The 144,179-nt window shown below is 46.9% G+C and overlaps 1 protein-coding gene and 1 long non-coding RNA gene across 2 annotated transcripts; one reads left to right on the forward strand and one right to left on the reverse strand.

Annotated features, from left to right (window-relative positions):
* Positions 1-333: 333 nt before the first annotated feature.
* LOC126518603 (uncharacterized) lies at positions 334-107,015 on the reverse strand. Its single transcript, XM_050168382.2, has 7 exons — positions 106,933-107,015; positions 106,144-106,305; positions 94,130-94,268; positions 72,450-72,661; positions 72,144-72,263; positions 48,072-48,241; positions 334-2,694 (listed from the first exon to the last, which is right to left on the reverse strand). The coding sequence occupies exons 2-7, from the start codon at positions 106,249-106,251 to the stop codon at positions 2,397-2,399; spliced, it is 1,047 nt and encodes a 348-aa protein (XP_050024339.2). The 5' UTR covers positions 106,252-106,305; positions 106,933-107,015; the 3' UTR covers positions 334-2,396.
* On the forward strand, positions 6,149-18,745 carry LOC126518610 (uncharacterized). Its single transcript, XR_007596429.3, has 4 exons — positions 6,149-6,317; positions 7,832-7,867; positions 10,513-10,717; positions 13,428-18,745. It is a non-coding gene; the product is annotated as an uncharacterized lncRNA (long non-coding RNA).
* Positions 107,016-144,179: the final 37,164 nt, after the last annotated feature.

Below are 144,179 nucleotides of genomic sequence, written 5' to 3' on the forward strand. Positions count from 1 at the left end.
GATTGTAGTGCTACTCCTCGACGGATGGTGTCACTGCGGTTCATTGATATTCCACGGCAGTCTTTGCGAAGCGTAGCGCCTTCTTTAATCGCAAAGCGGCACTGTGATCGTCTGGTACGTAGAAGTCTCCGGGGAAACAGGGTGCGCCTCGATCAAGAATATCTTCAAATATTACACGAGGATGTGTGAATTGTGAAGTCCGGGAGAGCGACGTGGCTACATCTGAGGCGTCCGGGAAGACTGCTGGATTGAGAAGTCAAGAGTCAAAGAGTTTATTCAGACAACGTGTGGTACAGTTGCCTAAGTGACGAATTCCCACACCGAATGCCAACATATGCTGATTTATTCTTTCAGTAAATAACCAGTGTTCACAGCACTGCAGTAGAGTCGTAGCTGAGAAGCAGCAGCTGCGGCGGCCCGGGGATCCGTGAACCGCATGGCAAATCTGGTCGTGGTCCGCATGACGAGCAGTGGCTTTTCTGTGAAACGTAACCTGCCAGCATAGTCATTGCTGCTATCGTGGCCGGTGATATGCAAAGGCGTGCAGTGCGTGCCTCACCACTCGAAGCCTTGACGCGGCGAAGCCTTCGGAATGCCTTCGGTTGTGGCGATAGTGTTAGGGCGACAGAACAGGGGTTCTCTAAAATTGAATAATATATGGCCCACGACACCCATCTATCTACGAATATATGATGGCTCAGTGAAACAGTTAGAGAACGCTACAAATATTGCACGGCTATCTTCGTGGCTTATTACTATCAGGGTCCTTCAATACTTTTAATCTGATCATGAAACTTCCCTGAAAGATTCATATAGAGACAGAAGTTGGCACCAGAGATGTTGTCGTAAGTGGAAGATGAACAATCTGCTGCGCCAGATGGGTTGGCTGCGCGATCATGCAAATGTTTAACGAGGAAAGGCGCCTCTCCCACATTTATTTCAGCATGTTTGTAGAGTGAACATGCAATGGGAACTTTTGACAAAATTCATGTATATGTGCGATGCGTTTGTGTTTAAATTATACACGGCACCGTTATATGATTGACGTCGACCCCCACCCCCTAGTAGCCTTCCTTGCACAAACTGTTTCTTTCGGCTGTCTGTATTTGTACTTTGTCTTGTTAGTTAGTTGGAAAAGTCAGTTATATTTGGTTAGCTAGTTCAATGTATTAGTTATTAGTTGATTAGTTACTCAGTTAATTATGTTTGCTTAGATATTAGAGTTAGGTAGATTAATCAGTTGGTTAGCATTGTTGGTTTGTTTTGTTAATTACTTTTGGTAGTTACATGATTTATTTTGTTTCCTTGGTTGGTGTATTACTCAGTTATTATGTCGTTAGTTTATTGGTTTAGTCGATTTTCTTATTGAAGTGGTTACATTACTTCTTGAGTTTGTTTAGTTAATGTAGTTCCTAGATGATAAGTTAGGTTAGGAAGATATTAGTTGCAATTTTTAGTAATTGCATATTTGTTTGATCGCCTAATCAGTTGCCTATCTTCGCGAGTTAACTAGTTGGTTATTAGCTTAGTTATTAGTTCAGCGATAATTAGTTATATTTCTTGATTTTAATGTAATTAAAAAATAATTTGTAATATATTAGGCAATTTATTAATTTTTTCAGTAACTCATTTTCTGATTACTAATGAGTTAATTAGTTTAATAATGAGTTATTAGTTTAGTATTCAGCTGGTTAGCTTTGTTAGTTCGGAACACAGTTTTTGCACGCACAATCATCTAAAAATGAAACATTAACTTGCTCAAACTGTTTCAAATGATGGAGTCCGCCCAAGTGCAGAATTTCAATTATGAATTAAGCCCCTGTTGCGTCCGCAGTTGAGCTTGGAAATTAAACAAGGCGTTGTAGTTCTAAATTCTTCGCGTTTAAGTTTCTGAACACTGTACAAAGACAGGATGGCAATTTGGAAGTTCTGTCGAGAATATTCAAACGCCGATGCAGGCTGTCCACCCCTGCGCAATAGCGAACGTACGCACTGAACGCCTGTGGCGTCCGTTCGGCGTCTGCTCCAGTGCAACTTCTACTTGCGCCAGCGTCGCGGTGCGTCCAACGCGGGCGTTATATGGAGCTCTGCCATAGCGTTACGCGGGTTTCGTTACTAGTTCGAAAGCACTGAAGGACCTTGTTTCTATGATCGATGTAACTGAATGTCGCGAATATGGACTGTCCAAATAAACATCACATTCAAATTATTCTTTAGGCGTATCGGTTCTGCCGGAGATATACTTCAGGAAAACGATTACGTCGTCTGGTAACGTTAAGACAACTCAGTCAGACAAACAAATAAAAAAAAACACTCTGCTGAAAACACTTTTTCTTTGCACTCTCTATATCGTTCTGATGGTGCATCAATCAAACCGCGTTCTGTTCCGCGGCCTTTTACGACCTACAACAGAGAAGTTCCCGAAGACCCGGCTTGAGCCTGTTGCGGCGCCGCCTAAGGCCACTGCGTGGTCCCGAGGCTGCAACGCGCCCTCGGCATGCCATGATTCCCTCGCCTAACGTTGCGACGGCTGCCATTCCCATTCCCATTATCCAGACGGCGAACAGCCCGGAGACGTCTTCGGAGCGGATGGCCTCGGCCGCGCTGTGCGCGCGCTCTAACTGTCGCCATGTCTGTAGCAGAACCCCTTCCAGGTGACGATCCAGCAGGCCGGACTCGCAGATCCAGCGGGTGCTGCAAAGATCGCCGACAGAGGCCGTCACGGAGAGATTAGCGCGCTTACTCCGGAACGAATGATCAGAAACTACTGAATGAAGTCATGCAATAGTAGGCCTAAAAGGCTCAATGAAACAAGGGAGAAACATAAATATGCGGATTCTACACATTATGGGAATCGACGTAACCGAAGCTTTCTACGTTGTTTGCTTTGACGATAATTAGCGGTAATGTTGACGGAAAATGTGCAGTATCTTCAGCGTTGAGTCTAATACAAGAGTGGTTAGTTGCACCCTTAAGAAACTTACACCCTTTGGACCTTATATCTTGTCCCACAATGATAATCGTCATCTGTCTTGCCCGCGTTTCCTTTCTTGAACGCTGCGTCCCCGGCACTTCCCAGTCACGATCGGATTGCGCGTTATCAGTGTGACACAGCATTCCCGACAGGGAAGTAGCGAGCGCCGAGCTTTCAAGAAAGGAAACGCAAGCAAGGCAGATAACGATTATCGTTGTAATATAAATATACACCCCAAAGGGGGGTGAAAGCGTTTTAAGACCGTGATGTTAAACGTTAGCTTGCGTGGAGCACTAATATTTGTTCGCGTAGTACACAGAACACACAGGAAGACGTCTTTGCTTCAAGTGTTGTTGTGCGCCATTGTTCATAATCTCTGAAAGGGTTGAGCATTATCATTGACTCACATGGCACATGGCATCGTGGCAGGAGTGTTAAACGTTAATTGAATTGTGGTGCTGTAGGTGCCAAAATCGCAATCGGGTTATGACCCTTATGAAAATGACTGTTGAAAAGTTGTTGGCATATTGTTGACGAATTGTTGACTCAATAGCCTTTCAACAATACCTCAACAATTATTGAAACCACAGGCAATAATTCAACAGTAAAATTGTTGGGCAGTTCACAACAAAAAAGTCGTTGACTAAATTCTGTTGGTATATTGTTGAATAGTATTGAGTATTATTGAGCCATTGTTGAGCAGTTTTCAACAATAAAGTCATTGACTTAATTCTCTTGATATATTGTTGAATAGTATTGAGTATTATTGAGCCATTGTTGAGTAGTTTCCAACAATGAAGTCGTTGACTAAATTCTGTTGATATATTGTTGAATAGTATTGAGTATTATTGAGCCAATATTGAGTAGTTTTCAACAATAAAGTCATTGACTAAATTCTCTTGACATATTGTTGAATAGTATTGACTATTGAACCATTGTTGAGTAGTTTCCAACAATAAAGTCGTTGACTAAATGTTGTTAACTTATTGTTGAATAAAATTGAGTCACAAGCAATATTGAGTTTCGAAGTACATGTGAAAAACACACGCACATATGTATGTGTGCGTCTTTTGCACATATATGTTGGTTTACTGATCACTTGATCACCATTGCATATATACAGGGTGTTTCACGTTACTTGAACCATAGACGTATATACACGTGTTTTAGCTAACTTTACTCAGAGTTTAAAAATATGCCGATGCACCATAAGACGATGCGACCAAATGCATGTTGCTCACTCTTGTACGTGTCACGCTATTCTTGTATTTTTCCTAAGTAGTTAATTAGTCAAGAAAATTAGCCATTCTGAAGGAACAAAGTTAGGCGAAAAATTCTAATTAGAAAGCTCTAGAGCACTTTGCAAAACGTCCTATTAGGCAATTTCTCACTTTCTATCTACTAAGTGTTAGTGTTTTTCAGCTTACTGCGGATGCCCGTGAAATAGAAAAAAATATCACCTGACATATCCGCTTGCGCGCCGTGCTTGCAGCGCTCCCAAACGAACATACCATCGAGCAGGGTGTGTTGCCGCTTAAAAGGCGACAGGGCAGTGACGAAGGCGTTGGCTGTGGTATTGACGCCAGCGACGTGCTTCCCTCGCTGCGGTTCATGATGGCGATAAGCAGACGGGTGTTCACACCGGTTAAATGGTATGTTTTCGTTTGTGCGCAGAAGGCTTAGGAGCAGTGCAATCACGACTCGCAGGCGGGCATATGTCACGTGGTGCTTTTTCTATTTCGCGAGCATCCGCAGTAAGGTGAAAAACAATAATACTTAACAGATAGAAAGACAGAAACTGTTTATTCGGACGTGTTGCCAACAGCTCTGCAACTTTCTAATTGGAATTTCTTTCCTAACTTCCTTGCTTCAGAAGTTGGTTAATTATGCTTGACTAAATAGCTAATTAAGCAAAAATACACAAATAGCGCGACACGCTACATACCAAAGGGAGCAACATGCATTTAGTCGCGTCGTCATAGAGTTTACACTCGGCCTAAAGTTAGCAGAAACACCCTGCATATATATATATATATATATATATATATATATATATATATATGCAGTTTCAGAAGACAAACGTCCCTACAAGCAGTGACAAACAACCGATGACTGGACGCATCCTGCATTTCCATTGGCGTCCATTATAAGGGGCCAGTGCCCTGGCTGTGTGTTAATTAGGAAACGGCATTGCATGCCTCCATGTTAAATATGGTCAAGGTGGCGGAGAACGTTAACAAAATCCAAGTCTGGGGTTTGACGTGCCAAAACCACGCTTTGATTATGAGCCGCACCGTAGTAAGAAACGCCATATTTATTTTTGCCATCTGGGGTCCTTTAACCTGCACCGAACGCACAGTACACGGTCGTTTTTGCATTTCACCCCAATCGAAATGCAGCCGCCGCGGCCGGCATTAGATCCCAAGCACTCGGGTTAGTAGAGCAACAGCTCAGCCACTATGCCACCACGGTGGGTGCGGCGGAGAAAGGAGTGAACATCGTTTTTACAGAGTGCGTTTCGCTTACCCGTTAGCGCGCTATACAGAACGAAACGAAAAGCTTGGCCGATATGTACGACATGGTGCTCATATTTCACATGGAGGCCAAATTCTTTTCTGTGACCTAGACGGGGTGCTGGCGAATGTGTTCGGAATCTGCTCGGCCACCAAGCACAATCTGCGCTGCTATACGTTCTCGGTGACAAATCGCACAGCGCAGGAGCACACGCACAAATGTTTAAAGAATGGGACGACAGACCGCCCGCAGTTTGCCATGACGTCGAAATAAGAAGCACAAACAGCGACGTTTCTGTACTTTTCTGGTCAATAGTTCAGTTCGCATGGTTGCGGCACGCATTACTTTTTTTTTTTAAATCCAAACGACGAAAACTGTGCGCGCACAAATTAGCGCGGCGTTTGTGACGTTTGAATTTGGCGCCTTTTCCCGCGCATGCCATTAGCTCCGGCCGGTGCACTACGTTACTGCGCTAAAGAAAGTAGTTCATCAAAGAAGCGAAGCAAAAAACTTTTATACACTTGCAAATCGCAACAATTGTTCAGTAATAACATGAAATTACATAATTTGTTATCCAATGGTACAATTTATGATAATATAAGCGTGTATTTGTATGAGTGTACATGTATGATTGCGCGTTTGCGCTGTTCATACTTGGCGCATTCCGGCGAGTTCGTGCAAGCCGTTAGCTTGAGAGTTTCCTGCATTTTCTGTGTTCTTTGTGTGCTTCGCTGTGACATCTTTGGAATATTCCTGCGTGTTGCTCGCTTTTTATGGACTTGTTGCCTCGAAGATCGCCATGATCGCCTCCGACTCAGCGACATCAAGGGTGAGTGAGTGTTTCGAATTCCCCTTGTTCGTCCATTGCGACGCGGTGAACGGAAGCGGGGAAATGATTTCAGCGCTTGTGCGTGTCTTCCGCGCGCCTCTTTTGTAGTTTTCATTCCTAGTACTATCCTTCCGTTGCGAGAATGGGTTGTACAGCACTAGATTTGTGGCAGATAACGTGGAGTTTTGTCCTGGCTTAACTTTACACTCCGCTTGTGGTGACTTAAGGCAGCTATGTGGTGCCACCTAAAACAGGGCATGTTGTACGCCATGATTTCTGATACGGTGTTCGAGCACCGATTGAGTTAGCCTTATTAATGAGCGCAAAACAATGCGACGTGAAACCATCCGATCTGTACTGTAATCGAAGATATTTCGTTTGCGCCACGCTAGTACAAGGCGTGTGAGCGAGCTTTCAGCAAAAGGGGGGGGGGGGTGCGGTGGGATTGGCGAAAGTGTATTCTGTTGCGCTGTTCCCATCAGGATCGAGTGACTCCGCGGTGCTTCAAGGCCACTATCTGACACGCCGTGCGGCCGATGTTCGCGCGATCGGAAAACACAGAGGAGGCTGTCGCGCAATAATAATAAAGAATTTCAAGGGTGTACATGCGATACGTGAGATACAATAGGGGTGATGCCACAGAGTGCTGCGAAATCATCGAGTTATACGCCTTGCCAACCGCGTGCGTTTTGTTTTCCCCCAGGTCGCGCGCATTCAACTTTATTTTTTCATCTTCTCCGTTCGTCGCCATCGAGTGCTTCGCCCAAACGGCTTCGCGTAGGCGCTCTTTGCATTCACGGAAAGGCAGATTTCATGGCACTCCAGGTCCTACAACATTCAAAATAATGTAATTTCGGGAAATTGCAGCTTTTCGTACTTCAGTAACTGATTTAACAATAGTTTTAAAATCAGTAAAGGAACGAGATGCCTGGCATATCTGCGTTGTCGTCCCACTGTGCTTCGAGGCGGCATGTATACGTTATCGGCAACATAAACATCAATAATTAGCATTGTTTCTTGTGACCATTGATGTAGCTAGTTATGTCGAAAAGCAATTTTTGCTTTGAATCAGAGCACTATAGAGTGAACAGATTGAAAGGGGAGCGCATCGTTGTCAACTAAATCACGGCGCTTTGCCACAAGCTTGGAATAATGTCGAAAGAGCAGTTCTGTGAAATTCTTTCTTTGAGAGTAAGCAAAACTTCAGTAGCATCAGGTAGACGGGGAGTAAAGGAATGTAACACTGGTTTTATATAAAGGAGCTGCGTTTAATATGTGGCCATAACAGTTAAGTAGATGCGTGGAAATAATGTTTAAAGTAACTAGAGGAATGTGAAATAAATTTTTTGGCAAGCTCACACTGCCATTGGCAAGAGCGGCCACACTTAAGTGTATTCAATGACTAGTCATGTGTATCCGTCCATTTATGTCAGCCTAATGGTCCATGTAGCTCTTTTGATTGTCGCTTTTGCTGCATCGTGGCTTCACGTTTTAATAGTGACATCTTTTTTCAGATTCAAAATGAGCTGGGAGAGGCCCCAGCTGGAACGGTAAAAGTGAATTCCTTGGCCATCCATTCTGTAGCGTCACGATGATCAAATACAGTGATACCGTGAAAATGTATTGCAGGAAGCAGAAAAAACAAGAACATTGCTGATGCAACTGCAACGCATTTGCTCCAGTGATCAATTGGTGCAGAGTGCCTTCATTAGGAGACATGGTGCCTTTAAGCACTCAGCTTAAAGACTTTGCAACTGCACCGGGACTGGGAGTGAATTTCATTGTCACTTGTGAACATATTAAACGCGGAATGTGCCTTTTTCAGTGTATATGCCTGATATGAGAGGGGCGTTCAGAAACTTAGTGTGGACATTAGTGGTCTGCATGAGTGCACATCTTTCTAGTTTTACCAGAACGAAGGTATTATGACCTATGTCATACAGCAGTGCACAGCTAGAGGTATCAAACCAGAACAGCAGCACCCTTTGAGAAAGTTGGCTGAAGAACGAGCAGCGATCGGGGCTTTCTGCATTTCAAGGGCCAAATTCCAAAAAGATTGATGCCGAGCTGGACGGTGTGAAGTGCCGGTCACCACATGCTGTAACCAGCATGGCATTTTTAATCTCCTTGGCATTATGTCTCGTTAAGATAGAGAAATTGCATCACTGCTCATAAAGAAATTGGAAATTGGGAGGTTGAGGGGAAGTGGAAGGGCTCCCCTCTGGAGCAGCCAGTGCATGCCCTTTGCTATACTGATAATCCTACCTTAATGAGAACCAGTGATGCATGTTAACCTATTACGCAGCCAAGTGCATTCCTTGTTTTGTATTAAGGGGACACTAATGACACCTTAAATGAATTTAAAATAAAGCGTCGTGTTAAATAACTACTTCTGTAACTTTCTTGGTAGTTGTTTGATTATTAGAGAAAATAAAGCTCAAAGTTCAATTTTCTGAGTATCGCCCCAAAATCTTTGTGCTGACACCTCATTGTCACATCATGGATTCCAAGTATTTTTTCAAACTTGGGCTGTGTTGGTTCTGTAAAAGTTCCTGACGCTTTTTATTTTGGGTTTTTGGAATACGATGAAGAACATCTTTATTTGTAAAAAAAATTGCTACACCTCAACAGACATCATCAAAATCCATGACGTCACAGCAAGCGGGTGTGGTAACTTCAAGGCAGCACTGCCACCAATCTTTCCTCTTGCTGCTTTTACAGTTTACTCAGCCTCTTGTCACGGTATGAGTGAATCTCTTGAATAGTAGGAAGGTCATGTACAGATACATCTAAAATAATTTTTCTCTTTAGTGCTTTCATGTCGTAGTTGCTTAGGGGTGTTGGCACAGCTCCGCTAAGCACGAGGTCACAGGATCAAACAGCCGCATTTTGATGGAGGTCAAATACAAGACTGCCCAGGTACCTTGCAGCCTGATTTGGTAAAAATTAGTCCAGAGTTCCCCACTAAGGCGTGCCTAAACATCAGATTGTCGTTTTGGCACTTAAAACGCCAGAATTTAATTAATTTAATTTTGCTTTAGTGCTCCTTTAAGCTGTAGAATTCATGATGTTTGCAAAAACTCATGCTCAAAGTATTCTCCATAAAGATTAAATAAACAGTAGATATAAGTGTCTATTTATATTTTGAATTGTGGTGATACGTGATGACTATTAGAACGGTGGTACAACGAGACAGACAGAATTGTAATACAATGTATGACGGCACGATGATGCACATCGAGGAAATGACAGTTTCCCTAGAGGTCCCTGACATGAACATCAACTGACTGTCCACAAACTTCTGAGTTCACTCCGTGATCTTGTGCAGCCTGTGCTTTGCGAGTCGACTAATTTAATTGAGGTGGTGGTTGGCACATACTGTCCTTGCAGCTTATGTACATTTCATACAGTGGAGTGGAATCTCACATATTACTTCTGCAGCACAGCAAGCTAACGTGACATGTAGTGGTAATCTTAGTAATGATCGACAATCATGTCCGTCTTTGAGCTCCTAATGCTGCTTGCCAACACAAGCAGCAGCAGTTGCCCAAGATAGCGGGAAGGAGATTCATTGAAAAGTGGCATATGCCCAGGGTCGCATACCCAGTCACCCAAGTTGTTCCTACGGTTGATTTTGAACTCTTCCCTTAACATAGCAGCCCAATCTCCCCATTAGACCATGGACTACCTATTGACACATGGATGGGAAAATAGAGACAAACACCTGAAAATATGAAGTATCCTAAGAATGGTAATCACAATAAATATTACTAGATGTGCATTAGCACAAGCTCTTGGACCAGTTGGTGCGTGATGAACTTGAAAAAGGGGGGTACCAGCAAAACAAAGGACGCGCACACACGTAAAAGGCGTTAGACAGGAACGGACGCTGGTCCGTCCCAACGTCCGTCCGTGTCTAATGCCGTTTCCTTGTGTGCGTGTCATTTGTGTTTCGCTGGTACTCCCCTTTTTCAAGTACTAGATGTTTGGATACTTTGGTTTATTATTCTTGTTTGTGCTGGATTGTTTTTCTGAAACATGTGGCATCCAGACAGCATAAGAAGCTTGTAAGAAGTCAAGTTTAGCAATCTAGATTTGCAACAGGTACTTTTGTAATTTATTTGCAGTAGGGCTGTTGTGTGAATGTGCTTGAAAGGCTTAAAACTATTTTGCTAACATTTACTTAAACATGCAGGTTCACATAGGTTGAAGGAGTGCACATTGAGAAGGTTATCCTGGCACAGTTTACCATGGCCTGCCATGGTGGACCAGGAAAGTTTGCAAGGGCCTTGCTTCACCATGTGTTCACAGAGGAGGAGCTCATGGGCCATTTGGGCTTTGGAAATAACACCAAGGGGCAAAAAAGGCTCTTGACCCCACCAGGGTCAGTGCTGTTATAGGCAAGTACCATACATCCTTTCTGGTTGCATTTTTACATTCACATTTTTTTCTAAAATTATAAACTTGCCATTGGCATAACAAACGACTTTCAAGTAGCCCGTGTGTGCAGTTGTATGCGACAATAGCCTACTATTTGGAATGACTGTTCGTACGATCTTAAGTGCGTAATGCCGCCATACTCAAATGCTTCTGAAATTTAAAAGCTGCCTTCACTGCTGAAAGTTTTTAGTGGCTCCACCACATAAAATGAGCTGCATTTGCGCATTAGCAGTGTTACTTGGCTGTCATTGCAAGGAATAGTTGTCTGTGAAGCACGCTCCAAATCTATTGGCATGGAGGACATGTTTAGTTAGCCTGAAAATGTTATTCTAATACGCGAATTGCGGAGAAGGTATGCTCAAGTGTGGTTACTGCTCAGCTCGAGCAGGAGCATGTTCACCAAATTGCAGAAGTCAAAACAGCTCTCCAGGTTCTGAGATGTGAAACAGTAGTTTCACCAATTTTAACAGACCACATCGAATTAAGGTTGCTCCTATATTGAAGGAGGTCCATGTGATGCCAGACAGCAGCCTTTTAGCAGAGGGAACCTGAGTGGTGTGGCAATTTTCTTTTGGTTGTTTCAATCAAAGAAACAACAGGGACAGAGTTGCAAGCATTGCTGTCAATAGTACTATGTTTTGTGGGCGCTTACTCATTCTAAGCACTTAACCTATGACTCGTATTTATTCACGCACACTTTATCACTTTGTATTCTAAGATATGAAAAAAATATTTATGTGTATTCTAAGATATGAAAAAAATATTTATGTGGCTTTTCCCCATATACTTCAATAAATTGAGAATAGGCTCTTGGGGCCTAATGTATAAAGCTTCTTACAGACCATCGGACATGTCCACTACTCCCATTCTGAAATTGTTAGAATTGATTCCTGCTTCCTTACTTCACCTACCTGTTAACAGGGTTATTATGAACCATTGCCAAGTAGATTATGGGCTTAAATTAATCAAAAATATAAATGGGCTTTTCTGTCGCTCTTGTTTAGCCCGTTGAGGATCACATTTTGGGGGAAATATGCCTCTCTAATTTAGGAGTTATATATTTATTGCGGTGTGCAAATGCTCAAAACTTTCGAATTGAATAGTGTCTTATTCAATTTAGTCTTTGAATGGTCACTATTTGTAAATGCGAGTATTCTAATATTTCGAAACACCAATGAAACATGAAATTTGAGCCAAAGTACGGTAAATTTTCACCTCCACTAACATAGTGTAGACATAAAACGTAACAACTTGTAATAGCAGACCAGGCTACGTTACTTCAGTAGCTGTACTTGAGAGGCTGTACAGCAATCATTTATGCTTACTGAAGAGTCCTGTGCATGTGAAGAAACTTTCTGCTGCTCCATTTGTGCTTTTAATAAACAGCTTTTCATAACATAACAATGACAGAAACTTGCTAACTTTAATAATACTAGGATGTGAGCCTCATCTTACATTAATTGTGATATCAGCTGTTCATTATTCAGAAACTATCCATTATTTGATTTGCTTCTAGCATTATTCGGTTCAGCCTCAAAAATCACTTTTCGCGCACCCTTAATATTTTTATTGCAGATTTAAGTTCTTCAGAGTGACATTCCGAAAAAATAAACTGGTAAATAATATTTTTAAATAACAATAAAGTGGCAATACCATTTCAGTATTTGCAGTTTTACATGTTTTATTTTTTTATGCAGGATAAAGCAGCATAATTTTTTTGTGTAATGAAACAAAAAACTTGTGGCAACACTCCCAAATTACTGCAATGACAGACACCAAGGAGCTAGGTGAAAAATCAGTTTTGGAGAAACCCAAGGAGCGACAGCACTATAAGAATATTTACTAGAAGTCTCAGAAGGTTGCAGCACCTCCAGTGGGATGCTAGGCAACACTTTGTTCTGAAAAGGCAAATTTTTTTCAGAACGTTCCATCACAGCCACAGATGTACGGCAGTGAACCCTAAAAGGGTTAAAGAAGTCATGTCCTATCGCATATGGCTCTTAAAAGACGGCATTTCTTCGTCTCTGTCACATTCTGCATGTGTCATGCTAAGCAGCTTGGTGCACTACACGGAATCCTCATTAGAACAGTAATTCAGTCGTCGAGGCAGAAAACATACTTCACTGTAAGCAGTGTCTTCTTTAATGTAGAAAGTCTTAAGTCATTGTAAGGCGAGAAGTACATTCCGATTGCATGTGAACTCAGGAAACCTAACATCAAATGAAGCTACACTCAGTTGTAGTGACATGACACTATTGTATTTGGAGCATGGAAAAGCACAGTGAAGTGCAGCAAATTTTAATTATGAGAGTTACAAGAAATAATTTTAGTTGTCAGTTCAGGTTTATTTATGAACGACATGAATTTGTTTCACCATTTCGTTTCTCAGCAAGCAAAGCTCACATCTTTGACATTGAGGATATTCATAAAGTTATTTTGCTACAGTGTTTTGTTCCTCTTTGCCCTTTCCTGCATTTGACACTTAGTGGAGTCCTGTGCCGCACTGAATAAATTTAAATGGTCATGCTGTGAAGCTGTACCCATGGACAGTTGGAATAAAGCAAGACAAATACATAAATCGATTTCATTATAACGAGGGCATATTTCATGCCATTCTTTTGCATGTGGAAGTTGCTTTTTAAAACTTGTTCTGGCTTCTTGTTTTTGCAGGCTTCACGTGTTGCAAATTGCCTGGTACCAACATGCCCTATGTAAAGAACTGTGGCCTCGCTTCTCGCATGGGACCAATAACCTCTCAAGAGCCCAAGTTGGACAGCTCAAACCAAAACACAAGTGTTGTGCTTTTGTAACTCTCGACATTTTTATGTTCTGTGTTAGTCTCCTGAAGGGCCCAATTTGGATTTCTCAAATGAGCTTACAAATGTTGTGCCTTTCTATGCCTTCACATTTTTATGTTAATTTTATTTATGTTACTTATGCTAGTCTCCTGAGAAGTCCACATTGGATTGCTCAATCCAGAATACAAGTGCTGTGCTTTGTTATAGTTCACTACATTTTTATGTTAGTTTTTGATATGGTTCTAGTAAGGAAAGTGTTTCCTGATTAATATATTTTTTAAGTATCTTAAGCCATTTCATGCCAAACCACCCAATTTTGTCAAGAACTGTTCCATTATGGCAAACCATTTCAAGTTTGCTTGATTTTGAGTAGGTACAATGAGAAAATTTGCTTTCGTACATACACTTGAGTCATTCCAGGGCAACCAACCAACGTTTTTTTGACCATCACAGATATAGTTTAAGCTCCAAACTCTTGCTCCCCATTTATTTTCCTTCGCAAAAATTTTTTTGAACTTTGGCAAAAATTTATTGTTCTTGCCCAGCTAAGCTAGAAGGCACTGATGCACGTTTCTTCTGAAAGGGAAATTGTATGATCAAATATTCAGATGGTGTTCATGTCAAGAGACTGAAGTGGTGTGAGTGCCAAAATTTGCAAAGCTTGAATTTTCTTCTAACGTAGGGAAATACAGAAGGCACAAAATAAATATAAAATCAGACTGGTTGACTTGGGATAGCTGCAAAATATTTCAAGCCTTGGAGGTTCAGTTGATCAGCTAAAAAACTGTAAAGTTCAAATTTTTTGCAAAAAGCTTCGTGTTGAAGGTAAAAAAATTAGCTTTGGTGGTTGGCACAAAAGTATATGTCGCCCATCGTTACACAGCCCTACATGTCTGCTATACATGTGACAAGTAACAAAAAGGTATTATTGTTTAAGTGCGATAAATTATTTTTTATAATGTTGATTTGTGGATCACACATACAGCATAAATATAGCATAAATATATGAAGCCGTGTCATCTAGTAAGGAAATATTGTTAATATAATTAGCCACAAGAACTATTCAACAAACTGACTGCCTTTTTTATCATTGCGAAGGCAGGTGACGTCTAGCGCTGCAGCTGCAGTCTCAATTCGTATTTTTTTAACATGAACGCAAGAAGTGGTTGCCAATGGTGTCTGACCACATCAGACTAAACATGGCACATATGACTTTTGTAGATGAGCATGTTCCGGCTCTAAAACAGTGGTAGCAAACAACACCACAAGAATTTGTTCGTACTCATGTAGGTTTTCAGTCCTAATTATGAAGGTGTTTTCTACTTGCATCGTCATTGGGCTTCAGGGAGCAGGGCACAAAGTGTCCTGCTCCCTCTATGTTGCATTGCACTGCGACATGCCCTTTAAAATGCTTTGTATAAACAATATCAGCGCTCTTTCTGGATTTACTGTCTACATAATAGCTGATGTTTCTTTTTGTAAACTGCACGAACCATATCTTTTAGCACTGCAGGATTCCCTCACGTATTTAATACGTACGAGGTCTGTTAGAAAAGTATTTGACCTTTTTTTGCGAACACCTGATGAATATGTAACAAGTGCGTTTTCATCAGCTGCCCTTGAACCTTTGTGCGCATGCACGAGTTTTTTCCTGCCTGCCAATAGCGTGACTTGCTGGGACGCAGCATTTGAATGAGGTAGTACACAGTGCTCTCGTCGGTTTTTTATTGCAAGGAAAATGGCGGAGTGACTGGAGCAGTGCTACTGCATCAAATTTTGCCAGAAACTGGGCGACAGCCAAGTGGAAACCATTCCGAAGATTCAGACTGCTTTTGGTGACTATGCTATGAGCAGCACACAGATTAAGGAGTGGTACAACCAGTTTAAAGACGGCCATGCATCGGTGGAGAGCGAGCCACGCTCCAGTCGGCCATCAACATGCCGAAATGACCAGGTCATCGCCGAAGTGAACCCCGTGGTGATGCGGGACTGTCGTGTGACTATCCAAGAAATTGTGGAAGAGGTGGGCATCAGCACATTTTATCTACATTCCATTATCACTGAAGATTTGGCCATGAAGAGAGTTGCACCGAAATTCGTTCCCAAACTGCTCATGGTGGAGCTAAAGCAACTTCGTGTTGAAGTCTCACAGACATGCTGGATTCCACAAACAGTGACCCCAACTTCATGAACACCATAATCACTGGTGACAAGTCTTGGGGGTATGTTTACGACCCGGAAACCAAATCCCAGTCATTACAGTGGAAGCAGTCCACGTCACCAACCAAAGACCGCTAAGTGCGCATCAACGTTAAAGTGTTGCTGACTGCTTTCTTTGACTCCCGCAGTGTGGTACACCACGGGTACGCACCACAGGGTCAAACAATCACTAAAGACTACTACAGGGATGTCCTGCATGGCCTATGTGATGCTGTGTGGCGCAAGATACCGAAGTTGTCAACAGGAAATTGGCGCATCCATGACGACAATGCTTTTCTCGCACTTGATTCAGACTTTTTTGGCGAATAACCAGACTCCTGTAGTTCGACAGGCTCCTTACTCTCCTGATGTGGCCGCCTGCGACTTCTGGCTGTTTCCCAAAATCAAGAGGCCATTGAAAGAAGCGCGATTTCAGACAAGAGAAGACATTATGGCTGCAACGACAGCTGAGCTAAACTCCGTTCGGAAAGAGGCCTTCTCGGAATGCTTCTAACAATGGCAGCACTGCTGGGAGAAGTGACTGGAGTCCCAAGGAGACTACTTTGAGGGTGATTAGGTTTCCAACGCTCCAGTTATGCCAGTTTTTTTTTTTTCTTCAGCCAAAGGTCAGATACTTTTCTAACAGACCTCGTATTGATAGTTTATGGGCAATGGCTGTATGGTTTACCTGGCCCACACCAAACACAAGCCTCGTTGCGTTAGAGCATGTGGCCCTTGGCAATAAAATGCAACCCTAACACCGCTTCTCTGTCATCTGTGTGGAGACAAAGCCAGCTTTGTCGTGCGCATTCCCAGCCGGCAAGCTGTGCGCACATCCGAGAAAAGTCGGTGCTGACAAAATTTCAAAAAAGAATTTCTCGCATTTAAAAATAATGCCTTCTTTAACTTCACACATGCATAGCAGACATGTAGAGCTATCCAATAATGTATCACATATTTTTTGGCCAACTATGAAAGCTGTTTTTTCCTTCAACATGAAGCTTCTTGCAAAAGATTAGAATTTGTTTTTTTTTTTTTTACAGGCGATCAGCTGAACCTTCAAAGCTGCACATATTTTTTTGCTATACTATGTCACTTGGGCTACCATTCTGTATTTAAGTTCTGTCCTGTGAATTTTTCGTTACGAAAAGAAATCTAACGGATTGCAATTTGACTCATTTTTGCCGGTGCCAAAAGCAATCGAAGTATTCAAATATTTGAAAAATTGGCTATTTTGGCAGTTGCATCACTTCACCGTACTTCCACGCACACCATTTGAAGGCCTCGATCAATACAATGTGCATTTGAAAAAGAATGTTGATTGATGTCCTCTAGCTCAGCTGAGCAGGAAAACTAAACTGTCACCAAAATGTTACAAAATATCTAGCAAAAATAAATAAAAGTGGGTAACGAGTTTTAATCTCTAGTAAACATATGGCAATGTTTCAGCTATATGTGTGGTGTCAAAAAAACACTGGTCGATTCGGCATGGAATCGCACACCTGCAATTGCATCTGTGCCATTGTCGCAGTTCAGTAAAAACTGCATTTTACATAACTTTGTGAAAATGGTTTATTGCTATCTAAAATACGTGAGTAAAAATTAATAAGTATAAGTCGGCTTAAATTTAAAATGCAACCAAAAATCTCCGGTAATGGCAATGATGTGCCTTTCATGTTTGCATATAACCATATCTTTTTCTGAATTATTTCGTTAGTTTTTTGTGACAGTGAATAAAGTTGAAATGGAACTCACAAAAGGAGTAACTTTGTTTTATTCCAGCACATCACTAATAGTTTTTTTTTCATATAAAAATCTGAAGTAAATATGAATAAGTCGCTTGATATGGAATGACCTGCACAGGAACGTTATCGTGGCAGAAAACGCAACTGTATCATGCAACAGCAATGCAGCATAATAAACTGCTCCCATAAGCATCACTTATTGTGATTGCCATATTTCAGAAGTATGTAAGGTTTACTGAAATTGGCACACACCATTCAACCAACAAATAAGGAATGTACAGTGGTCCTTTTTCAGTTTTACAGATTTTTTTAAAGTTGTCTGTGCCAGGTAGCATAATTTTTGTTCTTGAGCGGGATTATTCAGAGGTGGACATTACTAGCACAAGAAATGGAAACATTAAACTGATTCTCATAAATTTATAAATTCACTTAAACATCACGGCACATATTTCAGTTTGCAAATTGTAGCCAGTGAGGTTGAAAGACATATTCACTTGAAATTAATTTCCAGGATGACACCAGTTGCGAGATTTTTTCATAAATGTGAGAGAAATACATGGGCATTCCGGTTACTTTTGTGCTTCAATGCATAACAGTGCGTTTTGTTAACAAAAAAGTGCTACAGCAGTGCATTTCTACAGCCAGTTTGATGGCATGTGTCTCGTTACTGGTGTCATTCTGGAAGTTCGTTCTTAGTGCATACACCTTGTAAAATTACCGTCTACAATTCGTAAAAACTTTATTAGGAACTGAGTTTTTCTTAATCAGCTATGGTGTCTTGATTTCTCATGCAAGTAATGTTTGGCACTCTGTATCTAGAATTATGTTAGCTGCAACAGTCCGTGTTTAATAAATTCCATGAAACTTAAAGATAACCGCCCTGCATATCAGGTCTCATTTGAGTGCTGTGGGCTCAAGCAAATCGTGCCATGGTAATAGTACCACTGGCTCCCTAATAGAGAAAGCAAGTACCTTTTTTGAGTGTACTTATTGACAGTCATGTCAGTCTGCTTCTACATTTATATATTTAGGTATTTATTTTTTTAAATTTATTTCTTTTGGGAAATGTGTTTTACTTCAGGGCCACACATACTACACCTTCAGTATTCAATTTTGTTATGGTGTCAAGCTGCAGGAAGTTTGTACTGTGCAATAGTTTTTAAGAAGTTTCTGATGTTCTCAAACTACAAATGGTTGTACATTTACACAGATGTTTGGTTGCAAATAAACAGTTCACCTAGAAAAATGGTTTTTGTCTGCATCAGTTCAGCACTCTTGGTTTTGTGGAGGACCATTCACTGACAACTGAAAAAAGTGGCATAACAGTACTGCTAGCAGTTTTGCAATATGTTTTATTACAGGCAATCTAGGAGCATGTTTTGAGCCCAGGGTGACAGAGGCCTGCGATACAAAACTGCTGTATTTAAATTTTATCCCTATCCTCTCACAGCAAACATACCAACGTGACATCAAAGGTAATTATATGCAACATAGCTCAGCAGTATTTTAAGGTAAGTGCAGGTTTAAACTGCTAAATACCCAGTGGGGCATAAAGGGATTTCAACATAATTTGTGCTGATGTTCAACAGATCTGCAACAATTCTTCCATGGGCTTTCAATATTGACGAACTACACATTTCAACAAAACGTCAATGGGCTTTCAATTTTGAGACTGAACACATCTTCAACAATGCTTCAATGGGCTTTCAACATTGACAAACAACACATTTCAACAATACCTCAATGGGCTTTTAATTTTGAGCTTCAACAATGCTTCAATGGGCTTTCAACATTGACAAACAAAACATTTCAACAATACGTCAATTGGGTTTCAACATTGACAAACAACACATCTTCAACAATGCTTCAATGGGCTTTCAGCATTGAAGTACACCATAGTTTCAACGATATGCCAATGATCTTTCAAATTGAGAGGCCACAATGATGTTTCCAGTGAATGTCGCGGGCCAATTATCAACACTTGTCAACAATTTCCTCAATGATGTTTCAACAATTCCTCGATGATCTTTCAAGGTCATTTGTTGACGTTGAACAATGATATGTCAATAACCTTTCAACAATTTTTTTTGTAAGGGGAGGCACGCTATAGTGGTGGACTGCTGATTAACTTTGACACTCTTTTGTTGTTTAACGTGCGCCAAAATCCAAGTGCACTAACGTTTATGCATTTCACTCCCGTTGAAGTGCGGCTGCCACGGTCGGGAGTGAACCCGCGACCTCGAGCAATGTAAGAGCTGTCAAGCTACCACAGAAGGCACAGAAGTCTTGATTTGACTTGCGAGAGTTTCCGCAGGGCCGCCTAGACCCCACGGTGTTTTAATATGGCGTTGCATCTGCACATCCTGCTCATTTGTCCGATTGACAAATTTTCGCGGTGTTTCTTTTAAGAAATAGCAGAAGCATACCGTATCGTACCTTCAGTTTGCCCGTAACCGCTGTTTCCTTGCCTTCTTCACGTCATCTTTACGTCTCCCGCCTTATCACCCTGTACGGGACGGCTATAGTAGCAAGGCTGTTGTAGAAAAACACGAAGTTAAATAAACGTGGCTAGGCAGTGTAGACAAAGAAAAGAAAGACGTTGGAATACGTAGGTGCTACGCCATGGCTCCCGTTTGAGTTTTTCTAGCCCGTTGCCGTGTAAGCACGTACATATGTTGCCGAAAACGCAAAAGCGCAACTGTGCTTGTTCTACGCACACCTGACAGTACTCTACTCTCGTTTCGTGTTGCGGGCGGCGAGGAATCAACTGATCGTGGATATGAAAACCGGCGCGGGCACCAGGACATAGCCAGCTTCGACGCTATCAAGGATAGACTTAAAGACAAGTGATCTGTACGATGGGCTCGGAACAGTAAAATCATTCAGGAAGCCCGATCCTGGTTTGATTCTTCCAAAGCCAACATCGCGAAACTCTCAGCTGTTCGAGGTCCTTTGTCCGCGGGCAACTATGAGCTTTCGCAGATTAACATGCAGTTTCATGAATATATTCCCACCGAACAGTTCGAACAAGAGTATACAGCCGCAGCGGAATATAGCGATGAAGCCATTAGCAGGCTTGTTGAGCTTTGTTGCCAGTTCGCCCAGGTAGAAAGCTCGACCACCAGATATGAGACTCCAGTCAGATTTGTGGGACCCTGATTGCCACAGCTACATATCTCAAAGTTCAAGGGGACCTGAATGATTAGACAGGCTTCTGGGAGCAATTTGAACAGACCTATCACCTAAACAATGGCTTGACGACTTCCGCTAAATTTTATCACCTCGAAAGTTTTCTGGCTCACGATGCAGGAGCAGCAATCGCTGGTTTGCCGACGTCCAGATCGTGCTACGCAGACGCCATTGCGCTGTTGAAGTAAAGTTTCGACGATCGAACAAGGATCATTTAGTACCATTTGAGGAAACTGCTAGGCCTTCCGGACGTAAAATCGCCCAATGACATGACTGGTCTTTCTAATTCCATTTTTCATTTATTACATAAGGGGTGGTTAAAATGTACACAGAAGGCAGGTGTTGCGGAAAAATACAAGTTTGAGCAGTTTCCAGAAATTCTGAATGACATGTGATGGCAGCGACATTGAAGCGTAGGTCGTTCCAGTCTGTGGCAGCTCGAGGAAAAAATGACGCTTGAAAAATAACAGTTCATGTTCGAGGACGAGAAACTTGGAGTTGATGGCTGGTGCGCTCTGACGTGCGTGAAAATGGTGGTGGGACGTAATGTGGGTGGCTTAGCGAGCTGTAAAAAAAATTGTGGTAAAGAGAGCGTGGCGATACGACGACGAAAAGCGAGAGATGTCAAGCTAGATTCTGCCTTTAAGAGTGAAACGCTGATCTTATGTGAATATGAAGAATATATGAACATAGTCGCACGATTCTGAACTGACGCAAGTGCATTGATGATTTATTTTTTATGAGGGTTCCAGATGGCGGCGGCATATTGCCGTTGTGGTCTGACAAAGGATTTGTATGCGAGTAGTTTGACGTGGTGCGGAGCATGACGAAGGTGACGTTTCGCTGACGTAATTACGTTAGCCGAATGCGCATTCCAGGAAAGGTCGTGGGACAGGGTTAGGCCTAAGTACGTATAGACTAGAACTGATTCCACTAGAATGTTTGCGATTATGCAAGTGCAGAGATAAGGATTACGACGGCGGGAAATCGAAATAAATTTGCACTTGTTAGGGTTCAAGTCGGTTTGCCAACAGTTGCACCAGTTTTCCACGTTATTGAGGTCATTGTGGAGAGATGCTTGGTCAGAGATGTTAGTCACAGTACGATAAATCACACAGTCGTCAGCGAACATGCAAATAGGACAAGATACATGCAGCGGATGACCGTTAATGTATATTAGGAAAAGAAGCGGTCCGAAGACTGAGCTTTCAGGGACGCCTGAAGTGATAGCGAGGGGTTTGAAGGAGAAGTTATTGGCAAGGAAGGAGTGAGAACGATAAGTAAGGAACTCTTTTATCCATTGTACTACGTGAGGATCTAAGTTCAATCTGGATAATTTTATTAGTAAGCGGTTATGAGGCACGGTGTCAAAAGCTTTAGAGTAGCCTTAAAAGATAGTACCGGTTTGAACGTTGTTATCAATATTAACGTGCAGACCATCGAGGAAGATAGCTAGTTGTGTTTTACATGAAAGCCCCTTACGAAAACCGTGTTAAGGAGCATGAAAGAAGTTTACCGAGTCTAAAAAGTTCATGAAATGCGAGTATATGACATGTTGCATGATTTTGTGAAGGACACTAGTTAATTAAATTGAACGGTACTTTAAAGGGAATCTTTCTTATTTTCTTTGAATGCTTGAACGATTTTTCCGACTTTTCAATCATCCGGTAAGGCACCTGTAGACAATGATTACGAGAACAGAGTGAAACATGCCGCGCATATATGCTGAGTTTTCATTAGGATCTTTGAGTTAATTTCGTCTACACCAAAAGAAGTACATAATTTTTTTTTTTCAATAATTGACAGTATACTCTCCATAGAAAACACAATCCGTGGCATATACAATGCTATGTTAGTAGGCGGCGGAAAGTCTGGAGTGGTAGTTTTTTTTTTTTTTTGTAAACAAGGAAGAAAAATGTTGTATTGAAAATATCACCGCACTCGGCGTCCATGGCGGTGTCGCCTGCTGCATTGGTCACGCTGATAGTAGGCGCTTTTTGAGGATTTATAATGCACGAGAACTGCCGAGGACTTAAAGTATGTAGTTTGGGCAGGTCGAGGTTATAAAAATATTTTTAGCAGTGAGAATGGCACTTAGATAGGCGTTCTCTGCCATGTAGTAGTTTGACCATGCCTCGATGCTTCCAAAGCGCGTGGCTAGTCGTAAGCGACGTTCTTTTTTCTTTTTTTGAGGCGTCTTTAGTGACCATGGCGTATTTTGATTCGTATGTATAGTTATTTTTGGTATATGTTTGTTTACGAGTTCATTAATTTTGTTTATAGATAGTGTATTTCTTTGAATTGAGTGCATATGGAATGACGTCTCAAAGGTTGAAAAGTAGCGTAACTCATTATTAATAGCTTCGTAATTTCCTTTGTCATATAGCATATTTAAAAAAAAAATTGTTGTCTCATAGGTTGAAAGGTGAAGGTGGCCTGGAATACTTTACGATCGCCACCTCACGGAGGTAAGTTATCGATGATAGACTGTCAGAATGGCTGGTTACTATAAGTTCGAGTACATTAGAGGTGTCTTGTAACCCGCGTCGGCTCTAGTACAAGTTGAGTTAGACTGAAACTAAAACTAAGGCAAACATTAACAAATTCTTTAGCAGCATCATTACCTACGATTAAAGCACTATTGTTAGTCCAGTTGATTTGCGGAAAATTAAAGTCGCCAAAAAGCTGGATCTCTGCGTTACGGTGTTTTTCACTAAGGTGTGTTTTACGGTGCTTCACTAAAAATCGGCAGCGTTATGTGGCGGTCGGTAGCAAACGCTCATGAGAACAGCCTGCGGTGAAGCACGCCAGATTAGCCGTGTTATTTCCAAGTCAGTCTCAATGGTTGTAAGCGAGCACGATAAATCATAATGCGTGGCAGCACACCGCCACCTCGTGAGATTTCGCGGTCTTTCCGGTAAAGGCGGAAGTTCGGCAGATCAGCAAAAACCTCGGTATCAGTAATATCGTCCGTCAGCCAGGTTTCAGTTATCAGCAAATTACTGTTTGACGACAACGTGAGGTTAGACAGAATATCGCATTTAGGGAGGAAGCTGCGTGCGTTGCAAAAATTAGGGAGAAACCAAGGTTAGCTCATGCCGATACCGTACGGCATGGGAGTTTCCCGCGTCGAGTTCGCTGCTATTGCAATCTTGCACATGCTGAGTGCGTTCTTCAAAAACCTAGCGATTATTACCCAATAACAAAGTTTTGAAGTGAAGAGAGTAGGGTGCCGATTTGCTTTTCGCGAATGCAACTAGGCGTCTGCGGGCAAATTGAACAGGACGTGTAAAATTTTCGCCGATGCTGAAGTTCGTTCCTTTAAATTTGCGAGCGTTGGAAAGGACAAGATCTTTTGCTCTGTAAAATTTGAATTTCGCGTTTATGGGGCGGGTACCATTAGCTGCAAGATTGCTCAAGAGGTGCGCGCTCTCGATTTCTTTCGGGTCATGCGTCATGCTTATATGTTTGCGACAGTAGTCAGTGATTACATGCGCCGAGTGCGTAAACGACTCTGAACTGGAAAACTCAGAAATACCACAAAAATCAGATTGTTGTGCTGCGAATGGTTCACGGCATTACCAAGACTCGCTTCCAGCCTTCTTATTGTGTGTGCTGCTTGGGCAGCATCACTTTTCACGCTTTCTATATCAGAATGTAAGGGGGCTAGGCGTTGGTATTGGGTCTCCAGGTTAGTCATACGTAAACCCAGACCGCATATTGCTTTGTCAGTTGTTAGTAACCCTAACTTGAGGCCTTGAATCTCGGTGATCAGTTGCGATTGACCTGCGGATAGGCTCTTAAGTTCTTTAAGTACGGCTTGCTATCAGGTCAAGGGCTAGTTTCGACGTAACCCGCGAGCAACAATAAAGAGCGAATAACATCTCAACACTCAACAACAATGGAAAGGCAGCAATGCGGGCCCGAACGCTTTGTAAAAAGACTGTATGATTTACTAACCTACATAACGAACATTAGCGGATTAGCAAGCTGTGTTGACGCAGAGCAGCCGGGCCCACATAACGCCTCCGTCCACGCCTGCTATGTTACAGCAGACAGGTGCATTGATGTCGGTGGCCATAGGCATTCCGGTCGCAAGTCAAGGGATGCTCCCAGGTACAGTGACACTACCAGACACAGGAACCGTGCCAACGGTCTGGAAGCGATGGTAGAAGCCAGTTCCATCGTAGTCGACGTGCCAGGTAAGATGCAGTTGGGGTTGTTAGGATTGGGGGCTCAATCCCATCGCTCGTAATCAGTTGTCAAGATTTGAGTCTGGCATGAACTAGAAGGTAGCTGGCCCATGCCGTCGTCCAATTTATCCACGCTGAGGACGTTGATGAAGGGAAGGACTGCTTCTCATCGAGAACGAGGTATATGGGTTTATTTACAGTATTTACATGCAGTTCATCAGTCTAGCATGACTGCGAGAGAAAGTACGTCACTCTAACATGGCTGCGAGATAAATTGTAGTGAGCATCCGCACAACAGCGGTTTATAAACACTCGGTCCTCCCCGGATACCCAGGTGACGGAACCGGCCGCCTCCTTGCGCGACGGCTTACTTACACGCTCACACACACATACACACACACGCACAGAGGTTCACGTAGCCCGCCGATATCCGACTGTCTTCGCAGAACTCGGGGCTTACTTCAAGAACGGTGCGTGGGAAGGGGTCTTCGTCGACGTTCCCGCGGCACTTCCCCGCTCGCGGCCGACCAGGGCGGCGGTGGCGAGTGCAGACACAAAGCCTGCTTCGTCGAACTCATTCAGTCACAACGGCGACGAGGCTAGAGCGTAACGCCAAGGAAAGTTTCCGCCCCTGTCGCAAGTGGCTGGTAAAACTGGCACTTCAGCTGGCCGATCTTAACGGCGCCTCCATGGCCCGGAAAATCTCGACTGTCCAGCGCTGAGAACCGCTGGGCAGGAAGACAACGGCTGCTGGCCTGGTGATGCCTTGGCTCGCAGCGACCACTTGCGTAATGAAGTCACCGCCCAAAACGTCCAACAAGGATAGGCAACTGCAAAACGAACCCCACAACACGGCTCCGCGCCAAGATGACGCACTTTAGACCCTGTTGGGGTCTCGGTGCTGACGCCCGTTATTGCGAATGGGTCGCAAGCCCCAAGGGTAGCGTTGGCCTGGCGGCCTGGGGCACTGGAAGCATCCGAAGGTCCCGGCAAAGCAAGAGTAGACTGGTAACAGAACAACTTGTTTATTCTAACATAGCAAAAGAGCGGCCGGTCAGGTCGACCGAAGTGGAGAGACGGGAGAGCACGTAACTCAACAGTACAAATCGGAGCCTCCCTCCCGGCGTCCGGGGGCAGCTGCTCTTAACTCTCGGCGTCGTGGGCAAGAAGGAAGGTCACGGGATGAGCCCACGCGACGGCGGAGCACGGAGCCCACGCGACGGCGGAGCACGGAGCCCACGCGACGGCGGAGCACGGCCGAGCTGAGAGACATGTTGAGACGAGTGTAGTGACGCATCGCCAACCCGCCGACGGACAGACCTCCTGGCTCCTCACTTGGGGAGCTCCGCTCCCCGGCTGCCGCGCTTTGACAAGCGTGGGCACACACACACACACGCACACACGAAGACACGTGGCACTGAAACACGCCTGGACACGCTTGGCGGGGAGGCGTTGCGGCGGCGTCGAACGGGCCAAAATGTCCGCCGCTTTGAACGAAGCCCCGGCGTCCGTTGCATCCGCGCCGGCATTACCGCGCGTTGTAGGCGAAACGTAACAGACCGCCCCGCCGGGGGAAGGAGATCCCGATGGTCAGGGGACTGCATCCGCTGTCCGGAGGGATGTCGCTCGATGATGCTCATAACCGAAGTCGGGCGTCCTTTGGCGTTTCTTGAGCGCAGCGCACAGAGAAGGCCTCGTTCTCACGTTCAGGTTCACAAAGGACACTGCAAAGTGACTTCGGGAGAGTTGACATTTTTGTTCTCGTTTCCGGCAAGCGTTAGAACCACGCCTGAAAGTCAACCGCTCAGTCAGCAAGCACGGCACAACCCTCACTAAGCCCTGCCAGGCTCTTTCCCTTTTTATACTGCTGCCTAGTTCCTTACAGTAGTTTAGCAGCACTCAGAACGCGTCCACAAATCGGAAAATTGCACTAGAAAGCACATCATCACTTTGAAACACTACACAAAAGCAATAGGTTAAAAATCCTGCCTCAGGAAGAAAAACATCAGTAACAAGCAATTTTGAGGCTGATTCCCACGTTAGGGGCTTCGACTTAAGCCATCGGCGTTACCGTTGAGACTCCCTTTTTTGTAACGCACCTCAAAGGAATATTGTTGCAAAGCGAGGCTCCAGCGCAGGAGGCGGCCATTTTTGGGAGAGATGGTCTGCAGCCATTGGAGAGGGCAGTGATCCGTTTCAATGATAAACCTCGAGCCGGCTAGGTAACATGACAATTTCTGAACGGCCCACACGATACACGCACACTCTTTCTCGGTGGCGCTATACGCCTGCTCACGACTCGTCAGCTTACGACTAGCATACAGGACGGGGTGTTCTACTTCTCCATTTTCCCGTTGGCACAGTACAACGCCCATGCCTCGCTCACTAGCATCACACTGAACAACGAACCCTTTTGTGTAGTCGGGCGATCGTAGCACAGGCTGGCTTGTTAGGGCGCTCTTTAGGGCGCTAAAAGCTCTTTCCTTTGTCTCATCCCAGACGACTGTTTGCGGCTCTGTCTTTCTTAGAGCATCCGTTAGGGGAGCCGCGATATCAGAGTACCTGGGGATGTACCTCTGATAGTAGCCGGCGACACCTAAGAACGACCGAATATCGGTCTTCGTGCGCGGTTGCGGGAAGTCTCGCACAGCGGCCACCTTTATTTCAGAGGGGCGGCGACGACCCCGACCAATCACGTGTCCGAGGTAGACAACCTCGGCCTGTGCTAACTGGCACTTGGGAGCCTTGGATCGTACTGGCTCTGGGGAGGTAAGTTCTATGTCATGAGTAAGGACAGAAGTCCTACCAGGCCTCTCAGAGAACAGACCTTGAAACTCTTGTAAGAGCTGGTGTAGTTCGGTTTTCTGCTCAGGCGACAGCGATGCTTTACTTATTAAGTCACTAATGACTTGATCGGTGTCTTTCCTGTTCGTCACTGAGCCTAGTCCCGGAAGCTCGACCGGAAGCTCTTCTAACTTTCCCGCATCGGGAATTTCCTCTCCAGTATCTGGTGCCTTTAACGCTACAGGCTCAATTTTATTCAGTTCGGGCGTGCTCTGAATACCAGCTTGCTGCGCCTCTGACCCTTCCTCATCGTTCAACAACGTTGGCCCCGCAACTACTGCCTTTGCAGCGAGCTCCCGAACCTTCGATCTGGTTAAGGCCTGAACGCTAGCCTCACCAAACAAAAGCCCCTTCTCGCGCAGGAGGTGATCGGACCTGTTCGAAAATAGGTATGGGTACTGGGGGGGCAGCATAGATGACACTGCGGCCTCCGTCTCAAGTGCTCCGAAAGGTCCTTCAATAAGCACTTTTGCTACCGGCAGACACACGCTATGAGCTTCCACTGCTTGCTTGATCCATGCGCACTCGCCCGTGAACATATCGGGTTCTACGTAAGAGGGGTGAACTACATCCATCGTAGCTGCGGTATCGCGAAGCACTCGGCACTTTTTCCCGTTCACGAGGAGGTCTCGCATGTAAGGCTCGAGAAGCTTGATGTTCTCGTCAGTGCTGCATAATGACAAAAACACGACTTTTGGTTTTGTTTCTGGACACTGCGCCGAAAAGTGACCCGGCTTCTGACACGTATAACACACGCGCACTTGCCTCATCTCGAACCGCTTTCTGCGTTCGGCTTCGGCTGCCGCCGTCTCCTCACGTTCGGTCGGACACTGCGCCGAAAAGTGACCCGGCTTCTGGCACCTATAACACACGCGCGCTCGCCTCGTCTCGAACCGCTTTCTCATGGGTGTGAACTTCGGCCTCTCAAACTTGGAGCCAAATTCACCCTTTTGACCGTCCTTAGCTCCGCGAGCCCGACGCGTCACAAACTCCTCGGCTAGCTCAGCGGCTCTAGCCACCGTACTAACGTCTGGCCTATCCAAGACCCAGTACCGCACGTTCTCAGGTAACCGACTATAAAACTGTTCTAGCCCGAAACACTGCAGAACTTTCTCGTGGTCACCAAACGCTTTCTCTTCTTTGAGCCACTCCTGCATGTTTGACATAAGCCTGTAGGCAAACTCTGTATATGACTCACTTTTGCCTTTCTCATTTTCCCGAAACTTCCGACGGAACGCCTCCGCTGACAGCCTGTACTTTTTTAGCAGACTCGATTTCACTTTGTCGAAATCCTCTGCCTCCTCTCTCTCCAAGCGAGCGACTACGTCGGCCGCCTCGCCGGGTAACAAAGTGAGCAAGCGCTGTGGCCACGTTTCCCGAGAGAACCCCTGCTTCTCGCACGTTCGCTCAAAGTTAACCAGGAACAAACCAATGTCCTCTCCAAGCTTAAACGGCCGCATCAGGTCAGTCATTTTGAACAATACTCGTTCTCCTGCACCGTGTGCCTGACTTCCATTACGAGCGCGTTCCATCTCTAACTCGAGACGCTTCATTTCCAAAGCGTGTTCACGCTCTTCTTTTTCTTTCTGTTCTATAAGTTCGCGCTCATGTCTTTTTGCCCGCTCCTCAATGGTCTCAAGGCAATCCGACAGCTCGTCATCCTCAGCTTCTAACTCAAGAATAGCCCTTAGCAGTTCTGGTTTTCTGAGTTTGTCTGAGACATCCAGACCCAACTCTCTTGCAAGCTCCAGCAATATCGGTTTGCGCAACGACTTCAAATCCATGGCTGCTCTGAATGCTGCTTTCTCTACTGCCTACTATTGTCTTGCCGCAAACTAACCCGGCAGCAACGACAACCACAATTACCAGCTCTGTTTCTAACACTAACAAAAGCCTGGCAAAACTCAGAAGAAGAAAGTCCCGCACTCACCAAACCTCGCAGCCAAGACTTCAGCGCAGTCGTTCCGCTGCAGGCAACCAGTCATCACACCGGGCTCGTTGCACTGTTCCCGGATGGTCGTTGTGCTGCTCAGCATACATTCAACCGCATCTCTTCGCTGCTGGCCTCCGTTGTCGCGATCTTACCGCTGGCAACCAGTTGTTGGGGTCTCGGTGCTGACGCCCGTTATTGCGAATGGGTCGCAAGCCCCAAGGGTAGCGTTGGCCTGGCGGCCTGGGGCACTGGAAGCATCCGAAGGTCCCGGCAAAGCAAGAGTAGACTGGTAACAGAACAACTTGTTTATTCTAACATAGCAAAAGAGCGGCCGGTCAGGTCGACCGAAGTGGAGAGACGGGAGAGCACGTAACTCAACAGTACAAATCGGAGCCTCCCTCCCGGCGTCCGGGGGCAGCTGCTCTTAACTCTCGGCGTCGTGGGCAAGAAGGAAGGTCACGGGATGAGCCCACGCGACGGCGGAGCACGGAGCCCACGCGACGGCGGAGCACGGAGCCCACGCGACGGCGGAGCACGGCCGAGCTGAGAGACATGTTGAGACGAGTGTAGTGACGCATCGCCAACCCGCCGACGGACAGACCTCCTGGCTCCTCACTTGGGGAGCTCCGCTCCCCGGCTGCCGCGCTTTGACAAGCGTGGGCACACACACACACACGCACACACGAAGACACGTGGCACTGAAACACGCCTGGACACGCTTGGCGGGGAGGCGTTGCGGCGGCGTCGAACGGGCCAAAATGTCCGCCGCTTTGAACGAAGCCCCGGCGTCCGTTGCATCCGCGCCGGCATTACCGCGCGTTGTAGGCGAAACGTAACAACCCACTAGGCTTCAAAGAAAACGTAAGTGCAGAAGCAAATAATGCTGCATTTTGCTATGCCATTTTTTAAAGCAATTTCGTGCTGCCAAATTCAGCAATCATGGAGGGAATCCTGCTAAATGAGAGGGGATATTCTTGGCCTAACAAAATTAACAGTATTACCCGAAAATTTAGGCGGGACCCTTAAACGCAGAATTCAAATTAGCCTGCTCAAACCATCCGTATTGCTATGCAACTTTCCCTTCTTATATCTAACGGAGAAGTTGTACTCTTGGAGAGTGACACTCCATCGGAGCAAGGGGCCATTTTTGTGTGACATTTGATTGAGCCACGTCAGAGGACAGTGGTCGGTCTCGAAGATGAACTTCGCTCCGTACAAGTAACACGACAACTTCTGGGCGGCCCAAACTAAACAAGCGCATTCCTTCTCTGAGGCGCTGTAGGCTTCCTCTCTCACATTTAGTTTACGGCTGGCATAGAGGATAGGATGCTCCTCGTTATCGTCGCCGACCTGACTAAGTACCACGCCCATACCTCATTCGCTTGCGTCGCATTGAACTATGAATTCCTTTGTGTAGTCTGGCGCACGAAGCACAGGACGAGAAACCAATAGCGTTTTCAAATTTTGGAAAGCGTTCTCTTTGTCCTTATCCTAGTGTACGCTACTGGGTGCTCCCTTTCGGAGGGCGTCCGTTAATGGAATTGCCATTTGCGAGTAATTCGGAATGTACCGTTGATAGTACCCCACAAGTCCCAAAAATGAACGAAGGTCTCTTTTCGTGCGCGTCTGAGAAAATTCTCCAATCGTAGCTATTTTCAGCTCGGCCGGCCGTCTAGTGCCCTGGCCGACAAAATTGCCCAGTTAGTAACCTGCGAGCACCCAAATCTACACTTTTCCACTTTCATCGTTAAGCCGGCTTCCCTCAACCGTGAGAACACCTGTTTGAGGTGTGATACGTGTTGTTCCCAGCTGTCCGAAAAAATTGCTACATCATCAAGATATGGCAAGGCGAACTCCTGTAAGTCTTTTAGGACAATATCCATTAACTTAGAGAAGCTCAACGGCGCGTTCTCATGCCCGAAGCTGAGTGCGAGCGGGTGAAAAGTTCCTACAGGTGAGATGAATGCGGCATAGCGGCTGGCACTTTCTGAAAGGGGAACTTGCCACTAGCCCTGCACGAGGTCCATAGTTGAAATGTATTTAGCAGCGCTAACTCTTTCAATTCGTTCCTCAATGTTGGGTATCGGGTACAGCTGATCCCTAGTGATGGCATTTACCTTCCTGTAGTCAACGCACGAACGAGGGGCCTTGTTAGGGGTTTCTACCAGCATTAGCGGTGACGTGTAGTCACTCTCAGCGGTCTCAATAACTCCCAACTCTAGCATGCGCTGTATCTCTGCCTCCATAATTTCTTTCTGTCTTGGAGACACCCTGTAAGGCTTTGATCTTACGGGTTCGGTCAATGTCAGCTCCATTTCATGCGTTATTAGTTCGGTTCTACCCAGCCGATCGCTGAATCTGTCGAGATATTCCCCTAGCACCCCTCTTAGCTCATTTAGCTGCTCGGGTCTAAGAGCGTGCGAGCTTACCGAATGTTTTACTACTTCTTCCAGGCCGATTTCAGACTTGGAGGTCGCCCTATGCTCCTTAAACTTGGTACTAGTGCCCTCCTGCTCTTTGATGATATAGTTAACGACTCCGCTCCGCTCTACATACGGCTTCATCAGATTGAAGTGATATATCCTAACCTCCTTCCTGTGACCGGGCATTTTCAGAGCATAGTTAGTATCTGAAAGTTTGTGCAACACTTTAACGGGCCCATCCCAGTGAACTTCAAGCTTGCTCTTTCTTGAAGGTTTGAGGATCATTACCTGGTCTCCGGCGTTAAACGCACGCAGCGTCGCATTCTTGTCGTAATAGAATTTGGCGTTCCTTTGAGCTACTCCCATGTTCTTTTCGACTAGCTCTTGCGTTGCGCTTAGCCGTTCCAGCAGATTTAGCACGTATTCAACCACTGTTGGACTCTCTCCTCTTTCCTCCCACATCTCTCTCTTATAACATTCTTAGTGGAGAACGGAGTGTCCTCCCATACACTAGGGGTGCGATCTTGTACGCGTTCCAAAATAGAACGGAGGTGGTCCGTTCCACCGAGCCGCACACGATTGGTCAATTTGAATCGTGACGAACTCCGTTACGTCAATTGTGACAAGATATCTGCTGTCAATCATCCCGTGTCGTCTGCAATCGGACGAACGCAACGAAACGGACCGCCTATTTCGTTACATAAAGAACGGTCCGCCTCCGTTCGATTTTGGAACGCGTACAAGATCGCACCCTAGTTCTGCTGGCGAGAACCCTGTCGTTTCATGTGGAACCGTTCGCAAAGCAAACAAAGTTGCCGGCAGACAGTTCTCCCACTCCTCTTTGTGCTCGTAACAGAGCGCACGCAAAACTCGCTTAAGCACTGAATGCCACCTCTCTACACTGTTTGACTGAGGGTGATAGACGGAACTGTGTATTAACTTTACCCCGCAGTTTTGCAAGAATGTGGAAGTGAGTGCGCTGGTGAATACTGACCCTTGATCCGCCTGAATTTCGGCTGGAAACCCAACTCGTGCAAACACTGTCAAAAGCGCGTCTACTACTTCGGTGGAGCTGAGCTCATTCAGAGGGATTGCTACTGGAAACTTTGTAGCCGGACACAGCATGGTAAACAAGTACCTGCAACCCGATTTTGTTTTTGGCAGAGGCCCTACCGTGTCTATCACAAGTCGTCTGAAAGGTTCTGTTATTAAGGGTACCTTTAGTGGAGCTTTGCATGTCTCTCCTGGTTTACCCGAGCACTGGCAGGCGTCGCATGACCTTACAAAGTTTTCTACGTCTTTGAAACAGCCAGGCCAGTAGTATTCCATAAGCAATCTTTCCTTTGATTTGTTTATGCCTAGGTGGCCTGACCACCCATTTCCATGACAGAGACTCAAAAGGTCCTCCCTGTACTTAGTAGGTACGAGTAACTGATCTAAAATCCTACCCTTTCGATCTCTGTAGTGCCGATACAACAATCCTCCTCTCTCATGTATCGTCACGTTGCCCCTAGCAATGCCTTCTTTGGCTGTGTGATGTTTTTTAGCTGAGCTCTCATCATTCTTTTGCTCGGCTGGCAATGACTCTCTATCCACACGTAAGAGCTGATCAAAGTTCTTTGAGATCGGTGATAATAACGACCTTGACTCGCTTGCGATTACGTCTGCTTGCTCTACCTGCAGGCTTGAACTTTGACACTCTAGTGCTACGCTCTCATGAGCTGGTCAGCTGGCAGGCTCTCCTCAACTGTTCTTTTGTCCCTCGGGCCTAGCTCGGATTCAAATATTGAAGTTATCCCCTTTTCTGCTTCCGCTGGAGCAGCTTGCGCATCTTTAGTCGAAAGCGACGCTATTTTACGAGCTTGGCCTCGGGTCAATGCCTGTACTATGCCCTCTCTCAATTTAAGCCCTTTGTCACGAAGTAACTGATTCGAACGATTCGAAAAGATGTAAGGGTACTGAAGTGACAAAAATTTGGAAACTGCAGCCTCAGTCTCCAGCTCTCGAATGGTCCACTGATTTTGACTTTGGCCATGGGCAGACACACGCTGTGTTCTTCTGCAACCTGTTTGATCCATGCTACTTCTCCGGTGAAGTCATCTACCGTCACGTAAGACGGATGAACAATGTCCATCGGGGCGGCACTGTCTCTTAGCACCCGGCATGGTTTGCCATTAACTTGCAGGTCGTGAAGATATGGACTTAAAAGTTCCATATTCTCGTATTTTTCCTCTACGTAGGAGAAAACTACGCTAGGCTTCCCGCAGTTTACAGCTATATGTCCCAGTTTGTGCCATTTGTAACAGCGAATTGGTCTAAAAGATTCGAATTTTCTTTTCTGTTCCTTTTTTTCGGTTTCCCCGTTAAGATTCTCTTTGCTCTTTTCTACGGGCTTTTGCTCCACGTCTACAGGCTCCGATCGTCTCGTCTGCGAACCCTTTTTGAACGGAAATGGTTTCTGCGGCCCATTTTGACCGTCCAAGTTTCCGTCCTCGGCGTTCAACTTTCTACGGGTTGCGTACTCTTCGGCTAATTCAGCCGCCCTTTCCACAGTGTTTACATTCCCTCTGTTTTGCACCCACAGTTTCACAGCTTGGGGGATGGTTTTGTAAAACTGCTCTAGACACATGCATTCAATGATCATGTCTCTGCTGTCGTACGCTTCCGCGCTTTTCAGCCACTCAACTAGGTTGGCCTTTAAGCTGTATGCAAACTCCGGATATCCCTCGCTATCTTTCTTGCCTATGCTCCTAAACCTCTGCCAAAAAGCTCAGGCTGAAAGGCGGTATTTCTTCAGGAGACTAGCCTTAACTTTCGCATAATCATATGCGTCCTCTGCACTGAGTCTGGCGATTACTTCCGCCGCCTGACACGGCAACATAGACAGCAAGCGCTGTGGCCATGTACTCGGACCGAAGTTAATCTTCTCGCAAGTCCTTTCAAAATTGCTTAAGAACAAGCCTATGTCTGTCCCGACCTCAAATGGCTTTAATAGCCTGTCCATGCGGTATGATTCTACCTCACTTGATCGTCCGAGAGCCCCTTCACTTCCTTGAGACAATTCCAAGCGTTTGCTTTCAAGTTGCATTTTTCTTAACTCGCGATCTTTATCGCGTTCCTCTCTCTCTTGTTCTTTTCTCTCTCGTTCTTCTCTCCTTTTCAGAAGTTCAAACCCCATTTCAATTTCTTCCTCACTGGCCTGTTCCGAAATCAGCTCCAATAATTCCGATTTTAGCATTTCCTTGCCTACATCTAGGCCCAGTTCCTCACCAACAATCAACAATTCGTCTCTCAGCAGTGTCCTTAACTCCATGATTGCTGCTTTACTGCCTTGGTCCTGCTCGCTAAATCTAGCTAGGAAAACACAACCTAGCTGACACTCAACAATGTAGCTTCCCTACTGTTTTAAGCAGAACAAACACAAAATGAAGCCTAGAGAGTCAAAGCAAGAACCAAGCACTCACCGCAGACACAGCACCACGTCGCAAAGTCCATCTCACCGCTGTCAGCTAGTTGTTAGGATTGGGGGCTCAATCCCATCGCTCGTTATCAGTTGTCAAGATTGGAGTCGGGCATAAATTAGAAGGTAGCTGGCCCATGCCGTCGTTCAACTTATCCACGCTGAGGACGTTGATGAAGGGAAGGACTGCTTCTCATCGAGAACGAGGAATATTGGTTCATTTACAGTAATTACATGCTGGGGTGCTATAACGTAAAACTATACCAAACTTTTCTATTCCAATTCTGCTATCAGCCCTCGACGATTGGTCAAAAACTTTTTTCGACCACCCCCACTTCACCTGTCTGTCACGCGACGTCACGAACACCACGATACCTCCCGATCTGATATGATGTGTACACACTGATTATGCATGATTTGACAGAAAAAATAAAAACAGTTATTTCTGATTCGACCCCTTTTCGCCATTAGCCCTCGCCTATTGGTAAAAAGTTTTCGGGCTGCACCCACTTCACCTGCCTGTCACGCGACGTCACAAAACCGCAAGAACTCACCGCGTCAAAGTGACGTGACCGCGATAAAGATGCATTAATATGCCGAACAAAACAGAATTTTCTTCGGAATAGCCGCAGGCTGCCCCGTTCCGAAAGGAATAGAAGATAGCTGCCGCCGATCACTCAGACGCTGGCTACTCGCAACCTGCCGGAGAGCATGGGTGTATTTGCGTACAATAATACTTCGTGCGTGGCCGTGTAACGTTTTCGAGCACTTTCGGCACGTTTACCCCCTCATTCTGCCAACGCTTCTTTGCTGAGGGTTCGTTTTAGCGTCATTCTTGAGCTTCCATTGCATGCCGCCGCGATTTTCGACCAGCCACCGCAAGCTAAGTAAGGGAAAGCCGACCAATCGTAGACGCCGGCACCACCCTCTTCATCCGGTTACCGACTTTCAGTGCAGTGGCTCGGCGCCATCGAATCCCTCTCCACTTGAGCGTTCTCCTCGCCTCTTGTCAGCCAATTAGATACGACAAGCCGCTCAGTGTAGGCAATGTTATTCGTTTTTCAAACAAACAAAAGTTACCTCCCATGAACGAGGAGAGCGTTTGATTGGTCTGTTCAGACAACCCGGCGGGTGACCGCCCGGTGCTTGCGTTGGTGGCTACGCAAATTTGACGTCAGCAGATTGGAATAGAAACATATTGGAATAGTTTTACGTTATAGGGCCCCAGTTCATCAGTTTAGAATGACTGCGAGAGAAAGTACGTCAGTCTAACCTGGCTGCGCGAGAAAGTGTTCCGAGCATCCGCGCAACAGCGGTTTATGAACACTCGATCCTCCCCCGATACCCAGGTGACGGAACCGGCCGCCTCTTTGCGCGAGGGCTTACTTACACACACATGCACACACACGCACACAGGTTCACGTAGCCCGCCGAGATCCGACTGTCTTCGCAGAACTCGGGGCTTACTTCAAGAACGGTGCGTGGGAAGGGGTCTTCGCCGACGTTCCCGCGGTAAATCCCCGGTCGCGGCCGGCTAGGGTGGTGGTGGCGAGTGCAGACACAAAGCCTTCTTCGTCGAACTGATTCAGCCACAACGGCGACGAGGCTAGAGCGTAACGCCAAGGAAAGTTGCCGCCTCTGTCGCAAGTGGCTGGTAAAACTTGCACTTCAGATGGCCGTTCTTAACAGGGGACATCTGGAGAAATCGTAGCCAAGGCAGGGAACAGAAGGTGGACGATCGTGTGAAGTGACACCTGCATGACGAACATTAGCCAAGTAGCGTGCTGTGTTGACGCACAAGCCGGGCCCACAATAAGCCTCCGCCCGCGCCTGCTCTTTTATAGCTGACAGAGGAATTGATGTCGGTGGCGATGGGCATTCCGGTCGCAAGTCAAGGGATGTTGCCAGGCACAGTGACGCTGCCAGACACAGGAACGTTGGCAACGGTCTGGAAGCGATGTTCGCATCAATCGTGTGGTAGAAACCAGTTCGATCGTACTCGAAGTGCCAGGCAGGATGCAGTTGGGGGACATCTGGAGAAATCGCAGCCAGGGCAGGGAACAGAAGGTGGACGATCATCTGAAGTGGCACATGCATGACGAAAATTAGTCGATTAGCGTGCTGTGTTGACGCACAGCAGCCGGGCCCAGAAAACGCCTCCGTCCACGCCTGCTGTGTTGTAGCAGACGGCTGAACTGATGTCGCTGGCGATAGGCATTCCGGTCGCAAGTCAAGGGATGCTGCCATGTACAGTGACGCTGCCAGACACACGAACGGTGGCAACAGTCTGGAAGCGATGTTCGCATCAATCGAGTGGTAGAAACCAGTTCCGTCGTAGTCGACGTGCTAGGCAGGATGCGGTTGGGGAACATCTGGAGAAATCGTAGCCAGAGCAGTGAACAGAAGGTGGATGATGATGTGAAGTGACACCTGCATGACGAACATTAGCCGATTAGCGTGCTGTGTTGACGCACAGCAGCCGGGCCCACAAAACGCCTACGTTCACGCCTGCTATGTTATAGCAGACGGGTGAATTGATGTCGGTGGCGATAGGCATTCCGGTCGTAATTCGAGTGATGCTCCCGGGTACAGTGACGCTGCCAGACACAGGAACGGTCGAACGATCTGGAAGCGATGCTGGCGTAAATCGAGGGGTAGAAGCCAGTTCCATGGTAGTCGACGTGCCAGGCAGGATGCGGTTGGGGAACATCTGGAGAAATCGTAGCCAGGGCAGGGAACAGAAGGTGGACGATGATGTGAAGTGACACCTACATGACGAACATTAGCCGATTAGCGTGCTGTGTTGACGCACAGGAGTTGGGCCGAGGTTATATGACGGGGCATATGTGAAGGTTATATGACGTGACGCAGCTAAACATCTGCTGTCTGCGTGCACTTAACGTGCCATCTCCGACCTAGTCAGCGATGCTCATCGACATCCTTCAACAGCCTCCGCCGCACCAGCTCATCCTTAGTTTTATACGAGAAAAAGAAAGCTGTGCTTTGAGCTCACAGTCATTTGACAGTCCCTCTGCACTAGCCTCTGACTCAGTTTCACCGGCAGTTACGTCAGACGCCGAAATGAACGATCTGTTCAAGTTTATGTCAGTGGAGCTGTAAAGCAGAGTACAATGCGCGTCACTATCTCAGCGGCCCGCCGTAGATGAGCGTAAGCACAGGCGACTTAGCAGTGTCCGTAAGGCTTCCATATTGCATGCTACTTCGGCAACAAGTCTAGAATATTTCTTCTGTCACTCTCATCAGCATGGGACATGCTGCTGCTACGCAGATATACATGTGAAAAAAAAAAAAAGAGCAGCTAACAAAGTACGACTGATGCTTCCGGTGCAAATCAAGGGGTCATCGAGCGAAATATTGCCAAGTCAAGTTCATCTGATGTTCATGCCACCAAAGATATGCGTCAAGTATGTGTGATCCTAATTACAAGGCCACGACGACTAAAACAACAACCAAACCATCAGAATGCATCATGGTGTGTTTTTTTTTCTACCACTCTTTCTCCTGCGAAAATGCACCGTCCGCTAAACAACGCACTGCGGACAGCTGGGTGTATCTGAAGGGGTTCTTCACACAGGGCAACGATAAAAGCAGACACGTCCGTGGCATTTTGGATGAAGGTAGCCAAAGGCCTTTCATACAAGAAGACGCGGCCCTGAAGCTCAAACTGAAGACGGTTAGAGAGACACCACCTAAGCCCTAAGCTAAACAGATTAGGAAGCACTTCCCCATCAGAAGCCGAAAAGCGCAAAGTGGTACAAGTGCGCCTTCGAAATCGGTATAGCAAAGTCATTTTCACCACAGAAGCTGTCATCGTCCCTGCCATCTGCCATGGTGTAGCTTTGTCGGCGGTGGACAACGCACGTGTGCAAGCTTTGAGATCGCAAGGCAAGTCACTTGTGAACGATAACGTGATGTATTGACGATGCCTCAGACTGTATTGTTAACCTGCTAATAAGTTTTGACTATCTATGGCAAGTCGTCAAAAGTGAGGCCATGGCTGCCAGGAAATTTCAAGCCTTGTCGCGATTGACACTGTTTTTGGCTGGACAATGTCGAAAGGTTCTTTTGGACTGTGGCACTCATCTAACGATCAGTGTTTTACGAGTGGATACTACAGAACAAGAATACGAAGAAACAATTTTGCAGCCTTTCTGAAAGATAAGTCTATGATCATCACTGACTCGAGCCAATGTCCCTCTGATCATAACCTCGTGCTGTTCAAGCAGACGGTCAGAGAATCTAGCGGCAGACACTCCGTGAAGCTGCGGTGAAAAGACCGCCGGAAACATCTTTTGAGGGACAACCTTGACACAGCTGTCAACCGTCTTCAAAAGCTCCTCAAAAGGCTTGCTCACCATGATAGGCTACTGGAGAAGTATGGCAGCACGATAAGGGAATACTTACAGTTGGGACACGCTGAAGTTGTACCCAACGTGAGATCTGATGATAACAGAGCATATTACGTACCACATCGCGAATTATGGGAGAATACCATGACTACAAAGGGAGCTTGGGAGTTGTGTTCGACTTATCATCGCGTGTAAAGAGATATCTGTCTCTCAAGGAATGGTTGAAAAACGGGACAAACCAAATAGCTGATCTACGTCAAGTATTAGTCAGTTTTTGGTGGCGTACAGTAGTTACAAATGCTGACATCAAGAAAAAGAAGAACGACTAGAGGATTGGAGAGCAGTTCAGCAGCAGTTCTGGATATGCGCTGGAACACCAAAGACAACTACTTAGAATGTTCTGCACAGTCAACCATACAATTTTTAGCTTCTGTCTAGATGGCCATGAAGCGCACCTTCATAAAATCATTCAAGTTATTCTAACCCCTTGGCATTCTCTCGCCTGTTAGTGCAACTTCCAATTTTCTATTGCAAAGATTATGCTATTTGTAAATCTGATAAGGTGCTGAAAAACGGAAGGAACTGGAAGTGACTGTGCGGGAGTGGTGAGCTGAAGTCGCACAGTGTAGGAGGACGCAGGTTTCTCTATGCGCCAGGACTCAACTCAGAGAAGACACAGCTGACGAGTGGAGGACTCTAAGCTTACATGTGAAGACTACGTGCAACTACCGCATTTTGATCTATGCTTATTTACAAGTGGGAGAACCACTCTCAGTATGCCCAGGCCACTTTCTCGTTCGGAATTCGATCCTCATCAATCCTGACCTCACTTCTCGAAGCACATCGAACTGGCAGCAGGACCCTCGAAGAGATTGTATCCGAAACCTTCGGTACCATCAAAAGCTAACTGATCACACGTGGAAACGATGGGAACGATGGAAAATGCACGAATATCAGATTACAGCGAGAAGGCAGAAATTCTCGACGTTTTTGTCCACTGACTCAAGTACCGCAAGCATATCGCTGCCGCAATAGATTGTTACGGGATTTCTGCATCAAAACTCGAGGTGTAAAAGTCTTCAGCAACTCCTTCAAGTTCTGCATCACCTGAAGAATGCATCACCTGCAGAATGTACAACAATATGAAGCTAAATAAACGCGGCCAGCCTGTGCAGGCAAAGAAAGAAGACGGAATACGTAAACGCTATGCCATGGTTCCCGTCTCAGTATTTCTAACCCATTGCCGTCTAAGCATCTATAGCTGTTATTCACTCATTTCGCGACTGCGTTGCCTTCTGCCCATTCTCTGCCTACTCTCCCTTCTCCGCTCTCTCCTCTTCTCTACCGCTCTATCTACGTCCCTTGTGGACTTGCACTTTAGTAGAAAGGCAAGTGCTGCAGTTTTGGCAATGTTTGTGAGGGGAGTCACTGATAATTACTGCTGTGAAAAGGCTATGTGACGAAGTCCAGGGAACTCGAGATAGCATGCTGCATATGTGACGCGATGCCAAAGTCCAAACTCGTTGCTCGCTTCGACTTTACTCTCTGTCACACTCCTGCCATGTATATACATGCTCGGAACCACCCCTTGACGCGGTGTGCAAGGAAAAAAATTAAAATTAAATTATGGGATTTTACGTGCCAAAACCTCTTTCTGATTGTGAGGCACGCCGTAGTGGACGACTCCGGAAATTTCGACCACCTGGGGTTCTTTAACGTGCACCTAAATCTAAGCACACGGGTGTTTTCGCGATTCGCCCCTATCGAAATGCGGCCGCCGTGGCCAGGATCGTGCACGGCGGGATCGGCCACGGCGGGATCGTGCACGTACCACGGCGGGTACGCGCAAGGAAGCAGGAGCAGCAGCAGCAGCGGAAACGCAAAAGTCGAAGGAAGAGGAAAAGAAAGTTTCGCTTTAAAGAAAATGAAGGCGGAACAGAGCTAGGAGTTTGAAAACAACGTGAAGCATTAACGCCGCAGAAACACATAATAGGCAGTCTTGAAGGGAACAAAGTGCGCATCCAAGGCCGGTCTACTGTTTAGCAGCAAAAAATGCTGCTTGAAATTGGTGAACCATAAGTAGAAATTTCTGTGCAGAATCATCATCGAAGAAGCCCGGAATATATTTGTAGGAAACGTAAATAATGTCAGCCTAGATGCCATTCGTCAACCGGAAAACTTGAGTAATCAAAATTATGAGAACAAAATGTACATCGAACAGAGCATCGTCCCAAGAAGCGGTGGCATATGCCTGAAGAAGATTTCAATGCGCTTTATTCAACGAATTATTTTTATTCTTTACACCAGAGCTATACCGTTAATTACGGTTATGTTAGGTAAAACATCGATTGCGATAGCAAATTACTAGACAGCTATACGAAGTAGGGATAGTAGCTTTATCTGCCATATCAACTCATAAACATTCGCCTACTAAGTGATTAACAAGCATTGTGTCACGCGTGCACAGGCAAACAAAAACACATCTGACTCGATAAGCGCGGACTCTAGTGAAAACGCTGGCGTGTGGAAGAGCGGTAGCAGCAGCGAGCGAATTCACCTTCATGCGGCCTCTCGCTTCAACGCAAATTAAGCGATGGGAACGCAGGGCACACGAAGCAGTGAGCCTCAGGCGCCCCTAGACTCTGTACTCATCGCACATTGCTTTCAAGATAGAGGCCGCGCAGCCAAGGGCGGCCGTGCCATACGCAGCAGCCGCCGGAATAGACCCCCCCCCCCCTTCCCGGTACCTTGCGCGCGACGGAAGACGGCGCGCTTCCTCCACGCTTTAATGCCTTTTGCGCGATAGGTTGAACCGTCATCGTCAGCTCACCCTCGCATGCTTTTCTCATACATACACCATACGGCGTGCGGCGACGATGTTATCGTACTTGGATTTCATACGGAAAACCACGGCGACGGCCGAAGCGCGCCTGGAGTGTTCATATAATTGCTATCGCAATAACAGTTCACTCTATTACTGCAAGAATGCAAGATAAATTTAAGATATCTGAAATCAAGGTTACTCAACGAACCAAGTAAACTACCGGAATGCGCCGAACTACAATACGTTTCAGCGCAATATGGAAAATAAATGAGATCTGTTTACGGTGAAAGCGCTATTGAAGTATCAATTGCACAGCGATCACTAAAGTGAATAAGCTTTGTTAGCTCCGCAAACTTTGTTGCCTCCTGCTAAAAAGCTTTGTGATAACAGTACGATACTTTAAATTCAGGCTGGCTCCCGTAGTCACGGTAGTTCATACCTAGAAGGCACTATTGTACTATTTTGTGCAGGAATAATGGTCCTTTCAGTCAAGTACATTGCCCTTTGTTCCACGTGCTTTCTACCATATGACAGGGAGACCACGAAGAAGGTGCTTTCATCATTTGACACAAATGTTCTTCTGATCTTTTTGGCACACTCTTGTGTCGAGCGCAGCTCTCTTTGCGTGCCGTAGAAAACGCAGATCCGAGACACGGAGCTTGTGGTCCTTTGCCGAAAGCTAGCGGTTCACGTAGAAGCACTTGCTAACGTGAAATAAAGCATACGCTTATAGCAACATATCCAAAGCCCGTGACTAAGAATATCAAGGAAGTCACCAGAATGAATTGATCAACAGCTATGTGCGTACGGCTTCAATAACACTTTTGAAAAAAGTAATTGAATTTCCAGTGTTCACATTAGGTTAAATGGTTTTTCGATGTGGTTCAAGTTGTACTCTTGCATTATTTTAGTGAGGTTGTTTCCTGGAGTTCTTGTGTGCCTCACTCAATTATTTGTATAGCCTTCTGTTTTTGGTTACTACTTTCTATCTCGCAATAGTGTACAATGTGTACACCCACGTGACGGTATTATATATTAATCAGGAGGGCTCCACTACGGCGTGCATCATAATCAAATCCGGCTTCTAGCACGTAAAAGCCCTTATTTCAATTCAACGGTATTATATCACTTATATTTATATACTGAAATCCAATAAGAAGCTCACGCTTGTCTCTGTCTTTCAGCTTCATATGTATTACTTTCTGCACAGTAGCGTAATGATGCATCATCTGGTACAAGTTCGCCTTAACATTTCCTTTACTCTCTAAGTGAATATCAGGATGTTTGGTTACTAACAGATTTGCACTAGAATATAGATGAGAAAACCCCAAGCTGTATTCTCGAGTGATCACTTTAGGCTATATATTGTCTCTTACGTGACAACCACAGGAACGAGAGGCGCTATGGGCACTGACTTTAAAAACAGCGTCCGCAGAAACTGATCTACCATAATGTTATCGCTCAAGAATACGGCCCCTTCTTTACAGTTATTTAAAATTCGCCGTGATCATTCAGACATTTCTACACTTCGGTTATAAGCGACAAGCACTGCCAACTGCATTGGTCCATGTTGCTATGCCAGGATCGGCCATGACCATGACGGGCATGACGACGAACTGTATCGCAAAGACGCAGGGTGTCATTGTTTGGAATCGGGCATGAAACAGATGGTAGCTGGTCCATGCCGTCGTCTAGCTTATCCACGCTGAGGACGTTGTTGAACGAAAGGACTGCTTCTCATCGAGAACGAGCAGTATAGGTTTATTTACAGTATCTACATAAGGACGTTGCAGTTCATCAGTCTAGCATGACTGTGAGAGAAAGCACACTCAGCAGCCGCACAACAGCTGCTTATAAACACTCTGTCCTCCCTAGATCCCTAGGTGAGGGCAAAACGGCAGTTCACCGCCAATTCGTAGCGTCCAACGTCATTGTAGTCGACCCGACTTTCAGGGGGAGGGTTACACACACTCCAACACAGGTTTTACTGACCACGCCGAGGTGAGTGGGACCACGCCGAGGTGAGTGGGACCACGCCGAGGTGACCACGCCGACGGGTTTGGCCCGGCTAGGCGCCTCTTCATCCCAGTGTTGAACCCGCAGACAATGGCCACCGCGTCCATCCATGACTTCTAAGCCGGGTGAGACTGCCGCGCAAAATATCTTCCAGGGGCTCCCCTGCTTCAAATAGCGGACACGGCGAATCCACGAACAATGCTTGGTCCGCCGACCGCGTTTAGTCATAGCGGCGCCGAGGGGGAATTGCCGCGGCACATCGTCGTCCCTACGAAACGAAACGGTGAAGGCTTCCATGGTCGCTTCGGGGAAGCTCGCCACGCTCGCAGCTGCAGCTGGCTGAGAAAACTTTGCATGTCGGCACCTCTGCAGGCCGTTCCTAACATGGGATGACGATGGAAAGGCGAAGGCGGTATAGCGACGATGGCATGACAGCAAATGGATGCGGATTTTCAAATGATAATGGTGTTTTAACGGCGACAGCGTGGCGACTACAGCACGAGGGCAATGGTATGGCATTACTGCATAGTGGCAACAACAGTGGCATAGTCATGATCGAATGATGACAGCTTGATTACAATAGAAAGACGACGACGACATGAAGACATTGAAATGGCGTTTTTAAGTGATGACGATGGCAAGACGACCGCGTGACGCCGACGGTATGACGACGACGGCATGACAACAGGTCGGATGAGAAATGTAGAATGATGGCGATGGAATAACCACGACGAAGTCACGACAACGGCATAACAACAAATGCACAACGAAGGCTTCATGATGACGGCACAAGGAGGACGATGAAATAAGAGTAAAAAAAAATGGGGTGACGTTAAAGTCATCGCGATGACTACGGGGAGGATGGCGTGATGAAGGCATACTGACAATAGGAAGACGAAGCTGGAGTGACGACGATGACTATGAGGGCGTCACGACGATAGTGTGGCGTCTAATGCATGACGGCGACTGTATGATAACGAAGAGTTTATGAAAATCGCGTGAAGAAGCTGGAGTGATGACGATGAACGGCCGCGACGGTACCAAGACCATGAGGACACACCTTGTGGCCCAAATTATTTGACAAGTTGAGGCAGTGGTTGGACTTGAGAGGTGTGACGACTATGGCATAATGAGAGCTAGATGAAAAAGATGGAATAACCATGAGGCAACGAGCATGATGGTGTCACGACCATGAGCACATACCTAGTGACTTAAGCTAATAGACAACTTTGGCCACTGGGTGGGCGTAAGAGGAGTGCTGACGGCGTTATGACCAGAATCGCAGGATGAATTCGGTCTGTCGACAATTCAACGACGACGACGGCACCACGAACATGAACAAGTTCCTAGTGGCCTAAGCTAGTAGGAAAATTTGGCCACAGGGTTGGCCTACGAGGCTAGATATATAGCTAGACCCGAAGTGCCTGAAGTAGGCAAGGAATGCCAATCACATTAAAACAGGAAGCATGCCAGAGATCACATTGCAGGCCGATACATTAGTTGATTACGGTTAGTACTACAGCCAACGCTGTTTTAACAGTAGTTGTCAATGTAAGCAATGTATGGCCTTTCCGATTTTCCTGGTCGCCCTGTTCCTCTCTAATGACATTGGCAATAAGGCTGAAAGGCTGGCTGGGCTATTTGGCTTCATTGTGGGACGTTTGGCGTACACTAAATGAAGACGACAAGAAAAGAACACAAGTAATAGCGCTGACTGGCAACGAAACTTTATTCCTATAAACAGCACACGTGTACCCTCGAGGACCATCTCATGATCATCGCGCATGGGCAACAGAGCATCCGTTCCACATGATAACAGCATTCAGAAATGCAGCATAAGCGACACACTATCTTGGATTATTGAGTAACTTCATTTCACTCTCATTCGAAGCGGTAGGCGAATGCCTAACACATGCTCCTTGCACTCTAGACATATGCCAAGCTGCTACAATTTCTCTCGTTGTCTGATTAGAACTAACATGCAAAATGGAGATTTGGTCAAGCGATGGCCTACACGGGCTCCATGAACATTGCGCACAGTGCATTGCAAAATGCGTGCAGGGCCTTCCTCTCAAGCTGGCCATGTGTTTTCTTAACCTAACATTTATGCGTCCGCCAGTCTCACCGACATAGTACTGCCCACACTTAAAAATTATTTTATAAACGGCATTTCTTTTACAATCTAGAAACTTATGCACATGACACATCGATCACTTGATGATGGGAGATGATGAGGGTGCCGTTTGAAATACTAATAAATTTCGAGAGCAGCTATAGCCATCGAAGCTCACACTGTGCTCCTGAGCTCGAACTACAGGTTCGATGGCAGCCACGGTGGGCGCATTCCGATAGCGGCGGAATGGATAAACGCTCGTGGGTTCCTCGCATTAGATGCAGATGAAAGAATACCAGATGGTCAAAATATATCCGAAGGCTCCCACTTCGGTGAAAAACGTCCAGAACGTGTTTTCAAACGTAATACACGAGATTTTAATTTTACGTAGTATTACAGTAATGTTACAGTGATGCTATACAGCTAACCAGATTTGAGAATTATTTGGAACACTAAAATGATGTTATGTTTACTCATCGTCATTTCAGATCATTTGAAGGGCTAAAAATGTTGTGTAAAAACCACTGAAGCTTTAATAATAGAATCAGAGGCACCTAAATCATTATCGCTATTATTATTTATTCTATATCCTCATTGGTACCCATTCCAGCGATATTCACCGCGATTCGCCACACTGGCAGCGCTATCGAAGTACATTAGCGCAAGCTCTTGGGCCAGTTGGTGCATGATGAAGTTGAAAAAGGGGGTACCAGCGAAACACACAGGACGCGCGCACAAGGACAAGGCGTTAGACACGGACGCACGCTGGACTTTCAAATGTACGTTATAGGAATTCAAGTTGCTGTACATAACCTCCGACGCATGCACATCGTCAACTACTCCCAAGACATGTACGTAGATAATACCTCGACAGTGCATTACCGCCCGAAAACAGCCGACGAATGCGCAACTTCTACTCCTCCCAAGACCCGTGTATCGGTGTCAGTTTTCTTTATTTATTATAGCATCTTTTACCTACCCCATAAGTAAGCACGCCTTTTCCTTGTGTGCGCGTTCTTTGCTCCATTGTACCCCCTTTTTCGAGCTATCGAAGTGCTATTTGACAAGCAATCGAAGATGCCATTATATTGCTTCGAGGTCGCGGACTGTGTGAATAGAACGAGTACATTATTCACATATGCAGCAAGATAACGCCACTTCAATGAATTTTTCAAAGCGTGACCGCATGTCCAGCCATGTAACTCACGTTTGGTGCAGACTTTTCTTGAGAAAGCCGCTGGCGTTGTAGCTCACGAATATCGCACATGGAACTGTTAGTACATTGACCTTTCCGAAATAGAACTGGCCCCTTGGAGGCTCGTGGGAGTAGTGACGCCTAATGCCGTAGTGGTAGAGCGATTGTTCCATGAAGACCACCTGCAGTGACGGAACAAAAGTAGGGCAGTTTATATGCGCATATGTACCAATGGTGGTGTTTCATTGAGTGGTTCTAGCGCATTCTTGACCCTTTTAAACGAACTAGGTCGCACTAAGCTCGCTGATTGACGTCTGCGTGTTAGTAGAGCCTAGATCTGCTGAAACCCCACGGAACTGGCTTGACATCTGCGACGTTGCCCTCCTGAGCCCGAGCACAGATGTTCGACTCGTGGTCGCAGTGGAAAACTCTTACGGTGGTGGAAAGGAAAAAATAGTACTGTGCTGGGCAGTGAACGCATGTGAAAAAATCACAGGCGCCCAAAAATAATTTACAAGCTGCCACTGCGAAGTGTCTATTAGTCCATATTGCCGCATTATAGCCCCAAACTTAAACAATAATTCAATCAGTCAAGTTGGTTCGGTACTACAAGTGACGCAAAGTGTTGCTGTTAACCTGTCTCTCAAAAGTAGGTGTAAGGGCAAGTGGGTCGTTTACGCAGCAATGACAAGCATACTATATCCTTATGGAGACAATTCATCACGCGCTCGAAGGTTCCGTCGCCGTGATGCAGTTCAGAAGGCATAACGTTCATTAACTAGAAGCTGTCTGTATGACAAAGGCAAAACTTTCGCAGTGAATGACATTGATTCATATCTTCCAATACCCCGTCGATGGGTATTGGAAGATCTACAGGATGATTTTAGGACGATGGAAGAAAAACACCTGCCTCCAAGGAAGCAGCCGAAACAGTCTTTGATGCGGGACAAACAGCATATGTGCTTGCGCGTGTGACTGTTCAAGTGCTGGTAGTCCGCAAAAAAGTGATTATTGGTGCTATAAGAGACGCCAACGACCATGAATAAGTTTGGTTAACTCGTTTGGTCGACTTCTGTTTGATAACGCTACTGCTGTCATCTCATTCGCTAAATAAACATTGGTTTGTGAAACGTCACCTTGGCTTCTCTCCATAGATAGAAAAGCGACAGCCTGTAAATCACTAGTAACCCTTAAACTCGAATATGGATGCTCCATCTGGGACCGGCATCAAGCTTTGCTCGGAAACGCCTTTTTGGCAAATGAAGATGGCGCCGCTGAGAACAATAAATTTTCATGTTCAGGCGACATCCCCTTATCATACTTGAACAAACACCTGCACATAACTTCTATGATGACCTTTTAGAATCGCTCTGATTTTTTGTTTCCACACTTTCTTCTATCAATCGCATAATCGCACTCCGTACACTGCCCCTTCATCACGTCGATCTCAACGCAATGTTGATCTACTTCAGGTAGCGCAACTATGCTCGCAGAAAAATATTTTCAGTATTGTTTTCCTGCCGAGCATCCAAAGACAGCAATGTCTTTCGTCATCAGGGAGCTGCGTCTACTTGCTTACCGTAATTGGTAAAAGAAACAAGACGCTCGTCGTCAAACTGAAACCTGTGGCGACATTTATTATATATGTGTTGATTCTACCTCTTCTGTAATACCCCTAACAAGCGTGAAGAAATGAAGTGACGTGACCGGGATCCTCAGCGAAGGCGATGCCACTGGAACAGTGCTTGAAATGGTTCACGTAACCTGAGGCCATCCAATGTTGTGAAAGAGATAGTTGACGTATTGAACAATCACTGAAGTAAAGGTGTGACAGAAGTCCAGAAACCGACGAAGGTGAGTAGTTTGTGTGCGACAAACAGTGAAGGATTATACCGGTATTGAACACGTCACGGAACTGTTTACACGTTCTGTTTACACGTTACCAATATCCTTATGACTTTAAAACTACACGTAGGCTGTTCCGCTAAGAGTGAAGATTACGCTGGCAATTATGAGTCAGGTCCTAATGACTAGCAGGGTTCATCCACTCATACAGCCCAGCCCAGTGGCCCATACCTAGTTACCCAAATTGGTGTCAAAGACGTTCACTGGAGAGCGGCACACACCTGCTGGTATATATCCACTGACCTAAGTCAGCATCAAAGAGGTTCATAGAAGACCCCCACTAACCGAAGTGCACAAACCTAGTGCACCAAGTCGGCGTGAAAGGGTTTAACTGAACACCTGTACCCAGTCGCGCACCTGCAATGAAACATGTCGGCGCGAAGGTGGTTCTTCAAGAGTCGTACATATGCACACATTGTCACATATCGAGTGACCAAACTTGGTCAGATGGTTTCAAACCCTGTTTCCTCAGCACAGCAGCCGGATGCGCTACCCATTAGACATGGACCACCTAGTTACCCAAGTAGGTGGGAAAGCGATTCGATACAAACATAGATACATGCCCAACCCCGAAATGTGCGGGACGTAACCTAAGATTTGTAATGTGCTAAAAGATGTTTAAGTTTCTCCGATGAAGGGGGGAATCGCGCCCACGTCATTAGGGTTTCTCGAAGATAGCAACCCCATGCTTTAGCAGGCTTCGCCTCAAATGCTCTTGCTACGCGCCGCTTATCAACGAATGCACTTTACTGCAACGTTTTAGCGAGCTGCACTGTGAATGCACTGGGTATGAGCCGCTCTTCAATGAACGTCTCATGAACTTTGATCACACAGCACATGCAACTAGGAGTGCAGCAAGCAAGGGAACCATTCTCTTAGCTCGCAGGCACCGGCACTTCGTGCTTCTCTTCTCGGAGGCCCCGCGCGGTCTTTTGGGCCGCGCCAGAAGATGCGAGGGAAGTGCGAAAGAGGTGGCCTGCTGCCCCATTATGTAGTTCATGTAACGGCGCGCCATGTATTTTGGAGGCCATGCGCCGGCTTAGCGGCGTCCCCATTAGATGGCGTCGTGTTCTTAGGGAAGCGCGAAAGAGGAATCCTGTTGCAGCACACGCCTAATACATAACCCGTACCGATGGCCGCAATATTGTGCCGCTGTGTTGATTCAACGCTAAGCACATCACCGTCGAAAGTCATCGTGAGATGAATTCTGGCGATTTAGTTTAGTTTTATTTGTTTATTGATTAAAATTTCCTTACAGTCCTCGAATTAGGCATTGTGTAAGGGGGGCGCACAGTAAAGACAGATAGGGTACATACCAAAACGTAATGTGCGTATATGATAGACACTGCTGTCACGTGGCAGTGAAGGTGAAGAAGGCAGCAAAACTGTGAATGACGAAAGTAGCGTTTTATTGGGCGAACCTTTGCCCTCAAAAGCAAGTTACACTCAAACAACAATGATAGCGGCGAACACAGTCGGTGATCGTCGAAAATCTGATCAGGAGGTAAAGCGCATCGGCTTTTATACATCAGTCATCGAATATTCCAGAGTATTCGCTGGTGACGCGGGTCTTCCAGAAAGTTCTACACCATTTGCTTCACGCATACATGAAATCAGATTACACAAAGTTCGGTGACAACAGACAGTGGATAGAACCATCGATAACATTCGAGAAACTTCCGATACATGCAGGTGCATCCTGCGCTGTGCGATAATATTTGTTAGGCCGTGATAAGCGGTCACCCGAAAAAGATAAAGTACACGTGTCAATGCCCTCCTCTTATAAAGCATCGTCGCGATGCTGCGAACATGACAGAACGAAAAATTTACAGGACATTTATTAACCAAAAGTGACAAAACAACCAAGAAGCATAGTGCAAAGTAAGACAGTAAAAAAAAAAACAAAACGGGCAAGCTCGTACTCGGTCGCGCGAGGTTTGAAACAGCGAAGCTGGTCGATTAGGGGCTATTCCGGCTACTGCTAGGTTATAACTTGGCTGCTGCTAGATTGAAACTTGGCTTCAAGTGGTTTTCACCTATTTCTGGGAGGTTTGCAGCGAGATTTCGCATTCATGCGAGGGTCTTGGCGTAATTGTCGATGTTTCGCAGCAATCCTGGCTCAAACTCGACTGCAGTATTCTGGGTGTTCGCGTAGTCGCAACCTGTTGACTTCAGCCTCTCTGGCCAAGTTGCTCAGATCGGCCCGTCGTTGCCGTTGTGTCTCCCTTATTGCAGCAACTCTAGCTTCGCGATGCGCACACGTCGGCAGTACGAACATTCCTGGGCCGCCCCATGGCGTTAACTGACCGAGCACCGCCAAGCATACGCTTTCATATCCTTTCCAAGGTCAAGCGCATGCTAATATCCTAACCATTATAACGGCGCATGCGCAGATCTCGGCGCGGCGGTGAAACCGGCTGCGCGCAGTGTCTCCATCGGTGGAGTTTTCTGATACGCGGTCCATTTTACGCCAAGCAAGAACAGCTTCGATGTTAGAAAAGTCCAAACTTCAGCTATGCAAAATCCGGAAGTTCGTTAGCGCTGGTAGAACGGCTTAATCCGCACCACATACAATATTTCACGTTGTGAGCGGCGCAGCTGTGATAGCGAAATTCCGTCTGGCACGACCTCATAGTCGATTGCGCCAATGCGCCGGATGAACTTGCAGGGTCCGAAATAGCGACGTAATAGTTTCTCACTGAGGCCTCGTCGGCGCATCAGAGTAAAAAACTAAACACGGTCGCCGGGCTGCTACTCGATGTAGTGGCGTCGAAGGTTGGAGTGTCGGCTGTCGGTCCTCTGATGGTTCTTGATCTGCAGGCGGGCGAGCTCTCGGACTTCTTGGTGCCCTGGAGATAGGTGGCGAGGTCGACATTTTCTTCTCGGTGACGTGCGGCAGCATGGCGTCGAGAGCTGTGGTCGGGTTCTTTCCGTAAACTAGCTTGAACGGCTTGATCTGTGCTATTTCTTGCACTGCCATGTTGTAAGCGAAGACTACGTACGAGAGGAGGGTATCCCACATCTTGTGTTCGATGTCGACGTACATTGCTAGCATGTCAGCGAGAGTCTTGTTGAGCGGCTCCGTAAGACCATTCGTCTGCGGGCGGTAGGCAGTTGTCCTCCTGTTGCTTGTCTGGCTGTATTGCAGAATGGCTTGAGTGACCTCTGCTGTAAACGCCGTTCCTCTGTTGGTGATGAGGAGTTCTGGGGCGCCATGTCGTAGCAAAACATTCTCGATGAACAATTTCGCCATTTCTGCTGCAGTACCTTTCGGAACAGCTTTCGTTTCAGCGAAGCGGGTGAAGTAGTCCATCGCCACGTTGATCCACTTGCTTCCAGTTGTTGACATCGGAAAAGGGTCCCCACAAATTTATTCCGATCCGCTGAAACCGTGAGCAAGGTGGGTCGATCAGGTGTAGTAATCCCGCTGGCCTAGTTGGTGGTGGCTTGCTTCGTTGGCAGTCACGACAAGTCTTGACGTAGGGCAACGTCGGCGGTAAGGCACGGACAGTAATGCTTCACTTGCATTCTCGCAAGTGTATGAGAAAACCCGAGGTGCCCGGCTGCCTTATCGTCGAGCAGGGCATGCAGGACTTCTGACCGGAGAGCTGTAGGCACAACTAGTAGGCAGTTAGCAGAGGCTGGGGAAACGTTCTTCACAAGGACGTCCTTTAGCAAGACCAAAGATAATCCGCGCCTAAATTTCCGCGGGACAAAGTCGGTTTTCCTTTCCAAGTACTCCGCAAGCGTTCTTAGCTCGGTGTCCGCTCGGTGTCCGCTCGGTGCTGCTGCGCAAAGTCATTTGTCCTAATTGTTGCTAAAAAGGCGTCGTCGTCGTCGTCTGGGTCATTATTGGGCGGCAGGTCGATGAGAGTGGCGAGACAGCAGTCGCCATCACATCGTCTTGGTCCAGACTTGTAAATTACACTGATGGCATATTCTTGCAGTTGGAGGCTCCACTGTGCCAGGTATCCTGAAGGTTCGTTTAACGTCGCTAACCAGAAGAAGGCGCTATGGTAGCTTACGACTTTCAGCGGTCTGCCATATAGGTAAGGGAGGAATTTAGCTGTAGCCCATATATATGATGGCAAGGCGTTCCTTTTTGATTGTAGAATAATTGCCTTCCGCTTTTGACAGCGACCGACTAGCGTAAGCTAACACGCGTTCAAGTCCATCTTTCCTCTGCACTAGGACGGCGTTGAGGCCTAGGCTACTGGCGTCAGTGTCGATTTCGGTATCGGCGTCCTCGTTGAATTGCGCAAGTGCCGGCAACGACTGCATGCGTCGTTTGAGTTCGTGAAATGCGTCGGTATTCCGCGTTTCCCCACTTGAACTCGACATCACATTTAGTTGGATGTGTCAGCTGCGCAGCGATGCTTGAAAAGTCCTTGACAAAGCGCCTGTAGTAGGCGCACGTGCCAAGGAATCTATGCACTGCCTTCTTGTCAATGGGCTGCAGGAACATTGCAATGGCTGCTGTTTTCTGTGGGTCGAGGCGTACTTCAGATTTGCTGATGACGTGTCGCATGAACAGCAGCTCTTCGTACGCAGAGTGAAATTTTTCCGGTTTCAAAGTGAGTCCGGAAGACTTGTCATAAGTAGTTTCAAGGCGTCTCAAGTGCTCGCCGAAACTTGCAGAAAAAACGACGACGTCATACAAGTAGACGAGGCAGGTCTCACACTTCAACCCTGACGGTAGACGTCTCCGTCACGTGCTAGAACGTTGCAGGCGCCAAGCACAGTCCGAATGGCATGACCTTGAATTTAAAGCGGCCGTCTGGCGTGATGAATGCAGTCTTCGCGCGATCCCGCTCATTGACTTTTATTTGCCAGCACCCTGTCTTGAGATCCATCGACTGGAACTATTTAGCGTTGCAGAGACGATCCAACGCGTCGTCTATGTGTGGAAGGGGATATACGTCTTTCTTCTTAATATTGTTCAATCGACGATAATCGATGCAGAAACGTAGGGTTCGGTCCTTTTTCTTTACCAATACTACAGATGTCCACGGGCTTTTCCAGGGCTGGATGATGTCGCGCAGCATTTCGTCGACTTGTTGCTTTACACTTCGCGTTCTCGTGCCAAACCTCGGTATGGGCCTTGGCAGAGTGGCCGAGAACACTCTTCGGTTATTATGCGATGCTTCGCGACTGGCGTTAGTCGAATACTCGATGACGTTGAAAAGCAGTCTCTGTGTCGTCGGAGAAGACCTTTGGGCTGTTCCTGGTTACTGATGGGGAGAAGTGGATTTATGTCGAAGTCTGATTCGGGAAAATTGGTTGCCGAGGTAGATGCCGCATAATCCGAGAGGACAAACGCATTGCTGGTTTCCAGAATTTCCTCGATGTATGCCATCGTCGTGCCATTGTCGATTTGCTTAAAATCCTTGCTGACGTTTGTCAGCATCACTTTCGCTTTCCCTCAGTGCAGTCGAGCGATCCCTCTCGCGACGCAAATTTCACGGTTGAGCAGTAGATGTTAGTTGCCCTCGATGACGCCTTCTACATCTGCGGGTGCTTCGTTCCCGGTGGAGCGAGGCGGGATGCTCACTTGAACTTCGAGCACATTCAAGGCGTGGTGACTACGAGAGCTCACCGGCCGTATTGCTTGATCTTCCGACGGCGTTATAGACTTCGACTTCAGGTCAATGATCGCGCCGTGTTGGTTCAGGAAGTCGATGTGAAGAATGACGCCTTGTGAACACTGTTGGAGGATAACGAAAGTGGTAAGGTAGGCCCGGTCATTAACGGTAATTCTGGCCATGCAGATTCCAGTCAATTTTATTAGGAGTCCTCCAGCTGTACGAATTTGAAGGCCTTCCCTGCAGTCTTAACTTTCTTCAACTGGGGCGGCAAGGGGTCTACTCATGACGGAGTTGTCGGCTCCTGTGTGCACTAAAGTGGTGACTGCGTGGCCATCGAGGTCACGTCGAGGTCGGTGGTTCTTTGTCTTGCGTTGTAGTTAGGTCTTGACATCGGATCACGGCTGCGTCGTGTTGACGTGTGGCTGGAACGTCGCGACATCAGGTCTTCTTTTATCGGTATATTGTTTGCTTCTAGGCTTCGTCGGGATGGTGGCGTCTCGTTGATATATCGTGAAGTTAGACTTTACGGCGTCTTCGTCGGCGGCGGAGGCTCTTCGTCAGTTCCACGAACAGCAATCGCACCTCCATCGGTTGTTGTTTTTAGTTTTCCGGATAAGGGTTGACTGACCGGCTGCGGGCTGAGCCAGTGTATAGCCGGCGCTGCGGCGACAGGCCGCGGCCTGGTGACGGTGAACGGGACGGTCGTCGAGCGCTCCACTAAGTAGCGGCGAGGTAGTCGGTGATATCGCGAGGTCGTTCGCAAAGCTGTGGTCGCGGCGCGTTATCGGCGAACCCTCGCGGTCCTATCTCCCGGTTTGGCCATCGTGCGCAAACGTGAGCCCCTTCACCACAGTGGTAGCAGAGCGGGCGGTGGTCAGGAGCGCGCCAAATGTCCGTTTTACTTGGGTAGTATGACGGGTTGGCGAGCTGGCGGTGGCGGACGGCGGAACTGCGTCGTTACAGCGTGTGGGCGCGGGCGCGGAGGGTTAATTTGATGGCGGGCGACGGCGACGTAGGTCGTCGCTTCAAGCCGGGCCTGTTGGGTCATTCACAGCGAAACTGTGAATGACGAAACTAGCGTTTTATTGGGCGAACCTGCGCCCTCAAAAGCAAGTTCCATTCAAAGAACAATGATAGCGGCTAACACAGTCGGCGATCGTCAAAAACCTGAACAGCGGGTGAAGCGCGTCGGCTTTTATACATCAGTCATCGAATGCACCGGAGTAATCGTTGGTGTCCGTCTGTCTCCCAAAAAGTTCTACACCATTCGCGTCGCGCATACATGAAATCAGATTACACAAGGTCCGGTGACAACAGATAGCGGATAGACATTTGAGAAACTTCCGATAAATGCAGGCACGTCCTTCGCTTTGCGATAACATTTCTTAGGCGGGGAAAACGGTCATCCGAAAAAGATAAAGAAGTAGGCAAGTCACTGTGATAATGAAAACGATACATATTGCACAAAACTTAATGTATAGCGCACAAAATGTACGAAACGCTGGTGTACATATTAGACAAAAACGGAACAAAGACACAGTCTCTTCAGCAAACGAAATAATACGCAGCCGTGCTTGTTCCAACAGTTGTCAGAGCAATATTGCTGTCCGGACTTCCCAGGTGGATTCCAGGGTATGGCAGAGAGTACTATTGCGCGAATTACGATGTCTTTGAAGCAAACAAAAGAATTTACTGAAAAAAATTTTATTATTCGCATTAGTCCACATATTGCAAATGTGAAGTCAAAACAAAGTAGAGATAAGTCATTTCCCATGCCGTAATCCTAAGGCAAGACCACTTACGATATATTAGACAGTTTTAGTATAGCGTAAAGCAGCAAACGCAAAGAGTTAGCGTTAGCGTAAGCGTTGCGTGCACAACACTGCGCATGCGCTGTACGTAAACGCTGCTGGAGCTCTTACGTACGTACGCTATTTTCAGGATTTAGCGGTGAACGCTAACGCACGCAAAGGGAGCCTTACGTACGGCAACATGGCTGTGCCAGTCGAAGTGAGAGCTGCCCGCTTCGGGTCTATCGAGTCGTCGGCCTGCACTGTTCGGCTCATTCATTCCCAACTAATGCTCGTGTTCGCTTTAGATTTGTCTGATGATGCTTCAACAGCGGCGTAAAGGTGACAAATGGACGCTGTTTACGATATACGTTCTCGTTTAGCGGCGCAGTAGGCTTAACAAGTAGGTTTGCTCCTGTTTGCTCATGTTTGCTGTATCCGCCTCGAGATGGCGCCCAAGTGTATTTCGCTCGTTCGCTTGGTGTAAAGCCGCATGTCAAGCCGATGCATGTCGCGGCAAAACAAAGTAGTGTGGTCGGTGCAGCGGTCACAATGCGTGTGCGCTTTACTAACGACGACGACATGAACCTCCTGAACGAGGTTTTCGCCTTGAACCCATTCGAACAGACGTCAAGATGGGCGTCTGTTGCAAAAAAGTGGAAAGAAGTGGGAAATCCGCTATCTGGAAGCTAAATTGCCGGCGAAACGTCCCCTCCGGAATACACCTCGATATTGAGCAGGCCGCCTCTTAAGAACACGTACAACCTGCGCGGTCGCTGTCGTTCCCGAAGCATGAGGGCGTCTATATCATCCCAACTTAGAAAGTACAGGTAATATGGGTCCCACAGAACACTCGATCGCAGCATGCTAAGAATAATCGGTGTGTTTCGCGACTCTCGACAAAACAACACTGAAGTCAAACACCTACATGCGTAATTAACGGAGCGACTGGGGCTTTGGACAAGCTTGACTTAGGGGCATATTTGCGGAGTCGGCATTGGATTAGCTCGACATATCTTGTGGATTTGGCTTGCCAGTATTTCGTGTTTTTACATCTAGATGGCGCCGTATATGTTTGCGTTAACGTTAGCGCTTTTCTCCGTTCCGCTATTCTAAAACAGTACCTTGTGCCGCGCAGTGCAGCATTTCTTTGCGTTAGCGTTGCGTCGCACGCGAACGCTAACGCAAGCGTTTTACGCTATACTAAAGCTGTTTATTAGGCCTGATAACGTGAAAATATTCAGTTATGATTTCAATTCAATCGCCTGACATCGAAGTTACGTAACTTCCAACGCAAATATCGGGCGATGGGTCGCATTGTTTCTTGAACAGACCAGTGAAGCCCTCTCGTCTTCTCTATAGGAGAAGAAAGGGGGCTAACTGAGGGGCCCGATTTTTATCAGTCATATCACAAGAAGCCAACAAACACTGACACCAAGGACAACATAGGCGAAATTACTGGTGCTTAATTAATGAAATAAAGAAACGATAAATTAATGGAAAATAAAGTGGATGAAAAAACAACTTGCCGCAGGTGGCAACCGAACCCACAACCTTCGCATTTCGCGTGCGATACTCTACCAATGGAGCTACCGCGGCACCGTTTCCCCATCCACTTTCTTGGGTATTTATGTATCATAGTAGAACCCTGGGAGCGTTAGCCAGCGCCACCACTCACAGACCTTGGCGGCGGACGTGGAACGTCCTGTCTGCCGCAGGCCTCACGCGAACGTGATCTTTTTTGGTGGAGGCAACTGGTTAATAAACCCACACATGCTACCTGAAGGCATCAATGTTCCGGGATTCGAGACCCTCGTTATGTAATAAACGAGAAGAAAGGGGGTTAAGCGAGGGGGCCGATATTTATTAGTCATATCATAAGAAGCCAGCAAACACTGACACCAGGACAACATAGGGGAAATTACTAGTGGTTAATAAATGCAATAAAGAAACGATAAACAGATGGAAATTAAAGTGGATTATTAGGCACCAGTAATTTCCCCCATGTTGTCCTTGGTATCAGTGTTTGTTGGCTTCTGATTTTATCATTCTCTATAGGTCACATTCATTTCTTTTTAAAGCAAATAGCAATGCATAGCTTAACAGGATTTTCTTATATTATTGGCTGACAAGAGGCGAGGAGTGCGAAGAAGTCGAGAGAGTTTCGGCGCACCTGACGCCGCGCACCCGCACTTTACCTCTGAAAGAAAGCCGAGCGTGCTAGAGTCTGCTCTCAGCTTAGTGACCTTGCTCTGCTAATGTAAACGCTAAGCCAAATCGAAAATAAGCGCTAGTTGTTTGAAGCTGGAAGCTTACCTTTGACTAGCAGTGATATCGGAATCACCCATTGATCGAGATGATCAGGTTTTATTCTGAAACTAGTGACACAAAGAGCGACTTGTACGGAGAAAAAAGTTGTTTTAAACACGCGAAACAGCTCCCTTTCAGATACAGAAGCGAAACTTATTGTCTGGTGCACCTATGAAAATTATGTGAGAGTGGGACAGCGTACATAAAACTTTTACTTCTGAGGTTGTCAACGACTACAGTGCACTGAAAGTAGGTACCCGGATGAGGACGGCGGTGCCGGTATGTTTGAGAAGTCCACTTCCCCTTCCTGAGAATGCAATGGCTGATCGAAAATGACGCCGACGTGCACCGGAATGTTAACAATTCTGCCTAAACGGGATCGTCATGGAAAAGTTGGCAGAGCGATGTCGTATATTTGCGGAAAGCCATCGTCATTGTTATACTGCGACGCAAATTTCTTTGTTATACGGGAGAAATCAATTCTCCCGAGTAGCTCCGACTAGGCAGTGCCAGAGCGATTAGCGAGAGGCCATATTTTATTCCTTTCGTGAAGGGGTAGTCTCCGGCTTATACAAAAACTTTGGTTGTGTTTGGCAATCTTTGCTGTGCGCACGTCATATTATATCATGAGTTATTGTCGTTTTATGACGTCGCATGACAGACAGGCAAATTTGACAGACAGGCCGAAATATTTCATCAATAGAAAAGGGCTAATGGTGAAAAGGATGTAGAATAAAAAAAAAAACAGTTTTTCTTTTCGTCAGCCTAATTATGCATAATCAGGGTTTACACGTTATACGAGATGCGAAGTTTTCGCTGTTTACATGACGTGGTGGAACGACAGGCGAATTGGTAGTGGCCCGAAAAATGTTTGGTTCATTGTGGAGGGCTGTAGGCAGAGATGGATTATAAACATATTGTAATATCTTTACGTTATAGCTCTTGTTACGCTTTCGTGACGTTGAGGAATGAGACACTACCCGAAGGCGTAACCTAAGAATTTAATTCTTCATTGGGCGAACTTGTGCACAGAAGAACAAGTAGCAGTCGGAGCACAATAGCGGTTAGCACGAGGCTCGAAATCTCATCAATTGGTCAAGTGCATTAATTATTATGCATGACTCACAATCCATTCCACCACAATCACTGATTCCTGCCAACGCTCCAATCGTACACCACTGTTTGCATGGTGTATGCAATCTTATTAAACAAGAACATCTCGCTACAGTGTATAATCGGCGACGACCTTCCCCTTTCTTTCAGTAGTTGCAGGAACGCCTTGCGGCATGCGATGTCTCTGTAAGAGTGGCTTGCCCGTGAAACAACGGTCACCGGAAGAAACAATGAAGACGTGTCAATAGCCCCTTCTTAAAAATCATCGTAACAATGCTGCAGCCAGAAGATGAAACCGAATAAGGCACGTAAAAGAAAAGCAACTAATGAACTGAGTAACAATTCACGTATTGAAGTTTATTATCGCGCGTAGACTTCTTAAGACACACTAGGTGTATGACTTGCGGCAGCGCACGGCGCCGCTACCATTGAAGGACGTCGTAAGCCAGACGGCATAGTTCAGCTCACCAAGACGTCGGAGTACTTTTCACGGCCAGAATTACCGCTGCCGTAGGTTTACACTAAGTCGAGTCGACTTGTATTGGTATCCAAAATCAAGCACGGCCGCCCGGCTGGAATTACACATATCTTCATCGAAGATCATAGTGTCGCCTGTCAGCACTTTACAGTTTCTGATATGCACGAAAGCGTGTTTTCAGGCTTCCTCAGCCCGCTCGAGGCGACGTCGAGTGGCGTTCGTCGCTGGTGTTTCGCAGCATGAGGTTAAGCGTTGTCGCCAAGTTCATTTCGTAAAGCAGCTTGAACTGCGTCACCTGCGTTATTTCTTGCACAGCCGTGTTGTGAGCAATGATCACGCACGGGAGGACGGCATCTCACTTGGGTTCGACGACGATATTGCTAATAGGTCGGCGAATATTTTATTAAGGTGGTCTGTAAACCAATTCGCCTTTGGGTGATAGGCGGTTGTCCTACGGCGACTTCATTGACTGTTTGCAGGATCGCTCGAGAAGCTTCGCAGTCAAAGCTGTTCCTCTGTCGGTGATGAAGACTTCTGGGACACTGCATCTTAAGAAGATGCTCTGGACAAATTTCCTCACTTCAACCACGCTGCATTTTTGCAGGGCTTTCGTTTTGGCGTAGCGCGTAAGGTACTTGTTAACCACGACGATCCACTTATTCCCGGATGTGAACGTCGGAAAGGGTTATAAGTCCATCCTGATCTGCGGGAATTGTAGGCAAGGATGTTCTATTGGGTTGTAGCGATTTCGCTGGCGTGGTTGGCCTGGTATTACGGCTAGTAATACTTGTCTTGTATCCTCGTGAACGTACGGGAGAATTGAAAGTACACAGTGGTTGTGTCGCCATGTAGGGCGTACAGAACCTCTAAGCGTAGTGCTGAGGGCACAACGAAAAGGTAGTTTACGCGGACTGGTGGTAACTTCAAGAAAAATTGATTAAATTCTGGGATTTTATGAGCGCAAACCACAATGTTATGATGCGCGTCATAGTGGCAGACTCCGGATTAATTTTTAAAATCTGGGCTTCTGTAACATGCACCGAAATCTAAGTACACGGGATTATTGCAATTCGCTACCATTGAAATGCTGTCGCCGCGGGCGGGAACCGAACCCATGACCTCGTGCTTAGAAGCCGAGCGCCATAACCGCTAAGCAATCGCGCCAGCTAAGTTCTTTTTTACGAGGACATCGTTTTGTAATAAAAACAAAGACAATCCGAGTTCAAATACCTTAGGCACGTCTTGCGTTCCAAGTAATCGACAAGGCTGCTTAGTTCGGGTCTCTTCGTTGCTGTTTGGCAAAGTCGTCTGCGCCTTTTGTTCGCAAAAAGGTGTCGCCGTCTTGGTCATCTTTCGGGTATGGGTAAATAGGTATGCGGGACAGGCAGTCAGAGTACTTTCGACCGGACTTGTAAATCAACGTGATGTCAATTGCTTGAGAAGCGTACGAGCAGAATACCACGCTAAAGGACAGGGGGAAGAGGAGGACACAGACCAATGCCCTTGTGTTTGAGACTGCACTGTGCGAGGCACCCTGAAGTGTCCTAGAAAACTCCCAGATGGCACAAGCTCTGGTGGTGCCATCTATGCAGGGTCTGCCTTACAGATAAGGCAGACATTTTGTCATAGCCCAAATAAAGCCAAGGCACTGTTTTTTTGTTTTTTTTTTGTAGAGTAACTGGCTTCACCTTTCGACACCAATCAGCTAGCGTATGCTATGTCCCTTTCAAGTCCATCTTTCTTTTGGACTAGCACGGCGCCGGGGCCTGCGCTTCTTTCATCGATGTGCATTTCACTGCCTTCTTGACGTGCTGTGGGAACTTTGCGATGACTGCTGTCTTCTCCCGGTCGGGATGGACTCTGTTCTTGATGACGACATGGCCAATGAATGTGAGACCTTAGTACGCGAAGCTCTACTCTAGCACTATTCAAGGCCGTCATGTGATCGTATAAATTTACGGAAAAGACGTCGACTTCGTACAAGTAGACGAGACTAACAGTGCTGGAACAAAGAATGTCGCTGAAGCCAGCGTTTCAACAATGCGACTTGCCCGTGTCAGGGCATCAACTATGGCTTCAACTCGGGAACTCGGTGGGCTCGGAGACTTGAAATTCTTGAAAATTTGTGAGGGGTTACGGCCAATCACATTTTGGACGCCGACCAAGGAAGTCAAAAGCGAAGCCGCAGTAGAAACACAATTGCTTCAGCCGTTTCCACAGTCACCGCAGGTGACATTTGGAAATGTCGCTGTGAGAGGACAAAGCGCGCAAAAGTTGTGCACCCTGAACACGGCGAAAAACAAGCAGCTGATGACGTTAATTTAAAACAAATACTGGGGTCTTATGTACGTAAAACATGACCTAATTATGAGGCACATTGTACCCGGAACTCCAAATAAATTTTCACCTAACCCGAGGAAAAGTAAAAGAGAGCACACAGGCCAACAGAGGAGACGAAGGCATACCGCTACTAACAGCTGATTGTTTATTGCACAAGGTTAAACACATATGTCAAATTGCAAAAAGAAAACAGGGGTACAAAACGGCAGGTCCAGTTGCACTGGGCGTGCCTCCTAACAAAGGGTCCAGGCCTGACGCGGAGGTATTCAAGATAATTTCTTTGCGGCAGCAGCCAGTGTCGTTTGTCTGGAGACAGGATTGCAAGGAAACGGTCACCACAGTAGTCCCCTTGGTATCAACCACTAAGCGGTGCACATTTGCCCTATGCCTGCTCGGCACAGTCCCTCAGGACACGTGTCCGCGGAAAAAGCAAGTGGAATGGTCAAGCATTCTAACAACTTTGCAGAAGTTTGACTTGACCTTGGGGCCTCCGAGCAAAGTTTCTCCACAGCCAGCCAAAAAGGCGCCACCATATCCTCCCAGCTCTACAAGAACATATTTTGCTTCCATCGGAATTACCGCTACCATGAAAGCGAAAACAGGCTCAGAGAAGCGCACTGCTCGAGACGACGCAGGCATTACAACTGTAGAATCAACTGCGCTGCTCAAGCAAATATTAGGCACGTTTACATGAATGCGACAAGTCGCCAATTGCAACGCATTTCTAGAGCATCGCATACATGCATACGGTCGTAATGCGTTAGAAAAGCGAATCGTATCAATAGCAGTATATAGGGAAGCGTGAGCCGACTCACGCGGTGCATGTAAATGCCAGCGTATCGCATCGAGGGAGAGAGGAAAAGTGAGGAATCCGGTCCCGGCTTGTTTTGAACCAAGTAGGATGCGCCACGCGTAAGCGCTGACGCATAATATTGCCGCGATGCGCTCGGAAATGCGATGTGCGGCGGTCGCATTCACGCAAACGCGGCTTTTGTCGATATCGCCTGTAACCAATAGTCGCCTGAGAGCTGAAACCGAGCACTTTCTCCGCCACCAGATGTCACGCTCTTGTGACGGTGAAGAATAAGACACAGCCAAATGCGTGACTTGAGAAGGTAATTCCTTATTGGACGTACTTGTGCCACAAAAAAGAAAGAAGGCTCAGAATCCAGCGATATGAGTGAGCACGGTAGTCTGTCGTCGAAATATTATCGAAGAGTGAAGTGCGTCAACTGTTTACGCGAGACTCATTGCACATTCAGTCATAATCGCTGGTAGCCGCGTAAGTTCCACTATGCACACGAGCACTCGCACCCGCGTTGCGCACGTAATCTCATTAGACAAGATTATCTCGCTATATAGTACTCCCATGCATGCAGGCTTGTCCTGCGCGGAGTGATAGCTTTGTAACACTGGTCCGCCGGTGAACAAACAGTCACATGAAACGAGAAACTCTGCACCTGCGTATATTCGCCCTTTAAAGGTGCTACAACATACGTTGGTGTTCCATCTAACAGTTACCAAGAAGCATTGCTGTAGCAGTTGGGCCCAACAATAAATAGAAGCCGAATATGCTCCAGCAGAACTTCGGATGCATATTTTAAAAGTGGTGTTAGCATCTATACTAAGCAAGTTTCACTTCACTAGTGTCTTCCCTTGTGTCTTTTACCATAACGCGCGTGCAGTCGAACTTGAATTGCACTTTGTCTGGTTATAGTATTCGTCGTGTGCTTGGTGTTCGTGAGCTTCGGGTTTACGTAGACTCAAGGTTAGATTCTCGCCTAATAAAGCAATCTAGAGGGATAGTTGGTGGACGTTCATATGGCGCCACGTACGTCCACATTTTGTTCCTTGATGTTCGTCCGTTAGTTCTTCCGTCAGTGTAACACTGAGCGCAATGCAATCATGAACTGGATTTTCGTCTTCATGTCTCTTGTATTATTAGTAATGCCATGATGCGTTCAGGGTGAATATTTTGAATTACGAAAAACTTTCGGCAGCCTGAGTGTTTTCAACCATTGCTCAGCGCGTTAGTCCGACCGCGATTAGATCCCGTCAAAGTAACCTAATCTATGCCGTCCAGCGTCCATCCGTTTGCACTTGCTACGACAGTTATATTCGTCGACGCCGATATTAAGACTACTTACGCCTGTTAGTTCAGTTTAGTATCATTTCTTTGCGTGACAGGAGGCTCGCGCTTGACATCAAGTTCTTACGAGAAGGGGCGCGTGGGCTAAGTGACCGTCATATCTTACTACCATCGTTGCAGTTCCGAGTTCTGTCAGAGAAAACCAGTAGGCATTCTGGCGTGTTTCACCTGAATTTTTCTTAACTTGCCCCATGAGAGGCCGCAGTAGATGTACACTGCCTGTTCACAAGATGTGGACATTTTCAGCTGAGTGCCTGTGTAAAGTTGGCGCACACGATGCTTGACGCAAATGAGCTTAGCAAGTACGTCTTTTTCTTAAGCTTTTGATACAATATCATACCTAGTATATCTGCGATATTGGTAGAATGCGATATTCGTAGAATTGCTGTTCTATGTTAATATTTTATTACGTTCATGGTCTAGTGCGTACTGCACTCTTAGTCAATTCCTGCATAACGTCGTCCGTATAGGCGGTATGATCTCGATTCAGTCCAGACCACCACATATCAGCGTACTTTCAAGCGAGAGAATGCGGGAGAAAGCGCAGCTCACCCGCTGCTCTTGGTTGCATGCGGTCACTGAGCAAACGCATCGTTTATATGCAACCCTGAAAATTTGGCGCCCAAAAAGAGCGCCGAAGCGTGGAGAGAGCCTTACAAAGCAAACTCTGTTAGGAGCGGCGAGGGAGATGCTGTGACGGAGAAATAAAAGCAAATGAAATGGAGAGAATGACTGGACTGAGAAAGAAGTCTTCGCCTTTGTCCGTACATTTCATGGTGGAGGAGGAGGTAAGACTGCGCCGGGCAGGAAGCCGTTTGTGCGCAGGCGCGAGTAAGAGCGGGCGCAAGAGAGAAAATCTGGGGGCTTTTGCTCCTTGAATATATGACTCTGCCTAGGCACTACGGAGGACCTTTCTTAGCGCGTGTTGTAGGCCTGTGTCCCTAGCCGTGCCGTCATTGCGGAATGGGGTCGAGTTTGTTTACGCTCGGACGCTGGCTGTGGACGCGGTAAAATAGGTGAAGTAGCGGGCACTGACGCCCGATTTGGCGACCGCTGTGTCGGACAGACTGTCTCGCCCCTGCGGCGCTCGTGCTAAGTCAGTCGTGGTTGATCATAGCTTGCGACCGTATAGAGCCCGGGCCGCATAAATCGAAAATCGAGAAGGCAGGGTGCATTAGCAACCGCGGTTGAACGCAAGTGGCTGAAAGGGCGCCGGTATAGAGTTTCATATTACTACTTTATGGGCGCGGGCGACGATTACTGAGTCAGCACCAGCGCCGCAGGCGCGAGAAAGTCTGTCCGACGTACCTTCAGAGGCAAAGTTCTGACTGGTGTGGCAGAAGTCACGGTAGTGCTGAACTTGGCGTAAAAAGTTGGCGGCGGGACGTAATTATATTTATTCAATCGTGTTTTTTACTAATTGTAACAACGTGCCATTATTTAAAATTAAATTATGGGCTCTTATGTGCCAAAACTACTTTCTCCTTATGAGGCACGCCATATTGGAGTACTCCGGAAATTTCGACCTCCTGGGCTTCTTGAACGTGCACCTAAATCTATGGGTGTTTTCGCATTTCGCCTCCATCGAAATGCGGCCGCCGTGGCCGGGATTCGATCCCGCGACCTCGTGCTCAGCAGCCCAACACCGTAGCCACTGAGCAACCACGGCGGGTAACGTGCCAATATTTCGCAGTATTGGCGGCGCCTCCAGGACACCAAAGCGGCAACGGGGACACCAAAGCTAGAACCTGCACTGGTCCGTGGTTTGGGGCTCGCCCAGGCCTGCGCGTGCCGGACAGCCAATTTTTTCAGCGAACACCCCCTGGCACGCTTCGGCCTCCGCGGCCCCAACCCACGGGCCACCCTGCTTCCAGCTTTGATCCCCCCGCTACCCCTTGGGTGCTCCGGAGATCCTGAGCCGCGTGCTTTATTATAACCTCAAGTGCTCTTCTGAGGCCTCCGTTTGCCGGTTACATGTGCCCTGCTGGAGCAGTCCCTGCAAAAAATCCTATCTATCGTTTCAAATCAAATTTTTGTCCGCCAGAAAGATGGAACAACAGTACATCATGTAAGATGCACGGAGGACCTAGCCAAGAATAAATAGACTTAAGTTTCTTTTTTTCCCCTTATTATGACTTCAATTAAAGATTACATTACAGCATCCGAGTTTAAAGATGTTTGTAGTCTGGAATATGCCAATTCACGTAAGCTGTTTCACCTCAATGCCCAGTCAGCGAAGAACAAATCCGCTCCGTTCGAAATGTTGTTCTCCAACCTTGATTTCGCTTTTGACACCATCACGCTTACGAAGACTTGATACACAGAAGAAGCTAATGCATTATGCTTACCCTCTTACAGCAACTATTTACTGAACCGAACTACCTCTCGTGGAGGAGGCGTGGCAATGATGGTGAAGAAACATCTTGTCTGCGACCGACTGCCGAATTTCTCTTGCGTGCATGAAGACTATGAAATCCTGTGTTTGGCGGTCGACAAAACACTAGTAGGCGTAGTATACTGGCCTCCGAGCGGGAATGTGAAAACTTTTTGGTATTTCTAGATTCGTTGCTGACTTTTTCAAATGAAAATAAGCTATCTGCCATCACCGGCGGAGATTTTAGCGTTGATATGCTTGGAGATCTGCCAGTAAAACGGGACTTTGAACAGATAATTAAAGTATATGGATGTATGGATGTCATTAATAAGCCTACTAGAATTACTCCCACATCTTCGCTGCTTGATATGTTTATAACCAACTTGCATGCGTCTAATATGAAGGCTGGAATAATGCACACACATATAAGTGATAACTTCGGTATATATATGTGATTAGATATACATATGCGTAAGCGACACCCACACAGCAATACTTTCAAGACTTTTCATTAACAAATATGGATATATTCAAATTAAAAATTTCTTGTCTAGACTGGCGAATTGTGCTGAACGAGACAGATGCTAAAAGAAAGTACATTTATTATGTTTTTGAGTCTGTTTCTCGATATATATAATGAATGTTTTCCCCAAAAAGTGTTTTCGAATTCGAAGCAGATACGTAAGGCACGGATTACAAAAAAAAAAAAAAAACTACTTCAAGATTGACATTAGAGATAAACTGTATACAATATTGATGGCCCCAAGTGACCCAGGTATATTAAAACATTTAAAGTGTTCCGCAATAAATTAACGAAGGGGATTAGAGGTACAAGAAATGATTACATTTGCAATTTTTTTTCAGAGTTCTGCAGGAAAAACAAACGAAATATGGGAAAAACAAAATGCAGTTCTAAATCACCACACAAACTTTAGCTTTGTTACAAAGATTGAGCGTAACACTGAAGATATCACAGGCTCTCGTTTAGCGGAAGAATTGAACAAATACTTTGTTGAACTTAAAGTAGAACGTCCCGCTAAAGGGCACTCTGTTACTTCAGACCTTAAAACCAGGAATCCCCTTTTCTTTAATCCTTTAATAGAGCCTGATGTTATTTCGGCGTTCCGAGGACTAAATAACAGTAAAAGCAGCGACGCATACGGTATAAAAGTTGCACCTGTCAAACATGTAATTAAGCTAATTTCACCGTGCCTAACGCACATATTTATTGTGCGTTTTTTTTTTACAGGGAGTGTTTCCGAAGTGATTGCAGGTTGCTAGGGTGACAGTGCTCTATAAAAAGACGAAAAGAATGACATTGGAAATTACAGACCCGTGTCCATACCCCCGATTTTCTCTAAAGGGCTGGAAAAAGCAATTTACGCCAAAATAATGAATTTCTGCGATAAGTACAGTATACTCTCCCGGTCAAAATTTGGCTTTCGTAAACACAGGCGGACGGAACAGGCTTTACTGGAGCAGAAAGAATTTATTGTAAACTCCTTTCAAAAAGAAAGAAGTAGTCTTGAGTGTTTTTGTAGACTTCACAAAGGCGTTTGATTTTCTTAAACATTCGATCTTACTCAAAAAATTAGATGCATATGGAATCCGTGGTAATGCACTAAGACTATTAGCATCTTATTTAGAAAATCAACAGCAATATGTCTTCCTCAATGGTTTCTGCTGAGACAAAAAAAAAAACAATAACATCAGGAGTACCTCATGGAAGTATCCTTAGACCCCTGTTATTTATTATCTATTTGAATGCCATTATATGGATTAATCCGAACATTAAACACATCATTTATGCTGATGACACGACTATGCTTCTTTCAGTTGCATGCCCGAATGACCTAATTTCTGAAGCAAATAGCTCACTATCGCGTTTGCATGAGTGGTCAAGTGCTAATGCATTAAAAATAAACATGGCCAAGACAAAAGCCATACTTTTCCGTCCAAGAATTAAGAGCGTTTTTATAAATACAGATCTTTTGTTAGGTAATTCAAAAATAAAAATACTTAGCGCATTCAAAACTCTTGGCGTTGTGTTCAAGAACTTAACGTGGGAAGACCACGTGGAACATGTTGTTTCTGAGATTTCAAGTGTAGTAGGAGTTACGTACATTAATAAAGAGATGCTGCCTGTGCAGGTCTAGGTTATTCTTTACAATACATTATTTCACTCTCATATTAGTTATGCACATTTAGTTTTAGGAACCACGACTGTTACAAATTTACGTAACTTTTTACAATGCAGAAAAGAATGTTGCGACATGTTCTCGGTGTTCCTCGAGATCACCCATCTCTTCCTTTGTTTAAGAAGTTGGAAATTATGAAAGTTACAAAGATGTATCCCTACCGCCTGTGTTTAGCATATAAAAAGGATGTTAAAGAAAACATCAACTTTCTCTCAGCTTTAGCTTCTTTGTCAAAGAAAACTCCTTTATATGATACACGTAGTAGGGAAATTTGGAACGTAGAGACGTGTAGAACTACCTATGGACAGCAAATGATGAAAAGAAGCCTGCCATAATTATTGCATTTTTGTCACAGACACGCTATGCAGCTAGAAAATGCATTAACACAGTAAGTAAAATTGTTTTTTTCTACCTTAGGTGTATTTCTCTTAACATTGTTCTCGTTTGTGTAATTTGGTATGCATATCATAGATTTCCGTTTGTCTTTGACGTGTTTCCTGAACTGTTTTTTTTTTTTTGTGTGTGTGTGAAATTTAATGATGAATGTTCGTGACATACCCTTATGCAAATGTTAGTGAGCCGTTGTTGTCTGTATGGGTGTTGACATATGTCTTCCAGCAGTGTTCTGTAAATATAAAGCCATTACTACAGTAGCAAGTTCACACGTTTGGGAATGTGAATATTTATATGCCACAAAGACGCTTGTAGTGATACGTATTATTTTTGTACTATCAAAAAGTGCTTTTTTGTCGGTAGCTGAACTGTCTGCCTTTATGGAATGAATTTTTTTCTTTGAGGGTGCGGCAACTAGTCAAGCTGTCTGTTTCAGCTTTTTTTCCCCTACCTCCCCCATCACGTTGATGGAAAAAATAAAGGTTATTATTATTATTATTATTATTATTATTATTATTATTCACATCTACCTGAACAAGCCAAGCTAATCTATTTGGTCTAAAAAATAAAGACATTTGCGAATAAAAAAACCTGCCGGTAGATATACTGCTCACAGATTGAGGTAGCCAAGATGGCCACACAGAAAAAATAATCGTTATTTTTTATATTCTCTTGATAGAAGCAGCTTCTAACGATAATAATTTAACAGCGGAACAGAAACCAGGACGTAAATGTAGAAACAGTGCAACAATTTTGATCCAGTGCTAATCTCTCAAACTACATCCACACCGTAAGGTGTTCATGGTGGTGTCACACAATGTAAAACTATCTTTAAGGCAGGTAATGTTTTTTATATCTGTAGTGATTCTTATGAGGTCATTGTAATTCGAGTCGATGCCTTTTCACGTTTCTACTATTATAGCCTGGCTGCGTTCGAAACATCTCTATATGTGTTTCTGATCTCGATTCGTTGCTTTTCTGTCTTTCACATTCTTCCTTATGATGCTCCTCAAAAGGAGGTCATTGTATGCCTTAGATGTTTTTCTTTCAAAACTGACATTTCACGCGTCTACTGAACTACCACGACTGCAAAGCGGCCAATATGACTAAACACAAAGCGGCATTTTCTCCCGTTTTCCTTGTGGCACTGTAGCTTACGACGTATTTCTCGCGCAAGAGTTTCAACTTCCGGTGAAATAACCTTCTGGTAAAGTGTTCAACGGATACCTGTGTGCTCCGATGGCAAAACCAAGAGTATTCCAGTAGGTCGTGATTCGGGTCAATTAGTTCGTGTTTAATGAAAAAAAAATTAAAACAGCTGATGCTCATGAGTTGCCGTGAAGGTGTTGGCTTGCTTTTCGTTGTTAGATATTTGCACTACCGCTTCTGAACATCCTTGAGCCAATCTACAGTTGTGGATCCAAGCCTGTGTGCAGTGATTTGTCCTACCTGTCGACCATCCAGCACGGCCTCATAAGTTTCCCGCCGGAAGACTTTACTGAAGGGAAGCTGGCTGTGATGTTGCTGGACTCGGCGCCAAAGCTCTTGGTCATCGGGGTTGGTAGACGTCTGCCGAAAGAAAAAAAAAGTAAACAACTCGTACAAGACAAAGAACGTGGTGCTTTATCCTCTCTTTTTACAAGCTCGGAAATGAGTTATATAAAACCGCGAAAGAAGTGGAAAGCCCTATCCACAGGCAATGCAGCACACCTCTCACTATCTCGAAGTAGACACGCGATAATCTGTCGTACGTACTTTGAAAAAGACATCGAAAGCCATGCCGTCGATGATGGTGGGCACAATGCGCCGGTGCTTGATGATATCGGCGACACTTTCGAGACGGGGAACCTCAGTCTTAATGGCCATGCTGGCCTGCATGTGACTCGTGAATGAAGTGGTCGCGAAGACAACAGCTACCCACCACACACCGATGAGCATGCGAGTGTTCTCCGGGCACCGTGAAGGACCTGCGTGTGCAAATCGCGTCATGAACTCGGGAATATTGCACGACGTAAAATGCGCAGGATTAGGTCGCTACAACACAGGCTTATAAATGTTCACACAACTTTGCCTTTCCTGCAGAATTCCTATGTCGACCAATAGCTAAACTCGCATCACGCAAAGACGCAAGTGGATGTGTTCGCTCGATTTGTCACTCCATCACGTGCGTGTCAGGGTACGTAAATATAAAACGATCGCAAACAAATGTCCACCACTTGCGGTTGGGCTTTAAACGGAAATAAAATCGCTCCGCTGCGGACACTGCGCAATTGCAGGATCATAATCTCAATACGAGCATGAAATTAACGCGTTCGTAAACAATAGTTGTAATCGATATTGTCTAGACAAAATCCTGCGCCCTACTAGTGTGTTAGAGCTACCGTTTGCACAGCGTCCACGGTGTTGCGCAGCTTTTTTCTTCCAGAAACTAGAGGACACCAAAGAAGAAATCGGTAAGGCGGTTTTCAAGAATGACAATTGACATCACGGCTTTGTGACCGCTGATGATAAATTATAAGGTTTAATATACCACAGCAACTTGAGGGTGGTGGGAGATGTCGTAGTGAGGGGCACTGAATTAACCTCGACGGCATAGGGATGTTGCCATGCAACGCGGTCAAAGTACACGAGAGTTGTTGCACTGCACTGCTATGAGAATTCGCTGGTCGCGGCTGTGAAGTGATCTCACTACCTCGTGCTCACCAGCAGGACACCATAAGCTTTACATGGAGTGCAAAGGAACGAATGTACCTTAGCCGGACGTCCGCAGTTTAGCCTTGCAGTTGTAGCTCTGACAAAAGCTATAAATGCTTCAATGCAATGTGAATTGAGTGTTTCGTAATTACTAAAAACCGGCGGCAGTCAACAACAGGCATCGCAATTTTTTTACTTGCGGACGTCGCTTGCAAGCATGTGACTGCTGAAACACCTGTCAAGCGCCAGACTCAGATGTACTGGTTGTGAGAAGGCCTACTGTCCTTTGCAGAACATCGGCTGCCAACTGTCTAAAAACTACGCTGTGTCCTTCGAGGGTTGGTTTGACAAAGTAGCAGCAATTCATCCACCATCTATTGGCTAGCAGCCGGGTACATAGTCATGCGGCACGCAGTGGGAGGCCTCAATTAGTTTTAAATATTAGATGCGATGTCTTTAGGTGGAGACTGGCTGGAAGTATCAGATTGCATGAAATGTTCGTCGTATGAGGAGGTGAGCTAGCCAAAAGAACTTGAGAAAGCCTACAGTCCATTCTAAGGCCTGTACTTGTGTATTCTGTATTATATCGATGAGTGAACAGCGTCACATTATCTCACTTGTACACCCGTTAATTTTCCATTATTTGATCAAGCTTGATGAGTGCTCAGGAAGTAGTCAGTCACTAACCTCCCTCCCCCTGTTCTATTGAAAAAGAGGGGCTCGTGGACTCGAAGGCGCGTTGGAGTGGGACGATGACGTCTTGAAATGTTTGCAACGTTGAGGTGGCTTGCGTTAGCAGCCTCAGAACCCAGACGGCGTTCGTGAACCCAGCATCATAGTGTTCCTGTATGTGCTCCCGCAGGGAGCAGAGTTGCGCATAGGTGCCGTTTATGATCCAGCTCTGCAGTGGAGCCACTCCTCGCGCGCGCAGGAAGCAAATTCCGCGCGATGTTCCATTTGCTTTTTCGTCTGCTGTTCGCGAGCTACATGCGGCAACTGTACGCAAGCGCTGAGCAAGATGACACTTTTTAATGCAGGCTAAGCTCGAACAATTGGCGTAGCCGAAGTGGTGCCAACCTCCCGAAATTTTCAGCTTGTGTGTACATATATACATGCACATATACAAACGCACGCACGAATGTACATATAAAGAATAGGACCCCCCTCGATCACTCGAAATAAAATTCTGACTAGGCCCGTGGCTAGAACATCTCGCGTGTAAACGCGCATTACCTTGCAACAAAAAGCGGTGCAATGTTTTTCAGCATACATATGAAGTTTTCTCGCGGAGGCGGTAGGCCATAAATGTTTTAAAGGGTGTTTAAAGAGAACTTCACAGACGTGTGATAGAGAATTATGTGAGCACATTTTGTATGCCCAAACGAGACGAATAATGAATGTCACCAACAGAACTATCATGTCTACAATTATGTCAGTGACCGTTGACCTTTGACCGTCATTCATCACTAAACGTCGTTCACAGCAGCTGCACGTTTTCGATATATGCGGTGGAGACACGTAAATTTGAACGCATTTCAAATGTTGACATGCGGACATCTTATGCAAAGCTTATTTTTACGATTCATACCGCAAACTCAACAGCTGCTTCGTAGCAGCAAATCTGCAAGTGGAAAAAAGATTCGAGATGCACGAGCGTCTAGATCAAATTTATTTCGTACGAGGGAATGGATGAGCAATGGCTGGTGGCAGAAGGGGATGAGTGCTGTTTTTTGGAGCCTTGGGGGCAGAATTCAAAACCACTGGAAAGGCAACAAGTTATTAAGAGTAACAACAGGTCATTTTCATTGGACTAATCACACAAGATGACAAACTGGCAAAGTAATTCTTCACACATTGCAGACTGTAATATGACAGCACATTTTCTTTATCTCTTCATACTACTCAGGTTAATTTGCTATAACAAAGCGCTTATTAAACGTAGAAAAATAATTTCACATTCCTCACTTCGACTAAGGCTGATCGAACAAGCAACATATTGCGCGCGGTAAATGCTGAAGCTATCGCAGCTCTCTCATAAGTGGGAGCGCACTGTGTTTTCGCTTACTACAAAACAATGGACAGCAGCACATCAATCTTCTTTACATGAAAAATCAGAACACTGACAAAAAAAAAAACGGAGCAGAATAAAGTAGGGTGCAGCGGACAAATTGCACCTGCTAGTATTTACTCGCTTTTGAACACACTTTTCTGGAGCCGCATAGTCAGAACAATCGTACAAGCAAGAAAGCGAATTGACCGAGTTGGTAAGTTAACATTCTTGGCTTGTATGTGCAGCACGACACAGACGTGTCGTCCTTTCTTTGTACCCCGTCTGTGTCGCGCTGAACATATACACAACAAATTGCACAAGTGAACAACCTCTTATGCCAGGCGTACGCATTTCAGCATCTACAGGAGTGTTACTCGAGATAAATGCCACTTTAGCATAAACAAGGCGAATGGACCTCGCATATACTGGTCCCTTTCGGAGCCGGCCGGTCTCGTCTGTCCGCACGGCACCGCGTAAAAAGCTTTGCCACCTTCCGTGCGATTTGCGCAGCTTGGTGCGCTGCAACCCGTCATACTGGAATACAAGTGTCAAAATGATGTGCTTCGTAGCACTTCACCAAAGTCATTAACTTAATATCCTCGAATACCGTACCTGCAACCCGGAGCCGATCATTGCTACGCACGCTCGGCGCAATTTCGATGACAGTGACAGAAACGAGTCGGCGCCGTTTCCGTAAAGTTGGCTTCGGTGCGCGCAGTTTATCATTTGACGTCATTTCTGCACCACGTGATCGCGCTCGGCGAATAGCGGTGCGAGCGGCGCCGGAAAAGTTATGCGTAACTCTGCTCCCTGCGGGAGCATATACAGGAACACTACAGCATCAGTGTGGCAAGCAAGCAAAGCATAATAAAAACAGGGCGTCGATGGCTCGTGGCAGCGCAATTGAGTTGCCGTGGTTAGGCGGTGCGAGAGCACGTTAGCACCCAAGAGAATAATTCATGGTCTAGCCACGTGGTACAAGGCTATTTTTCAACGGTAATATTCTAAGGAAATAAGCCGTATGGGCTTCCTTTCGTCGAATTTTCATATAGTGTAAAGCTTTTTGTTTTTAGGATAGTTCTCCTAATTACTTAGTTAGCAATTATTTAATGAACAGCTCAAATGTTATATACAGGACAAACGTGTAAGGAAAGACGAACAGCGAAGCTATGGTGTGTTCCGCCTCAATCGACACATCTATGCATATATAGGTATTATTATTGTTGTTGTTGGTATTGTTGTTGGTCTTCTTATTATTATTATTTCTATTATTAGTGCCGCAGCATGGCGCCCAGTAAGAACGCACGCTTGCTCTGCTCATGCCCTTATTTTTTTTTTTTCGGAAAACAGCTGTTCTATCGCTGTCAAAATTGTGAAAAATGTCTCCATGCGAAGTGTGTGACCTGGCCAGAAGAAGAATTGGAGCTTTTGAAGTACGGATCCAGCTGTTTTTGCTGCAATTTTTGTGACCTAACACAGCAGCGTGTTAATCCTAGCGACAACGACCCTACGGCGTGCTCCATGCAGCTTTCCATTTTCCAAACGATATCCCCCTCTTGTGCCCCACTAGGGGACCTTGACGGCGTCGTGGCCGGTCTGCGTGGCCGCCTCGGCGCGCTAGATGGAATCTCGTTCCTTAGCGGCGAAGTTTGCCAACTGCGGGATGACATGAACGCCTTCGTAAGGACCACTCCCGTGGAGCGGAGCAACCGACCCAAGTCGTCGCCTCCCTTCCAGCGGAGATTCTTTCCCTGCGCGACAAGTTCTTGCGTCGTGCTGCTGCCACACTTGGGAAGTCGCTTGTCCACTCCGGAAGGTATTCCACTTCTCCTACTCCTGCCTCGACGCGACAAGTTCTACCTGTGTTTCTACGCACTGCAGAACGAGGAGCCACCGTTTCTCCACGTGATTTCGGTTCTACCACTTATAATGCCCCCGAGGCTAAACAAAAAAACAACAGTCCTGCCTCTGTTGGAGCCCTAAAGAGTACGACATTGTCTGTAGCTCAACAGCCACAACGACCTAAGGCTATTTTTGTTTATACTCTAAGCACTGAAAGAACCTCTTCCGACTTGCCGAAGCGCTTGACTGCCTTCGATATTTCTCCCCTCTCCTGCCGGCTTAGAACAAGACATAAGCCGTATTCTTTTCATGTAGCCGTCGATGATGAAGCTCTTAAGCCCCTGAACGACCCGTCAATGTCCCCAAGGCGTGCTTGTTCAAGCCGTTTCGTGGGGCGTTTCACGACATGCTTCATGCTTCCGAGATAACCCCCAAGGCTCAAAATGGCGTGTAATTTGGACTTCGCACGAAAGCACGAGAATTTTGCTGCAATGGTATTTCGTCCTCTTTTCCTATTTTCGTTATTTCTGAAACTTGGCTCAGGAGTGAACTTTCCTCTTCATACATATTTCCACCGCACTAAAAGGTCCACCGCAGTGACCGGGACTTCAGTGGATCTCAACAAGAAGGTGGTGGCATATTGGTAGATGTGGACAACTCACTGAGATGTGTTCGGCGCAACAACATTGACAGTGCACATGAGTCGACTTGGCTAGAAGTCAGCCTAGCGCGCTGTAAAAAAATTGTTGATTGGATCTTTCTATGCACAGCCGAATATTTACCCTGTTTTGTTTGATGAGGTCATCTCTTCTATTGAATAACAATATCTTCCCATAGTAAGCAGAGAGTAATCCTTTTTGGTGATTTTAATACACCTAGAATTGATTAAAACATGCTTCAATACTCCCATCACAATCATTACATAGAGAAGAAATGCCACCTGTTGTTGGACTTTCTGTCTTTGTTTTTCCTTCAGCAGCATAACTCGATCGCCAATTCATGTGGCACCGTTTTATACCTTTGCATCTCGAATACTCAAGTTGTAGATGTCATTCGTTCTGACGCGTCCCTCATGCGTCCCGATAAGTTTCATCCGTCACTTAAGATAGCAGCCTCTCTGCCATCCCTGAGACAGAGCTCCTCCAGTGGCGTAAATGAGCCCTCTCGTTTTGATTTCAGGCGTAGTGATTATCTTAGTTTATATGATTTCTTGCCCACCAGAGATTGGTCATTGGTTACAGACAAAACGAGTGTTCATGACCAAGTAGATCAGTTTAGGAGCTTGTTTTGAGGAGTGTGCGCTAATACGTTCCCCAGTACAGACTTAAACGCTTTAAATATCCCCACTGGTTCTCGTCTCAACTTATAATTGCCGTAAAACATAAAGATTGCGTGCACCGAAAATCTAGAATATCGTGCCTAAGGAGTGGAGAGAAGAATTCAGCTTTTTTTTTTCGGGCTCTCATTAAATGCCTCTATAAGCGGGATCAAGACTCATATATTGCATTCTTGGAAAAGAGTGCCTCCGACCAGCCGGCGGAATTTTGGAAGTACATCTGTAAGCACTCTAATATATGTGGACAGTGTTTTCGCCTGCTTGACTCTAGAGGAGTAGAAGTCTAAGCAGCCTCGGATTGTTTTGCTCCCCACTCCTCATCCATATTGTTACGGAAGCAAGAAGCGTGTGTCTATTTACAGATGGCTTTTCATGGCTGAGCTAGCAAGCGTGGAGCAGCGATAATGCTACACTCTTCTTCGTCGTCTCCAAGGTCACCATCATCGTCCACCTCTTCCCACATTACCGACTGTGACATCACCCCCGTCGGAAAAAGTACCTCATTGGTGCGGCTCATCGGTCTGAGAAAAGTAGGGTTCGAGGCGGCTGACGTGGATGATATCAGAGAGAGGTGAAGGCACCGTGGCATCCAGCGGAGACACTTCATATGTGACAGGGGTCACCTGGCGAAGGATGGGGTAAGGGCCATAGTACCGCGAGAGGAATTTCTTCGAAAGACCAACACGCCGAGTTGGATACCAAACTAGCACAAGAGTACCTGGTTCGTAGTGCACGTCGTGATTGCGCTGATCGAAACGGCACTTCTGGCGCGTCTGTGAAGCAGAAAGACGAATGCGGGCAATCTGGCGTGCTTGGGTCGCTGTGGCTATGACATCCCGAGTGTACTCTGTCGGCGAGTCGAGTGTGGTCGATAGGAGAGTCTCGAAAGGCAAAGTCGGCTCACGGCCGAAGAGGAGATAGATGGGTGAATATCCAGCTATGTCGTGGCACGAGGAATTGTAGGTGGACGTGACAAATGGTAGAGCAATGTCCCAGTCGCAATGATCGGAGCAAACATACATTGATAACATGTCAGTTAATGTGCGGTTCAGGCGTTCGGTAAGGCCGTTAGTTTGAGGATGGTAAGCGGTAGTAAGTTTGTGTTTAGTAGCACATGATCAAAGTAGGTCGTCTATGACTTTGGCAAAAAAGTATCTGCCGCGATCGGTGAGAAGTTATCGAGGTGCACCGTGGTGCAAGATAACGTCGTGAAGCAAGAAATCAGCGACGTCTGTGGCGTACTTGGTCGGTAGGGCTGTAGTAATGGCATAGAGAGTTGTATAGTCCATAGCGACGGCAATCCACCTATTTCCCTCATTAGATATAGGGAATGGTCCGAGAAGATCAACGCCAACGCGAAAAAAAGGGTCGGCCGGTATATCCAAAGGCTGCAGCAGTCCGGAAGGAGGCACAGCTGGTCTTTTCCGGCGTTAACAGGACTCACACGCGGCAACATAGCGGCGGACGGAGTGGCTGAGACGGGGCCAGAAAAACCGTCGCCGAATTCGGTCATAGGTCCGCGTGATGCCAAGGTGTCCTGTGGTGGGAACGTCGTGCAGTTGCTGCAGTACAATTTGTAGCAGATGAGACGGAATGACGGTTAGGAGCTCGGGCCCGTCGGGGTGCATGTTGCGGCGATACAGGATGCCATTTTATAGTACGAACATGTGAAGGGATGGGCCAGACGGATCAGAGAGCAGGCGTTCGATAATAGGGCGGAACGACTCATCGCGTCGTTGTTCAGCGCCAATGTCTTGCAAGGCAGAGAGCGAAAGAACGCAGATCGGTGCGACATCACCTAAACCGTCCGGTACATCGACGGGATGACGAGACAGGCAGTCCGCGTCTTAGTGTAGACGACCCGACTTGTAGACCACAGTGTATGTGTATTCCTGTAGCCGTAGGGCCCAGCGACCGAGGCGTCCTGTGGGATCCTTGATGGAGGAAAGCAAACAGAGGGCGTGGTGGTCGGTTGTAATTGTAAATGGTCGACCATATATGTAGGGTCGGAACTTGCCCACCGCCCAAATGAGGGCGAGACACTCGCGCTCAGTAATCGAGTAATTGCGCTCTGCAGGAGAGAGGAGGCGGCTGGCGTAGGCGATGACGGGGTCGTGCCCACATTGGCGTTGAGCTAAAACTGCGCCGATGCCGTATCCACTGGCGTCAGTGCGGATTTCTGTCGGAGCGGAGGCGTCAAAATGGGCGAGAACAGGAGGTGTGGTGAGCAGCGTGATGAGCTACGAGAATGCAGACGCTTGTTTAGAGCCCCAGCAGAAAGGAACGTCTTTATTATTATTATTATTATTATTATTATTATTATTATTATTATTATTATTATTATTCTTGAGGTCACTCAGGGGACGGGCAATATGGGCGAAATTTTCCACAAACCTGCGGAAGTATGAGCAAAGGCCAATAAAGCTGCGAACATCTTGGCACAAGTTGGTATGGGGGAATTCTGCACAGCATGAACTTTTGCGGGGTCGGGGCGAATGCCTGACGAATCAACGAGGTCTCCGAGCATGGTTATTTGACGGTCACCAAAGTGGCACTTGGACGAGTTGAGCTGCAAGCCAGCAGTGCGAAAAACAGAAAGAACAGATGAAAGTCTTTCAAGATGCGTCGCAGAAGTTGCAGAGAATACGATGACGTCATCCAAGTAGCACAAACAGATGGACCATTTCAAAACACGTAAGAGTATGTCCATCATCCGTTCAAAGGTTGCCGGGGCATTGCACAAGCCAAAAGGCATTACCCGGAACTGATATAGGCCGTCTGGTGTGACGAATGCCATCTTTTCATGGTCCATTTCATCCACGGCAATTTGACAATATCCAGAACGAAGGTCTATAGATGAAAAATAAGTGGCATCGTGGAGACAATCCAGAGCATCGTCAATGCGGGGAAGTGGATATACATCTTTCTTGGTGACCGTGTGTAGATGACAATAGTCAACGCAGAATCGCCAGCTGTTGTCCTTCTTTTTGACGAGAACAACAGCGGACGCCCACGGGCTGGAAGAGTGTTCAATAATTCCTTTGGCAAGCATCTTGTCAACCTCGCTCTGGATAACTTGTCGCTCATAAGGCGGCACCGGGTAGGAGCGTCGGCGAACAGGCGCTGCATAGCCGGTGTTTATACAATGCTTCAAGACCATAGTTTGACACAAAGGGCGATCGTTCAGGTCGAAAATGTCGGAGTAGGACTCGAGGAGGCCATGGAACTCTGCTGCTCGTTGGGTTGAGAGGTCCGGTGCAGTCATCTTTGTAAAGTCGTCGGTTGGGACTGATGCAGAAGGCGCAGAATGAGTACTGGTCGAAGACGGCGCAACAGATACAGCGGAAATGTGGCACTCGTGCGTCGGTGACAACGTGGCTAGAGACATGCCTCGAGAAGTACTTGTGGGCACTGTCCGAAATTTAGGATAGGAAGACATCATGAGGCAACAGAAACGATGGTGTGCTGGAAGGAGACATTGTGAGAAAGCAGGACTGAAGTCGCGGGAGTAAGGGCAGAGTCTCCATCAGGTACAGGTGGGCAGGTTAAGACAGGGATGCAGGTTGCTGCAAGCAGGCGTATAAAATCCGCGGAAAAAAGCTGAGTTGGAGCTTGAGCAGGAAGGTCAACGGGAACAGGTAGGGGTAGGTCAAGTTGTACAACGCCGGCGGAACAGTCGATCAGAGCAGAATGGGCGGCCAGAAAGTCGAGTCCGAAGATAACAGTGTGAGGGCAACGTTCGAGCACACTAAACGAAACGGACGTGTGGCGACCGGTGACACTGACACGAGCAGTACACATTCCAAGCACAGCCGGAGTTCCACCGTCGGTGACCTGGAGCAGTCGAGTCGAGCAGGAGTCAATACTTTGTTCAAGCGCGTTCGAAGCTCCGCAATCATGATGGAAATTTGTGCTCCAGTATCGATGAGTGCTGTAACGGGCAAACCATCCACGTCCACGTCCAGAAGGTTCCGATTAGTAGGCAGGGTCAGCAGAGGAATTTCAGGCCGGGGTTCTAGAGCAGCGTCACCTCCAGGAGCTGCCCCAGTTAGTTTTCTGTCGGAGAGCGGCGACGGTAAGCTGGGGATGGAGAGCGACGCAGCTGGGGCGAACGGGAGCGGCGACTATGTTGTGATGGTGAGCGGCTGGTCGCGGTGGCTCGAGCGTTGTCAGGAGCGTCTTTAACCTCGGTGGAGAGTGATGGTGGGCGAGGATTCAGTGGGGAGCGGCGGTAGGCGAGAAAGCTTGGTCGAGAGTGGGATGGCCAGGAACTTCGACAGTGGCGAGAGATGTGGCCCGCACGTCCACAGTAAAAGCAGATGGGTCTATCGTCATGTGTGCGCCATTCGGCCGGGTTGCGATAGCTCGGATATGGACTGTATTGGCTCCGGTGAACAGGGGCAGAGGCAGCAGGCGAGGCAAAGTCAGGACGGCTTGGGGAGCAGATGGATGCAAGACTCACATTGGCAAGTTCTTGGCGAATTACCGACTGAATGAGAGACACAAGCGGCCGGGAATCGTCAAAGCACTGTGTCACTGACGTGGCAGGAGGCGCTGCTTCGATTTCTCGCCGAACGATACGTACGACGTTCTCGCAGGAGGTGGGCTCACGCGGTGGACGCACGTCGATGAAGCTGCGGTATTAGGTAGACGCGTAAACTGTTGAAGTATGCGGCGACTCTTCGCGTCTTCAAAGCGGCGACATTCGTTAATGATCTCATTGACCGTTGTTACGTTCTTGTAAACAAGCAGGTTAAACACGTCGTCCGCTATGCCTTTTAAAACGTGGCTGACCTTGTCTGCCTCTGCCATATTGTTATCCACTTTGCGGCAAAGGGCGAGGACGTCCTGGATATAAGCCACGTAAGATTCAGTGGACGTCTGTACACGGGTCCCAAGGTCGTTCTTCGCAGCACATTGGCGGCCGACGGGCTTGCCGAACAAATTTCTAAGCTTCTGTTTGCACTGGTCCCAACTCGTGATCTCTTCTTCGTAGGTAGAATATTATGTTGGCCAGCATAAGCGTGTTATCCCACTGTTGTGTGCGCTGACCCGTTCGTAATTCTGCAACCAGTCATCGACGTCAACGTTGTCGATCCAGGCAAACAGGCCAGGGTCGCGAGGCTGGGCCAGGATGACCGTCGGTGGCGACGACGGGGCCGTAGTTGAACTCTCTCCTTCGGATGACATGACGGCCAGGCTACGTCCGCTGTGTAGCTCCGTCTTGCGCAAGTGATTACCTCGCACGTCCACCAAAGATGTTACGGGAAGGAAGAAGCGTGCGTCTATTACAGATGGCTTTTAATGGTTGAGCCAGCAAGCGTAGAGCAGCGATGATGGTATGGTATGGTATTCCTTATGCGATGTCGCACACCCACTGTGGGGGATGGGCCAAGAGTTGGATGAAATTAGGCAATCTTTATTAAACACTAAAATTGGTAAAGGTAACTGGAGGAAATGAACAAAAATAATATGTTTAAGAATTCAAGACAATGTCTTTGTAGCAATTATAAATTATTCCACGATTGAGCAAATATCCATGTGGCACTTTTCAAGAGAGGAGGCTCCTGGAGAAAGGATATTTATAATTCAAAAGCTTAAACCAAACTATGTAAATCTTGAGTCTAGAATATTTTTTCTTGAAGAAGTAAAACGGCGGCAGAATATGAAAAAATGATCTATTGTTTCATCTTCTCCACAGACTGGGCACAGAGGGGAGGGCACCAGACCAGCCCTGTGACGATAGATGTTTAATTTTGGTATTCGACAACGTAATCGGGTAAAGATGACTTCAGTTTTTCTGGTGTGAAAGGAATTTTTGGGCCAAGGGAATAGGAGGTGTCGATATTCTGAAAAATTTGCTACAGCTGGGTTCAAAAAGTCTTGAATAATTGTATATTTCCTGAATCTAGTAGTCGTTTGGTAAGCTATTGTAGGAAGTAATGGTAATACAGGGCCACTGAGGGCCGCTCTCGCGAGACTGTCAGCCATTTCGTTTATGACTAATCCTTTATGTCCAGGCACCCAAAGCAATCTAATTAGATTTACGTGGGCAGGCACTAAAAAATGAAATGTACGTAAAAGGTTAGTGACATCATTTGCTGTGAGCGAGGAACATAAGAATAAAGATTCTGTTATTATTACTACCGCCGATATTGATGAATTTAGTTTGCGTAAGGGTAGAACTACAGCTAGATATTCTGCCAAAAATACGGAAAAGAAGTCCGGAATCCTGATTGCAAATGACCAGTCTAGAGCCGGAGAGAAGATGCCAATTCCAGATTTTTCTTCACACTGTGAGGCGTCTGTCGCAATGACCGTACTTCTAGATAAACTCAGTAAATGGTCCTGTAATAAGCCGTTTAATATATTATAAGAGACATGTTTTGCATTATTTGGGTAGATGTCATCATATATAATTTGTAGGTTCTCTCGCACATCACAAATAGTCGGTACCTCCCAGAGACGTACATTTAAGGGATTGATCAATGTTTGTCCGAAGACCACCTGTGGTGTATGAAAACGATGCCAGTTTACTCCGAAGAATATAGCAGGCTGGGAAATGAATAAGTATTCCACTCTTGTAATAGAGAATTCATACAATTTTAAGACTATTTGCACCATCAGTAAACGAAATCTACACAATGTAGAGGGCAACCCGACTTCTTGGTGTAGTATGTTATTGGCACCACCTCTCGGTAATACGCAACACAGTCGTAGGGCTTCCCGCTCAAGTAGAACAAGGGAACGTAATTTATAAGGTGGAGCACCAGAAAATAAAACACATCCAAATTCTAAAATGGGCCGCACATGGATTTTGTATATCATTAAAAGTGGATCTCTCCGCATTCCGGACCGACTGTTCACAGCTTACGTAGCATACCAACTGCTCGCACTCCTTTTTTTTAACTATATGGTCAATATGGCCGAGCCAGCTGAGGGAACCGTCATATACTACACCTAAATATTTCACCTACTCCACTTGAGGTATAGTCTCGCGGCGACAGGATATCAATATGTTAACGGCATTGTTAAGAGGGAAAACCAATATCGAGCATTTTATAACGTAAAGTGAAAGGCGAATTTTGTTTAACCAGGTTTCTATGGCGTTGAGGTAGTTCTGTAGTCGATAATATAGAGAGTGGATATCACTGTCTGATGCGAAGAAAGCAATGTCATCAGCGTATACGTTGTGGGGTTCTCACACCCATGTTCTTGGGACAAAGGAACGACAACAGAGTAGTGGAAACAATCACAAGGGCATTTATTACACCTTTCATAAATGAATGCCTGCTAGCCGAGTTGCTATCCACAAAACATGCCGATGGGCGCGCGACAAACCTACAAGTCCGACTCACCGCCACCGGATAACGAGCGAATATGTTCGCCCCATGCTGGATCCCAACGCCTGGTCGTTCGCGTGTACGGTCACGCGATCAGTGGCGCGTTCGAAGGCGGCCTCACCAGACGGTCTTGCAGAAGCATGGATCGGTGCACGTGCGGCACATCCACGCTGCGTCCCGGCCCGAACCAAAGAGGAAGCGCCTTGTCTCCCCGCACCCAAGTAACCCCGCCGTGAGGCGGCGCTAGCAACGCAACACTCGCACCATTTCTCGCACTGCGCTTCAACCACTCCGACCACCGCGGACGCCAGGCCACGCGGCGAAGCCGCACTGCAGGAGACGAGAGCTATGCGCGAAAACATGATATCAGGGTACGCGTGAGAGTCACGCATCCCCACAACGTATTCTTGTAGATCTTGATGAAGAGGAATGGAACACATCAGAATATTAAATAGTAAAGTTGAAGTGACAGCTCATTGAGGAACACCTCGTGATTGATTATATATACTCGAGGAAACGCCTCTTAGAGAGCAGAAAAAATGTTCTTCCATTTAAAAATTCACCAGTCCAGCTTGAAAAATAATTTGGAATCTCTAGATTTCGCAATATGTCTAATAAAATTAAGTGTTCTACAATGTCCTATGCTTTGGAAATGTCTAATGTCACAAGAGCACCTATTTGCCTCTGTCGTCGTGCTAATTTTATTCTACTTTCTAAGTCCACGTGAGCATGCCAAATTGAACATGATGGTCGGAATCCAATTTGGCAGGGACTAAGCAAGTCTCTGTTCTGTATAAGTTTAATCATAAGGCATATAGAGTTCTTTCAATTATTTTACCAAATTTGAAGTTAGCGCAATTGGCCTAATGTTATCTATTGTATGTCCTTCCCCATGACTTTTAAGAATAGGGATGACTTTAGCAATTTTCCACGCAGACGGAATCTATGAGAACCGAATTGAGTAAATTACAATAGCTAAAACGTCAACAGAAGCTTCCTTAAATAAAATTGTGATCATAGTAGCTGTTACCCCATCCACACCGGGAGCAGAATCTGGAAGTCGCTGCACGATTTCAGCCAATTCTAACATGGAGATTTCTCTAAAATCATCTGATGCCCTTCGTAAGTGAGAGCAACTTGGCAAGACAGAAGAAAATCTAATTTCTAATCCGTTCGCGATTTCTTCTAGTGATTGTTTCATTTCATCACGGCTTAAGATTATAGAGTCAATATTAATGTGACGCGGAAGAACTTTTCTACCGCGGAGAAAACGGAACAATGCACGTTTATTTTTATTGTTAGAGAAGAAATCAAAATGCTTAGAGTCGAATTCATCTTTGGCTTTAGAAACTGTATGTATAAAGACAGCTCGAAAAATTTTATCGTCACTCCAATTTTTGGGACTCTGGTTATGCAATAATTTTTTCCAAGCAGCTTTTCTCTTTCTGTAGTAATGAGTGCATTCTTCATTCCACCAAGGAATATAAGAATTTTTTTATTCAATCTAATCTCAAATTGAGCCTTTTTTTGAGAACTTTCCAAAGCGGAACAGATAATCGTGTTTTTTTTTGTTCTGTAGGCACATCAGGCAGAGATGAAAGAACATTTCGTGAGTATTTTTTAAAAATGTTGTAATTTATGAAAGTTCGAACCTGGTCACTCATAAATGTTACAGGACGTGCAACGTCAAATACTATTGGAAGGTGATCACTGCTTGTCGAACAATCAATAGTCGACCAAGAAGTTACGGAGAGACTCGGGCCACAGAATATAAGATCAAGTGAAGAGTAAGATCGGCCTCTCACAAACGTAATAGATCCGGAGTTTACACATGTTAGTCGATTGTCCAACGACAACTTCCACAATCGGGTGCCGCACAAATCTGTTCTCAAACCCCATGAGATATGGTGAGAATTGAAATCACCTGTGATTACAATGTCACGTCCACAAGAGTTAATAACGCTATCCAGCATGCTAGTGTCCTGTACACCAGGTGGAAAATATGCGTTAACTACGGTGAAGGGACAACATCCCGGGAGAACCAGCTCTATCGCTAGGATTTCACACTCTGGAGTAGAAAGTTGAAATGAAATTTTAGCTTTATGGCAAATTTTAGATGAGATAAATGTAATTAATCCGCCACCTCTTGTAGGACGGTCTAATCGAAATGGTCTGTAGAATTTTATTTGAAAAGGTTTTTCAGGATTTAGCCACGTTTCTTGTAACATAATTAAATCAGGATTAAGATGAGATGTTAGACAAGTTAAACCTACTGAAGCAGAATATAAAGAGTGGCAGTTCCACTGAAGCACTTTTAGTGATCCTATTTTTTGGAAAGTGCCGCAGTCGAAACTGCCTTCTGTAGAATGGTTTCCTTTAGCACAACACTGGACTGACTTTTCTTAGCTTTTGAGTGAGGACCGGGGGAGGAGTCTTCATTAATAGAAGACATGGTTCTTTTATATGCTCGAGCATTTTGTTCCAGCTCTGTCATCTCCAAATCTGCATTAATCAGATTACAAGTTGTAGGGCCCGCGGAAGAGGGAGTTGAAAGTTCAATATCATTATTGCAAGGATTGGCATCTGATCTTTTATGGTGTTTGGTGCTCAGGATCAACTGTTTGCGTTGTTACAGGAGCTGCAGGTAGTTTGCGTCAAATGAGATAAATGACTAGAAACGGCTTGTGAGATACATTCAGCAACGCCCATTGCCAACCTTTCCATAGCTTTTGTAACTGCCTTTTCCACAGCAGCTTCTATAGTTGCAGTAAGTGATAGGTCCGTGGTAAGATTTTGTCTGCCTGTTATCCCCGCATAGGCAGATGCCCTTTCTTTCACAATGTTTATGGCCTCCATCCTAGAGCAGCGTTGTCGATCAATTATTTCAATCACCTGTAACTCTTGAGCCCTAACAGAAAAGTTTAAATAATTGGCTGGATGATTTCCATCACAGAGACAGCATCGCTCTTCTTGGGCACTACAATCACTTTGAGCGTGTTCTTCCCCACATGCGCAACAACGTTGTCTTGATTTACACACTGCCATACTATGGCCGTATCGCCAGCAATTACGGCATTGAATCGGACGCGACGGCAGGGGTTCAACTCTGAACACAAGGGGCCACACCTTTAGTTCTGATGAGCAGGGAGTTCCAGCAAAAGTTGCAATCATCGTTTCTGTTGCGACCCGCTTACTGTCTACCACTCGATTGCATTGGTAAACTGCAATAACTCCAGTCCAGGACAATCTCTCCAGTGTTTCAGCGAGAGAAAGATCAGCATCGACACCTCTGACCATTCCCTTAGTGCAGGCGAGGTGAGCAGCGACGTAGGCACCCACCGGTAATGATGCGAATGATGAGCACTTAAGCAAATCTGCGACACAGGACTGGTCTGGCGATTGACACACGATACCTCCGCGGCCGAACTGCCTCCCTTTCGTGATGGTCTGGTATGAAGAGGTAGCAGCATGCAGAGATGGCTGGATCGCCTGGGGGTTGGTCAGACGTATAAAGCCTCCATTTGAAGGAACCAGAGCCACCGGGATGCTGCTCACACCACTGCGGAGGAACAAATCTACCGGTAATTCATCCGTTGGAATAGAGGCCGCCCATGGGGAAAAACCCCTGCCGGGGGAGTTTATGGACATCAGCCTAGGATGAAGCTGGCGTTATAATCAGTGAGAGCTCAACAAATAAGATTAGTAAAGCCTAATATCACCCAAAACCTGGCCAAGTGACAGAAGCCGCAGCGAACGCAGCGAACGCCACTTACGTTTCGGCGTAATGCAAAGCTTCTTCCCACTCTCCTACACTCTTCTTCGTCTTCTCCAAGGTGACCATCATCGTCCTCCTCTTCCCACATTACCGATTGTGACAATACACAAAGCTGCATGTCTCAACGCTGGAGTCAGTCAGCAGCACACGATGGTTACCACATTTAGTACTGTGTTGTTTAATGAAAAGCTCATCCCCAAATGCCTTAAAAGCTTGAAACCTTCCCTATCCTGCGGCCCTGATGGCATCCCCTCCGCAATTCTAAAAGCTTACGGCAGTATATTTGTTCAAGTATTCATATCTATATTTAACAACTCTTTGACTACTTCCATTTTCCCTCACTGTATTTAAGTCTGGCTTAACACCGATGTCTCCAATTATCGCCCGTCTAAGATTTTTGAGCTTGCTCTTCACAACATATTGTCTTTTACTATAAAGAAATCACTCATTCCGAACCGGGCGCTCCACTATCACAAATATCGCAAGTTTCATAACGCAGATCTCCGCGCCGGTACTTCAAAGAGGGAGAGTTGACACCATAGTGGTTTTGGCACGTAAAACCCCATATTTTTTTTTTCTTAGAGCGATCGACGGGCAGCCATGTTCTATTACTTTGAAAGCGGGACGAGCCAGCAGCTATTCCGAAAAAAGGTTCACTTTTGCTCGGCATATTAATCCATCTTTAACGCGTACACGTCACTTTGACGCGGCGAGTGTTGGCGGTTTTGGAACGTCGCGTGCCAAGCAAGCAAAGTGGGCGCAGCCCGAAAACTTCTGATCAATGGCAGCGGGCTCATGTCAAGGAAGCGCCGATTCATAAATAATTATTTTTCTTTTGTTCAGTCTAATCGTGCACAATCAGGGTTTACATGTCATATGAGATGGGAAGTTTTCAAGGTTTTCGTGACGTCGAGAGGCGCAGTGCGTGGGGTCCAAAAATGTTTTCACCAATCGTGAAAGACTGATCACAGATTTGTAATGAAAACAGCTTGGAATAGCTTTACGTTATATCGCCCCTGATGCATTGCAATCAAGTAAGCTGTGATCTCTTTTTTTTTCTATATTGCAAAAAATTCAAAGTGGCAACGGGAGTTTGCGAAAGGCTATTTGGTGACCTTGGTGCCCTAACGGGACAGATTTCCTATTATTAGAGTATCTCTTTCTGAACATGTCATACTTCCTGTTCACGGCGCTGTCCTTTCAGCGCTCTTAATATAATACAGATATCGTGTTATTTTTGGTTTTGCGATTTCCTTGCGCAGGAGATATCCTGGGCAGTAACCAAGCCGTCTCGTAGCATATTCAGGAAACCTAATTCAAACACCAGCTCCTTATAATCTAGCAATAAATATCTTGCAAAAAACGCTATTGCAATGCCCATTTGAGACACCTTAATTTGGGCTGTGTTAGATGAACAGGGTAGTAGCCGAAATGAGTTTGCTTGAGTTTAAGGCGCACTATACCATGGGTCCCATGTAACTTGTGCCCAAGCACAAAAATATGCAAGTGCCATGTAGCTCCACAAACCAAAGTAATGTTGGACGTTATAATTCTGCGGAAAACAGCAGGTGCAGAGAAGTAATTAAATAAGGGAAAATGAGACATCCACTGAAGTTTAGCAAGTGCTACCCAGGAAACCCATACGGGTTCCTTGAATGAAAAGCTTCGCAGTGGAAAAAAAAAAAATTCGTCCCGGACAAGGATGAATTTTTCTTCAACTGCGAAGTCTCTCTTTCGAGGAACCCGTATGGATTTTCTTCGTAGCAATTTCTACGATCGGCTGGCTGTCTCATTTTTCCTTATTGAAGGTAATATTGTTTACCCTCGCTTGGAGCAGGTAGCCTGATTATGTAATTAGTTATTACCATTTATCAACTGCTGAAATATTCAAACCAATCAGAAAATTGTTGGCCATCCTTAAAAATTCCCCATCCAAGTTTCTGTTAGTGAATGCGTGCTACATAAAATATATTTTTCAAGGCTGAAAAAAAAAACCGCCAAAATACGAAAAAGGGGCCGCGCCACTAGTCGCATGGCACTTTTTGTGTGTTTCATAGGCTTTCTGTCACGCTTTCAGATATATTTTATGTAGCACGCATTGAGCAGAATAAAGCTGAATCGTGAATTTTTAAGGATGGCCTACAATTGATGCTGGTGTGCAAAAAAAAAAAAAACATTTGTGGTGCATTGGCCGTATATATACTCGCGGCAAAAATAATGTTGCAATGAAAAGAGAGCTACCGAGGCATCGCGTGCACAGGAGCGCTCCTGAAAATGGTGCCACGTTCTCGTCCACGTTAGTTTAAGCGGTGGAAAAGAACAGAAAAACCAATTTTCTAAAACTGTCAGATATAACGAAATACACTGCTGCGTTCAGAGTTTGATCTATTTCTATGCTATTCCGTTCCTGATTTGTGCAGGTGCGAAGCCTCCGCACGTGGAAGCTCAGCTCATTGCGTCCCAGCATCTGTTCAAAGAAACCACAAGCGCCGCCGAGCTAGACAAGACAACTTGGCGCAACAACTCGTGCGGAAGCTCCATTCCTATAGCTTTCCCTTCATTGCCACAGAAGGTTGTTCAATAGTATAGCAGTGTTACATAACCCGCGATTGTGCCGAGCGTCCTATGTCCCAAGCGCAGTACAATGTCACAGAGTCTCAACGCGTTAGCGGTGATGTGGGTACGGTAACGGAAACTCTCACTTTTGCAATTCTTGCTATGTGATGTGCCGTACGCAACAAGCGTCTCAAAGCGCTAGCTTCGACAAAGAAACGAATGGTAAGGCGGCGGCTATAATGACGCACCACGTAGCCGTATATTGTCCCATGGGCAGAGCATCGGGCTGCTAAGCTGGGGCACAGAGGGGTGGACCCCGCCATTAAGGGCGAAATTGTGATTTTATTGAGGCAATTCTTATTTTATTGTGGCCTGGTGTTTTACAAGAAAATGTTATGTACCTGAGTGGAAGTGTGAGCGCAATGAATGAGAACGAGACCGTTTGTAAGAAAAAGAAGAAATGAAATTTTGCAAAAGAGAAAACGGTATTGGCAGACAATTAACAAAGCGCACAGTTCACACAGCTAAACAGATACACGTGAAAACTCTAAAAGTGATTTAGTTTTTCTCCCTGCTTTACATTTAGGCACCCCGCATCTTCATCCCTAAACACTGATTCTCCTCCTACCGAATACTTCGACGACCGTAAAGGGGTAGATATCAGAAGCACGTTGAAATGGGCTGATGGGTACATTATCGAACTTCAAAAAAGCGCTAAGAAGCACCACTGTGACGACAGAAGACAAACACAGCTCCATGTTTGTCTCCTCTCGCCACTGTTATGTTTCTTTGCGTTGTTTCCGTCCCACGTGCACTGTAGATATCGCTCAATCGTCGTGTTAATTTCCGAGCGGTTTGGTATGTATGAAAGAAACAATTAAACGCTATATAGGCGGGTATCTCAATGTTGCTCTTGCAACTGGTGCGTATGTAATGATGTATCATATTCGCTTATTTTTGACTTCAAATTGTGCTCAGGGGTTTTTACGGGTGAAAATCACAATATGAATATGAGGCTCGCATAGGCGAGCACTCAGGATGAATTTTCACCACCTGTGGTACTTTAACGTGCACCTAATTGCATGTACATGGTGTTCTTTTTTTTTGCTTATTTCTATCCCATCCAAATACGGCCGCGGAGGCCGTAATGGTACCAGCGACGTCATAGCCACTGATCTTCACCGGTGAGATATCTGTACTCTAGCGACAGTGTTACTACGCGGAATTACGACGAGGTGATGAATAAATGATTTGCAGTTTCAATAAAGAAGCCAACAAGTCGTTTTCCATAATTGGATAAATTAGTTTGGCGCTGGCTGCTTTTCGCATTCTCGGGAGATCAAGGCTCCTGCCGGCAGCACTTCCTACAAATCTCACGCATTCATTCCACGACGGGTAATAGATCGTCAGTCTTGGTTGTGTGTACGTCTTTAGTGAGTTGTTGCGCCTCAGAGACGCCCACTTTATTGTTAGCGTCCGTCCCACGATTTTCATTGCACACAGAAGCAGAAGCCAGAAGGCACGTCGAAAATGACCCAGGCGCTTGCGTACCTTGCGCATGTATTAGTTAAACACCTGGTCAACGGTTCGGATTATAGGGGCGGAAAATTACTGTATTCTTTTTGTGTTTGGACTTCACTAAAGACACCGAAGGCACGTTTTGGGTGAATATTAAGCGTATGGACAATTATGGAATGTAGCGTTTATCACGTTTTCATGAAACTATATTCTATACATCAATTCGTAAGAAAGTCTAATTCATCCTCGATACATCAGAGTCCGAAATGCCAGCTTGAATAAAAAAACGGGGAGATATATCTGCAGTATTAGTCCACTTACCTTTGGTCAAAAGCATTGCGAAGAGCAGAAATGTGTATTCCAAAAGTTTTCCTGTTGCGCCGACTACCTTGAAGTTGTTCTGGAACATGACCATTAGAATGGCAACCGTTGCAAGTGAAAGGCCGATGCCCATCCATACCTGCAATACGGGCAGCTTTTGAGCATTGTGGCTGTCAATTCGTTGTTTACAAGTCAGCAAAGCGGTCACACTCTGGCCATTAAAGAACTTTTGTAGTGAAGATTCCTGGACAAACGATCTAACACTTTCTCACCACTGGAAGTAATGCTGTTGGAGGTTTAGCCAAACGAAGAAAAACAAGATAATTTCTGAGTGCTATTGGCGGGCAACTTTTCTTTCACTTCTTGCTCGTTCAAATAAACTGTACATAGTCTAGGCGGATCTCCAATTTCGGTCATTTCTAAAATAAGGGTGCCGAAAACCGGACGTCTCAAGACGGTGACCTGACCACAAGGGACCTCCGCAGGTGTCCTTACGAGGATCGATGTAGCTTCGGCATTTTAGACTGTGACTACCAGTAGCTGGGAGCAGCAACTAGGTCTGCGCTCTGTGCGAGGTGCCCATCCCGCCGACCCCACTTTGAGCCGAACGAAGAATGCATGGCAATAAAAGAAAGCGGAGCGCACTGCGGGCCGGAGTGATGGACGTCATGAATCTCAGATCGCATCTGTCATCAACGGCAACGACAATAGGTGAACCTCAAGACAACTTCAACGTTTTTCCACTGAGCCACTGAGCAACCACGGCGGGTATTCCATATTGCCGACACGGATTCCAGTTTAGTGCGGATAGATGTTTCATATGCTAGTTGAAGGATCAAAGGGTGTGATAATGATAGTGACCGTCTTATGAATCCCAGGGATCGATTAGTGGCAGTAACCAGATTTTGGATATGTCCTCACCATGTAAGCTTGCTAGTGAAGGTGATACCAAGGTGCCTGTATGATTTAACCAGCTCAATAGGAAGGGAATGCAAAGAGTAAGAGTATGACATGAGAGAGTCTTTCCGCGATATGCGCATGAACTTACAGTTTTTGACGTTTAGCTGCATGAGCCACTCTGTGCACCATTTTTCAGTTGTAGTGAGGTCACGCTGTAAAAGCAACTGATCATTGTATGAGTTTATACGGCGGTACAGCACGCAGTCATCGGCAAAGAGCCGGATGGATGACGAAATACCAGAGGGGAGATCATTAAAGAAAATTAAAAACAAAAGGGATCCAAGGACTGAACCTTGCGGTACTCCAAGTAATACTTCGGTGACTATAGAGGGACGGTGTCCAATCACTGTAAACTGTGATCGGCCAATTAGGAAGGGCCCTTTACGCAGTAAAGGGCCCTTCCTAATCGGATATCAACGATGGTGTTAATACCATCGGATATCAACGATGGTGTAAAGTTCACAGTTCCCAGAACCAAGAAAATTCGAAGAGTCGTGTGGTTCCCTGAAGACCTCATGTATGAGTTGGACACCTCAGAAATCAAGCAGCTAGTGACATCCATGCCGACAAGAAAAATATATGTCCTAAAGTTGGGCGCTCTAATTTACGATCTTTACTCTTTTCTGTCTCCCTGTACAGGAAAAACGAAAATAATTTTCCAATATTTATGGCACAAAAAGGGAATTGGGACCATATTTTGTCAGTGGAAAGCAGCAACAGAGTGGGAGTGTAAAGCGAGCACCTTCATCGCGTGAATACGAAACGTATCATACGTGTAATTCCGGCTACACGACCGCTGAACAAAACAACATTCCATGTTTTTTTTTTTTTTTTCAGATGCCAGCACTGTAGCCTACGGAGCCGCAGTTCATGATCGAACACTCACAAATGGATCAGAAGTAACAGGACGCGTGATGGTAAAGTCAAGATTGGTACCACTCAAAAGAATAACTTTCCACAATTAGAACTGTTAGGAGCTATAACGTTAGAACCCCTGATGCACAATGTGCAGAAATAGATATCGACAGCCTACGAAACATTGCTGATCTGATTTAATAGCTCTCCTTGGATGTATAAACTCAGGCCATGCAAATGGAAGGCTCTCGTTGAGAACAGGCCAAAACGCATATAAGCCTTAAAGGGAAGCTGAAACACTTTTCGCAAAAAAAATGAGTTCCTTGCGGCATTGTACAGCTTTGAGTCCACTCAACACGAATACCTCGTTTAAAAAGGGCGGAAACAAACGCAAGCGGCTGTATTTTGCAAGAAAACGCACACGAGCGCCTCAGGACGTCGCGCGAACGCCGCTCTTGCCCGTGATTGGTCGGGACCGCTGTGACGTCATTCACAGGGATCGCCGGTCGGCGCCGCCGTTTCAGAGCTTTGCACGCTGTTCTGTTCTGGCTTCACAGCTGAGTTGTAAGCATTATGGGACGTTCTGGCTATCTCGGACAGCTTGTATTTTCTGCTTACATGTTCTAACCAACAGGCGGTACAGAAAACGATGGCGGCAACGATGATGTTGAGTGAGCCAACAGCGAGAACGATGTGCGCAGCTTCTCGCACATTAGAAATATTAGCTGGTACGTATGTTTTTTCATGTAGCTGCACGTTGCAATGACAGGAGAAAGAATGCGCTAAAGTGTCGCTGGGAACTTGCTGCTGGAAGAATGCCGAAGCACTAACTTCTAATTAAATTGTAAACACGGGTGCAATTCTGCGATGTCAAGCACCTTGCCGCTGCTTGTCTAAAGTTCCGTGGCTTTTGCGTGTTGATACACGATCGCGAATATAAGTGCCGCGTTTCAAAGCGCGCACATACAGTGCTGCGAGGTACACTCATGGAAGTTGCTTATCATACACATCCAGAGAGGGCCAGGGGGATTATGTGTGCAATATTCGTACTATGGTTCGACGACATTACGATGTGGCTCGATTAAGAATCGGTATGCGTGCTGCACGCTAGTGTCGACATACAGATATTATCCAGTTTTAGCGCCGCCCTCTGGTAAACATGGTAACTTTACGGTAGCTGCAACCGTACGTCGAATGTCGCTAGGCAAGCCTACACTCCATTTCATACCTCAGGGGCAACGCTGTGGAAGCTACCTAAGAAGTCCGGTCACGAAAATTTATTACTCCCCGCGTTTCCGTCTATGCTTCGCAGTGTGCCAGCGGCGTTTGCTCGCGCGAGTATGCACGTGAAGCTGCCGCGACGGGCTGCAATTAAAAAATAACGAAAATCAAATTGATTTAAAAGAACGTTTTAGCAGGCGTATAAGTACGCGGATTGTTTCTATGGGTAAATTCTTTTTTTCTTTCATTCAGAACTGAGCGCCTCTTGGCGAAGGCCGATCTTCGAAGTGGCGAGGTGTTTCTCTTGTGGGAGAATATAGACGGAACAAAGCCGGGCTTCAGTCGCGCCGATTTAATTGGAATACCGATTGCCCGCATCGTTGTCAACCTCCGATGATAATCACTCTCACGGAAATGGTCCGAGGACTGCCCAGTTGATTTCGCGGGCACGAAGTTATCTCTCCTCACCGCACGGACCCACTGCGCTGCAAGCTTCTTGTTCTTCGGGAACATGTGAAACACCACATCGTCACACCCGCCTGTGTTCGCACAGCCGAATGCTGCACAGAACGAGGGCACGTTGGGCACTCTTGGCTGTAGGCACTCACGCAGCACAGAAAGGAAGCACAGTTCGCGAAAATCGCAAAAGGAAACAAACGTCAGCGGCGGCAGATCACTCGTAGCGTCGTTTAGTAAAGCGCAGGACGGAAAGAAGCATGTCAGCACATGCCAGCACGCCGGTCCGGCAGTACGGTCCCCGGGAATGACGTCACTCTCGGCGGTTCTCTCATCCGGCTGCCTCCTCACGCGGCACTCCGGGAAGCGACGGGGGCGTGCCCGTGAGGGGGGATTAAAAAGCGATTTCCGCCCCGTATATTAACAAAACGAAGAAAAAAATTTCAGAACCGTAAATTATTAAGTCTGTTCTTCCCAACTCCAGCAATTCATGGAAATTGAAAACAGTTTCAGATTCCCTTTAAGTCAATCAGCTCAGTGGAGATACTGCCCATCAGACAGCAACCCAGCCGATCTACTCACGCGTGGCACAACACCAAAGCGTTTTCAGGAAAACGCCCTTTGGTGGAATGAAACTAACTGGCTGATTCAAGAAACGGAGTTTCGATCAACTGTACTCTTCAACAAGAAACAAGAATATTACATGCTACCACGAGAAATACAGCTGTTTTGGCAGACCTCTCCCCTAGTAACAATCTTACAAGGAGAATGAACATTCTAATTCTAAGGGGATTGATTTTCCGTTTCGTTCGAAACACAAGGAATGCGAGTGCCAAGATAAGAGGACCGCTGTCATGCAATTAAAGGAATGTGGTCAGCGCGGAAGCAGAGCGCTGGCGCGGGCTTCGGACCCACTGCACGTGCGGCAATTCGCCTGCGGCGCTGCCGCCCCTAGAGAATTCGCTCCGCGTGAGCCACGCGTTCACGTGTTCAGAACAAACTTTATTGTCCAACGGATAAGGCGATCTACCCACCCCCCGACACGCAAGTCAGAGGGCGAGTGCCGCCGCCTCAGATGCAGGCTGGGAGGTCTTGGGTCCCAGCAGCCTCTTCAGCCAGTTGCACGAGCCGGAGCTGGAGCTCAGAGTCCGAGCTGCGCAGCAGGGTCTCCCAGGTGTCTCTACTACCTATTTTGTGCGTTCCCCCGGGAGAGTACGGACACTCCCATATTATGTGGTCCCTCTCGCCCCACAAAGATTACCTCTATCGCTCCTGGTCTCGGGGAACATATGGCTCGCCATAACCGGGTGCGGATACGTATAAGTTTGTAGTCGTCTCCATGCGACTGCTTGTCTGTTGTTTAATTTTGGGTCTGGCGGGGATACCAGCCTACGAGCAAATCTATATTGCTGCGTGATCTTCCCATATTTTAGCATGCGCTCTCCGCTCCCTCGTTCATCGAGGGGCCCCGTAGCGGCTCGGCGGTAGAGATCTCGAGCCAGCTCGTGGGCCGCCTCGTTGCCGGGGACGGCTTCGTGCGCCGGAGTCCAAATTATTTGAATTTTTGTATCTAACTTTCTCTGGCTTAGGATTCTGGCCGCTAAGGGCGAGATCCTTCCCTTGCTAAAATTTTGTATGGCAGTTTTGCTGTCACTGATCACAAATTTCGCGTCCGTTCCAGCGCAAGCTAATGCGATCGCAATTTCCTCGGCAACTTCTATGTTGCGCCCGCGCAGAGTGACAGCGGTCACGGGAATACCCCGGCCGCTGACGGCCGTTGCCACCGTAAAACTGCCGCTACCTCCCGCCGCGTCTACATCGGCCACCTCATGTTCCGAAATTTTACCGAATCTAATTTTGAATGCTTCGGCTCGTTTATGTCTCCTGTCTTTGCTATGTTCCGGGTGCATGTTTTTCGCAGGGGGGGGGGGGGGGGGGGGGTGGATAATCAGATTTTTTCTCACTTCCCTATCTACTTCCACCTTTTAGTGGGGCCTCTGTCCGCATTTATCCAACTTTGTCCAATATGGCTCTTCCTGTCCTCGTGGTGCTAAGTCTCTCAATGTGAGAGGTTCGCACCGCTTCCGCCAGTTCTGCCCATGTGTTGTGCACTCCTAGAGCCATCAGTCTCTCTGTTGATGTGCACATGGGCAGTCCATGCGCTCCTTTTACGCATTTTTTCATTAGAGAATGAATCTTTTCTCTTTCCACCACTTTCAAATCGAGATATGGCGTTGCATAGCTCACCCGGCTGAATATGTACGCCTGTATTAGTTTAATTAAATTTTTCTCCTTTAGCCCTCGGCCTTTGCTGACCACCCGCCTAATTAGACTCAGGGTCTGTATTGCGTGATTCTGCAGCCTCTTGACGGTCTCGCCATTGTGGCCGTGTGACTAGAGAATCAGGCCCAAGCTTTTAATTTGCTCGACTATTGGTACCTCCTTACCCGCCACTTTAATTTTGATCTCCGACGGTGCCTTGCACCTTAAGTGTTTTGGATTGTATATAAACAATTCTGATTGCGGCGAGCATGCTAGGCCTCTCTCGGCCGCGTAATCGACTATGATGTCGGTGGCGGCCTGGAGCAGGCTTTCGACGGCTGAATCACTTCCCCGGTTGACCCAGAGGGTGATATCATCCGCATATATAGTAAATTTTAATCCCTCGAGCTTTGCCAATTGCTCGGAGAGTTCTCTCATTGCCACGTTCAAGAGTAGGGGAGACAGCACTGATCCCTGGGGCGTACCCTTACTCCCTAGCTCAATTGTGGGGGATTCCAGCGTTTGGAACCTCATGCAGGCAGTTCTTCCCGTCAGGAAGTCACTGATGTATCGATATGTCCTGGTACCTACAATAATCTTGTTCAGGACCGCCTCATGCTTTACGTTGTCAAAAGCCTTCGTGAGGTCCAGTCCGAGAATTGCTTTTGCATCTTTAGACCTTGATTCTATTATATCATGTTTGATTTGGAGCATGACATCCTGCGTACACAAGTGAGGTCAGAACCCGACCATCTCATGTGGCCATAGATCGCCCTGCTCCATGAAGCCCATCAGTCGGGTCTGGACGACGTGCTCCATCAATTTCCCCACGCATGAAGTTAAGGAAATTGGCCGTATGTTTTCCAGTTGCGGAGGCTTCCCGGATTTCGGTATTAAAATAATGCTTGCCTTCTTCCACTGTTGTGGGAGCTCACCTTTATCCCAACATTCCTGCATGCACTTCGTTAGATAACTAATGGAATCATCGTCTAAGTTACCCCGTCAGGGCCCGGAGCCGACTTCGTTCTGAGTCTTACAATCTCTGCCCTCACTTTCTTTCTGAGCAATGAGCGACGCGACCGGTGGAAATGCTTCGTCTGCCGCTGGTGCTTAACGAGCTTCACGAGCAGAGCATAGAGAAAGAAATTGAACAAGAGAAGATAGTCGGCGAAAACTGGCAACAGGAAACACGTCACGCCTAGTGTTAATCCCATCCGGTAATTGACACGATCATCGGAAAAAAAGTATGTGAAATCAACTTACAGACAACATTTTATTTTTTTTTATTCTTTCCCGCTAAAACTAAAAAAGTTTTGCTTTTAAATAAACTTATAATTTGCGATTGGTTTTTCTTGCGCTGCCTAGCTACAAGCTTACGGCACGCCAGGCAGGTGCATGCGACAGGTGCATGCGTCATGCGCCAGACAGGCCACCGAAGCCAGCGAGGTCCGCTGCGTATGTGAAATTCGCCTGTTCGGCGACCCGTCTCTCTTGGATGTAGCATGTTTGTTGGGCTCCCGGCGTATTCTTGCGTTCCTTCTGCACTTTGACACGGCGCCGCTTCAATATTAGACTACAGCAAGATGAGATTTTTTTTTTTTTTACAATCTGCGACGCATTTCAACCAATTTAGGCTTTTACGGCACGGAACAGTGATTGTGACGCCGTTAGCGAAACAGAGCTCGGCCGTCCTGGCGTAGTTAATTTGAGTTAATGACTCGTACTGGGACAGGTATGCGACGCTTTCTATGAGCCGGAACATTATTATAACTTATTTCGCTATAGTTTTTGGGCACGCTTGCCGCACCCGGCGTTGTGACGCAGTTAGCCAAAAGCAGCTCGGCCGTGTGCCGCAGTTAGTTTGGCGTGTACTGAATCGTACTGGGACTAGATCGTGACGCATTCTCTGAGCCCCAAAATTATTGTTATTAATTTCGTTACTTTTTGGGATACTTTTGAGGCACGCTTGCCGCGCCTGGGGTTACAACGCAGCAAGAAAGCAAGCCGGCCGTGCCGACAGTTGGTTTGGCGTGTGCTGAATCATAGTGCGACAAATTTGTGACGCTTTCTATGGCCCCGCAGCATATGCGTTCTTTCGGTACTCACGCTTGTCGAAGACGCGACGAGCGATTGCCACGAGTGACAACACGGCAGTGTGTTGCTTGCGCCGGCAGAACACGCAAAACATTACGCCGACGAGCTCAAAATATATGAGTTTGAAAATTCTCTCTTCTAAACGACTGAAAACAGTCTTTGCACCCAGGCCTTTCTCTTGAGAGCGAGTAGAAGGCATTCTGTGAGCGTCTAGCATTGTCTGGCTGAGAGCCTGTGTTGTGGCCACCTCTGTGTATGTAGCGTACTATCGCGTCGGCTGAGGCTAAGTTGTTTTGGATACGCACAGTTGCCTGTGCATTTGTGCTCTTAAAGTGCAGGAAATAAACCCCTGGAATGGGAGAATGCTTGGGAATCAGATGTATTTTTTTTTTCATAATTTATAGTATGGCTTGGAATGAGTCGGGTATCTTCGATGCCTAGTATGCAAAAGCGAATTGCCTTTGTTCGTAATGTCGCCCACTCACCATTTTCGCACGTTTACCCTCTACACGCAGTATTTCTGTAAAGTCTAAATACCGAAATGACGCATATTCTTGTGATTTACTTTTTTTTTAGCTGATGCCATCCGGTGGAGCTTCGTACGGGAACTAGTGCTGCTTACCTAATGCCACAACGTTGGATGAAGGCACAAAAAACCCGGAACGAACATTTAAATAGAGTGAAATAAACGTTTCCTCATTTACAAGGCGTTCTGCGTCTACTTTATGAAATTGCGCGTGGCACAGATTCGATGGAGGCTTGTAAATATCGTTCGCAATCATTTTAATTAAATAAACGATTCCCCAATAAGACCGCGCGCTTATCAACAGTAGAAGGGAAAAAAGAATAAAGGCGCCGAGTAGCGCAGCCGACGTAGCGCGTGCCAGCTAGCGTTCAAAACACGCGCGTCATAAACCGAAACGGGAAGGAGTTAATCCCATCAGCTTGCTGCGCTACAGGCAATTAGGCCGCTGGGCTCTGTGGGAGTGCCCGCTTTTGTTGAATGTCTCTCTCTATGAGCAGAGGCTCAGCGCCACCGCCGAGAACAGCTTTCCCTGCAGAATCAAATTCTTTGCCTTACTACATCGCCAATTCAGAAAACCTAAACCGCTGCGCTCGAAATTGGCATTAGGGAGTTTCGCAGTCGTCGATGAAGTTTTGTCGATGCACTCAGGCGGTTCACTGCGAGATGAGACTACGATGCAGTTTATTCTGACAACTGTCTTACGTACGTTTAAAAGGGTTTCTAAAGAGTTGAAAATAGTTTGGAAGTCAATTCGGTACGAACGTCTCTTGCAGTATTTCAAAGAACAGCGAATTAAATGGAAGCTCTTTGCGGAGCGTGCTACCATGTGGGCGTGGTGTCTGCAAACGGCCCATACGCACATTCAGGACAGCGATACGAAAGGCTTTGAAGACAAACTTTTTGAAATACGGCGAACTACAGACTGGTGACACAAGTGGAATCATAGGTCAACTAACGCCTATTGGCAGTATTATTGAGCCAACTGGAGAGACCAGCGCTTACACCGGCTCCTTTGTTGATCGGTAGACGGCTACACTCTCTCCTTAAAGGTGAGCCTGCTAGCCAAGCCTACAAAAGAAGAAATACAGGGACAATGAAGGCGAAGATAGGTTTGTCTTGGTGCCTTCTGGAACAGATGGCTTGAATAGTATACTTTGCTGTTACCATCAGCTCATTACGAAAATTATCTTTCCATTGAACGCCGCTGAGCAACCGTTCGAGTTTTTCGCTGGGAGTAACGTTTGCGAGACTTGCTGGGGGTTATGTTATAGAGTTCTTGGAATAAACTGGAGCGGGTTATTATTTTTTACAGCTTCTACGTTAGCATGTTGGCTGTAGGCCGTAGACCAGAATTATTTGGTCTATATTGCTGAGAAATCAAGGGCGCTGCATGCCAGCGACGTCCTGCGCGACGACAGATTGCGGAAGCAGCAGAGGCCACCATGGCGGGCAAGCAAGCGCGCAGCGAAGTCCAGTGGCAGTGAGAGAGGGAGAGACGGACCGCGCGCCGCCTTCCTAGCGCGTCACGGGACCGTCCCCCCCACGACAACCCGTCTCGCCCCGCCGCCACGTGCCGCCATATCTGCACCGCCGAGGCGCGCTAGTGGCGTGGTGCTGCGGCGATGCCCTCTCGCCTCACGCAACACCTGGCGCGGTAATGTGGCGACACGTGTTCCGATTCGCCCGCTCTGCTCCGTCGAGGGGCGGTCGTGACGTGGCGTCGTAGATAATGGAAATTTGGCGGCCGTTTTGCTACTACAGACTCCAGCTTTTTCGCTCTATAAACCATTGCATGCTTTAACATCAAAAACTCCAACACTTTTATGGGGATCTAGCTTTACTGGAATAAACATTTCCAGGGCGTGACAGCCATGTTCGTCGACGCCACCAGAGAAAGCCAAATGGAAAACTGCGACGGACTGTACAGCATTTCTACCGCTTCGAGGCTTCAAGTTAACCAGAGTGCCGGCGGAACGACGTTGGAGATTTATCCAGACGAATAAAAAGTAGATCATTTCTGAGCGCTCTTGGCGCGCGCTTTTTCTATCTTCTCCGTTTGCTTGTTCCAAGAAACACCGTACGTGGTGCTGATGAGTCTCCCACTTCGGCCTTTTCCAAAAGATGCTGCGGAGAAATGGCAGCCTGCTGGACTAGTGGCTCTTGCGTGACTGTTGAAGGAAATGGGACGCAGCAGGACGGCAAAGAGTGAAGCTTTGGCATATGGCGCCATAAAATGTTTTGTCTAACACCTGCTGCTTAAGTGACTATGCGTCGAGTGCGGAGCATTTCCCTCTTCTGACGAGCCCATAGAATGGGCTCGTCAGAAGAGGGGAATGCGACGGCCCCTACATTTCACCCCCGCATTTCTACGTTACTGGAAGCGTGGGCGTAGAAACCCGTTTCAGTGACACCAGTGCAATAAGGTAAATTGTACGAATAGTTTGGAGCGGGTTATTTTAGCCTACATGATCACGTTGAGCTGTAGAAAGAGGAAAGTAGATTTGTATGACGATTCTCTCCAATATAAGCATGCGCCGTACTGTTAGTAACCATGAAGGTAATTGTACTGTAATTAGACTAATTAGTGAATTTTTTGCTGGAATTTTTACAAATGATGGAAGGCATGGACTTAATTAATCTGTAGGGACGCAATTTGAGTAAACTTGTAAATTGGTTTTTAAACTCTTAGAAATAGAAAAAAAACAGTGCATTTCACTTTGCTTAGAAATGAAAAATTATTCAATATTCGATTCAAACAGTATTAGCAGTTAGTTTTTCTCGAATATCCGTCTTGAGATCATAAAATTGGCTATTTCAACATCAGAACGTATGGCACTGTCGGATGATTGATCTGGTTGAACAGCAACAAGCAATATAGGGATAACGAAACATAGTGCTCTTCAGGACTTTGGATATAAATATCATACTGCAGATGCGCTTGCGTAGGATGGTATACTAATACTGAAGACTTACCTGGGAACAACAACACTGCTGAGATTACCGTTTGACGAAGTGAAAAAAGTATTCTGATAAACAGTCATTCACTTCGAAGGGTAAAAATGTGGAATAAACCTAGCTGGCGATTACGCCGATGTCTAACTCTTTACTCTTGGATATGAGACAGTACAGTGGGTTTCCCAATGAGAGTTCTGAAACTATTGGTCGACCAATACGCTCAAAGCGTCACAATGCGTTACCTTCATTAGCAGCGTCACAATTTATAACCTTCAGAACTGCAATCCACGTTTGCTTTTCAGCTTACCCGGTTCACGTAAAGGCTAGGAAATTCCGGTTTTGCTAACATTTCTGATGCACCATCAAGATAATATGCTGCGAGCACAGCAAACACCGAGAGCCTTAGCCGCACCACTTCGCCTCAAACTTTGCAATAGCGGTAATATTTCGGTCGCAACGCTTCGTCCTTCCAGTCTAACGCGTGACACGTCATGAACGCGTCGCTTGCCTTGAAGGGGATTAGAAAGTAACCGCTAATTTCGCAATACTGCACGATCTGCTAAACATCATGACGATGCAGGGCCATTTAGCCAGACTGATGCTAACATTCCCTCTGGTTTCGTTTCGAAGTCCTAAACCCTCCCATAGTAGAAGACCAAAGCAGCGCTTTCATCCCTTCATTTACCTGTTCATCGAAGGCGTATATGTATCCGAAAACATCGCTGAAGAATACTTCTCTACGGCCAGCCATGTGGCTCGCATCTGCGTAGAAGTAGGCTGGTAGCGGCTGCATAGCACTGACACGGTCTTGGGTCAGCGCCAGGGGCCCCACAGCCACGTCGCACTCCTGCATCAGAACCACAAAACATGTCCGGTCTACGGTGTGCAGCTTTAGTGTCTCGTGCATAGTCAAGGTGTTCGTACATATGATGCATACTGAATACACTGGCGGCGTCGCGGATTGTTTCACAAACGTGTATAGTGGCTTGCATTTCAAGAATGGTACCTCTAGGTTCATTTAAATACAGTACTCGCGCGTAGCTCTCACGTCTTTGGTACAGTCTTCTTGTGCAGGCTCCGCTGCTCCGAGACCTAACGATGAGCAACTTTTTGTTAAGGTTCGGATATGCGACCACACCACTGCCTAGCCTCACAATAATTCTGCCAGTGAAACCTATAAATGCGGCAGCATTTTTTTAAGAGATCCTGCCGACTTTTCTTAATCTAGCTAACTAGCTGGCCTCAAAGCAGTACCAACGGTAAAGCAGTGATGTCCGTGGCCATCCATGGTAGTGGCCTCTCGCTCAAACTATGCACAGCCATCGATTGATAGAAGCCCGTTTTCTGCGCACACAATGTTCGCCTAGCTTGCTTGACATTTGGGAGCGCCGGCACGCCAAAGAGCGTCGCGCTCTTTGCTCTCGTACGCGTCGCGACTGAGGCTGCGCGATAGAGGCTACCCGGTGGTACGTACAACGGGCAACAGGGGATGGATCCTAATATCAGACAGTTTTAGCTTTGCGTTCTACATGATACGCCGTGAAACGTATGCCACACCCCACGCGCATGAGCGCCGGATACTGTCGGCTACAGCGGTGGTAGTGGTGGTCTTATATCACGCTGAGCACAGCTATTACCTAGGACACGCAGTTCATCTTGACATCAATGCTTTGCTTTGGCGCGGTTAGGCAAAACTAAAAATGCTACGTAGCGGCGAAAGTGTTTTAATTTATATCTACGGGATGGCGCCTTCGCATTACATATGCTAATGCATGGGCTATGCAGTACTTCAGTTTTAAAAGCCTATTTCTTCAGTGCACCATTATTTACATATACGCTCTAGAGCGGAACGCGATCACGATGTTTTAAAACGTTCATTTCGTGGCGTGTCTGCCATGTATGCATGTCTGCGCAACGTATCCTAAGTACGGCTTATCATAGTAAGGTATAACGTATCATGCAGAGCTGGAAAACTCTAATGTTGCACATTAGTTAAAAACTAAATTATGGGGTTTTACGTGCCAAAACCACTTTCTGATTATGAGGCACGCCGTAGTGGAAGACTCCGGAAATTTCGACCACCTGGGGTTCTTTAACGTGCACCTAAATCTAAGCACACGGGTGTTTTCGCATTTCGCCCCCATCGAAATGCGGCCGCCGTGGCCGGGATTCGATCCCGCGACCTCGTGCTCAGCAGCCCAACACCATAGCCACCGAGCAACCAAGGCGGGTGTTGCACATTAGTAAGACGCGGCTCGCACAACAAGGCCGCTTCGCTTTATACGAATAGCCATCACCTCTATGAGAACATGACCGGATAGATGCGATCAGCGTGGATTGAGTGCTGACCTTGTTTCCATATAGCGACCCAAACTGAGTCGCATAGCCTTGTCACTGACGCTATTTCGCACTATGTTCATCAACATCCGCTGGTAGATAACTAGGAGTTGGAAAGTCGGTACTTATTTATTTATTTATTTATTTATTTATTGCAATACCCTCAGGGCGATCAGCGGCGTTACAGAGCAGGTGTGTGGGAAAAAAATAAACAACAACAAACGAAGTACAGCAATGAGCAAAAAAATCGTAATGCAGATGCCTGTTCAATGATATGCTTGGCGATGACCGTTTTGAAGGATGGCGCGTCTTCAATGGTGGTTCCACTCTTCCCTAGTCTTAGATAAGAAATAATTAAAAAAATGGCTGAAAGCTTAACTTTGTTAAGCCTGGAAGATTGCGAAAGCAATACCCTTGGCCGCGCCCGGTTATGGCTATACATCATCCGGCAAAGCGCAAGGCGGCGCGCCGACCACGGCGAGGATAAAACCCCTCAATTTTTCAAAAGTAGCGCCATTCTTAGATCTTTCCGCCACCGCGCTCACCCTGGCGCGTCCTCCTCCACGCTTCCTGTCGCCCCAGCCTCCTCCGCTCCCCCATTGGCCAATCTGTGTCACGTGGAAGCGGGCGCCGCGCTTTTCTATATTTTTTTTCTTTCCAGCGCGAAGCAGGCGCCGCGCTTTTGTATATTTTTTCTTTCTAGCGCGCGCCGACCTCCATTGTTGGGCCTGCGCGACGAAAGTACGGCAGGCGGACTGACGGAGTGCGTTAGCGTAATAGAATGTGCCGGGCCGAGAACTTAATTGCGATGCCATGCTGCTGCGCCTTCGGTTGCCGCAACAGACACAGCGAGGGCAAAAAGCTTTGCGTTGCCGTCCGGCGGGCGCAACGCAAAAAGAAGTGTGGATTGCAGGATCGGACGGGCTGACTTCGATGAAGTGGCAAAGAACGCACGGCTTAGTGAAGTAAGGGCCACGGCTACTCACAACCTCTTATTTTGAGCCTAGTTCACGCCTTCCGCTTCGAAAAAGTGGGTGTTCATGCTCTGCGTGGTTTTTAGCGCGTTGTTTGACTTTCTTTTTTCGAATGTGCTCTCTTTGTTTCATGTAGTATCGTCTTGCGGTGAAATGCACGCATCTGCAGCTGGCCTGTGACATAAAAGCGACTTTATTCAGGGTGTGTTTTGAGCTCCACCAGAAGTTAGCACATTCTCGACGCTATTGCAAGGCTCACTATGACTTACGATGCAGTCTTTTAGCTTCGAATGTACGCCCGCATGTATTGATTTGGTTTGTGGTGATTAATGTTTTTAACGTTCCGAAGCGACTAAAGCTAGGATGGAGGTCGTAGTGGATGACTCCGGATAACTTTATCTAGCTCGCCTGGGGATGTTTAACGTGCACTTTGATCGTAGAGTCGTACGTGGGCCGGTAAATTCCTCGTTGGCGTTTCATAATACTCGCGCGCTAGCGCTGCTTTAGAAGTTGGCGCCTCGGTGCGATTGTATTTCTTCATAAAATTTTATTTACTAGTGTAACAACTTGTCATTATGTCGTATTATTGACGGCGCCTCTAGGGCACCAAAGCGGCAACGGGAACACCAAAGCTAAAACCAGCGCTAGATGGGGCTCGCCGAAGCCTGTGCATGCCAAGGGGGTATGAGATCGCGGACAGCCAATTTTGTATGCGAACACTCCCTGCGACGCCTGCATTAGTGTAATGTTACGTGCTCTTCAGAGGCCTCCGTTAGCCATTACATGTGCCCTCCTGGAGCAGTACTTGTAAAAAAAAAAAAAAAACAATATATCGTCACGATTACCAAAGCACCCCGCAATGAAAAAACGGCCATGTTGCCAGGCATTGCTGACCGCACACAGCCGGAATCTCTCACGCGCCGACCGAACAAAAGTGTCCTGCAGGTACGTGAATGAACCTACGAAACCACGTACACATACTTTCACGCTGTCAACACTTGAAACTTTGGTAATTACGCGCGTGTTTGAGTACACCGCGTGCTTGCGTCGTGTTTCAGCAACACGAACTCTCAACGTCGCGCGCTTTACGCTTTAAATACGCCTTGAATAACGGTCATTTTCTCTATTTCTTCCGCAATTCCAACACGAAATTCTAAAGGCCAGTTACCGACTGACGAAGAAAGATCTCGATTGAAAAAACTGCTCCGCAGGGCTCGAACGAACTTTTCTGCGGATTTTGTCCCGTAGCGTGTTAGCCGTCGTCTGCTACGGCAGGCCCACCACCGGCGGCGCCACCGTCGAGGCCGCGCCGAGCGGAGGAGGAGGGAAGCGAATGGCGCTACTTTGGGAGATTGAGGGGCTTTAGGCGAGTAGCCGAGCTGTAGCCCCATTTATCCTCCTAGAGTGACGTCGCACCAGCGAGCGCCCTCTCTCGGTAGCGCCGCAGCAGCGGCGCGCAAGGCTTCGCCTCCACCATCGATGCCGCGATCTGGGGCAACACCACCTAGATAGCACAAGGCCTGTGCACTCCTATCCATGACGTCATGCTACCTGGCCCGACTGCCATAGAATCTAATGGGGATGCTCCCGAGTAAGCAACAGTGACTTTGACGTCACCGCTTTCGTCACGCCAGCCTTGGCAATGGAAATTTCGGGCCAAGTAGCATGACGTCATGGAGCGTAGTGAACAGGCCTTGTGCTATCTAGGTGGTGTTGTCTGGGGCCCCGTCTCTCGGTCTGGCGTGACGTCACACCAGCGAGCGCCCTCTCTCGGTAGCGCCGCAGCAGCGGCGCGCAAGGCTTCCCCTCCACCATCGATGCCGCGATCTGGGGCCCCGTCTCTCGGTCTGGCGTGACGTCACACCAGCGAGCGCCCTCTCTCGGTAGCGCCGCAGCAGCGGCGCGCAAGGCTTCGCCTCCACCATCGATGCCGCGATCTGGGTCTCTCGGTCTGGCGTGACGTCACACGGTCACGTGACGCGCAGCTGTGTAAGGAGGCGCCACGACCACCGATGGGCCGAAAGTGCGAGCAGTATTGCTTTCGCAATAAAAGCACGTTTGTTTTGCAGCTAGGGATGACAACTTTATGCGGATGATCAACTCGTGATGACGTATATTGACACGTCTACTTATCTTTACCGGGCGACCAGGTTTCGCCACCTAACAAATGTTATCGCACGGCGCGGGACGCGCCTGCATGTATCCGAAGTTTCTGGAAAGCTATCGATGCTTCTATCCGCTGTCTGTTGTCGCCGAACCTTGTGTTATCTGATTCCATCGCCTGACGCGAATGGTGTATAACTTTGTGGAAGGCACGCGGGTCCCAACGATTAGTCGAACGTTCGACGACTGCTGTATGAAAGCTGACGCGCTTGACCCGCTGATCAGATTTTCGACGATCGCCGACCGTGTTCGCGGCTATCGTTGTGCTATAAGTGTAGCCTGTTTTGTGGGCACAGGTTCGCCCAATAAAGGTTAGTTTTGTTGTTCCCATTATTGCTACTGTGTTCTTCAACGTCACCACCACGTGACAATATGATGGGATTGAACAAAAAAAATCCTATTTTAGTGTCTGGTTATGAAAGAAAATGCTGCGGAAAAGACTAAGGCGTGTAATTTTTCTACGAACTGCAAGATTAGTTAGACCAAGTTTTGATTTTATTAAAGAAACACTAGCTGTGTTAGAATAATTCGAAAGGATGAAGCGACCTTAGCGATTCTGAACAGATTCTATAGCGTCGATTGAAGTGAGTTGCTCGGGGTCCCATATGGATGATGCATATTCTAGTTTAGGCTGTATTAGTCTTTGATACAAAAGTAACTTCAAATGGGAAGGAGCTTGAGAGAAGTTTCTGCGCATGTAGCCAAGGGCACGGTTCGCATTGCTAGTGACATATTCGATGTGCATGCGCCAGGATAGGTTGTTAGTAACGTGAACACCAAGATATTTATAAAATAGGACATTCTCTTGTGATCTTGTAATCGAACGTTTTGGACGGATTACACTGGCGTGAGATGGACACAACTTTTCATTTAGACGTGTTTAGAAGCATACACCACCGCTCACGCCAATGAAATACGTTGTCGAGATAACAGTGAAGGGCGCAACTATCGGTAGGGCCATTTGTTGTGCGAAAAAGAACTCAGTCATCAGCAAAGAGCTTAAGGGAAGAGTTAATTCCAATGGCAAGATCATTAATATAAATTAGAAAGAGTAAAACATCCAAAACAGAACCTTGGGGAACACCAGATGTTACGGCACATGGCGATGATAACGAGTCGTTAGCTGACACAAACTAAGAGCGATTAGTCACGAAACATTCAATCCATTTGAAAAGATTAGGGTCAATATTCAGTGTACTTCATATTAAGAAGTAATATGCATTAAACAATGCTGATTATGAACCACAAATGTGTTTTGTTACTGGGAGTCAGAAACCTGTCACGTGATAGGATTATCAAGCAAAAAAACGTGCGCAGCTTGCACTAGTGTTGCAAGGCTGGATCAACAGCGGAGCTTGTGATCACCTAGCTTTTACGTTGCTTGCCTAAGTTGTTTGTAGGTTTTGCGAGGTTATGCTAGGTTTTTTCTAAGTTGTTATTAGGCTTGGCTAAGTTGTTTCAAGGTTTTGCGAGGTTATGCTAGGTTTTGCGAAGTTGTTGTCTCGGCGGGCATGACGCGAGAAGTTTTCGAGCATTCGCAGGCCGGGATTGCTTTCTCTGCGACATCGAGCGTTCAGGCGCCGACTCTCGCGTTCCCTGGATTGAAACTCGGTATGCTTGACTCGGCGTTGCCTTTCCTCAGCTTCGGCGCGGTGTATCGGATCAGCTCGGCGGCGACGCATCGCTTCTCGCTTGGCAGTACGGCATTCATCCTGGTAAGCCGCCTCTTCTTCGGGCGTCAGGACTTTCTTCGGTCTTCCCAGGGCAGCCGCACGTACGCACGGAGTAGAGGAGGCGAGAGACGTGTCGCCGCGCCGGCTGTTTCGAGCTTTTACTCGCCTGTGATGTCACGACTCCCCCCTACGTGCGTGGGGTGCGAGGAGGTTACGTGGCTCGGTGCTCTCGCAGGTGGTTGCTAGGCTGAGTTTTCTGGTAACTCTCTACTGCGGAACTAATAGCTTAAACAGCTTCCCTGTTAAGAGTGTTCAAACGGCCTAACTGAGGATTTTTTCACTTAATCCGGGTGCAGGTGACTTCTGGATAAACCTTTTGTCTCTGTAATAACTTTATGGCGTTTATAAATATGCCTTGTTATCTGCCCTTCCTGCTTGGACCACATGAGGTCTGCAGTATTATGTAAATAAAAAAAATATAATCAGTAGTAACTTGAAAAGGTTGAAGTGTAAACTTCTACTCAAGTTTACTACGAGGCTGTTCAGCAGGACCCTTATATTCTTCCCACTAATCTTTGCGTACCGTTATCAGTGCTGTACTTCTGATTCTATGTCATACCTATGACTCCTCGATGCTCTGAGGGATGCCACTGGCACAGGGAGAAAACTGATCAACGACCGGATGGGGTGAAGAAAAATGACGAACGTATTCGCGCTTAGCCACTGCCATTATTAGAAAAACAATAAATCATAATTACTACTGGCTGAAGCCCATCGCTGTTTGGTGGATGCGGTTCAATCACTGGGGACTCGGTCGCATAATTACGGAATACTATTACTTAAGCACTTATTAAATGACACTTGCGTTGGCACCCTCGATAACGTTGAGGAACACAGGCTACCGATAGCGTAGACAGAACAGTGATTCATGGTCACTGGTGACCCCAGCTCATCACTTTCTTGCGATCATTGAGCAGCTCGCTGTGCGAAGCTTTTCTTCGTATACATTGTCATATGGTGTTTTACATTCTGAAAAGTATCGACTGAGCTTAAGCACTATTCACTGTTAATGCCTTGGGTTTGTTTGCTTAGTAGCAATGATTAGCTCGTTCATTTAAACTTTCATACAGGCTATGACAAGATAGGAAGTTTTAGGCTACCGGTAAATAGATAACCTATTCATAGTCAGTAGAGTGCTTCAGGCCTACCACTTTTTTCGTATGGTTAGCAAGCACATTATCAAATTAGTTGAGTGCGGTAGTTACAAACTAAATTGCTAGCAGTAGTTTATACTTCCAAAACAATTCTAGCAAGAAGAATTGTTTAACATTTCTGGGCCATGGCAGTCAAGAAAGAAATCATATTGCACTTCTATAAGATTACATATACCAATCTTTCATGTGTTAATTACCAATCTTTTATGTGTGGCCCTGCCGTGCATGCTTGGATCCCAGTGAGTCAGGCGCTCCTTTGTTGCATTTCCTATTGAGCACGGCACTACGTCGTATAAAATATCAACATGTAGACTGAGTAGGTTCTGAGTGTTGTGCGGAAGTGCAGATAAAGACGGGTGCAACGCCAAATCCAACGCAAAAATGCGTGTCGCTTCACTCCACTGACGTTGCGGACGACAAGGCCAACTTGTCCACCCCAGGAGCCGTCAGGAAGACGCCCGCCCCAATTTCCGTCGGTTGGCATGTGATAGGTGTACCTGCGAGAGACAGAGGAGTCACTCGGTATTTCTGCCGATCTTACACCTAGAAGCGAACGTCGTTGAAAGCAAACTAGTTCAAGTTCAGTAGTCATATCACCGAACATATTCCAAACATGTGTCGACAGGTCTGCATTCTGTAGCAATTAATATCATCATTGCTTGTTGTAGCCTATGACCTCGCTAATAGACCGGCTTAGGAATCTTGAGTAAGTGAGTGAATTACGAGCGCAGTGTGAACATAATCTAATACGACCGGGAAACACTAAAGACTTGTCAGGTAGCCCGATCAATTTATTTGGCTCAATTTATTTTTTCGTAGACTCGTAGATATAAGGAGTTTATTGAGAGATTTGCAGGCCGGCGTATCCAGCTAACCGATGATTAGCACAATAATCCCTCGCAATTGAGTTCTTAAGGCTCCGGAAATCAAACTGCGCCACTGGACGTGCAAATGGCATGCTGGTAATATTGATCTGCCCACACGCACACACACACAACAGAATCGAAGGCCAGAAGCATTTCTGTAGCGACTGCTAAATTGCCTTAAAACGACGATTCAGGATTAAGTACACAAATCGTGAAAATACTACATATCGTCAGTGTAGAACGTAGCATTTGTAAGGTGACACAGATATTTAGGATTATGAATGACAAACGAAAAGAAACGCAATTAATAGGTGTGAATAAAATAGTCGCAGTTTCGCCCGTATAAGGCGAAACATTGATAGTGGTAGCAAAGTGACAGGCAACTCCACGATGCAAAGTTCGTAGTTATTTTGGGCATGCAAAGTGCAGTGAACGGTCGCTTATTAAATAAGTTAGCAAGCGTTGTGCCCCGCACGTATGGGCAAACGCGAACAGATCTCATTCGATAACCACGTGCACTCACAACGTTGGCGTGATGAAGAGCGGCAGCACCGTCCAGCGAATCCGCACTGCCTCTCACTCACGGTGAACTTTGCACGCGAGAACACAGCGCGCACGAAGTCATCCGCCATTTCAGGTCGCGAACGCTTGCGCCCACCGCAGATTATCTTCAAGTTATCGCCGCGCTCAGCCGCGCCATGCGCAGACGCCGCCGCAGTGGCCGTTGGAATGCGTGCTAATTTGCTTGCGCCCCTTCCTCCTGTCGCGCGCTCATGTCTCTGCTCCCCCCTCCCCTTTGCATGCGAGAGCACACCACGCATCAAGCCACCGTTCATCGCGGTTCAACTCCCACGTTTTACTTCGCACCTACCGCATGCGTGGCCACGATCTTATCGCGCTTGATTTTTATATGGCACCTCACGGCGACGCTGATGTCGATGGCGATGACGATGGTGGAAATTATCCAGGAGTGTCAACATAATTGCTATCGCAATAAAAATAGCATAATTGACGGGTTAAATGATCCCTTATTTATAGGTACATAAAATATTTCGCAAAAGATGAAAGCACTGATAGGAACTACCACATATTTGCTGATCTAATACTACGCAAATGGTTTTCATTCTTCGTAATGAGTGTCTGCAGTTTTCAAAGTGAATGCATCCAAGCCCTCTGATTGAACTCATTCAAATGAGGGATTCATGCTCTTGTACCAGAGTATTATATTCAATCACAAGTTCGCACCTCGTGTAAGAGCTCCCGAGATATTGGTGCTTCTTAAGTGGTTGCACTCTTGTTTGCATCAAACGTTTATTGCGATAGCAATTATGTCGACACTCCAGCGGAATTTCTGACTTCGTTGTCACCGTGAGGTTCCGTGCGATATCATAAGTTATCGCACCTGGTGCGATTACTTGTGATATTGTCACGTGGTGGTGACGTAGAAGAACACAGTAGCAATACTGTGAACGAGAAAACTAACTTTTATTGGGCGAACTTGTGCCCACAAAACAGGCTACACTTATAGCACAACGGAATCGGCGAACACGGTCGGCGATCGTCGAAAAATCTGATCAGCGGGTCAAGCGCGTCGGCTTTTATAGAGCAGTCATCGAATGTTCCAGACTAATCGTTGGGACCCGCGTGCCTTCCACATAGTTCTACACCATTCGCGTCAGGCGATGAAATCAGATAACACAAAGTTCGGCGACAACAGACCGCGGATAGAAGCATCGATAACTTTCCAGAAACTTCGAATACATGCAGGCGCGTCCCGCGCTGTGTGATAAGATTTGTTAGGCGGCGAAACGTGGTCGCCCGATAAATGTAAGCACACGTGTCAATACCCCCTCTTAAAAAGCATCGACCCGATGCTGCAAACAAACGAAATAAAGAAAAGCACTCGTAGCAGAGAAAACAACAAAATAAGGAAGTTCGTCAGCGTCCGTAAAAGGGTTTAAGCGCACCACGTGGACCACTTCAGATTGTGCGCGGCGCCGCTGTGAATGCGAAATGCCGTCTGGCACGACCTCATAGTCCAGCGCGCCAATACGTCGGATGACCTTGTAGGGTCCGAAATAGCGTCGCAATAGTTTGTCACTCAGTCCTCGTCGGCGTATCGGGGTCCATACCAAATGCGGTCGCCGGGCTGGTACTCGACGAAGCGTCGTCGGAGGTTGTAGTGTCGGCTGCCGGTCCTCTGTTGGTTCTTGATCCGGAGGCGGGCGAGCTGTCGGGCTTCTTCGGCGCGCTGGAGATAGCTAGCGACGTCAACATTCTCTTCGTCAATGACGTGGGGCAGCATGGCGTCGAGCGTCGTCGTCGGGTTCCTGCCGTAAACCAGCTTAAACGGCGTGATCTGTGTTGTTTCTTGCACCGCCGTGTTGTAAGCGAAGGTTACATACGGCAGGACCGCGTCCCACGTCTTGTGCTCAACGTCGACGTACATCGCTAGCATGTCGGCGAGGGTCTTATTCAGGCGCTCCGTGAGACCATTAGTTTGCGGATGGTAGGCAGTTGTCCTCCTGTGGCTTGTCTGGCTATATTGCAGAATGGCTTGGGTGAGCTCTGCTGTAAAAGCCGTTCCTCTGTCAGTGATGAGGACTTCTGGGGCGCCATGTCGCAGCAGGATGTTCTCGACGAAAAATTTCGCCACCTCGGCTGCGCTGCCTTTCGGTAGAGCTTTTGTTTCAGCGAAGCGGGTGAGATAGTCCGTCGCCACGACGATCCACTTATTCCCGGATGTTGACGTCGGAAACGGCCCCAACAAATCCATCCCAATCTGCTCGAATGGTCGACGAGGAGGTTCGATCGGCTGTAGTAACCCTGCTGGCCTTGTCGGTGGTGTCTTGCGTCGTTGACAGTCTCGGCATGTCTTGACGTAACGGGCGACGTCGGCGGTAAGACGCGGCCAGTAATACCTTTCATGTATCCTCGACAGCGTCCGGGAGAATCCGAGGTGCCCAGCAGTTGGATCGTCGTGTAAGGCGTGCAGTACTTCTGGACGCAGCGCCGACGGAACAACAAGAAGGTAGTTGGCGCGGACTGGTGAAAAGTTTTTCTTCACGAGTAGGTTGTTTTTAAGCGTGAACGAAGATAATCCACGCTTAAATGCCCTAGGGACAACGTCGGTGTGCCCTTCCAAATACTCGACAAGGGCTTTTAGCTCCGGGTCCCCTCGTTGTTGATCAGCGAAGTCTTCCGCGCTTATTATTCCAAGGAAGGCGTCGTCATCCTCGTTATCTTGCGGCGGCGGGTCAATGGGGGCGCGTGATAGGCAATCGGCATCTGAGTGTTTTCGACCGGACTTGTATGTTACAGTGATGTCGTATTCTTGTAGTCTGAGGCTCCACCGTGCCAGCCGTCCTGAAGGGTCCTTTAAGTTAGCTAGCCAACACAACGCGTGATGGTCGCTGACCACTTTGAATGGCCTGCCATATAGGTAAGGGCGAAATTTCGCTGTAGCCCAAACGATGGCGAGGCATTCCTTTTCGGTTGTAGAATAATTGCCTTCCGCTTTTGACAACGACCGGCTAGCGTAAGCTATCACGTGTTCATGTCCATCTTTTCTCTGGACTAGGACGGCACCGAGGCCTAGGCTACTGGCGTCAGTGTGAATTTCGGTATCGGCGTGCTCGTCGAAGTGCGCAAGTACGGGCGGCGACTGCATGCGTCGTTTGAGTTCTTGAAATGCGTCGGCCTGCGGCGTTTCCCACTTGAACTCGATGTCACATTTAGTTAGCTGTGTCAGCGGCTCAGCGATGCGTGAAAAGTCCTTGACAAATCGCCTGTAGTAGGCACACATGCCAAGAAATCTACGCACTGCCTTCTTGTCGGTGGGCTGCGGGAACTTTGCGATGGCAGCTGTCTTCTGCGGGTCGGGGCGGACTCCAGACTTGCTGATGACGTGGCCTAGGAACAGAAGCTCATCGTAGGCGAAGCGGCACTTTTCTGGCTTCAGAGTGAGCCCTGATGACTTGATGGCCTCGAGTACTGTTGCAAGCCGCCTAAGGTGATCGTCGAAATTTCTGATCAGCGGGTCAAGCGCGTCGGCTTTTATAGAGCAGTCATCGAATGTTCCAGACTAATCGTTGGGACCCGCGTGCCTTCCACATAGTTCTACACCATTCGCGTCAGGCGATGAAATCAGATAACACAAAGTTCGGCGACAACAGACCGCGGATAGAAGCATCGATAACTTTCCAGAAACTTCGAATACATGCAGGCGCGTCCCGCGCTGTGTGATAAGATTTGTTAGGCGGCGAAACGTGGTCGCCCGATAAATGTAAGCACACGTGTCAAAAAGCCGACGCGCTTGACCCGCTGATCAGATTTTTCGACGATCGCCGACCGTGTTCGCCGATTCCGTTGTGCTATAAGTGTAGCCTGTTTTGTGGGCACAAGTTCGCCCAATAAAAGTTAGTTTTCTCGTTCACAGTATTGCTACTGTGTTCTTCTACCCAGCACCTCCACCAGATGTCACGTGGTGGTGACGTAGAAGAACACAGTAGCAATACTGTGAACGAGAAAACTAACTTTTATTGGGCGAACTTGTGCCCACAAAACAGGCTACACTTATAGCACAACGGAATCGGCGAACACGGTCGGCGATCGTCGAAAAATCTGATCAGCGGGTCAAGCGCGTCGGCTTTTATAGAGCAGTCATCGAATGTTCCAGACTAATCGTTGGGACCCGCGTGCCTTCCACATAGTTCTACACCATTCGCGTCAGGCGATGAAATCAGATAACACAAAGTTCGGCGACAACAGACCGCGGATAGAAGCATCGATAACTTTCCAGAAACTTCGAATACATGCAGGCGCGTCCCGCGCTGTGTGATAAGATTTGTTAGGCGGCGAAACGTGGTCGCCCGATAAATGTAAGCACACGTGTCAATATTGTACGGAACCTCACTGTGACAACGATGGCAGGTGCGATAACTTGTGATATCGCATGGAACCTCACGGTGACAACGATGGCAGAAATTCCCCTGGAGTGTCGACATAATCGCTATCGCAATAAACGTTTGATGAAAACAAGAGTGCAGAAGGGAATTTATGTTTACACCATCAGACCCAAGTAAATATCTTAAAGATTGGAAATTTTAGAGAAGCTGAAGTTTATTTCTAGTGTTTTACGTGCCAAAACCACGGTGCTATTATGAGACACGCCGTAGTGGGGGACTCCGGCTTAGATTTGACTACCCAGGCTTGAATAACGTGCATCGAATCCACGGTGCATGGGCGTTTTGGCACTTCGCCCGCCAGGGAAATGCGCTCGCCACGGCCGGGATTTGACATGACGCCCTCGTGCTTACCATCGCACTGTCAAAGTCACTAAGGAACTACGACGGGTCAAGAATCAAGTTTACAACTCTATGTCAACGATAAAAATATTATGTCCCAATTCTGCAGCCTACACCTAGTGTACATACAACGGTACAGATACACCGTTGTAAACATCAAAACGATTCTGCGGGCTGTAAATTCATATATCCAAATTTGCCGGCTTTAGACGCTCAGCTTATAAAACTGCAATATCTGTTTGTAACGCAGAGTTACGGACTTGTAAAGTTCGTGCATCAATTTTTATTGCGAGAGCAATCACTTCATGGAAATTTCCACCGCCTGCATCGCGGTTACCGTCATATTGCGCGTAAAATCTAAGTTCCGTAACATGGCGGCCGCGCGCCTTACGCTGTAGTTGCAGGTGAATGCGTTCTACGGTCAGCCGAGGATGGTGGCTCCACCTCGCGCGTGCAAGGGAGGAGCAGGGAGGGCGCCGTCTTTCATAGCCACGGAGGAAGGAAACTAAGGAGAGGCCCTGACGTCACTCTTTGTGAAGCAAAAGTGAAGCCGGAATTTGGCGTTGCTCATGGCGATGCTCCGCCTTTTGGGCCACCCTCCTCTCTTGTTTACATCTTTCGCGAAACCACGCCGCGCTGCGCGTGGAGTCGCGCGCTCGCGCAACATCTGGCAGAGCACGGTGCAGGTAACACAGCGCAACAAGACACGGTGACTAACGCAAACCCGCCCACTCAGCGCCTTTGCCACGGCCCGAAACCTACCAGAGCAACACGTGTGAGCGCTCAAAACCATAACAACGCCGCCATTGTGGCCCAAAAGGCGTGGCCATACAACCAAAAAAAATAAAAAAGCAGCAAAAAAATTAGAACCTACTACGTCATTTCCGCCACACTTTTCTCCTAGCGCGCAGAGGGGGTAGGGCCTCTCCTTAGTTTCCTTCCTCCGTGTTCATAGCGCTCAAGGGGCACGTTATATTCTGGTGGCGGCTTCGTATGGCGCGGCGTAACAGCGGCCGCGTGGGTCTTATCTTGAAAGCGACCTGCGGTGCGTACCAAGTCTAGGCAGGCCGATGGCTGATGGCTTAGTGGGCGCTGTTTTCTCACCGCTTACTTTGCGTTGAGGCGAGAGGCAGTAGAAAGGCCAATTCGCTCGCTGCTGCTATCGCTCTTGCTCACGCCAGTGCTGTGACAGCGAGCGTCCGCGGTCATCGAATCAGCTGTGTTCAAGTTTGCGTTTGAGCGCGTGACACCACGCTTGTAAATTTATTGAGTCAGCGAATGTTTACAAGGTTATGCGGCCGATAAATCTACCATACTTGCTTCGTATAACTGACTAATAATTTGCTATTGCAATGGATGCTTCACCTTTCGGGCGAAACTACGAAATTTTTTTGCAGCTTACCAATTTTTGGCAAAACCATTCCAGTACCTATATCAAAATATTCATTCCTAAAGCCACCATATTTTAACCTTCGAAGTCAAATGCATGAAATTCAAATCGGTCCATCGGATTTCCCATGGAAGCATTTCTGTATTTTGCATGTACTGCAAATACGCGGAATCGGAGTTTTCCACAGCATACAGATTCCGTTTAGGCCTCACTCTTACATGGAACTGCTCTGTACATCCCAGCATGCTTAAATTTAGTTTGCCTTGTGAAGGAATATGTCTGAAGTAAATGATAAATACGTGACAGATCTCATAAGGGACAGGTTGCACGAAATTTTGCATGTCTTTTGTCATACAAAAACGGCCGTAAATCAATTTTCTCAAGGTTCACAAACAATAAATAGATGACATCCGATAATCAGCGCCCCTCAGTGCCAGAGCTTAGATTTGCAGACTTACAGTTTTGCCGATTGCTTCTCTGATGGTGCTAGCTATGTTTTATCTGCAACGTCTAATGAAAGATCACAGCTGATGTAGCCTGCATGTATCGCACAACATAATCTTTCGGTAAGAGTTACAGCGTGTTCTGTACAGTTTGTTTGTGTGCGTTTACCAAGACAGTAAACCCATAGATATGTACCTTTAAGAGTATCATGAAAGTGTTACTAGTATGCAGAACCCCAAGCTCTCCTGTCATGCATCTGCAGACCTGCAACTTCAGAATGCATGGCTGTGTCATGGGAAAAACGGCGGCCTTATCAGCATCACCAGCCGTTGCTGTTGCTCTGCAATGCCAGAGGGAAATCACATTTATCTACATGATATTCGAGAGCGATAGCCATAGAAACAGCGCTGGACATACTTGGTGTATGACGTCCGTCGGTGTTGCCGCTATCATTGTAACGAAATTCATTAAAAAAAAGGGGGAGTCAGTAACACTGCCGCGGGCTACTGTGACAGCACTAAAGGGAACACATGGGGGGACTACATGAAGAACTACATTCGGAAACTATCATGATTCACTTTTGTTTCCGAATGTAGTTTCCCAAAGTAGTCCACCGTGGATTCCCCAAATGTGTTCTCTTTAGTGCTGTCGAATTAGCCCCCGGAAGTGTTGCCGGTTCCGCATTTTTTTAATGGAAACACGCACAATTAGAACCATCAAAATCTCTTTTTTATTTGCTCCATTGACAAACGAGGTGGCGGTGTCCGTGCTGGTAGTGGAGGTTGAACGCCAGCGATCATTATCTTATGGTCCGTAAATCACGTGGATGCCGACTTTAGAAACGTGATTGCATTGCAATTGTATTGCACGCCGAGCAGCGTTGCGCTGGGCCCCTGCTTTTTCTTCTGAGGCATATTTTTGCAGACGACCAATTCGCTTCGTAGGCGCCTCCGAGGTAGATGCTGCTGGAACCATTTCGCAACACGCAGTGGAGACAAGCCAACGCGCGTGTCCTTTTACATACTAGCGGCGAACCCTCTCCCGTGACGTCACGAACCGCTAGGAGTACCGTGCGATCTAGGTGCTCCTTCGTCTCGCCAATAACACCTGCTGGTGTGGAGTAGATGTAATGCCTCGGGTTCTCACTGCAAAGCTTCCTTGGGGCGGCCTGCTTTCGAATCGGCCTACGGGCAAACGCATTGCGAATATTCAAATCACTTAATTCATAATACCTGGATACGTCTACATAAGCACTTTCCATACATTTTTTTTTCTATACTGTGCATCAACCTCATACATACTATATTTACATTTTAGCGTTCCTACCATTAAGTGTGCCACCACCGCCAGACACAGGCAAAATGCCCAATGAGCCAAGTAGTGTTCCCGCAGTAAAAAAATCCCACTTACACACAACCTTCAAACATACTAGCATCAGATTGTAATTCTAATATAGGAGAAAACATGATTATGTTACACGGAAGCTCAAACACATAGCCCTTTTCCAGTTCCCGTGTTGGCGGGACCAGCTGCATGCTAACAGCGTCACTGTAAAAATTTATTGTCCTTCGCCCATGACTCGAACCCGGAGTACGAGCGTGCGAGTAGTGGATTACCCTATTATTCACGATTCAGTATCTGTAGAATATGGCACTTAGAGAGTGCTTCGAGAATTGACGCCCGCAGATGCGAAAGGGGTATTTCGTTAGGGCGCACGTCATACGATGTAATGTCCAGGCTATGGTCACTTGGGGATCTGCTAATAGAAAAGCTTGGCAGTACGAATCCATTCGGGTTGATTACCTTGGCTAATGTGATCGGCATGTAAGTGTTGGCGCTTGTGTAATTTGGTGAAGGGAAACGCATTATTGGTACAAATTTTAGTGATTGCACTTATGACATTGTAATTATGACGTTTAAGTTGTCTCTTCCGGCACGTACGCAGTACCACGTACACAGCGACCCATGTTGTGTACTAGGTCGTACAGCAGCCAGCAGCAAGTTGTGCATTCGGGTCAGTCGCTCTTGTAGTTTTCTCAGCCTGACAGCTGCCAGCACATACTTAGTGGCTCAATACAGCAGACAATTTGGATCACTGGGAAAGCACAGCTACGGACGCTAGATAGATAGATAGATAGATAGATAGATAGATAGATAGATAGATAGATAGATAGATAGATAGATAGATAGATAGATAGATAGATAGATAGATAGATAGATAGATAGATAGATAGATAGATAGATAGATAGATAGATAGATAGATAGATTTGAGAATGGTAATCGCTATAAGACGAGTTTATCAGGACCTTTCATTCATGATTTATGGATTCTCCGTGCAATGTGAAGACCACTGCTGCTGAAGCAGAGCATATAACGAGACTCACTGGGAAATTCACATTTTTACTAATGTAAAGAACATGCAGCCTTAAATTTTCGACCCATGCTGTGGGTATAGTGCATACACTGAAGTGGCAAGAGTAATTTGTAGCAAAACATATGTCGATGTCGTAAAAACAAAACAGCTCCTCCAGCCCGGTGACTTGATTTTCTTTTACTCTTGAACAGAATTCATGGTTCGTTCACTGGCAGGACAATCTTGTTCAGAACTATTGCCGTTTAAAAAAAGGTAGAACAACCAAGTTCTCTTGCTAAACACCAATTCCAGCTGACAGTATGAACTTTCACTGAAGAACAAGTTGCTGTCACTGACGAAGCCAAAGTCGAAAAACTCCCAGAGATCTTTGGGAACGCCTCATGTTGCCTGACCAGATTTCGTCGAGCTCGTGACTACATGAACATTTACTATTTCTCGTCTTAATATTTTATATGCACAGGTAATAATTTATTGTTTTGTTTTGCCAGCAACATTTCTGTTTTCACTGTAGCATTTCGTCTTTGTGACTCAGCATCACACTGAGGGATTCGCAAGTTAGCTGCGTAATTTTGCGCAGACATCTTGAAATATTATGCTTGTGTAAATATAGGCTGCTGGATAATGCCACGTTTGTTATTCTGGTGGAGTCCATCTCACGCCTCTTGTCGACGTTAGTGCGCACAGCATTGAAACAATATGGGGACGGACTGCATTGCCAGCGCCGAAATTCTTCATGTATGAGGCGTGTACTGCAGCCGGGCTCCTCCCCAGCGCTATGGATGGATGGGTAGATGTTATGAGCGTCCCCTTTGGAACGGGGTGGTGGGTTGCGCCACCGTCCCGTTTTTTGGTTCTATCCTTTGCACAAACTGCGCCTCCTGGCGGCACCACCGAGATGTCCGGGCTAAGTGTTTTGCATTGCCTCGAATATTGTATGGCCTCCGAGACTGCACCATTGGGGCGCCATTGTGAATGACCCGTGTGCTGTAGCCGGGCTCCTATCTCGCGCTTCGCTCTGGACACGCCAAGCCGGCATGTAGTCATGGAGCTGTAAGGCATAGCAGGGCGTGTGAGCATTGCGAATTAATCCCTTACTGCCGTTGCCATTCGTGGTGAAGCACACTAAAGCGTCGGGCTGCTGTGCTTGAGGAAAGCGTGTGACGCGGGTTGATTCTGCCCAACACTAGACAGATAATTTTTTTTTTTTCATTGACAAGCTCTTTGGCAGGTTCGTCGCAAAAAAGGCAATCGATTACAATTAAAATTGCTTCTTTCAAAACCGGAATTGATTGTGGTTACCAAATACCTCCCTGAACGATAATTCAGCAATTATTAAAAATTAATATGTCACCTTAACATTGCTTTGCAGCCGACTTTATTAACGTAGCGCAAGTACAGTAAATATAATGAGCTGGCCAGGCTCTTTCAATGCATTCTGCGCAGCTCCTCACAGAAAATTTACCTCCGCAAGAATTACTCTTTTGGATTTCATGCGGTAATCTTTGCTCGTTTTTTTTATGTAAAGCCAACTGCGGCGACACTGCAAGCTTGCACAATGTGAGTACTGGAGAGGTGATGGCTTATAGAAATAAAATTGAAATTGAATTGAATTACTTAATTTACGTCAACCTAGCTCACAAGATGGTCGTTTCTCAATAACACGATATCTGGTTGTGTATTTTTCATGAAGAACATCGCTTCATTGTTGTAGGGGTAAGCGCATGGCACTCCTTATAGTGTCAGTGAAAAAACTGAAAAAAATAATATCACGTGCTTTCCTGCTTTCAACGTCCGAAGTGAGCATCGTCATCACGCCCTAGAAGCAGTGTTTCCATTGGTCGGCCAGTATCTATGGACCTCCTCTCGGCGTTCACTCGTTAGTCATCTAAACTTAAAACAATACTTGTAACGGACGCCAGCAAACATATTTACTGTCCTTTAACAAGTTGGTCAAGCTTGTAACAAATTATAATATAAAGCTGAGTGTTATTCACCCCTAGCAATACTGTTGACGTGGTACACTATAAAAAAATATGTGTGCGTGAGTCACGTACTATCAAGCAGTAGAAACATTCGTTTACCGATAAAAATGCTGGCCATATCAGACAAATCATAGGTTGTACTAAGCGAAGAAAAGTGTTTGATAAAGAAATTTGTTATAAAAGAAAAACTCAGACGTCAGACTTAATTGCAATAGAATAGTGCTAATCTACAAGCCTGCTGTGCTCTGCTGATCGAGGTGTAGCTGCAGGATGCTGAGAACAGAAATTCTCGAGTTTTACGTGCCAGAACGACGATCTGATTAAGAGGCACGCCACAGCCTTTAGTTTTGACGAGCAGGGAACTCTTTAACGTGCACGCAATGCATGGTAGACTTGCATTTTTGCATTTCGTCCCCACCGATATGCGGCCACCGCGGCTGGGATTCGAGCCCGCGATCTCGTGCTTAGCAGTAAAACGCCAAAGCCGCTCAGCCACCACGGCGGGTCAGTATACTGAGTATGGGTCGGGGGTCACCGATCTATTTGAATTCATTTCACACCAAAGTGCTCAAAACTGGCAGAGGTTCTTTCGCCAAAATGTTACTGGTTACATGTAACTGTTAGCTGAGAAAGATAAGTGAATCGCAGTGATCGTTGCCGAGTAAACAAAGGAATCGTTAAACTACGAAATCACCAAAAACCCTAAATCGTTACGAGTAATTACATGTAATTCGTTACGTACAGGTGTGCGCGTATATTACGCCCACATTTTTAGACTGCACTTGTACCTGCGGGGTCGACGCATAGATCTTGTTAGACACTGGTACACTGAAGAGTGCTTGAGTATCTAAAAACTACTAATCGCATTGAAAACTATCACTGGTAATATAACAAAAGCATACATCTGTGCTGTAAACTCTGAAGCACTTGCGTGAAAAGACCGTAGCCGTGGGCTCTTCAACGGCCCGTTCCTTCCAACGCAGCGGGCCACAGCGGACCTGCTCAACAACATCTATTTCACACTGTCCGGGCTAATGTTTACAATTTCATCAAAAATTTATAGTGAACGCTGGTAAGCGCATATTTATTCCCTAATTATGGCACTAATCATGGCCTTCAAGCACTGTCCTACTGTCTTCCGTCAACACTTAACAAATACAAAATAAGTGATGTAAACATACCTCATATATCCAAGAAAAGATTACTGCAAACATTTCTGTGAATGATAACATGTTTGTTTGTTACTTGAAAAGTATGGCTTTACTGCTTCAAAGTGATCATTACTGCTTTCGCTCTCTCTCTCTCTCTCTATATATATATATATATATATATATATATATATATATATATATATATATATATATATCCTCCGCCTCTTGTATACATCACAGTACTTATGTGGTAAAGACATTGACTTCGAACAACGTGTCCTTGTGCGTCTTAGATGTCTTTGTACAAAAATATTGAAGCCTAATTTATATGTAAGGAAAGCACGACAGTTATTTCCTCCTCCTAGGACGACAGCTCCATCAAACAATCTCTCGCATTTAACAGTGGTAATTCGGGTCTAGGCAATTGCTTATCAGTGAGGAAATGTTACGTATTATTTTGAAGGAGCCAAATAAATTTTACTCTGGCGTAAGGCGGAAAGTACGAGAAAGTATTTTGCAATTCGCGACGTCCCACTAATGTATGAAACCGTGATTTTCAAGGTGAAATGAAAAAAAGAGAAAGAAAGTTGGGCGCTTCTCTCCTAGTCTTGAACTCTTCCTGCGCAATATATGAAAGCGTAGTTTTCACTATTATTTATCAATAAAAACTTATTTGGTGTTTCCCTTAGGTGTCGCTTTAAAGCAACCACACACCATATCCAAACGACGGCGACAAGCGACATGACAGCCACACTCTGGTAGCGATGCTGCGATCCCTTACATGTGGTGCTGTCGGGCTGCCAACTGCAGGCGACATAGCGAAAAGGATTAGCGACACCGTTTCATTCTCCCCGATTGAACACTATTGTAGCCCATAATAAATTACAAACATCATATAATTTTGTATCGACTGCACTGTGTACTCTTTATTATTTCTTTGTACTGCATTGGTTATTCTAGAAATAATTGTTAAAGTACTTTTTTATTAGGTTTACCCTTACCCGTGACAGTAGCTTCTGTTGTGACTACAACAGGGCGCAAATATTTCGCGCAGACATACAAGCGAGAAGTCAACCTCTTCCAGTGGCCAGAAACAGGCAACGCAACAGTCGTGGCTTCCGCGACTGACAAAAATGTCGCTTGAATATCTGGTGCATGTCAATGACATTTTATGGCACTGAACATTTTTCCTAGTGCAACGTGATTCGAAGGGGTCCGAAGTGCTCACCGCTGGCAGCCACCGCTTCGGCTGACATTGTTTCCTCGTTTTTATTGCCGGTTCCGTCTTACAAAATAGCCATTTGTTGCATGCTGCTCAAATAAGAAGGACACACAACAACTTATCTTCGGGCTCGATCATTTCACTTGAGTGAAAATACGGTCTTGGGATGCGCTTTTTGTCTCCCGCTTTGTCTTTAAATGACAAGCATATAGAGCGCCAGCCTGCTTGAGTTCAGCCGAATGGTGGCAGGCGGCGGTAGCGTATTGTTCCAAACACAAAAGCAATTTCCGCAGTCTATTTGAGAACGCTCGCATTCTCGCAAGCCCACGGTTTAGCATCTGCTCGCTCAATTATGTTACATCACGTGAACTTTCGCAGTTTCGGCGCTTGACCGTCTCCCATACACGGAAGAAGAGTAAATGTTTTTCGCCATGGTCGACGCCGGTTCCCTTTAGATATTGTAACGGAAGGATAAAAGAAGAGGAAGGAAGAAGATCCCGAGACACTGGCTGCTGCGTGTTGTTGCTGGTCAGCCATCTTAACTACATTGACTCTGCTTGTGTACATATTGTAAATACAGTCTTTCTATACTCCCAACATACCCGTAACATATTGGTGGAGGTGCTGGGTACCACGGCTGGAAACGGAGCTCCGCAGTGGACGTCGAACAACCGTCCCCACCATGAATGACGGTGACCACACGTGATCAACGTCGTTGCCGCCTCCAACGTCACCGTCGCTAGCTGCCTCGCAGTGCCCTTCGTTGGTGGTTGTGCAGCCCAAGGATCCTGGAACTTTCTGCGGGACCGATGGCGCCGATGTTGAGGCGGGGTTGGCTATGTAGGAAGGCATGAGCGGAATCAACAGATGGGACACTACGCTTATGCTAGCTGTCTTGTTCTACCTAAGAGGCACGGAAATAGTGTGGTACGAAAACGACGAAGAGGAGCTAACCAGCTGTGACCAATGCAATGAGAAGTTGACAGAGTTATTTCGCAAACCAGCTGGCCCGCAAAATTGCCGCAAAGCAGGAACTGGCCTCCCGTGCCCAATTCCCCACGGAACCCTATGTCTCATATATCCAATACGTGCTGGCGCTTTGTCGTAAGGACGATCACGACATGACAGAAGCTGAGGAGGCCGGGCACGTGCTGAAGGGCATTGCTGACGATGCCTTTAATCTGACGATGCCTTTAATGTGCAAGAGCTGCACTACAGCTGATGCTATCATCAACGAGTGCCGACAATTTGATCAGGCAAAAAGCCGACGCGTCTTCCAACCATTCTCCAGACTTCCCAATACTGCCGCAACGTCGACGTGTGCATCAGCCTGTACAGCAGCATGTGTCGCCATCAGAGGACGTGTTACGAATCGTTCGACCCGAACTGGACGCGATGGCGCCCGCAGCTTTCTGTTCGCGTAGCACCGATGCCACCCGCTTTTCAGTTCTCCTCGTACAAGCCATCATTCGCCAGGAACTTGTAAACTTTGGCCTAAATTCAGTCTGTGCTGTCACCAACCCCAGAGCCAACGAACGCCCTTCTACAATTTTCGCTCCACCTTGACGCTTCTCTCCGCATTGTCGCGACCCGACTGAGCGGAGAACTGCGTACGACCAGCCGAAATGTTTTACCTGTCGCATTGGTCATGCCGTCCGATACTGTCGCAACTCGTCGCCCTCAACACTTTGCACGCCGACAAACCTGAGCCGTTTTAATGAAAATGCCCGCGATGTTTCGCCCACCGCCGAGCCTGACAGCGCCGGCAACAGAGCTATGAACAGGTGGTACAGTCGCTCACCATCGCCGCACGCACACCAGTCTCGCTGACCGCAAACACGTCGCCCATCTTCCCGTTCGCCGCAGCCACGTCGCCTTTCATCCCCTGTGGCTTTTGGCCGCACCCTTCCGGAAAACTAAGAAATGCAGCGCTCGGAGGTGGTGCTGCATTGCCTACTACTGCAGCAAATTCTCTGCCTGTGCCCACAAAACGAAGTGTAATTGACGTTAAAATAGACGGCGTAGCTGTCCAAGCACTCGTCAACCCGAGCCCACGTATATGTGATGAGTGCTAGCCTATGTAGACGTTTAAAGAGGGTCCCCATCCCAGCAAGTGCGCGAGTCCTTCCTGTGGCCAACGGCGGCGTGCTGGTTGTTCTTGGAATGTGTAATACGCGTTTAAGTATAACCAGCCGCCCTACATCTGTTCTCTTCGCTGTGATCGCCAACGGCCCTTACGACATTATCATTGGATTGGCTTTGTTATCCGATTATTCTGCTCTCATCGACTGCGCAACTGGCGTTCTTCAGCTGGAACTGCCTTAACTCGGCGATGCTCCGTGTACTGCCCCACCGCACTTGTGCTTGCTTCACGACGCGCGTATGTCACCCGATGCAGTCACTTACGTCACTTGAGAGCAAAGCCACAGGTTCCTGACGGTGAATATTTGCTTCGCCCCATCGTCGACGTACTTTTGAACCGGAACGTTGGTATTCCAGATACGCTGGTCGCGGTAACTAATAACGACGTCGTTCTACCGCTTGTGTACTTCAGCCTCTGCCCTCAAGTGCTTCCGGCCGGCATGTTTTGGCCAGCGTTTCTAGTACTTCCGAATTTGACATTGAGAGACTGAATGCCGAGAGTGGTTCATCAGCGCCAATTGCAGCTCACTGCTCTGGTTCTTTAACGGATGACTTGGCGAAAATGATTGCACATTACCTTACCTCTGCACAGGCCACGGACATACGTCTCCTCCTCGAATTGTACAGTGGCGTCTTTGATTTCGGCGACAGGCCTTTAGGCCAAAGATCTCCTGTTCACCACCGTATAAACACTGGAGACACAAATCCTATTCGTCGGCGTCCCTATCGTCTATATCGTGTATCGCATGCTGAATGTCGAGCCATCCAATCAGAAGTGGAGAACATGCTCCACAAACGTGTCATTGAACCATAAACCAGCCCTTGGGCTTCGCCTGTCGTCCTTGCGGAAAAAAAAAAAAAAAGAGATGCTACTTGGCCTTTTTGCGTCGATTATCGCCGTTAAGCAATATCACGCGAAAGGATGTCCACCCCTACCACGCATCGATGACGCCTTGGACTGCTTGCACGAACTTAAATAATTTTCGTTCATTGATTTTCGCTCCGCCTACTGGCAGATTTCAGTTGATGAAATGGACCGCGAGAAGAAGGCCTTCATCACGCGTGATGGGTTATATCAGTTCAATGTCATGCTCTTTGGCCTATGCAATGCTCCTGCGATGGTTGAACGTATGATAGACTCTCTTCTGCGAGGCTACAATTGGACCAGGTGCCTTTGTTACCTTGAAGACGTTATTGTGTTTTCTCCCATGTTCGGCAGCCACCTTACTCGATTCGCTCCCATTCTCGCGGTCCTCCGAAAAGCCGACGTCCAACTGAACTCCACGAAATGACAATTCGGGTGCAGTCAGATTACCGTGTTGGGACACCTCGTTGACGCATCCGGTGTAGAACCAGATCCGCAAAAGTTCGCGCCGTTCGCTGTTTGCCTGTGCCGCGTTCTGTTTCTGACGTGCGCTGATTCGTCACCCTGTGTTCTTACTTTCGCCGTTTCGTCAAAAACTTCACCGACGTTGCTCGACCTTTGACAGATTCTTTTAAGAAGAACACGCCATTCTCATGAGGCCTGGAGCAGGCTCACCCGTTCGCGGCTCTCATCGGGTTTTTGACCAGCCCTCCCATACTTGCCCATTTTGATCCATCTGCACCGACTGATGTCCACACTGATGGAAGCGGCCACTGCATGGCACTGCTGAATGGCAGCGCGTGCGTCATATCTTACGCCAGCCGCCGGCTCTCACCTCCCGAGAGAAATTACTCCATCAACTAGCGGGAGTGCTTGGCTTTAGTTTGGGCTGTCGCCAAGTTCTGGCCAAAGTTGTACGGCCGCGTGTTTTCTATCGTTACAGACCACCACGCCTTCTCCTGGGTGTCTTCCCTGCAGGACCCGACAGGACGGCTTGGTCGCTGGGCTTTGAGGCTCCAGGAATCTTCAATTATTTTCAACTATAAGTACGGACGTCTGCACAAGGACGCTGGCTGCCTCGCTCGTCACCCCGTGAATCCTCCTGATCCTGGCGTGTATGATCCGGTGACCAGTGTGATGGCTTTGACTGACATGACCGACATGCGCGTTGAACAACAACGCGACAAATCCTTACAGCCTATCATCGCCGGTATGCAATCTGGCAGCGCCGACGGCACGTGCCGCATGTTCGTGCTGCACGACGGCATCCTCTACAGTCGTAATTCAACCCTGACGGCCCTGAGTTGCTCCTTGTCCTTCCTTGTCATCTGCGATCCGTCGTTCTCGAACAACTTCAGGTGCACCGACGGCGGGGCACTTTGGAGTGTCCGCCGTCGACCGCATACGACGGCGGTTATATTGGCCAGGTCTCTACCGCTCTGTGCGTCGTTCTTGCAACTTGCGAATTGTTTCAGCGCGGGAAGAATCCTCCCCTGGCGCCTCTCGACCGACTACATCCAATTGAAGTTCCCTGTTAACCCTTCTTTCGCGCAGGCTTGCTTCGCCCTATTCCGATGATGATTAGAGAGAACAAGTGGATCGCTGGACGCTACTTTCGCGCAGGCTTTGACCTGCTTCGCCCTATTCCGACAATGACTAGAGGGAACAAGTGGATCGCTGACGCTTCTGATTATGCGACACGCTACGCGATAGCAAAAGCGTTGCCGACCAGTTGCGCAACTAACGTTGCCGACTTTCTCCTCCACTATGTCATTCTCCACTACGGTGCACCTCGACAGTTACTTAAAGACCGCGGCCGCTCGTTCTTGTCTCGAGTTGTCGACGACCTCCTCCGCTCTTGTGCCACTGAGCACAAGCTGTCCACCGCTTACCACCCACAAACGAATGCTCTCAACTGAAGACCCACAGAGATGCTGTCGGTGTACGTCTCCAATGATCACCGCGACTGCGACGCCACGCTGGCCTATGTGACAGGCACGTATAACGCATCCTGACCTGATACCGAAGAGTATTCACCCTTCTATCTTTTGAATGGCCGCAACCCCACATTACCGTTTGACACCATCCTTCCTTCTGTTTCACGTGTTGCAACTGAGTACGCTCGTGAAGTCATCGATCGCGCTCACATGGCGCGTCAAGTCACCCGATCTCATTTATTAGCCTTGCAGCATATACAAAAAGAGTGTTACGACTAGTGCCATCGCTATGTTAAGCTCGTCCCAGGTGCTTGGATTCTCCTGTCTTCATCATGTCGTCGGGTCGGCCTCTCCCAGAAGCTTCTCTCTCGCTACACAGGGCCTTATGAAGTCCTACGTCAAGTTAACGACGTCAATTACGAGATCTCGGCGTTACAGTTTGATCCATCGTCAAGTACGACGCTTGTTGATTTCGTGCGCGTTTCGCGGCTGACGCCGTGCTTTGCTCGCAATTCTTCGCCTACCATGCGCCAACGCGGCGCTTCAGCACCCGAGGCTCATGTTACGGAGCGATAAAAGGAGAGAAAGAAAGAAGAAGATCGCGAGACGCTGGCTGCTGCGTGCTGTTACTGGTCAGCCATCTTAACTCCATTGATTCTGCTTGTGTATATCTTGTAAATACACTCTGTCTATACTCCCAACATCGCCGTAACAATAGCTTGCGTAAAAAAGCTACGCGTGTGGGTGGTATTTCAACATTTTTGACAGTTGCACATTAGAGGCCTCGTAAAGCTGATCGCTGCAAAAATACTTGAGCATTCACAATTAGCAAATGTTCTTTTTTGTTACAACTTTCGAAAGGTATAAGCGACGCTCTTACTTGGCGTACATTTTGTTTATTCCAGAATAATAATAAAAAATATTCTTTAAGCGTTGCCATTCATGTGGTGAGCTTACTTCTTGCTCTCCCAAAAAGACGAGGAAAATATAATTTCCCGTTAGCTTCCATCAAAACTTTCAATGAGACAAGCTTCTTCAGGCTCGCAGAAAACTAGTGTCGTGAGCCCTGCTGAAAAGCATTGACAGCGACATCAAGGGTACAGGAATAAGGCGAAGATCGGTTCTGAGTGCAGTTGGGCCTGCTGACCGATCATTTGGTGGCGCGACTTTCCCAATACGTCGTCAGAAGCATCTTTCACACGCCCGTCCTGCTGCCATTTTTTATTTAATCGCTGATTATCTGAGAACGACTGAGGATACAGGCTACATCTGTTGAAAGTGAAAGTTTTTTTGCAACCCCCCCCCCCCCCCGCTCCTCCCGCCCTGGAATTCCCTGATCCTGCCTGCTGGGTACTAAAAAAATGCGTTCTGGAGCGAATCTGGCCCAGGACATTTAAACCTGCCGCCATCGCTACGCGTCTCCAGTGGGCGAGGCAGCAGCGTGTCTGCAACGATGCTGAACAAGCCTGTCTTTTTCCTCATGAAGGTTAGTTCCCTTACAAATGCTGAATGGTTAGTTGTAATGATGTCTTTTCGATTATGGTGCCTTGCCCACGGAAGCTAAATATTGTACTTTATTGTTATTTGTTTCTTTCTTTATATGTGGCTGCTGTGTGGTGTCGTAGAACAAAATCCAGGGCCTGGTCATGACAAGCCAGCTCGGCAATTGCGCAATGTAAAAGAAGGTAGCTTAAGCGATCATGACCTGCTGCTTCAAGTTTTCGAAGGCGAGAAATAGATCAGTAGAACACAGACTTTTTTTAGGAATTGTTAGTAAAGTGCAAGGACAGACTGAATTCTTAGAGGCATCGGTCACGCGAATGGCTGGTGTTCATGAGCAAATGGCATCTGTCGAAACACAAGTAATGAAGGCAGAAAAATGTGCCACATTTATTGCTAATAAAATAATGACCTTAAAATCATACCAGGAGAAAAAACATTATTATTCACGCCTTTCGTGAGCCTGCAGACAAAACTTTGCCATCATTGTGCTAGAGTGTCTCAAGAAGCTTTTTGCGAGAAACACTTAAGGTTACTGTAGCTAGTATTGAAAGATGTCACAGTATTGGAACGAAACGCCCAAAAAAGAGACCCATCATTAATAATTTGCTCTTTTACCAGAAAACCCCCCTAGTTCTAAAGAGTCGTGGTAAACTAAAAAGTGGTCTCCAATCCACGGTGTGAAGGTGGTCGGCCAGCGAATCTGTAAACGACAACTAGAACGATTATCCATTGCGAAGTAGCTTGAAATTATTAAGATTGCGACATCCACGTGAATTTTGCATAATTATCAGCCTAAGACGTTTCAACTGCCTGCGACTTGGCTTGCGCTGCTACTTAGTGCACCTGCAAAGAGTGCACTAGACATAATAGAAATGCATGCTGCTCTTCAGGAGTCCTCACTATACGCGACCTTCCCATAGCACAGTCACAACTCTAATCATTTGCTAGGAGAGTTCTTATTTTACATACATAGGTGTAGTTGCGTCAGTCCCTGCTTCGAATGCTACAATGACCACTTCCGGTAACGGCAGCTTATGCAACCGTAATCTTGACTAGCATACACTTGCGGCGAACGCTATGCGCGAAGGCGAGCTTTCTGGCTCTTTCTTTCCCCCGCACGGCAAGCGCCGCCGCTACCACGGATGCGTGGAGGCGAGCGCCATCTGCTTGTGCTGGAAGGAACCCAGCAGCTCGCGTGATGCGCCTCCCGCAGATGCTGCGGTGAAGATGATGGTGATGATTTATTGGTATCCCATTTGAAAAGGTGGGGAGACAAATCGTCACCTAGCCTGCTTGAGTTACTCAGGTATGCGATCAATGCTTTTCCTTCTAGTACTCTTGTATACGTCTCTGTAATCTTCTCTACTTACCATGTACTGTTGCCTATGCTTGTAATGACTCCGGTCGTATCAGTCTCTTCCCTGCTTTTTTAGACCAATAGTCCAAACATATCGTGCTTATCTCAATTTCTGACCAATTGATACTTCCTCCTACTTTAAATGCAAGTGCTTGTGCAAATTTTGGTACGTGCTGGTCTCACTGAGTGAATTCCTTCGGATGTGTGGAGGTGAGCGTCACATGCTGGTACTGCAAAGAACACATCGGTGCCCACCTCCCAATCTTTTGCTTGCGGAGACGACATAACCATAGAGGGATAGAGCTATACAGCTTCGATGTAAAAAGTCAGGTATGTATGGGACAGAAGACAACTCGCAAAAAGTACCTGGCATAAGAAAAAAAAAGTGAGGGTGTACCAGTGATAACAGAGAACGCAATGATCGTGTGAAACGTATTCACGACAAGGAATCAGTCAATGGTACTATGTACGCTTGGGATAAATTCACGAAAGATTGTCATATTTAAAATGTAAAAACAAAATGACTTCCTGGTTGTTGTTCAATTAATCTTTTTAATGTAAACTGTACGAACGTTGTACGCAAGGGACTTACTTGGCTTAGAGCACTTATCTGCAATTATTTCGTAACGCACAAACAAAACACAAGAAAGAATAGAGGACGTTCGCTGGATGGATTTCAACTCGCCCGCTTTTGAACCTTTCTTCCCTTATCTTCCATCCACGAGGCTGAAGTTATCAGCCTAACCAAAAACGTGGCTCTATGATGGTGGCTTGGACAACGAAGTTATTCCTCCTCAGTTTGGTGAACACAGGTGCGATAGGAATTCAAGGGGTGGGGCCTTAGCCCTGCTTTTTTGAAGGACCTTAAGGATATAGGAACTACTGAGTCTCCGTCAGTCTAGACCATGCTTTGTAAGTTATTTTCGGAAGCCAATGTATAGTAATACGAGCGGTTTACAGCATACAGTTTTCTACAATAATAACTAGAGGGAACTCTGGCACTGCAATCGTTCAGCCACAATGGGAATGATTGGAAGTAAATGAACTTGTCTGATCTTCGTGCTTGTGGATTCAGATGTTGTTGTTGATTTGATTATTACGTTTATACGCCTTCATTGTCGTGAATTTCAGAGCAATCTGTACTTTTAGACGTGCTTAAGACGCTGCAAACACGCACAATCGCTACTAATTGCAGCGGTTCAGCTTGTCGAAGTGGCGAAACCGAAGCGCGCCCAGTGTTTCAAGGCACTGGCTTGCCGGTGATAAATTAATAAGGGCGTTTTAGGTCGCTTGCCCACGCATGCGTCCGTATCGTAATGATCTCAATATCAGGCTTCTGTGTTAGGAGTGCTGTGTTATAATCATACCGTTGCACAATTTTAATATTGTGTTTAATTATATCTTACGCAGTACATTGTTGAAAAAGACTAGTTTACCAAGTCGTGAAGCCGGTTTGAAGGCAGAAGGACGAAGCTTAGGTAAATCCATGTACTTGCCGTAATTCCCATGCTGGCTGATCCGCGCCATTGCAGCTCAAGGAAACATTAACGTAAATATTCTCTCTAGTAATTATTGTTTGCATGAAACACTCTGGTTTACAGACTACCGAGTGAACGTGTGGAAGTACTAGAATAACTCAAAACGTTTGTGGCTTTTATTACGTCGCATGACACTAAACTGATCCTCGATTTCAATTGAACTGGCGTTGACTGGAGCACTTGTAAGTCAGTGATAATGACGGCGTAAATAATGAAGAACTCGTTGACATGAGGTTTCATTTTGACTTAAGACGACTAGTTCATGATTACTCGCGCGCACATGGTGAGGCTAAAGCTATTCTTGATCTTGTTTTTGTGCGAAGTAACATCCCAGGAACCACTGAATGGGATGTGGTTGATGGGATATCGGATCACAGAGCCGTATTTGGGCAGTTCTCTTCGCTGAAAGCGATAGTTCCGCGCCTAAGCACTCTGTACAGATAGTTCACCATCGAAGCTGAAAGGTGCGGTCCCGGTGTTTTCCCTGGGTTAATCCCGACGGTTCATCAAACGACGGCTTGGTAGGCTGCTGAATCCTCGGTACGCAGTTGTTGCTTGCGCTCAGCTGCACGAACCCGTTCTTTGGCCGGGCAGCAGCATCGGCACGGCGTATACGAACTCGTTCCCGGTTTTGCTCCAGGCGTTGCTGATCGAAAGCTACCTGCTCCTCAGGAGTACGTATGACGCGTGGCCTACCCACTTCGAAGCCAGAGAGAAACTGCTGCGCGCTCGCTTGGCCGCGTCAGAGATCAACGACGTCACTAGTGGCGCAGCCAATCGCGCGCCTCTCTTTCTGTATTTATTTTTCGCCCGGGAGCATGTGATTGCGCCGGATGCGTTTTCGGCGTACTTGCGACAGACGGACGGGCGAATAGGCTAGCCATATACACCTTTGCTGTAAAGCTTCTTAAGCTTGCACGTTTTCGTAACTTTTCAAAAACTTACATGGTCTCTATTGGACAGATCACAATCTTATCATTACGAATTCCTTCCCAGCGTTGCTACTAGTGGTGTCGATTCTCTGTGGTTGCAGTTTAAGAATACAGTTCGTTCTTGTATACAACTATTTGTAGCACTTAGAATTTAAAAAAGAGACTAACATGTTAAATTCTTCGAACGCAAGAAATATCATTCGCCTAAAAAGAAAAATCAAACGCTTAAAAACACTGTCGAGAACGCGCCGCCATAGCACAATCATACCCAGTCAGACTTCAAGCATGTTTCATGAACTTCAGAATAAGATGCAAGAAGAAAAAAATTGCAGTGCCCTTCCACTCTGTGAAGAAGGATGACTAGCGAAGCTCTGTATGTGGGACCCTTAATGGCGAAGTGCACCTCCGCCGTGGGTCGGCCCGGCATTGCAGTATCTTGGATATCCGTCCACGTATGGGGAGTCCTTAACGTCTGCTTCACCTCCACCGCGGGTCGGCCTGGCATTGCAATATCTTCGGGATCGGCCCACGTATGGGGTGTGCTTAACGCCTGCTTCACCTCCACCGCGGGCCGGCCCGGCATTGCAGTATCGTCGGGATCGGGCCACGTATGGAGAGTGCTTATCTTCTGCTTCACCGCCGCCGTGGTTCGGCCCCGCATAACACTATCTTCGGGATGGGCCCACGTGTGGGGGGTGCTGAACGCCTGCTTCACTTCCACCGCGGGCCGGCCCGGCATTGAACTATTTTCGGGATCGGGCTACGTATGGGAAGTGCTTATGTCCTGCTTCACCTCCGCCGCGGGCCGGCCCGGCATTGCACTATCTACGGGATCGGGCCACGTATGGGGAGTGTTTATCTCCTGCTTCACCTCCGCCGCGGGTCGGCCTGGAATTGCACTAATTTCGGGATCGGCCCACGTATGGGGAGTGCTTGTCTCCTGCTTCACCTCCGCCACGGGTCGGCCCGGCATTCCACTATCTTCGGGACCGGCCCACGTATGGCGAGTGCTTAACTCCTGCTTTACCGCCACCGCGGGCTTGCCCGGCATTGCACTATCTTCGGTATCGGCCCACGTATGGGGATTGCTACTCTCCTGCTTCACCGCCGCCGTGGTTCGGCCCCGCATAACACTATCTTCGGGATGGGCCCACGTGTGGGGGGTGCTCAACGCCTGCTTCACTTCCACCGCGGGCCGGCCCGGCATTGAACTATATTCGGGATCGGGCTACGTATGGGAAGTGCTTATCTCCTGCTTCACCTCCGCCGCGGGCCGGCCCGGCATTGCACTATCTGCGGGATCGGGCCACGTATGGGGAGTGTTTATCTCCTGCTTCACCTCCGCCGCGGGTCGGCCTGGAATTGCACTATTTCGGGATCAGCCCACGAATGGGGAGTGCCTGTCTCCTGCTTCACCTCCGCCACGGGTCGGCCCGGCATTCCACTATCTTCGGGATCGGCCCACGTATGAAGAGTGCTTAACTCCTGCTTTACCGCCACCGCGGGCCGGCCCGGCATTGCACTATCTTCGGTATCAGCCCACATATAGCGAAGATACTGAACATATAGTGGAGATAGTGAAGCAGGTCCAGTGCTACATCCTGCTTCACCGCCGCCGTGGGTCGGCCCGGCATTGCACTATCTCCGGGATCGGCCACGTTTTTGCTTACCACAACGACACGAAAATTTCCTTGGACGGTAGAGGTATACAACTTCGCTGTAAAATATAATATTTATAATACACGTCGTAGCAGAATGATTAGAGAGTCTCCAGCAAACTTGGTGATCTTAAAAAGCCATCATGTCTAATACTGACACTTTTACTGTAAGTAATGCTTCTACATCTGATACTATTGTAGTTGTCAATGCATTATGTGAGCATTTTAGACCAGTATTGAGAACCGACAATGGAAACACCTTTTTCTGCTTGTTTTATAGATCTGCCTCCTATTGGAAACTTGGAAGTATCGGAAAGTGGGGTGGGTAACTTACTTTTAGGTTTGTGCGACAAGAAATATCCTACTCCCTATGAAACACGTAACGTATTTTTAATCTAGTATGCAGAATGATATTCTAAATATCTCGTAATATTTCCAACCAATCGCTCTCTAGTGGACCCGGTAACTGTAAAGTGTCAAAAGTAAAGCCCCTATGAACAATTTGAATAGATAAAATCACTAAATAGAGGGCGATAGCTCTGATTTGTACATGTTGCAAAGTACAGGAAAACATCATATTGTCACGTGGTGGTGACGTTGAATAACACAGTAGCAATACTGTGAACGACAAAACTAACTTTTATTGGGCGAACCTGTGCCCACAAAACAGGCTACACTGATAGCACAACGATAGCGGCGAACACGGTCGGCGATCGTCGGAAATCTGATCAGCGGGTCAAGCGCGTCGGCTTTTATAGAGCAGTCGTCGAATATTCCAGACTAATCGTTTGGACCCGCGTGCCTTCCACAAAGTTCTACACCATTCGCGTTACGCGATGAAATCAGATAACACAAGGTTCGGCGACAACAGAAAGCCGGGTAGAAGCATCGATAACTTTCCAGAAACTGCAGGTGCGTTCCGCGCTGCGCGATTACAGTTGTTAAGCGGCGAAACGTGGTCGCCCGATAAAGTTAAGTACACGTGTCAATACCCCCCTCTTAAAAAGCATCGACCCGATGCTGCAAACAAACGAAGGTAATAAACAAAAGCACTCGTAGCAAAGAAAATAACAAAAATGACGAAGTTCGTCAACGTCCGTAAAAGGGTTTAAGGCGCACCACGTGGACCACTTCAGATCGTGCGCGGCGCCGCTGTGAATGCGAAATGCCGTCTGGCACGACCTCATAGTCCAGAGCGCCAATGCGTCGGATGACCTTGTAGGGTCCGAAATAGCGTCGGAGTAGTTTTTCACTGAGTCCTCGTCGGCGTATCGGGGTCCTGACCCAAACACGGTCGCCAGGCTGGTACTCGACGAAGCGTCGTCGGAGGTTGTAGTGTCGGCTGTCGGTCCTCTGCTGGCTCTTGATCCGCAGGCGGGCGAGCTGTCGGGCTTCTTCGGCGCGCTGGAGGTAGGTAGCGACGTCAACATTCTCTTCGTCAGTTACGTGCGGCAGCATGGCGTCAAGCGTCGTCGTCGGGTTCCTGCCGTAAACCAGCTTAAACGGCGTGATCTGTGTTGTTTCTTGCATCGCCGTGTTGTACGCAAAGGTTACGTACGGCAGGACCGCGTCCCACGTCTTGTGTTCGACGTCGACGTACATTGCTAGCATGTCGGCGAGGGTCTTGTTCAGGCGCTCCGTGAGACCATTCGTCTGCGGATGGTAGGCAGTTGTCCTCCTGTGGCTTGTCTGGCTGTACTGCAGAATGGCTTGGGTGAGCTCGCTGTAAAAGCCGTTCCTCTGTCGGTGATGAGGACTTCTGGGGCACCATGTCGCAGCAGGATGTTCTCCACGAAAAATTTCGCCACTTCGGCTGCGCTGCCTTTTGGTAGAGCTTTAGTTTCAGCAAAGCGGGTGAGATAGTCCGTCGCCACGACGATCCACTTGTTCCCGGATGTTGATATCGGAAACGGCCCCAACAAATCCATTCCAATCTGCTGGAATGGTCGGCGAGGAGGTTCGATCGGCTGTAGTAATCCTGCTGGCCTTGTCAGTGGTGTCTTGCGTCGTTGACAGTCTCGGCATGTCTTGACGTAACGGGCGACGTCGGCGGTCAGACGCGGCCAGTAATACCTTTCCTGTATTCTCGACAGCGTCCGGGAGAATCCGAGGTGCCCAGCGGTTGGATCGTCGTGTAGGGCGTGCAGTATTTCTGGACGCAGCGCTGACGGTACAACAAAAAGGTAGCTGGCGCGGACTGGTGAGAAGTTCTTCTTCACGAGCAGGTTGTTCTGTAGCGTGAACGAAGACAACCCGCGCTTAAATGCCCTAGGGACAACGTCGGTGTTCCCTTCGAAATACTCGACGAGGCCTTTTAGCTCCGGGTCTGCTCGTTGCTGGTTAGTGAAGTCTTCCGCGCTTATTATCCCAAGGAAGGCGTCGTCGTCCTCGTCGTCTTGCGGCGGGGGTTCGATGGGGGCGCGCGATAAGCAGTCGGCGTCGGAGTGTTTTCTTCCGGACTTGTATATTACCGTGACGTCATATTCTTGTAGTCTGAGGCTCCACCGCGCCAGTCGTCCTGACGGGTCCTTCAAGTTAGCTAGCCAACACAATGCGTGATGGTCACTGACGACTTTGAATGGCCTGCCATAGAGGTAAGGGCGGAATTTAGCTGTAGCCCAAATGATGGCGAGGCATTCCTTTTCAGTCGTAGAATAGTTGCTTTCCGCTTTTGACAGCGACCGGCTAGCATACGATATCACCCTTTCAAGTCCTTCTTTCCTCTGGACTAGGACGGCACCGAGGCCTAGGCTACTGGCGTCAGTGTGGATTTCGGTATCGGCGTCCTCGTCGAAGTGTGCAAGTACCGGCGGCGACTGCATGCGTCGTTTGAGTTCTTGAAATGCCTTGGCCTGCGGCGTTTGCCACTTGAACTCGACATCAGATTTGGTTAGATGTGTTAGCGGCTCCGCGATGCGTGAAAAGTCCTTGACAAAGCGCCTATAGTAGGCACACATGCCAAGGAATCTGCGCACTGCCTTCTTGTCGGTTGGCTGCGGGAACTTTGCGATGGCAGCTGTCTTCTGTGGGTCGGGGCGTACTCCTGATTTGCTGATCACGTGGCCTAGGAACGAAAGCTCATCGTAAGCGAAGCGGCACTTTTCCGGCTTCAGAGTGAGCCCTGATGACTTGATGGCTTCTAACACTGTCGCAAGCCGCCTAAGGTGATCGTCGAAATTTCCGGCGAAGACAACGACGTCATCCAGGTAAACAAGGCACGTCTGCCACTTCAGTCCGGCTAACACCGTGTCCATGACGCGCTGAAACGTTGCAGGCGCCGAGCACAGTCCGAATGGCATGACCTTGAACTCGTAGAGACCGTCTGGCGTGATGAAGGCAGTCTTTTCGCGATCTCTCTCGTCGACTTCTATTTGCCAGTAGCCAGACTTGAGGTCCATCGACGAGAAGTATTTAGCGTTGCAGAGCCGATCCAATGCGTCCTCTATCCGTGGAAGGGGGTACACATCCTTCTTCGTGATCTTGTTCAGTCGACGATAATCGACGCAGAAGCGTAGGGTGCCGTCCTTTTTCTTTACAGGACTACAGGAGAGGCCCACGGGCTTTTCGACGGCTGGATGATGTCGTCGCGCAGCATTTCGTCGACTTGTTGCCTAATAGCTTCACGTTCTCGAGTCGAAACTCGGTAAGGGCTCTGGCGGAGTGGTCGAGCGCTCTCTTCGGTTATTATGCGA

Source organism: Dermacentor andersoni, chromosome 1 (genome assembly GCF_023375885.2).
Source record: "Dermacentor andersoni chromosome 1, qqDerAnde1_hic_scaffold, whole genome shotgun sequence".
NCBI lineage: Eukaryota > Metazoa > Arthropoda > Arachnida > Ixodida > Ixodidae > Dermacentor > Dermacentor andersoni.

Bases quoted from the DNA above. Each gene is read 5' to 3' on its own strand.
- LOC126518603 (XM_050168382.2), bottom strand. From the start codon at position 106,251: ATGCAGCCGCTACCAGCCTACTTCTACGCAGATGCGAGCCACATGGCT. The intron at 72,662-94,129 runs GTAAGTGGACTA...TTGCACACGCAG, and splicing joins CGCAATGCTTTTGACCAAAG to GTCCTTCACGGTGCCCGGAG. The intron at 48,242-72,143 runs GTAGGACAAATC...CCGTCACTGCAG, and splicing joins CCGTGCTGGATGGTCGACAG to GTGGTCTTCATGGAACAATC.